Consider the following 144,179-nt stretch of genomic DNA (forward strand, 5'->3'; position numbering starts at 1 on the left):
AGATTAACTGTCCTTGTCCTAGTCCAGGTTCCATTCCTCCTTGTCTTCGACCTCACCCTTGAAATCCCCCCCGTGTGATTGCTATAGATGGATCGAAGCCTCACATTTATATTTGCATTCGATAAGCTGGGGTCCTATCCATCATTAGCTCATAGCACTGACCTGTCCACTCATCGTGACCCACTGATCTATAGAAATTATAGTATAATTGCTACGGAGTCTGGGTATACTTCTGCAATAGGTGATAGTTGTCTATAGTGTGCTTTCCTCCCACCTGACAGATCACGCATTAGAGCATGGGTGCCACGCTTGGGCCCACCTGTGCTTCTAGCCTCAATGGCATCGGTCCTCCTCCTACCAGATAATTTTCAAATATGGGGCATTGATCCTTATCGTGACCCTAGCCTTTACATTTTATGCACCACACTTGTTTACGTGCTTCCAGCTGAGGTGTCCTATTCTACTTCAAACTTTTCATTTCCAAGCATAGGTTTTGTAGCTACGCATGGATTTGTTGGACTCCTAACCCTGGATCCTATATCGGTGTCTCATGCAACCTCATCGCCATCTCCAATGCTTCTGCCTGGGTGGAGAGCTTTGGTTGTGACAGTGTTGTCCTCAAGTGTGGTGTCAAATATACCACAAACCACGCGTGGTGCTGCACATCTATCAGTGTCATATTAGCCTCGCGGATCACACTTTTCAACCTCTGATCTAGATCCCAAGGGGTTTTGCCTAGAAGCATCGTGATCTCCTTGAATCCGATGATTGACTGCATTTCTGATTTTGGCAAGATAAATTCTTTGTTCAATGCAATCTGTATCTCTACTATTTTGGCATTCAGGTGATCATTCAGGTGCTTGATATACCATGTCAGCGCGCGGTCCTGAAGTGTACTTACCAATGTGGCTTTATTAATATTATCATCCGTAACCCCATGTGCTTCGCATACTACTCTTAATACAAACCAAAATTGATCTAGATCTTCGTTCCCTACTCCTCTAAATACATGAAACTTGATCGTGCTCGCCATGCTAGACTGTTGGTTTGGTGGAGGCAGTGAGGGTGAAGTTGGAGGTGAAGAAGGTGACGGGAGTAGTGGCGTTAGCGGGGATGATAACTATGGAATGTGCTGCTTGATCAAACTAACCACACTCCTTGGAGAAACCCAAGCGTGCTCTTCGTCACTTGCTCACAGAGGTGAAATTAAAGGATTGTTTCCTAACCCTTCAATCCCTTTGTAGACCTTTTCGCTCCGCGTTGTTCCACTCATTAATGTATTCACATCACCTTTTTTTAACTTAACAACATCTTAATCCAGGTATTCAAGGACTTGATGTATTTACCTCACGGTCCCTTGAGAAAATGTCTCTCTGCCTCGTTGTAGCTGATAGTTGTGTTTATCGCAAATTTAGTGATAAACCCTCCTATGATCTGATCTAGTTAATGGTCTACAGCTTGCGCGATCTTATCTTCAGATCCCTCTAGCCAATGAACCAACTCTGAAGTCCACAATATGGGTTGTTCGAGCTTGCACCTTCCCTAGCTATGTGCTAGCCTTGCAATCCAATCATACAGCTCTGAAGAGAATGATGCAAAGAAGATCACGTGGATTTCCATATACACGTGGCGATCCAGTCACCTCTTCTCAGATATCTACGGGGTTTTGTTTTCTTGTACCACGAACTCGTGAAGCTTCTGATCCAACCAATCTTCAATTTCCTTCTTCATAGGGTTCCAACATTCCGACATCAAACATCCCTTAGGAAGATTCTAGTCCCTCCAATGGAACCATTTGTTGGCTTGATGGGGGCCTGACCCAAGTTCATAGTGTTTTAGCCAAACAAATCCTGAACTACCAGCCCTTTCAGCAATAGTCCGCAGAGCGCAAACTGAGGTCTCACTCGAGGTAGTATGGGAGGGTACTGGAACCAGGTTTCCATACCCTAGGGATGTCTTGATGAGGTCTGGAAGGTTCATGAATCGATCCCTCACGCCGCGCTATTTCCGAACAACCATTTGTTCAGAGCAACTACCTTCGCACAACTTGAAGGACAAGCGTGAATGCTCTTTACCCTTTCTGTGCTTAGTATTATTATAGATCTTGAATTAATTTAAGTATGCACAATACTTTCAGTTACCAGTTAACATAAACAGATATGTGCACAATCATAAATGGTAAACAGATTCATAAACAGAAACAGAGCAATAGACATGCGATATTCCAAAACCAACTTATCTTTATTAATTCTTTTTCCAGTTACAATCCACTTCTTACCCTGTGCACACAGTTGCAGGGGTCCGTGCACACAGCTGCAGAGCCTTTTCTACTACTACGACCCACGACTGAGACTTACAGAATTCGATCCAATATTACTTTTAGAAACCCATACACATATAATCTCTACATCCGAAGCTACCTTCTACACTTAGAGCCTCACTCTATTTATGCATTCCCATGGTCCACGGACCATGGGTGGGCCGACACATTCTAGCTTAAATTACAATATTTTAGGGCGGGCTACCCTTAGACTTGACCCTTTAGAATTCGTGCTTTGTGCACTTCGCGGAGCTTTTACAGTACCAATACCAAAAAATGTGGGCTTTAAACCACAAAACCGTTACATGAGGCATCCGCTGCCCAACACCAGCCCATCATGATTGGGTTCCTACAAACCTTGCAACACTCCAACACTTGGATAGTGAGCTGAAGAGTGCAACATATTTTTGGGTATAGACTACCATGGAGTGGTACGTAGTTGAGTTCATAGCAAAGAACTACCAGTATTTCTCGAAAGTTGATGCAGTATTCATATCAGGGTTGAGAGGAAAATTAGTGAACGAGGTGCCCTTGTGTATAAAGATGTTTATGGTGGAGGAAGGGTTGTTACCTTTAGCCAGAGTAAATATGGTAGCGTAAAACCCCATTATTGGGGGAAGGACCTAAGGGGATAATGGGATTGTTTGAGGAAACTTAGATGCTATTGAAGGAATGGATATAGAAGGATCACAGAGAGCTAGAGATATCAGAGCTCAAAAGAGAGCTCTAGTAGCGGAAAAGTGGCAAGAAAACGTTGTACAAGTGTTGAAGGAGAGACATATGGGATCCCACCAAGAAAAAGCAGTGTCAGGGAGATTGAAAGATGGAAATAAGATGGAAAAGAATGTAGAGCAAGAGCGGGATGTTGAATTGATAGATAGGATCTAGGAGAATGACAGGTACTCTTGATCGCAAGTTGCGAATAGGTTTTCCGTGAAGGAAGCAATCACAACATTTACATAGAGGAGACGAAATATGAGATTTGTGATGTGATGACAATATTATTGGTAGAGGACGATAGGTTAGATGAAGTTCAGCAGGAGAATCCTTAAATTTCAGGTAATGTTCACCCCGACCTCCCCCTGATGCTTTACAAAAACCCTAATAAAATTGTTGCTAAGTTGATTAAAGTGATACGAGTACATATTGTGCATGAAAGATATAAGATGAGCTTTAATACATCAAACAGTAGTGGTCCTAGTAGTATCAGTAACCTAGGATTACAAGGATATCAACAACTCAGAATCCAAGGATTCATTCTCCTAGCACATACTCAAACCAACATGGTAGGATCCTATTCTAGATATTCGAAGCTTGCTGGTAGAGGGAATGAAGATGTGAAGCAACATTCATACCTATGTGAATCTATATGGAGAGCCCACCAAACACTAGCTAACATGAATTCGCTTGAATTCCAAACTACATTAAGAGAGAAAGTTCTAAGGTGGTTTATGAAATGGGTATAGTTGAATCAGAATCCTTCCATGGATGACATCAAGAGAGGCTTCGTTCAAGAGTTCAAAGTACCACAAACAGATCAGCAAGGACTCTCAAAATTATGGGAGGTCAAGCAAAAAGAAGGAGAGACCACTTGGAAATTGATGCATAGGTTTAAATATTCTATCAGCAAGCTAGGCTATACCATTGATCATAATCACAAAAGGGATTGGTTCATTAAAGCATTCCTACCCTTTACTAGGACACCGTTGACATAACAGAAGATTGGAACTCTCCAAGATGCCCTAGATAAAGCATCACACATAGAAGCCATGGAAGGTTACCCACATGATTATCGGGGAGGTATGGGATCGCAAGACCCGTCAATCATGGGCCTCCAAAATCAGATCACCAATCTAACATAGAAATTAAAAGATCTACAACCAATTTGAATTGTGAGACCCAAAGTATGGTGCACTCATTGCTTGATAGAAGGCCATGTGGTGACTGAATTCCCAAGATTAAGAGGCACAAACAGTTCAGTGGGAATTGTAGGATCATGAGGGGTCCTCCCAATAGTAGGTGTTGCAGAGGTGGGATCGCAAGAGTTTTCCTGGGCTGAAATGCACAAGAGAACTATGAAGTCTATAGAAATTATGGAAATTTTCTGCGAGTATGTCCAATATTGCAGAAGTGCTCCAATGTACCCAAAAACATTTACTATGACTTATGTGCATCCAAGACTCACCACACTGATCAGTGTTGAGCAATAGCCACCTTAGCATAATGTGTAGACAAGTCCACATTCAGAATCAATGAAACTAGTTGTGGAGGATGAGGAGGAGGTATGAGAGGAGGAAGAACAAGGGTTAGAGAACTCGTAAGGTGATACATTTGCAATCAGGAGGGAGATGTCTCTAGAGACTACCCACTCCCAAGAATACCTTGGTGCTCACAATGTCGGGTCAATGCAGATGCCATAGAATATTGTCTTGAGCTGATTTTGAAAGGGGAAGAAAGAACTAGATAGAGGCAAACTAATTTGATCAACACAGAACCACGAACAACTGACACGCTTACAGTAATTAACATAAACATAGTTACCAAAGGGGGTAATAAGACAAGGGATGATTGCGGTATGGTAGACCACCCTGCAATTATTTGGGTAGCATCCCCAAAGCAGTCATACAACCCCACCTAACAAAAACAATACTATCAGGAAGCATCCAAGTTGTTTGATAGTTTAACAAAGACAAAAGGAGGCAAGAAACAAGACTCAGGCATAGTTGCTAACTCTCGACCAATTGAAGAATGGTTTAGGCTATTCTTGAAAATTATTGATAATGAACATATGCTAGAGTTGCGCAGAAGTCTGAAAGCAATGTTACCAGAAGAGGAAGAGAAAGGAGAAACACTATCAGAAAATCTACCTGAAAGATATTCAAGGAGGGTATTGAGGAACAAGAAAAGAATTGGTAGAGAATTCCAGATTGATTCTCAAGCTGTAGGATTCCATATTAAAGATACAATGTTAGATCTAGGATATGATGTAAATATTTTTCCTAGAAAAACATGGGAAGTGCTAGGATAGCCGCAACTTAAATATTCACCAATCCAACTGCGGATGGAAAACCAGTATTGCATCTTGTCCATCGGAAGGCTGGAAGACATAGAAGTGGATGTGGTAGGGGTAAAAACTCATACTGAATTTCAAGTAATATATATAATGGGTGATAAGGACCTTTTACCATCATTCCTTCTTATCGACTAGGCATATGAGAACTATGCCATCATTGATCTGAAGAAGGAGTTGATGATTTTTGAAGTAGAAGGGATGAGGGTAATACAACCGCTAGATCCATATCAGAGACAAGGTTGACCTAACTTGTAGATGATCGAGATGAGCCTAAAATGATGGATTAGTTGTACAGGCTAACTGTAGGAAAAATAGAAGACTACATAAATCCCAAAGCAAGGCGATCAGTCAGTTGGAGAAGCATACACAGTTCATAAGCTGGATCAGAAGTCAGTTGGGATGTGTGGCAACAGGGAGGATGCCAGGTTGATAGCAGACACTACCAATATATGTAGAGTAAATTGGATTGGGGCAGAGGTAAGTAATTACCCAACTTTTCATGGCATATAATCAGTAGATACTTTTCTGAACAAGGTGGATGGAACGGTAAGAGAAAGCCACAAGGTCTCGTTATTTGATGTTGCATTGCACACTGCCCAACAAGGTGGTGGGGAGCACATCACAACACCTTGTGTGAATGGGAAACTATCAAAAAGGTGACGAGGGAAATATTTGGACAAGAAGGAGACAGGTTGCAGGAGAAGGTGAAGTATAGAGGAAAATATGATCCCTAGAAACATGTAGAAAACTGCATAGAGGAGTGGAGAAAATATCGAGTCCCAAAGGAACATTGGGTGCACATGTTCATATATACCTTGGGTACAATTCCTCAAGCATGGTATATGCAGGAGGAACCTTGAAGACAAACCATAGACTGGGATGTAATGGCTAACCAATTCAGTATCAGCTTCTCATTTAAATATAGTGACAAATTTTTGACTGCGACCTTATATGCCATTAAAAGCATGTTGTTTACTCTGAGATATCTATGGGAGGGGTGCGTTGATGACAGATTCCTACAATATTTCTATGAATTAGGGCATCCAAAATTCATGTCTTGCGGCAGAGTTAACACGAATTTGGATGAGGAAGATTTGGAAGGACTTAGACACCTGACATTTCAAAAAACTGATGGGGAGTGAGATACTCAAGAGGGCCCTTTAGCAGACACCACCCATTTTCTCCGAGTAAAGTGGAAAAAGAAAAACATCGGCTTAGAAAACAAACCTAATATGCCATCCATTTGATATTATTGGGACAAGAAAAAAACTAAGGAAATTTTTTATTTGTTGCATGAATATGAAGACTTATTTCCAACATCTGTTGTTGAATTAAAAGGAAGAAAAAGTGACACCGGGGAGATGAAGATTATGCTGAATCCAAGAGCATGTCCAGTAAAGCATAGACCATTCAGGTTAAACCCGAGGGTGAAAGAGAAGTTTAGGAAAGAGATTGATAAGATGTTAGAAGCAGGACTTATATTCCCAGTAGATGAAGCAGACTGGATCAACCCAATTATAATATAGAATAAGAAGGATTCCATGGAAACCAAGGTCTATGTATATTACAGGAGCCTAAAAAATGCATGTGTAGATGATCCATTTCCAATGCATGTGTAGTTTGCATAGTGGAAGAAGACAAGAAGAAAACAACATTCACCACAGAATGGGGGTCCTATTCCTATCATGTCACGCCATTCGATTTGAAGAACACACCAATTGTTTTCTCACGGATTTTCATAGCTGCCTTTAGATATTACATTCACTGGTTCTTAGAATTATATATGGACGACTAGACAATGTATAACTTTCTAAAGAAACACACCAGTCTCCTTTGGGTGATGTTTGAGCGGTGCAAACAACTACAAATCTCCTTAAATCTGAAGAAATGCATCTTTACAATTCCATTTGGAACATTGTTAGGCCATATTCTCTGTAAATATGGCATTTGTATATATCTTGCAAAGGTTGTGACAATTTTGAATATGGGTCCACCAAATAATGTGAAGCAAGTCCAATCAACACTAGGCGACGTAGGATATTACCGTTGATTCATCTATAAATATGCCACAATTCCAGCTCCCATGGAGAAACTGCTGAAGAATATAGAAGCCTTTAGGTGGAATGAGGCCTATCAAGTAGCGCCAACCAAATTAAAGGAAAAATTGGTGATTTCTCTTCTTCTTGTATACCCAGACTCAAATAAGCAGTTCCATGTACACATTGACACATCGGGAATAACATTAGTGTTGGGTTGTGTTATATTCTTTCCACGACTAGCCCACATAGTTAACTGCGGGTTAGAGGGGGGGAGGTCACAGGGGGTTTGAGGGGTACCCATAACCCCACTTTATGAGGTCTGGGGTATCACCCTAGAAAATTTTGGTTTTGGACCCTATGTTAGGTTGGGCGGACCCACCTATGGCTTTGTGCATGATTTTTGCACATGTTTTTTGGATGCGATGGTTTTTGGTCCATGGTATTGGACGTGATGGTTTTCGGTCCATGGTAGTGGATGCTTCGGCATGTATAAACATGTCTTGTAACATTGAAAGGAATATAATGAAAAATCAAGCTGGTAGTCCCGGTTTTGGGATCCAGGGGAAAATCTCTGTGTATATGTGTTTTATGTGTTATTCTCTCGCATTGTTTATTTTCTGTGTTTTAGAATTCGTATGTAGGTAATTTTTGTATGGGGTTAAAACCTACATTTGGTATCAGAGATGTTTTGGCTTCAAGGGGACACCTTTGTTGCTGAGGGGTTTCACTCGGGCTTGTGGTAGACCCTGTTCAGTGGGAGATCTACGAGATCGATTCCGGTGGTGAAAGAAGATGGCGAGTAGCAGAAAGATAGAGATCAATAAATTTAATGGTCAGAGTTTTGAGCTCTGGAAACTCAAGATTGAGGATCTGTTGGTGGATAAAGATCGGTGGATCGTGGTAGATCTGGGTACTAAACCAACGAGAGTGTCCGATGAAGAATGGAAGAAGTGGATCGGAAGGAAAAGAGCACAATACGATTGTGTGTCTCAGATTCATTATTGCTGAATTACCAGGGGAAGCTACGGCAAAGGCTTTGTGAGACAAGTTAGGGACTTTGTACCAATATAAGTCTCTGGTGAATAAACTGTTCCTATGGAAAAAGATCTATACCCTGAGGATGAAAGATGGAGACTTGGTGACAAAGCATTTGAACGCATTTAATATTGTGGTAAGTCAGATAGCATCTGTTGATATTAAAATTTCATATGAAGATAAGTGTATCAGTTTGTTATGTTCTCTACCAGATTCGTGGGATAATCTGGTTATTACAATAGGTAGCAATGAAACTACCTTGTAGTTTGATGAAAGAGTCTCAGCCTTGCTAACGAAGAAGATGAGACAGAAAAATATGGAGAGACAAAATGGTGATGCCTTGTCCGTACAAGGACGATCCTAGAATAGAAACAAAAATATGTCATCGAGTGGGAGATCTAAATCTAGAGGGAGATCTAAATCTCGAGGAGAACCTGTAAAGATGGTGTGCTGAAAATGCGGAAAGGAAGGGCACTACAAAAGGGACTGTAAATCTAAAGCTCCTGAAAAAGAAAAGGGATGTGATGATGCTCCTTCTGCAGAGGCCAAAACCACCTCAGATGAAGGTGGGGATGTGTACCTGGCTTCTTCAAGTACACATGTAGATCATGATGCATTGTTGATTGACTCAGGTGAATGCTTTCACTTCACTCTCCATAGAAAGTGATTCTATGAGTATGAGAAATACGATGGTGGTGATGTCTTCTTGGGGGATGACAGGAAGGATAGAATCGTTGGTCGCGGAAAAGTAAAACTTAAGTTGCAAGGTGGAAGGGTTAGAACACTTCCAGGTGTTCAACATATTCTTGCATTAGCCAGAAATCTGATTTTTGTAAGGAAGTTGGATGATGCAGGTGTAAAAACAGTGTTTGAGAAGGATACCTGCAAAATGGTTCAGGGAGCACTGGTATTGATGCGGGGAGTTCGAATTGGAACTCTGTACAAGCTGCAAGGTAGCACTGTTATTGATGGGTGCAACAGTTCTGTGGTTCCTGAAAGTAGAGCAGAAAATCTAGTGGTCTCTGGAGAGAAGACCATGTTGTGGCATCAAAGGTTGGACATATTGGATAGAAAGGCCTTCGAATACTTCATGGTAAAGGTATGGTAGAAGGTATGAGTAATAGCTCTCTGGAGTTTGATTTTTGTGAAAATTGTGTATATGGGAAGTAGAATTGGGTGAGTTTCCCCTCTGATGGTAAGAGGGAAAAATAGATATTAGAGCTTGTGCATAGTGACGTGTTTGGACCTGTGAAGGTTCCATCACTGGGTAAGTCTGTGTACAATGTATCATTTATAGATGAATTCTCAAGGAATACATGGATATATTTCCTTAAGAAGAAATTTGAAGTCTTTGACAGGTTTAACGAATTTAAAGCTCTTGTGGAAAATCAGACAGAGAAGAAGATAAGGTGTTGAGGACAGATAATGGTGGAGAGTTTTGCAGCAAGGAATTTGAAGAATTCTATAAGAAGTGTGGTATAGCACGACAAAAGACTACTCCATATACACCTCAACAAAATGGAGTTGCAGAAAGAATGAATAAGACGTTGATGGAAAGGGTAAGAAGCATGCTCAGTGGTGCCGGGTTAGGACAGGAATTCTGGGCAGATGCAGTGGATACTGCATGTTACCTGGTCAACAGGTCACCTTCATCAGTGTTGGATGATAAGACTCCACAAGAGGTATCGACAGGTAAGAAACTCTCTCTTTTACATCTAAGGCTATTTGGATGTGATTCATATGTACATGTTCTAAAGGAGAAACAAACCAAGTTGGATAGTAAATCTGAAAAGTGCATCTTTATTGGGTATAAGGATGGTTTAAAGGGGTATAAGCTTTGGAACCTAGTGACACGGAAGGTTGTGTACAGGCGAGATGTGGTGTTCAAAGAGGTAAAATATGTTATTAAACATGAAGTCCAACCAAAGGAACCTGAGAAGATAGAGTTTGAGGTTAAGGAGGAGGAATCAGAATCTACAGCAGAGGAGGAATCAGAAGATGAAGAGCCACAAACTCCAGCTATGAGAAGATTAGTTCAAGAAAGAAGGCAGCCAGGAAGGTATAGTCCATCTGCTTTCTGTTCAAATTTTGTTCTGTCGGTTACTGATGATGATCCCAAAACTGTGAAGGAAGCAGTGGATTTAGAGGATGGAAAACTCTGGAAAGAGGCCATGGTTGAGGAAATGGCATCTTTGCATAAAAATGAGGCTTGGGATCTGGTGGAGTTGTAGGCTAGAAGGAAACCCATTGGCAGCAAATGGGTGTTCAAAAAGAAGACAAATGTAGAAGGAAAAGTGGAGAAATACAAAGCTCGGTTGGTAGCAAAAGGTTATTCCCAGATGCTGTGAATTGATTTTGGTGATATTTGTTCTCCTGTTGCTAAGGTAACTTCTATTAGATTACTTTTATTTGTTGTTGCTGCTTTTGATTTTGAGGTAGAACAGATGGATGTGAAGAAAGCATTTCTTCATGGGGATCTGGAAGAGGAAATCTACATGAAGCCACCTAAAGGCTTTGCGGTGAAGGGTGAGAAAAAACTGATATGCAAGTTAAATAAGTCTCTGTATGGGTTAAAAAAGTCATCAAGGATGTGGTATCATAAATTTGATACATTTATACGGGGACTTGGCTTCACTAGAAGCAAAGCAGATCACTGTGTGTATTTTAAATTAATTGGTGACCGTGTTATTTATCTGGTCTTGTATGTGGATGACATGTTGCTGGTTGGAAATGAAAAAGAAATTATCCAGGATTTGAAGACCCAATTGTCCTCCAAATTCGACATGAAAGATCTTGGTGTTGCAAACAATATTTTTGGCATGGAAATTAAAAGAGATAGGGCAAAGAGAAAGCTCTGGTTAAACTAGAGGAAGTATGTCACAACAATACTGTAGAGGTTTAATTTGCAGGATAGTAAACCAGTGAAGGTTCCTATTCCTGTAGGTGTAAGGTTATCTTTTGAACAATGTCCCAAGACACAAGAAGAGGAAGAGGACATGTCCCATGTTCCATATGCAAGTGCAGTCGGTAACTTGATGTATGCAATGGTTTGTACTAGACTAGAAATTGCACATGCAGTTGGAGTATTGAGCAGGTTTATGTCAAAACCAGTAAAGGAGCATTAGACAATAGTGAAGTGGGTCTTTAGGTATTTGCGTGGCACTAGTGATTATGGTTTGTGCTACCAAGGAAGACTAGGATTGGATAGAGTGTTAGATATTCATGGCTTTGTTGATGCAGATTGGGCTGGAGATCTGGATCAGAGAAGATCTACAAGTGGGTATGTGTTCAACCTATTTGGAGGTGCAGTCAGTTGGATGAGTAGGAAACAATCTGTAGTGGCACTATCAACTACAGAGGCAGAATACATGGCAGCCACTCATGCAAGCAAGGAAGCAATTTCATTGTAGAGATTGTGTTCAAGTTATGGGGTTAGTACAGGAAGCTATAAGGATAGACTGTGACAGCCAAAGTGCAATTTTCCTGGCAAAGAACCCCACATATCATTCAAAGACAAAGCACATTGATGTTCAGTATCACTTTGTGAGGGATATGATAGAAGACAAAAGGGTGTTGTTGGTAAAGGTGGACACTTTGAAGAATATTGCAGATGCATTGAAAAAATCTGTGAGCTCTGAGAAGTTCTCTTGGTGTAGAGAAACAATGGGCATTGCAGGGCTGGATAAATGACTAAGCTCTCTTGTGGCCCCTTGTGGAAAGAAAACAACAAGTGGGAGAATGATTGGTTGTGTTATATTCTTTGCATGACTAGCCCACATAGTTAACCGGGCATTAGAAAGGGGAGATCATAGGGGGTTTGAGGGGTACCTGTAACCCCACATTATGGAATCTGGGGTAGCGCCCCAGAAAATTTTGGTTTTTGACCCTATGCTAGGTTGGGCAGACCCACCTATGGTTTTGTGCATGATTTTCACACATTTTTTTTGGACGCAATGGTTTTCGGTCCATGGTATTGGATGCGATGGTTTTCGGTCCATGGTATTGGATGCTTTGGCATGTATAAATATGTATTATAAGATTGAAAGGAATATAATTAAAAATCAAGTTGGTAGTCCTGGTTTTGGGATCCAGGAGAAAATCTCTGTGTATATGTGTTTTATGTGTTATTCTCTCACATTGTTTATTTTCTGTGTTTTAGAATTCGTATGCAGGTAATTTCTCTACGAGGTTAAAACCTACAATTAGGAGAAGCACTAGCGCAACCTCCAGAAAAAAACCTGTACCACCCAATTTACTTTTCTAGTAGGAAACTATCAACAATAGAGAAGAACTACACAATAATAGAAAGAGAAGCATTGGCCATGGTCTTCTGCCTAAAAAAATTTAGACACTATCTACTTGGAGAACCATTCAAGTTCTTCACGGACAATTCAACTTTAAAATATCTGGTAAACAAGTCAATCTTGGAAGGAAGGATCTATCAATGGTTTTTATTAATCCAAGAATTCACATTTGAAGTGGTTATAAAACCGGGAATCTTAAATGTGGGGCTATACCACCTGTCCAGGTTGGAGTCAGGAGAGAATGAAGGACCACTAGATGATCAACTACTAGATGTTGCCTTGTTCTGAATATAAGCCATACCAGACTACCTAAAGGAGATTGATGTCTTATTAGCAACTAGACACTACCCAGAGAGATACCCATCGACAGAGAGAATACACCTAATAGTGAGAGCGACAGATTATCAACTAATTGCAAGGCATCTATTCAAATTGGGACTTGATCAAGTTCTGCGATGATCTCAACATGAAAGACAAGACGTGCTCTAGGAATGCCACATTAGGGTTGTGGGAGGCCATCTTGGGGGAAAAGCTACCATAAGGAAAATACTACAAGCCAGGTTGTGGTGGCTTACCTTGCACAAGGATGCTAAGGAATATGCAAAGAGTTGCGATGTTTGTGAGAGAGTAGGGAAGCCATCACATTGAGATGAATTGCATTTACATCCAGTACACACAATACAAATTTAAGAGAAATGGGCAGTAGACTTTATTGGCCCAGTTACATCGCCAGAGCATCATTCCAATGGCAGATACATCATAATAGCTACAGAGTACCTTACTCGGTGGGTAAAAGCAGCACCAGTCAAGGACTGTACAACCAATACTATAGCAAGATTCATCTTTGACTGCATAATATCCATATTTGGATGTCAAAAGAGCCTAATCAACGATCAAGGGGCTCTTGTGATGTAAATAAGTTTCTCGTCCAACATCACAAGAGTAGCCTATACCATCCTCAAGCCAATGGAATGGTTGAAGCCTTCAATAAGATACTCAAGAAGGGTCTAACAAAAATTGTATTAGCAAATCAAGATGACTGGGATGAGAGGGTGCCAACAACATTGCGGGCTTACAGAACGACAGTAAAATAGGCACACAAGAAAACACAATTCCAATAGTATATGATCGAGAAGAAGTAGTACGAGCAGAATTCATTGTCCCAAGCATCTTCATTTCTGAGGCCACTAAAATGACTGACGATGCATATTTAAAAGAGAGGATAGAACAAGTAATGGAGTTCGATGAATCAAGGTTTTTAGTTGAATTCCATCAATCAGTTGAAAAAAGGAGACATAAGTCTTGGCATGCAAAACACATCAACAATAAGGCTTTCATGATAGGAGATCATATTCTACTATATGACAATAATTTCAGAAATTCCTAGGAAAACTACAAATGCATTGGTTAGGGCCATTCATGGTTGCAGAGATCAAAGACATTGGTGGGGTGAAGTTAGCGCAACTAAATGGGATAAAGTTACCAGGATGGGTGAATGGTGCACACATGAAGCCTTTCGACAAGTCCAAAGTCACACGATCAAATTGAAGGGGTTTCGGAGACAAGCCTGCAAGTAGGTTTATAGTCAATAATACATAGTTATTTACATAATCAATTGCATAGTCAGTTACATAGTCAGTCACATATTCAGTCACATTCCAATTTCTTTTCATTTTTCAAGAAAATAAATAGTACGTGTCAGTTGTGTTGTGGCAACAATGCCATGTCATGACAGCTCACTTATGGTCGGGGAGGGGGGCGATATAGTCACACATTCTACAAGGTTTTTCTGTGATGCTAACGATATTTTCCAAAATAAGTAAGCAATGATACACATGTCACACAGATTTCCATAAAATATTTTCCCATTGGGGAAGAAATTAGGTAATAATTACCCACCATTATGGAAACATTGTTAACCATGCAGCCCCCTCTGCCCTTTCCCGTGCTACATCATACTAGTTAGATCTAAGTAAGCCGACAATGGCATAACACGATTGATCTTGCATAGGGAAACTTGCCATAGTAATTAGTGTTTGCTTAGTGGGCCCTAACCTAGGTTCAACATTAATTAGCCAAGAAAATCCCTACACTACTGGCCCTTTCAGCATCAATCTATGGAGCGCAGACTGAATTCTCACCAGAAACAGTATGGGCGGATGTAGGAACCAAGTTTCTACACCCTGAGATAGTAGTGATGTATTTTTATGCCCTAACTCTTCCTTCATGCAGATCGATAAGCCTTTTAAGGCTTATCGATATACTTCTCTTAGTCGTCCTATAGACCTTCACGAAGGTCTACGACTTTCCTTCATGTACCATAGGTAGGTGAATCAGACACTTACATTCCTCTGTAATTATTCTTACTTCTATTTTTACCCGAATTAGCTTAAGTATGTGATAAATTCAACATGCATTAAGATGATCTTCGCGTAAAAAGATATTCTTACTTACATTCATATAACAAAGTAACACATATGGATTTGCGCATTAATACAACATTAAAACATAAACCCAGTATTCACCATAACATAATCACATGCATTTATAATATAAGTAAAATAGATCATACATAGATAATTCTAGAATAATTCTCTTTATTGATGCTTCATATATTCTTTACAGACTCTAACTACCCTGCACAGACAGCTGTAGGTGTCCATGCACCCAGTTGTGGACTTCTACCCTAGGCCTCTACACACATAGCTGTAAATCGTCTTCCCTATTGTTGGGCGTGCGATCCTCTAAGGGCATTTTTGGGGCTTAAAGCCCATATTTTGGTCTAATTTTGTAATCTAAATGTAAAGAATTCACATTTTTGTGTGTGTAGAGCACGTAGATGTTAAAAGAGTCATAGGGTTGTTTGCCCTTATTTTGATAATGTAATGTTAGCTGTATAATATCTACCCATGGTCCACGGACCATGGGATTGTATAAATAGAGCTAGGCTCTAAGTAGTAAGAAGGATCAACTAAGCAATAGAAGTAATAAAGAACTGAGAGATAGCTTGGAAGTAGAAGTATAAGTTCTGGGTTGTAGCGTAGATAGAGGTTTTGTAGCTGAGTTCGCAAGCCCCTGCAGCTGTTTGTGGAGGGCGAGTCAAGTCTGTAATTATCTAGGAGTATCAATAAAGAAGAGTATTCTATCATTTCTGCATATTTATTTCCTATTTATGCATCTAATATATTGGGTATGAATTTCACTTATAATGCTTATATGATACACGAATGTGTATAATTGTATTGGTTAAGTAAACACAAGTAAGAACATTTGTTTACATGAAGCTAAATAAGATCTGTTAATAAGATAAGTAAGATACTTAGCCCAGTTTAGGAGATATCGTAGTTCGCTGCCCTAGCAGCACGAAAGTACTTCAGCCCCTAGTTAGGGTTGCATGGTAACTGATTATAACATTTTGTGAAGGTACTGAAGGATAGAGTAGAGGGTAAAGCAACATGCGTGAAGGTAGGTATAGTTCGAATAAACCGACATCACAACCATCTCAAGGGTGTGGAAACTTGGTTCCATCATCCACCCATACTGCTTCAAGTGAGACTTTAGTCCCCGCTCCGTGGGCTGATGCTGAAAGGGCCAGTAGTGTAGGGATTTGTTTGGCTGACTAACGATGAACCTGGGTCAGGCCCCCTCAAGCCAATAAATGGTTTCGTTGTCGAGACTGAAATTTGCATAAGAGATGTTTGATGTCATATCATTGGAATCCAACTAAGAAAGAAATCAAAGGCTGGTTGGATAGAAGGATTCACGAGTTCGCAGCATAGGAAAACAATAACCCACAACTGTCAAAAGAACACTGGTTAGACAACTACTTGTATACAGATATCCATGAAATCTTTTTCATGTCCTTCTCTACTGAGCTATATGAGTGGATCACAAAGCTAGCAGATAGACAAGGAAGGTGGAAACTTGACAGTCCTATTGTGTGGACACTAGATCTAGTGCAAATGTTGGAAGCATCAGAGGATAAGGTCACACATGCCATCGATCATTGGGTCGATCTCATTATAGGAGGATTTGTTACTGAGTTCATGGTTGACACCTCAGTCAGCTATAGCGAGGCAGAGCGATGCTTTTTTAAAGGACTACAAGGTAAGTACGTAAAATCTTTGAATACTTGGATTAAAATGTTTTTGTGCAAAAAGCTAGTTATGCAGCTACCTTGATGTTCGGGTCTACATGAAGTAGAAGAATTTATAGAAACGAAGGAAGTAAGGGTCCAGAGCATAGCCGCTTGATTTCACCTCGACGAGGGGATGAAGAAGGGAACACGAAGGTCTCTCTGTGAAGTGCTATTTAGTTGATAAGACAAGGATTTCTGCAAATACTACCTCCTCCAACACTACCACCGGCTTCACCTCCACCACCTCCAACTTCACCCGTACCACCTCCACCACCACCGTGATCTAGTATGGCAAACACAGTGAAGTTCCTTTGTTCAAAGGCTTGGGAAATGAGGATCCAAACCAATTATGGTTCTTTGTGAGGGTTGTATGGGAATCTCAAGGTGTTATAGATGATAACATAAATAAGGTAACACTAGTTAGTGCTGTGCAAGATCGCATGTTAAACTGGTATATTAAGTACTCCAGTGATAACCCGAATGCCAGAGTAGCATACATCCAAGCAGCACTGAATAGGGAATTTAGTAGGCCTAAATCTGAAGCGCAATCGATTGTTCAATTCAAAGAGATCATGATGCTACCAGGTGAGACACCTTCAGAACTAGATCAGAGGCTAAAATGTATGATCCGCGAAGCCAACATGAATTTGACAGATGGACAACATCATGAGTCGTTTGTGGCTTCGCTGCTACCACACATAAGAAGTGCGCTATCGCAACAAAAGATAACAACTGAGGCAAAAGCCTTAGAGATTTCCATGAGACTACAGGAGACTCTAATGCAGGATCCTAATCTAGGAGTCCATCAGATCCATGCACAGCTGAAGAATCTGTGCCTTGAGATGCAGAGTCTGAAACAGGACAGAACGATTCGACCAGAAGTGCGTGAGGAAGTATGGTGCTTGAAATGCAAGAGGCAGGGTCATGACAAGGACCACTGCCTGGTCTTTACAAATTACCTTGCAAGAAGAGGACCGTTGCCTCTAAGGCTGGAAGGTCAAGCAGGACTAGCATGTCATTTGCTTTATGGTACCATATCTATCAAATAGCCAGAAAGCATGCCACAGATAACTTCCACTTGTTACAAAAGTATACACAAACTTCGCAACAGTTTTTTTGCAACTTTTGTAGGTCAGTGGGACATGACGAGCGTAGTTGTAGGAGCTATGAATTGATGATGGATAGAACTCCTGCCTACATAGTTTAGGTCGAAATTCAGCCCCTTGAAAAGAATTTAGGGATGGCATGGACAGGATTTTAGGGGCGCATATGAGGCCGAGGCAGAGGAGGACCTGGAATAGGTCGCAGACAATTTATTTGCGACAATTACGGAGTGCCAAGACATTGTGCTCGTGATTTCATTAATCCAACATGTCTGTCGTGCAAGTATTTCATGTTGTTTGATAATGAAATATAAGATTGTATTATGTTGATAGCTAGGATACGTGACAAAGGAGCGCTAACAGCTCCCCCGACTTAGAACCTACAGATGATGAAGTTTGAGCCATGTGAGGAAGATCCGAACATAAACATAGTGCTCCGAAGTGGAATCGTAACAAGGGATGATGAAGTGAAACAACAAAAAGACAATAGCTAGGTTTGTAAGGCCCCTGGAAAAGAGGCTGAGTTTGATTTGGAGCGCACTCGAGAAACCTTCACGAAAGCTAAGAAGAGCTTCACTGAGGCCTCCACTTCAGGAGGAAAAGATAAGCCTGAGCCAAAGATGGACCCCTTTATGCTCACTACTTTCCTAGAAACATGTATGAAGTTACTACGTGTCAGTAAGGTTGTGAAAGGGTTATAGTAACTCATCAATAGATGTGCTGGGACCACACCAGGAGAACCGCGTGTAGTTCGCAAGATCGAAAAGCATAAAACAAGGATGGGGCATGAAATAAGACTGACCATGCAGATCAAAGACTGCGAGATGGATCAAGTCACTCTAGGTCTGGACTCAGATGTGAATGTCTTACCAAAACAAAAATGGGAGAAAAAGGAGAGACCTATGCTGCAATGGTCTCTGATTCAGATGAGGATGGTGAATCAACAAAAAATCATACCCATGTGGCGATTGCAGGGAGTAACCGTGGATATTGAGGGAGAAAGTGTGCTGGAAAATTTTGAAGTAATAAAGATTTTTGATGACAACAATCCCTACCCTGCACTACTGGGAATTGACTGGGCTACTAATATGAATAGGGTAATCAATCTAAAGAAGTGGAAGATGATCTTTGAGAAGATATCGTTGTGTGTAATAATACCCCTCGATCCTCCTAAAGGAATGTGCTACATGGAACCAGTCTGTGCCTATGAGAGTGAGGATGATCTCGACTGCATCTATAAGATAACAACACAAGACCAAGATTGGGTGAATCCCACCATGGATGGACAAATTACATGGGAGCATGAGAGTTCCTGCACTTCAGATTCTGATGAAGAAGTAGAACGATGGCAGAATCGGTTATAGGAGGCAACTATGCTGAATTTCAATATGATGACCCGGTCGTTGCACTGTGTGTCGATAGAAGAAAGAAATATTCCTACTTATGATGGTCTAAATGAGGTAGATACCTTCTTGGATGCATTTTAAAGGGAGGTGCCACAAAAACAATGCTTCCATGCCTTGGACTCGGTATGGTGCGCTACGCACAAAGGAAGCTTTGATGATTGGCGAAAATTTAGGAGAATGATGCAAGCATGATTTAGGAAGCCTAAGATGTGACTAACAAACAAGTATGATGGACCAGATGATATGCACGTGCATATGGCCAATTGGATGCAGGCCTATGGAGAAAAGCAACAACCTGAGTGGGTGCACGTATTCTGTCATGCCTTGGATGTTATCCCAATGAACTGGTATATAAAAACAGAGCTCCGCCATGGGACAGGTCAATGGGATATCCTGTGCAAAGGGTTCATGATGACCTTCAGTTTTGAGGATGGGTTTGACAGTATTGATGAAGCTCTACAAGAGGTGGAAGCAGCCATGCTTAGGATACCACAAGAGCCTTTAGACTTGATTTAGCCTGAATGGGCTACTCAGTTGAGTCATGTGCTGGAATTTTATAATGTAATTGTTGAATAGGAGGATGAGGATCTGCGGAATATTAACATTCCAAAAACGGAAGGCCACCGCGAGGTTCAAGGAAGACAAATTGAGAAACATAATATATAACCGTGTTAATGAAAACTAAACTGGTGAGCATTGGTACATAGGCATGACCCAAATTCGTGAAGATCGGAGACTACTGAGACGATGCGACGGTGGATAAGGTTGTTAAATTACTCGATGAATATCAGGGCTTATTCTCGACCAAGTTTATGGATTTGAATGGAATAATCAGAGATCTAGGAGTAAATCACGTTAAAGCCCGAAGTGAAGCTAGTTAAGCAGAGGCCTTACTACTTAAATCTGAAATACAAAGAAAAATTCCACGTAGAACTAGACAAAATGCTTGCAGTAGGCATCATTGAGCTTTTGGAAGAATCTAATTGGGTAAGTCTGATGGTGGTGCAAGAAAAGAAGCAAAAGGATGAGATAAGGATATGCGTGGATCTCAGAAAATTGAATGAAGCTTGTGTGCATGATCCCTTCCCAACTTCGTTCAAGGATGAAGTGTTGGACAATGTAGGTGGTCAAGAAGCATATTCTTTCATGGATGGGTTCTCAGGGTACCACCAGATCAAAATCACGTCCAAGGATAGGTGTAAGACAACCTTCATGACTGAGTGGGGTTTCTTTGAATATACTGTCATGTTGTTTGGATTGAAGAATGCACCTGCTATCTTTTCGAGTGTGGTTGTTGCGACATTCAAGGAATATATTCATAAGTTCCTGGAGGTCTATTTTCATGACCTGAGTGTATTTGGGCTAGTTAAGCACCATGTAGCGAGCTTGGGCTTGATGCTGGTGTTGTGGGGGAAAGTATCCAACTCGGAATGACCCTAACCCACTCTAAGGGTGACAGTTCCTTAGCAACAGCTGAAAGCAAAGCTATCTAAAGTTTCTTCTTTATGACATGCAAGAGATAGAAGGAAGAGATCCACTTACCGATGTCTTGCACAAATGGTCGATCCAATCTCCTCTATTCACCGCTTGCTCCCAGCTCCAAGTCTTTTCACGGGCCCAGCTACACGAGATCCTGCAAACAAGACAAAGAAAGGAAACTACAAGAGGCATGCATTCATAACTGATTCAAGGATTAGCATAAATCAAATACGCAAGTAAGACAATACATCATTGAAACACATGCGAATAGAAGAACCTCAAATGCTTTATTAATATATGGAAGTAAGGTTCAGGCGGTGATACAACCATGAGAGGTCCAATCCAGCATCACCTTCCCGACGGAGAGAAATCTCTTCTTCACCTCCCTCAAGCAATCACCCAATGCTCACAACTGTAAACCAACAGCAATTCTTTGCACAAAATTTCGGCCTCCCTAATCCCATGGGATGAGATCCTTATATAGATTTTTGGAGTGAAGATAAGTCAGCTTGATGTGTGACTTGTTGTCCTCTTCAACTCCAGTTGTTCTTCAGTTCTTCACTCGGAGTTTCTACCTTCCACTTGGAGTTTTAGAAGCTCTTAACTCATCATTAGGCGAATCTTATGATCAAGTGTCTTTTTGGAAGCTTCCTGGGCACTGGCACATTGAGAGAAAGATTCCTCCACATGTCAAAGTACGCCCAGCGCAGGTAGCCTTTGTTGCACTTGCGATGTAGCGCAGGTAACCTTTGTTGCACTTGCTATGCAGTGCAGGTAGCCTTTGGAGCAGCTGCTTTGATCCAAAATTGACCTGTTTTTGAGTGTTTTTCAGTGGAGAATTGATTTGCAGTGCTGTGGTTTGCTGACCTTGTTCCTCTAAGGGTAAGAACAACATGTTTAGGGACTTTGGATCCCTCAGTTTATTGACATTTCATGCTCCATGTTGTAAGGCACAAAAATGTCTATAACAGTTGCCCCCTAAAGTATGAGGTCGTTTATCGGGTGAAATGCTTTATTAGGAGGATCCGAAGTTCATTCAATCGCCAGGAGGTGACCTGTAACAAAATACAATACAATACATTATCTTTTCATACTTTCTTTTCATGATCTAGCTGATGCGGGCATTTCCCATGATCAGCTTTATAAATACATTTGCCGTACATAAACAGACGATCGTTTGATAAGAGACGGATAATTCTCTGCTTTTAATTATCATCCTTTTAGTAGGATGCTCATCTGCTGCACATGTCTATGTTTTTATCTCCTGAATATATATCGCAGCCCGGATGGATGAAACTAGATCCAGGGTCTTCAAACTTGTCCGATCTTCACTCTAGTACAAGTCGATCCATGTGAGAATTTCTTGAAGTCGAACATGGAAAGACATCGCTTGATTACCAGTCAATAATGTAAACTGTTAACAAGCGCGAGAGGAATCACCGATAATGATGATGACCCTTAAGGTACTGCAGCACAATTCACGCAGTGTGAATATAGGATCTGACGTCGAACACCACGCAAAGTCTCCTGGTCGAAGGTCATTAATGTATACCTATCGCCGGGAGTGAGAAACTTGCCATTGAGGCATGCAAGCTTCAAAGTACTGAGGGGGTGTTCCTAGATCAACTTCTTGGATAATGAGCTGATGTCGACAAGAAGTGATCCGTGAAAGGAGGGCCTTAATGAATCCCACATCAGTGACACGGAACGGAGCTAGTGATGATGGTGAAAACGATATGTGAAATATGATTCAGGGTGGTGGTCATGGAAGGATGAAAGATGATGTATGGTAGTGGATGGGACCCGGTTGACACTTTCTGAATGACATCTCTTGAACATATAACGACACTGATGTGATGGATCGGTAGCATTACCCCATGTATGGATGGTATGGCGAGACCATGGTGAAGGGACCGGTGAATGATAATAACCCAACCCGATATTTACGGAGGCAAAAGTGTCATGTTCAAGAGCGACTTGCTACCATTAAGCTTTGAGGTTCTTCCCAATTTTTCCCCAGTCATTTCTGACCAGTACCTCTTTATTTTTGTCAAGCTTGAGGAGGATAACATATGCTTGATCTATAACCCTCCCTTCGGGCAAGCCCATCGCTATGTTTTAACGAGCCTAGCGATAGGGAAACTCGTTCTTGTCTAAAGACAAGTTTGTCGCTATCTAATATTTTAAACGAGCCCAGCGACAAAGACAACTCGGTCCTTTTCATTTTTAGAGAGTCTGAAAAGGGTACATAAAGTAGACTCCAGGGGTCCTTTTTCGTCATCTAATCCCTTAAGTCCGAAAAAGTATAAAACAATACAGAAGGGATGAATGTTCGATATCTTTATCGAGCCGAACTAGACAAGCGCTCGATCTTTTTGTGCACTAATCCCTCAGGTCCAAAAAGATTAAAATCTAGAGGAGGGATAGCTCTTCCGGTCCTTTTAACGAGCTGGAAGGCCAAAACTCGGCAAACTTTTCATATTTTACGAGTCAGTGAAAAGAGCTCAAAGAAGACTCGTCTTTTGAGGAACGAGTGATAAACAGGGATAGCAGTAGATTCCAGGTACAGGTTGGAATTTTCCAATCACGGCAGTATTACAAGGATGGCTAAGTGAAATCACTCTTCGCAGCTGTTCCTCAAAATAGGTAAACAATCAAGTGGATGTGAATGATCGGCCAAATGAAAAGTGGAGGTGACGGTACACAAACACGACCAAGGCTTTTATGGCTGATGAATTTATGGTCTCAAATGGTTATTTACCGGTTCATTTTTTCTGAATGAGCTTGAACACTGGGGGGAAGCCTGCTCACATGTGTGTTTATTTTTTAACGAGCATGAACTCTTGCGAAAACTGCTCGGTTTTGCGTTTATTTTTTAACGAGCATGAACTTTGCCAAAACTGCTCGTTTTTACCAGTCATAAAGTAGGAAGGTCTCATGGAAGATCACTATTTTTTAAAGAGCTTCATCTCCTCACGCTTTGCTCCATATCCTCTCTTTATGCAAGCTGGATATCGGCCTATCCTACGGGTTAGAGGGGTTAGTCCTACCTAAAACTAAAAAGACGACCACGCTTGCATTCCAAGAGGTTTGCATGCCCCCAGGTGTAAGTCTAATTTCAAGGTCGCCCCTACTCATCCGTCAAAAACCCTTGTTTTCAACGGGTGAGGCTTACCTCTTTCAGGTTATCCGAAGATCGTTCTGCTAATTCTTTTTAAACAGAAACTTTCTTCGGCGATGTCTATCATTAGGTTATCCAAAGATGGTTACAATTTGTTGCAGCAATAGAATCTCTTTCTTTGGAGGCTGCCCCTACTTATCCTTTAAAACATTTGTTTTAATGGGTGAGGCTTGCCTTTTACCCAAAGATGGTTACTACTTGCTGCCGCAAACGGATCCCCTTCTTTGGCAGAGCCTACTTATTTAGACAAAGGTGAATGACGGCGCTTCCGCCACACACTTAACTTTAACAAAAGAATCTTTTTCTAGAACAACCCCATTCCTAACAGCCCCTTCTGAGATTCCCAGTCTCTCTTCGTCTTCTTGTCCTTCTTCTCCACGAAGATGGCTCAGAGGAAGATTCACAAAGATGAAGGAGGGGACGGGGTACGGACTAGTCATATTCTCCCGCGGAAATTCTACTTTACACCCAAGGTTTTTTCTGCCTCCAGAGCAGACCAGGATGCATGCCCCCTGGGCTCCTGCGTTCCTTTCCCGAATCACTCGCATTCATCAGGAAGAAGAACCGGGGGAAGAGACCTTTCTTGATCGAAAAGACCATTGAGGATAGGTATGTGACTATTTGCGATGCGTGATCCCGGAAGTGAAAGTTGGTCTACGAGCTTGACCATCCTTCCTTCGTATGGAAAACACATTATTCGAAAGAGTGAGGAGACTATTGCTTCCATGCAATATATGTAGTCTCGTCCAAGGAGTAGGTTATAATCCAAGGGTCCTTGGACGACCATCAAATTCATCTTGACAGCCTTCCCTTTCAGTGTAATAGGCACATTAGGTAGAACCCCTAATGGTCGACTGGTTCCTTTGTCAAAACCCGAGAGATGCCTTGTCTCGGGCAAAAGCGTCGGGCAACCCAGTGCTTTCCAAGCAATAGAGGACAGGATACTCACAGATGCCCCTTCATCAATGATAGTTCCAGCCATCACCATTTTGTATATTTGGACTATAATTCTAAATGGTATGCTGGCTGGTAACCGGGGTCTGCCTAGTTGGTTCCAATCAAAGGACACAACTAGGTTGCTTGGTGGTGGGACCGAATATACGGCCGGATATGATCCTGACGATGCTCCTTCCTGCGATAAAGGAGTGGGCACATTGCCCTGATGTTCATCAGAATCGGTGTTGACGAAAAGAATATGGACGGTGTCATCCTTATTCTCTTCGGCGGGGGTGTCAACTGAAGATGAATCCTCAGTGACTGTGGTGTTTGAAGATGAAACTTCTGAAGGGAGAACCGGGTCAACTGCCGTTTCGACCTTTGGACTTTCGTCCGGTCCGGATTCAGTAGGTTCACTTTCAGTGACTGACACTTCAGCTGGCCCTCTGAGCAAGACAGCTGTATTTTCGACCAACGAAGGACCTGGCGCGAGTTTTTGATATCCAGGAGGAAGTAGTACCGGTGCCACCGGTTGATCTTCCAAAACTCTCTTTGCCTCGTCTAAAAAGGGACAACGGCGAAGGGTGTGATCGCCTTCACACAGTTCGCAGGGGAATCTCATCCCTCTTCGTCGTCTGCGACCTTCACTTTCGTTGGTCGACGGTAAGCATTCAACCTGGTTGTCAGAGGTTGACGCTTCCGAATCGTGCAAACGAGGGGACCAGTCCCTTAGTATCCGGGGAATACTGGGACAATCACTGTGGAAGTGGTCTCCTCTACATATGACACATGGCGATTTGGGCCCGGTCCGTGCTGTGTGTGGGTTTTCGTTAGATGCCTTTTGCTTGCCCCCAGGCGCCTTTGGCTCCTTTTGCTTCTTTTCTTTCTTCTTCTTTTCCTTCTTCTTTTCTATGGGAGCTCCGCTTTTGGCGGCTTGACCTTTCGAAGAAGAAGGATCGGAGGAAGGCTCATAAGAAGTGGAAGGCTGGAGGGTAGCTCTAGACTAGTCTAACTGCTGACTCGACTGTTCAGGAACCGTGGTGGTCTGAACTACAGCGGTTGAGAATAGCCAAACTGGCAGGCCAATTGTCAGTCCTGGAAGCGACAATGTGGCCATGTGGGGCGCACCAACTTCTCCCCAAGAGGAGAAAGGGCTAGGGGTCCCATGCTGTGGAATCCCTTGATTGGTGTGTTCCATGTTCTCAACCTTAAGATCAACGTAGGAATTAGGGGTGATTATGTTCCGTTTAAGATGAATTTTATATGACGACACTTTTAGACACAACTTGCTTTTTCACTTTTTAAGAGTCGAGAAAAAGCTAAAGATGACTCTAGTCTCCTTCGATGTATTAATGAGCCCGAAGTGACAAATGCTCGGATGGACTTTTTCAGTTATAGAGTTTGAAAAAGGCCAAAAGAAACTACTCTAGAGTTCTAGGCAAGGGTGTGCCAAACCTTTCGCGAAACCACAGAATACGTTTTACGGTACGAGTGGTCGATCTTCGTGAATGCTGTGTTCACTGCATCGCGATCAGTAGGGCGGCCGACACGGCTTCCTATGGATAAAGGCTTTGTTCCTATAGGGGTCCCCCAATATACGCGACGGTACGCGGGGGCACAAGTCCGTATTAGTGCTATCATCCCTCAGGAGGAATCACCCACCTTCGTAGAGATCAACAGTCACTATGTTTAACGACGCCGGTTCACGTCTCTACCTAGACCTCTACTGTGTTTCGTTATGTTTCAAAGCGTTGTTAGATAAATTCAGTTCTTTTTAGGTTGATCTTGCTTAGCAGTTTGCCTTTACGGATCACCACGTGATGTATGATACAACTCCTAAATGCAGTCTAAGAATGATAAGCAAGCTTTTTCAATTCTTTCAACTTATGAAAACCTTAACTACTGAAGGAAAAGAAAGACATCATCTTTTCAAACAGATCATAGAGCACACACTGATGCACTTTTTCCTAAATCGACATGCAAACTGTCAAAATGCACATGCACAATGCAAGTATTTCTTTTCTTCTTCCTTAATGTTGATGTATTACAAAAAGAAAGCTGTTGTGTAATTTCGAATTCAATTTCAAGTGAAAGAAAACAAGCTTTTGTCCAACAATCAAAAGAACACCTTAAGATTCACTCGTTTCAACACAAGAAATACTGAAATTCGAACCATATAACGAAAGCAAATGCTCAAGTAGCTATGAACAGCAATAAACTAACTCTTAGAATCACAACGACACCTTCTCACAGGTCTAGATTCAAGAGGTCATAGCAAGACTAGTTCACTTTCGCTATGGGAAACTGTGAATGACAGCAAGAAATACAATAAGAACAATCACGGTTTCTTCATACAACTGAGGCAGAATGAAGGCAAAGAGAAGTGGTTTCAGCTGGGTATACAGGTTGACAACAGGCTGCAAAAACAATACTGAAAACTGGGCAACAGACAGTGGGGAATCCCAGTTGCACAAGGCAAAACTGGATCAGCGCAGGTGCTGCACTGTCAATCTGAGATGCAGCGCAGGTAGCCCCTTCGGGACCTGCGTTGCAGTGCAGGTAGCCTTTGTGGCAGCTGCACTGATGAGACAAGTCACGTCTCTCTCAGATTCCGGGTCACAGTTTTGCTAAAAAATGAGCGGTTTTTGGCCAAATCAGAGGCTGTCAGTCAAGTATACACTAGAGGATGATTAAAGGAAGATGAACACTATCACAAAGAGCTAAAAATAGTCCTTGTGGATCTGCTCTTCAAATCATAAACAGGCCCAGCACTGGGCTAGAGTAGCTGCCCTCTACTTTGCATTCGAAAGACTCGAATGCAGTTCGATTCGGTACTCTCTTTGTTCAAGAAATGAATAGCAAGAAACACAAGCTACCAACAAGACACGCTCCCAAGTGGAGTCGCCAGTCTGTTGTGGGGGAAAGTATCCAACTCGGAATGACCCTAACCCACTCTAAGGGTGACAGTTCCTTAGCAACAGCTGAAAGCAAAGCTATCTAAAGTTTCTTCTTTATGACATGCAAGAGATAGAAGGAAGAGATCCACTTACCGATGTCTTGCGCAAATGGTCGATCCAATCTCCTCTATTCGCCGCTTGCTCCCAGCTCCAAGTCTTTTCACGGGCCCAGCTACACGAGATCCTGCAAACAAGACAAAGAAAGGAAACTACAAGAGGCATGCATTCATAACTGATTCAAGGATTAGCATAAATCAAATACGCAAGTAAGACAATACATCATTGAAACACATGCGAATAGAAGAACCTCAAATGCTTTATTAATATATGGAAGTAAGGTTCAGGTGGTGATACAACCATGAGAGGTCCAATCCAGCATCACCTTCCCGACAGAGAGAAATCTCTTCTTCACCTCCCTCAAGCAATCACCCAATGCTCAAAACTGTAAACCAACAGCAATTCTTTGCACAAAATTCCGGCCTCCCTGATCCCATGGGATGAGATCCTTATATAGAGTTTTGGAGTGAAGATAAGTCAGCTTGATGTGTGACTTGTTGTCCTCTTCAACTCCAGTTGTTCTTCAGTTCTTCACTCAGAGTTTCTACCTTCCACTTGGAGTTTTAGAAGCTCTTAACTCATCATTAGGTGAACTTATGATCAAGTGTCTTTTTGGAAGCTTCCTGGGCACTGGCACATTGAGAGAAAGATTCCTCCACATGTCAAAGTACGCCCAGCGCAGGTAGCCTTTGTTGCACTTGCGATGCAGTGCAGGTAACCTTTGTTGCACTTGCTATGCAGTGCAGGTAGCCTTTGGAGCAGTTGCTTTGATCCAAAATTGACCTGTTTTTGAGTGTTTTTCAGTGGAGAACTGATTTGCAGTGCTGTGGTTTGCTGACCTTGTTCCTCTAAGGGTAAGAACAACATGTTTAGGGACTTTGGATCCCTCAGTTTATTGACATTTCATGCTCCATGTTGTAAGGCACAAAAATGTCTATAACAGCTGGATACTTGTCGAAGATATCAAATCGCACTCAACCTCAAAAAGTATTTGTTTCTCATTCCTTTTGGGAACCTATTGGGGCATGTATTTTGCAGACAAGGGATGATGGTAGACCTCGTGAAGATTGTGGCGATTCTAAACTTGGAAGTGCCGAGGAGTGTGAAATAGTTGTGCGCTACTCTTGGACACATGGGATATTACCAAAAGTTTATCAAGGGCTATGAACAGATCACCGTGACAATGGAAAAATTGTTGAAGAAGGATGTCACATTCTGTTGGAACAATGACTGTAAGAAGAACTTGCATATATTGAAAGAAAAGATGGTTACTGTGCCAATTCGCGTCTTCCTGAACTGGAAGAAAGAGTTTGATGTACATGTCGATGTGTTGTGTATAGTGCTGGGGGTAGTACTAACACAGGATGGAGGAGAAGGATTGGATCACCCTATCGCATTCGCAAGTCACATATTATCCAAAGGAGAGAAGACCTATTCCACCACTGAGTGCAAGGGGCTAGCTAAGGTCTATCTCCTCTAGAAGTATCGACACTACTTGCTAGGAGGCAAATTTAAGATGTATACAGATCACTCTGTGCTAAAGTACCTAGTCAATAAGCCTGTGTTACGGGGGTGAATTTGCAGATGGCTCCTATTGTTTCAGGAGTACAATTTGGGAAGTTGTTGTAAAGCCTAGACGATTGAACGCGGGACCATATCACCTATCGCACATCGAGACAAGGGAAGAACCTACTAGTTTAAAGGAAGGATTACTTGATGAAAAGATCTTTACTATGTGCATCACAGATGGACATTTTGAGGATATAATAGACTTTCTATCAACTAGAACTGTGCCAGAAGGATACTCTGTCTAGCAAAAGAAGGAATTAGTGGTGCGCGCAACATATTTCTCAGTCATTGTTGGGAATCTATACAAGATTGGGAATGATGAAGTACTAAAAAGGTATGTACTTGATTTTGAATGAAGCAGCATCCTTGTGGACGCTCATGGGGGTGCCGTGGGAGGAAATTATGCAAGAAGAGCAACTGCGTAGAAGATTCTACGCGTAGGGTTGTGGTATCCAACCCTTCATTAGGATTCAAAAGCATATTGCAAGGCATGTGATGTATCTCAAAGAATAGGTAGGCTGTCTCGGAGGGATGAAATGCCTCTGAGTACACAAGTAATGTTGCAACCCTTTGAAAAGTGGGCAATAGATATTGTAGGACTTATTCAGCCTCAAGGAAGCACATGCATGAGGTATATTATCACTGCGACGGAATATTTGACTCATTGGGTAGAAGTGCAGCCGATGAAGGATTTCACAGGTGAAACTACCGTGAAGTTTCTATTTGAACATGTACTGACACGATTTGGATGTCCGAAAATCTTGATGAGTGATCATGGTACGCAATTCCTGAATGAGATGATCAGCACACTAACGGAGGAATTTCAGGTGTATCATCAAAAGAGCACACCTTATCACCCATAGGCTAACGGGACAGTCGAGGTGTTCAAAAAAGTGCTTGAAAAGGCACTGACCAAGGTAGGAAATGCTCAATGAAGTGATTGGGACCTACGCATAATTGCGGCGTTATGGGCTTATCGGACAACATGAAAGAATTTGACAGGACAAACACCTTTTAGGCTTGTCTATGGAGTGGAAGCTATAATGCCTATGGAATACGTCATGCCTAGTCTATGCATAGCAGTGTTCACATGTATGACGGATCATGGAGCCTTGGAAGAGAGGCTCGCGTAGCTGGATGAGCTCGAAGAAGAACGATTTTCGGCTAGATTTCATTAGCAAGTCCAACAACAGTGTGAAAAAGCATGGCACGATGGACACAACAAGCTATGCACATTCAAGGTAAACGATATGGTTCCATTGTATGATAGTAAGTTTGATAAATTCCCTGGAAATTTCAGGATGCACTCGTTAGGGCCGTATGTTATTAAGGAGATTACCGATAGAGGCATGGTATAGCTGGTCAAGTTAAATGGAGAACCCTTCCCAGGAAAGGTGAATGGCGATCCGGTGATGTGACTATATGAAAGTGGCACAATACTAGTGCTCCAGGCAGCTGAAAGGAGGCACAAGACTATAAACTACACTACCTTGGAGCTATGCGAAGTCACTATTGCATGCAGTAACGAAGTGTCACAAGGTCTGTGACAGCGTGAAGACAGTTGCGCTACCACATAGGTCTGCCGGAAAGTGACCATAAAGTCGCTATTGATGATTTGATGGTTGGTTTGAGGCCAAATGGAGTGGGTAGCAGGAAAAGGGGCTCAAAGAAAATATTGATGCCACTCAGCACAAAGAAGCAGCCTTAAAACGCACCTACAACCATGGATAGATGAGGCTTATACAATTACAGCCTCCATTGAAGTAAATCTCATGCAACTACAAGAAAATTAGTAGACGATTCAAGGCAGTAATCAGCGGCAGTGGTCACTGAACAACACGTGGAAGAAGTCTGGCACGCGGTTGCTCAATGTGTTGCTGAAGTTGCAATGATTTAAATAGAGCTGGGAGGTCTTCGCGTTAAGATCTCCGCACCTACAGAGTGACTTGAGGGTGAGACACGATGTTTGTGTTAGGGGCCTATTGGGCACGGGATCTGCCAAGGGAAGTTTTAGGGCTTAAAGCCCATATTTTGGTCCAATTTGGTAATCTAAATGTAAAGACTCCACATTTTTGTGGGTGCACAGCGTGTAGATGTTAAAAGAATCATAGTCTACCCTTATTTTGATAGTGTAATGTCGGCTGTAGAAGATCTACCCATGGTACATGGATCATGAGATTTTATAAATAGAGCTAAGCTATAAGTAGTAAGGAGGATCAACTAAGAAATAAAAGTAATAGAGAATTGAGAGATATCTCGGAAGTAGAAGTCTAAGTTTTGGGTTGTAGCGTAGGTAGAGTCTCTATAGCTGAGTGCGCAGAGGCCTAGAAGTCCGCAACTGAGTGCGTAGGGTGAGTTCAGTTTGTAATTATCTGGAAGTATCAATAGAGAAGATTATTCTATCATTTCTATGTCTTTATTTCTTTTTTATACATCTTATATATTGGTTATGAATTTCACTTCTAATGCTTATATGATACGCGAATGTGTATAATTGTATTGGTTAAGTAAACACAAGTAAGAACATCTTTTTACGCGAAGCTAACTAAGATATGTTAATAAGATAAGTAAGGTACTTAACCCAGTTTAGGAGATATCACAGCTCATTTCCCTAGCAGTGGTAAAGGACTTCGACCCCTGGTTACGGATGCGCAGTAACCGATTGCAACATTTCGTGAAGGTATTGAAGGATAGAGCAGAGAGATAAGAAACTTGCGTAAAGGTAGGTATAGTTGGAATAAACCCACATCAGAGCCATCGCAAGGGTGCGAAACTTGGTTCCAGCATCCCGCCATACTGCTTCGGGTGAAATTTCATTCCGCGCTCTGCGAGCTGATGTCGAAAGAGCTAGTGGTGTAGGTATTTGTTTGGCTAACTAAGGCTGAACCTGGGTTAGGCCCCCTCAAGCCAACAACTATGCTAAGAATCTTTTCTCTTAGTATTGCGTCTCTATTTTGTCTTATTTTTTTTTATTTCTCTCCTTTTGTCGATTAGCTAAATGATTATTTTTGAAGAATATTTGTTACTTCTTTGTTTTAACAGGATTAAAATAGCATTAATGAGAGTTTAATTAAGGTTCGTATGTTGCGGGATTAAAAATGGTTTTATTATACTTTGGGACATGCCTACACCATTGCATTTACATTCCTGCAGTAGTTACAACGGGCTTCCTACAATCTAAAGGATTCTTGGACTACACTCACGTTCCTACACTAGAGTCAAGGGATGTGTACAGTTCCTGTTTCAATGTTACACCAATTTCCAATTGGCTTTCAATGGAGTGATAGAGAACGTTAATTTTCTTTACAACTGAAATGGTTATGTTACATTGCTCCAATATGTTCAACTGAGTTGATGGAACTAGAACAAATTAAAGGCATGTTTGCCTCCAAATGGAAGGGACTTAATTGTTGTAGCATTCAAGACTTTTTGACATCGACGAGCTATGCAAGTGGAAGAAGTTAACAGGCATCCAAATGCTGGATGGAAGGCTGTTTACTTCTATTCAAACCATCCTAGATCAGGAGAGATTCTATTGTTGCTAGGAATTTTGTGCAGTGGAAGCACTTTTTGATTGCTTTTGCATTCACTATAAAATGAACATTACTCTCTCCGAAAATGACCCGATGGCATGTTGTGGATTCCGGTGTTGGGAACGCTGTGATGGTATCCATTATCCACATCGCAATACTTCATCAATTCTGGTGCTATAACTGTCGAGTGTGACCCTCATTATGATGAAGCCAAATTGCCAACATCTAGGTTGCGAACCCTTATATCCAACTCTCCATAGTGTGAAGCAATGCAATGATGAAAACCAAGACTTGGGCAATTCCAAACGATTCAGCACAAATGCTCACGTTATTAACTCCAAACCATATTATGTCATGGCGTAGGTCTCTACAAATGACATGATGGAATACATTGGAGAACAGCTCTAGGGCTTTTGATTTACAGTCAGTGGTCAGGTACGGTCTTATGGATCCTATTATGTGAAGCCAACAGCTGAACTAGCAATTGCGTAGGTAGAAGAATGGTTTCAAACTTTGTTAATTCAAAAATTGCGTTAAATAATTTTTCTTCTACAGCTACGCTAATTTGTGATGATGTAGCATTGTTCCCAGTTTGATGTGGAGTCGACATTATTACTTCTAAAATAGAAATTCTTGAGGCGATCCCAAATTGTTGAGGAAATTAGTATTATTTGAACAGGAAATTCGAGGAAGAATTTGGTCCACCCACATCGTCATTCTAGGACAAGAGGAATGACTTGCCAGAAACAAGTCCTATTTTAACATTTAGTTACAAACTCCATTTTATTCCTGGAAAATTGTTAAGATTCATGATATTCCCCTCTTGTATTTTGATCGGCTATTAAAAAGCCCCATTTTTTAAATCAATGCCTATATAAGTTTAAGAGAGTGCTAGGAGCAAGAACAGTTAGTCATTTAGTCAATTAATTAGACAGGCAGGAATTAGGAAATCAATCGAGCCAAGGTCATTGCGCACGAGAGGAAGGCGTAGAAGGGAAGAGGATTTGTCCCAATGTAGCCTCATGGGGTTCATAATTGGTGGATCGCTCCTCTTGTCTTGTTGGATTGGGCATTGTCTACTTGATGTAAAGATTGTTTTTCAGGGATTAATTGAAGCAATTTTCATTCATGCTCTGTCTATTCATTTATTGCATCTAATGTTTTTGATTATTGTGTGAACCAAGTTAATAGAGGGTGTGAGCTGGTTGGGTTGGCTGCCAGACTAGCTCCACACCGCTCTACAGTTCTTAAATTAATGAACATTTAGATTATTGTTTACTATGTGAGTTTATTTAAACACTTCACTCTCTTTTCCTTCTTCAAGTTAATGTGATTTAATTTGCTACAATACTTTATCTTCAGTTTTAAAGTTAATTTGATTTGCTGCAAATTTTTACTATTTCATTTGATGCATCAAGGGTTGTTCTTGGAGATTTCATCTTATCAAATTGCGTCCAAATCATATTTTCCTTTATGAGCTCTAACATTCAACTCAAATTGATCCAGACCCATTCAATTAATATTCCAGGACCTAAGATCGACTTGAGTATTAATCGTTTTGAAAGCCGGCATTTATAAAAAGGAAATTGCACTACGTTCGACATGGATAATGTTTAATTTCTATTGTAGTTTCCCCATAAACTTCTGGACAGTTCTACGCGATTCATTTTTAGGGACAAGGAAGGTGAAAGATTCATATTAATTTAATTTATTTCATAAGTTATTTACGTAGTAGATTGACTTGCCGATGCTTTCAAGTTAATTTCACACATAATTAGTACAAGAAGAATTAGTACAGGCATAATGATTTTGAATTTCCTTTGAATTCCTTCCAGCATTTATGGTCTCTCGATATTATGTTGACACTATTTGGTTTTGAGTTATGATTCCCTTTCTATTTTATTGTTCTTATAATTTCCTTTCGCATTGGTTTTCATTTTGTTTCCTGCATGATTTAATTGTTTGGATTGGTGTTTCTCGAATTCTTTTTTATTGTAGGATTTCATTTATTGATGAGATTAATACTCAACATAGACTATCATTTGTTTTGTACGTGCAAGGGGCTTTCTCTGGAAATTCTAGTGATGCATCTCAAATTTCACGAACTATCCAGATTGAAAAATTAAATGTTGGTACATTTATAGACCCTATACTGCACCCAACATTTTGGCGTCATTGCAGGGGACTTTCTCTGACATTTCCAGTGCTGCGTCTCTAAGTTCACAAATTATCTAGATTGAAAAATTAAATGTTGGTACATTTATAGACCCTATACTACACCCAACATTTTGGTGTCGTTTCCAGGGAGGCGCATAGGGGACTGACCATGGTGATCTGCCACATTTGTTTTTTTCCTTCACCTAGTTTCTCTTGCAATTTTATGTTCTTTGAATTTATTTCTTTCCTGCACTATTGTTTTAAGGTTTCTCATTTTGTCTGATGTTGTAAGAACTCCCCACCCTACATATATATATATATATATATATATATATATATATATATATATATATATATATATATATATATATATATATATATATATATATATATATATATATATATATATATACATCATTCATGTGCTAACGAATGTACCAGTTGGCTTGTTAAAAATAGGAAAACGGTATTTTGAGGAATCATCTAATGAGGAATTTTTATGCTGCTACAGAGACATACAATTTATCCAATGAAGAATTAACAATTGAAAAAATTAATATTTTGATTGGACATAAAAATGATATTATTAAATCTTTTATTTCGAAATTGGATGATTTGCAGGAAGAGTGGAAGCAGGATGAAAACCTGCCGCCTATCTTTTGTGCCAACTGTAGAAAGAATCACCTCCTTGGAAAGTGTCCACTTAGTAGCCCAAAAATTTACAAAATTTGTTAAGAGGATCATGTAACAGAACATTTCCCATCACTACCAAGATTACTGTAGGTACTTAGGAAATCAATTAAGGAATAAAATGGACTACCAAGTATAACTCAAACCCATTATCATTTGATACATGGAATAATGCTTATTTTCCTGAGGAGGGTCATCAACATGTTTATAATCTTGTAGTTTCATGGCAAAAGTTTAATCCTCCTCCAATCAAATATCCTACTCCATGGTCACAGTGGCCCTCTACTTGGCCCTCATCCTCGAGCTAGATATCACCATGGCCTCAAGAATTGTTTGGATCCTTATCTATAGGGAAATATCCCATGAAAGTTCAATCATATGAGCACCAAAAATAGCCACAATTTCTTTCTAATGCACCATTAAGTTATCCTCCTCCATGGTCCCAACTGCATGTGAAACCTTATTGTAGCCTTAATCCATACCCTACCCCTTATCCTAATCCTTACCCTACTCCTTGTCCTTACCCATACCCTAGCTCTCATTCAGACCCTAATCCATACCCTAGTCATAATCCATACTCTATACCTAATCCTAATCCACACCCTAGACATAACCCCAGTTCTAATTTGAAACCTAGACTTAACGCTAGCCCAAAACCTAATCCAAACCTTTCTCCAAGCATTCACCAAAACCCTAGCGCAAACCATATCATAAACCCTAATCCAAACCATCAGGTTGCACAGAAGTTTCAAACACCTATTCTTCCCACTGAACAAAGTGCTACATCTTCCATGTTTGGAAAGGGAATGAATTTGGAAACATCCTCCATTACTACAAAGAATTCACCCCTAGAAGATATAATTCAAACACCACCAGAGGAGAAATCTTTCATTGGAACTTGTTCTGAAAATGTTGTTGAAACTTGAAACCCTAGAATCTCTCTCAACCATTCTTGTCAATCTGAAAATCGAATATTTGATCTTGAATTTGAGGTACTTATATTTTGTCTTTCACCAGTTTCTTTGTGCCTCTAGGAGAGTGACTATCAAACTATGGAAGACTTGCATCAGTTGGAGAATCATACATATGTGGATTCCATTGAATCTTAGTTTCGAGCAGTCATCAAGCAACCTTATTTCCTCATTATTTGGAAACTCTTGATAGCATGTCAATTGAAGCAATTGGTTTCTCACACTTTGGCATGTCTTGAAGTCTGTTCTTTAAAACTAAGTGTGAGTATAATCAACATTTTTTTACGCACATGGCTTCATTGGAAGTACGCCTACACTTAAAGGTGATATTTATTAAAAATAGGGTAGGATAATAGGAGAATAATGAATAAAGATGTATAACAACACTCTTGAACTTGTGATTTCGTAAAAGGACATCTTTTGAAATTTTTATCATGCACTCTCGTGGTAAGAATTGTCAGAAGAATTTTACACTTAATACCTCATATTTTAAAGTGACTTTGATTACGGATTAACATGCTAGTCAAGGATATTGTTATAATATGTAATACTTTTCTCCTATCCTTAGAAACTATTATTCAGAAAATATTTTCAAGTTCCTTTTTGAAGGGATCAGTGAAAAACCTCCTATGGTGGACCACGCCTACAAAAATCTTATAATCTTTCATAAAGAACCCTGACATGATGAACTCAAGGAATACTTTTAGTAATTATGTTTTTTAAATAAGTCTTTAGGGTAGCACAACCAACTAGTAAATAATAGTAATTAAAAACTTTTCACGCCATCCTGCACTCTTAAGGAGTAGATTTGTGTTGAGGACTAGAGAAGGTATGTAATTACCACTTATTTTGTCATCTTTTCCTTAAATTCATAACTTCTTTACATTATGAAATAAGTATATGGTAAAAGATTATGATAAAGTTTAGAAGGTTTGTGTGCAACGCAAAATGACTAATAATTACCCTTTTTCCTATGCAGAAAAAGAAGACAACGAAAGATCGCCATTTCAAAGGAAAAGACAAGACAATGTTAACTATTGTCCCTTTGACAGGGAACCGCATCCAAACGAGGCAATCCAGATTGGAGCATATAAGCGAAGAAAAGGAATAGGAGATACCAAATCAGTGCAAGAGAATAAGAAGATAACTGAGAGCCAACAATATGGTGAATGCCTCAAGATCCTTTGATCCTGAGGGATCGCTACCTTAACGATTTTCTTTATCGTTGATATCTCTACTCGACTGCTATAAGAAGGGGTAGCATTGCTAGCCCAAGGGGGATGAACTATTTTTGTTTTTACGAAATTCACTATTGTAACTGAAACTTTGATCATCGACTCTTTAAAAGAGCGATTGTTGTAACTCTATTTTGATGCTTAATATATAATCTTTGTTGTTGTTCCGTCTTCAATTTTGGAGTAATCTTAAGCAGTGCATCCTTGGAGGCTAAGGGCCCGGCCCTGGTGGATCACTTTCTCTTGTAACATTCTTTTCCAATTCATGTGTGGTTTGATTTCTCTTATTCGATCTGTTTAGTAATTTTTTGTTCCTTATTATTTCACATATCAGTTCTATTATATTTCATTCCTATTTGAATAATAATGTTATTCTCTGTAACAGGAATGTTATGCTACTCATTCTAAACTTATATCTTATTGTCGTTCCTTTAACAAACTGATATTATCGTATAACATTGTTGTTCCTTATAGATTACCATCACTCTTCGATAACAGAGTAACAATGCTATGTATTTATAAGTTGGTATTACTGTGTATTTACCTACGGTTTACTTCTAAACATGATTGTTGTTCATTTGGGACCGCTATTCCTCCGTGATCGTAATCGTTGTTTCTTTATAACTGCGATTAATAATTGTTACGCTGAAACTCAGATTATTGTTTCTTTCAATATAGAAGTGTTGTGTGTAATATTAAATTTGGTTTGCTGTGCATTTACATTCGATTTAGGTTGTTGTTCAATATTTCATTTCCTTCACTTTGCTGTCCCATTTCTGTTTACTGTTTAAATCATTTCTAAAGTGAAGATTGTTGCTTAATTCCTGTAGATTATGATTATTGCTCATTCATTTATGTAGATTAAAGATTTGCTATTCAATCTTGTTAAATAGATTAGTTTCTGTTCCTATTTCTGTTATTTGAATTATCATTGCTTTGGTGTGAACAGAACGATTTGAAACTGTAGTGAGCATTGACATATGTTGTCTAGTTCCCAGGTTGATGATCTTTTCTTTGATTGCTTTTCAATTATCAGTTTACAAAGGGATCTTGAGTTATTATTACTAAACCCTTGACTGATGAAGTACTGTAGTTTTTTCATTGAATGATTTAGTTACAAGCATTTCCAGTTCTTGCCATTACATTTAGAAGCTTGTTTTCAACGTTTAGTTACTTTTGCAGAAGCACTATACTACTAGCATTACTCTGACAAATGACTGCCTCAAACTGAGTACACTCTTTGAGATAACAAATCATACCTAGATTGATAATTAATGTAGGGTAAATAGAGGTGAAAAAGAGCCTTTTCACTGTTGGACATTTTAGCGCCGTTGCCGGGGAAGAGTGTCACCATTTGTTTCTTTTCAGAGTAGTGTAAGTACCTGCTAGGAGAGAATTGGTTTTTGAAAACGGAAGGTAAGAACCTGCGTACGGAGCATGTAACAGCCATGCTCCCCTGCCCACTTTCCCGTAGATTTATTGTTGTTTTTGGGTAGAAATCAACATTTGATTTGAGTGCATGACTAAGCAAAAAAATCCTTAAAAGAATCCTAAACCACTACCCAACCCTGATAAAGCTACGGGGCCGGTGACCCTTGGCCGATCGACCTTTATAGACGAAATCCTCAAGAAAGCAGAATCTCAGCCTTCAGTAGGACCTAGAAAGGTTGCTTCTAGACAACCTACTAGTTCCCTTCAGGCCACAGGATCACCATCCGTAGTGTTTTCTGAGGTGCATAGCCAACTAAGGAGCAAGATTTTCAAGAAATTGAGAATTCTAGCCCAAAATCATTGCAAGAAGGGAACCTTAGCAACCTATACAAAGGAAGAGGAGAAACAAGGGAAATTGAAGAACCAAGATCTCCTCTTGGAATAATTCAGCCATTAAATAGCCTAGATAAGGGAAGTGCTGCAAAAGTCATTCATAACAAAGTTGAAGAACCTCAAGAGTAAAAATCCCCCCAGATATTAGGAACTCTCATCATCCCAGACAACGGACGTGCTGTTAAGGCCACCCTTGCTCTGTCTAGCCAAGCTAAGAATACCCTCCTAGAAATCCCGGAAGGTTATTGGCACATATTTGACCAAATGGCCCAGAACCCGCCAAACACCCAAACCTCCACACTGCAATATCCCATTGTGGATACTGCAGCCAATGCACCTATGAAAGCAATTCCTCTCCAGCATATCCCTATATTTCATGGCCTAACATCAGAATATCCAAATGCATTTTTTTTTAATTTGATGTACTGTGCAGAGGATATGACTATACCACCGACCGTCAAAAGCTAAAATTATTTCCTTCTACATTGAAAGGAGCTACTTTACGATGGTTTATGGGGTTGGGTGGTGGTGTTATAAATGATTGGGATCAGATGAAAGGTGCTTTCCTGAAGAAATATCAAGATTATTGTAGATCTAGAGAGTTAAAAGATGAAATATTTTAGATGTTAGATAGACCTAATGAAACCCTAGAAGAATATGTTGAACGTTTTTAGTATAATATTCAAAGATCTCCTTATGCATCATTACCCTTACCTAACAATGTACTAAAAACAACATTAATTAAAGGTATGAAGGAACAATGGATTGAAACACTGAATATCATGGGAAAAGGAGACATCTATCAAGACAATTTTTCTAACATCATTGATTTATGTATCAAGAGCTCACGAGGGAGTACAAGGCTAAGACTAGTGGAACATGATAGGTTTACAAGGGACAACAAGATCTCTGGAGAAGGAGTAACTTGCGCAGAAATTGGAAATTTATTAGAAAATTTCAAAACAGACATATTGGCGACTCTGACAATGTAGCTCGATATTATGCAAGCCAAGTAGAAACAAGTAGAGGTAGACCAAAACCTGACAATCTTCTATCCCAGATGCAAAAAGAAACACAACCACAAAGAGTGCCCATTAGATGCGGTTCAAGTTTGCACCATTTGTACAAAAGACCACTCTACATAAAGTTGTCCCTCACTTCCTAGTTTGATAGCATTATACAAAGAAGCAGAAGAAGAACCATAACTAGTGTACCTACTTAATCAACGCCGTCAATGGAAGCCGCAACAATTAGGTATGTTCCCGGATCCAGCTTCTTCTTTTTAGCCTCCATAATATCATGCTCAGCAATATAATAAAATGTGGCAAAATCAACCACCCTTCTCGAATTGGTCACAACAACCATTTCCTTCATCATCACCATGGCCGAATCAAGCAAGCCAATCTAATTGGCCAAATTTTTCCTATGCCCCACCATATTGGAAAAACAATGTGTATCTAGCACAATGGTCCCCTCCTACCTCGCAGATTCAAGCCTCGCAGATAAACTGGCAAAGACTGATGAATCAGCCAGTAGGAACCATTCCACTCCCTCAACCTACACTGCCAGCATTGCAACAAAATCCCCAGTCCATCTTAAGACCGCAACTCCCAACCCAACCCAACCCCAATCCAAATAACAGACCGGTTCAATCTATTCAAATAATTGAAACAGAATACTTAGAAACCGATCTAAGGGAGTGCAATGACCTTCAATTAAGGTCTGGGCGCATTATGGAGACTGAGGGAGATAAAAATGTTCAAGTTGAAAATTAGTTACCTATAGAACAACCATTACAAGAGGAAGATGTGGCTAGAAAGCAGACTCATTACCAAGCAACCACATCTCCTCCCCCATTCCCAGAACTATTAATTATACCATGACCTATAGAACATCCTAATTTTGATATTCTGGGAGAACTTGAGAACCTGTACATAAAAATCCCACTCCTCCAAGCCATTAAAGATATCCCAATATATGAAAAACCCATTAAAGAGCTATGTCTAAAAAAAACAAGGAGGAGAATAACAAATAACCCAACAGTCCAAGTAGTTGGCACCTTATCTGACCTGTTATCGGGAAAAGGAGCACCTGTCAAATATGAAGGCCCAGGAAATCCAATAGTAATAGTACAAATCAATGGACAAACCTTTTCAAATGCCTTAGTTGATCTAGGCACTGCAATTAATATCTTAACCACTACCACTTGTCAAAAACTAGGCATTTCATCAGTAGAACTGACTTCCACTTTATTAGAACTCGCTGATCAATCATTGGTTAGGCTGGAAGGCACACTACATGATGTCATGGTATCCATTGATTCCTGGGAATATTCTACCGAATTTCTGATAATAAACCCCAAAAGCCGACTTGATGGACACCCATTAATTTTAGGCAGACCTTAGCTTGCAACCGCTGATGCTTACATTGGCTACCGACAAGGAAGTATGACCATAACTAGAGGGACCAATATCAAGAATATACCCATATACCCTCTAGCCCAGCCAAGTGTCACAATAATAAAAACTAACAAACATCCTGTATCATACCTTACCGAAAATATTAGATCCCCATTAACTATAGAAGATTCCCTCGATTTCAAAGATCAAATAGAGGATGATGTTATTAACAACTTTATTAACCAAGCTGAAGCTAGATCCCACATACAATGTTACATGATAGAGGTAGCATTTGATAATGAATTGGAAGAAAATCCTCTCAAAGAAACTCATGATCAAACAATACCTACTACCTCTGTTTCAAATAGCAAAACTGTAGAGATTGAGCCAGGAAAAACTTTAAACGTTAATAGTAACCTAACTCCTGAACAAGAAGAAAAGCTGATCCAACTACTGACAAAATACAAGGAAGCATTTGCATGGGATTATCCAGACATGAAGGGAATCGATCCCCAGTTATGTACACACCACATTTATACAGAAAAGGATGCAAGACTTGTTCGCCAACCCCAAAGAAGACTTACCCCTCATCTAAAAGACATTGTGAAAGCTGAACTACAAAAACTTTTAGATGTAAACTTTATTTATCCTATCTCTGATAGCAAATGGTCCTCTCCACTTGTAGTGGTGCCAAAGAAGAATGGAAAGTGGAGGATTTGTGTAGATTACAAAGAATTAAATAAAGCGACACAGAAAGACCACTTTCCCCTGCCATTCATTGACCAGGTATTAGATACATTAGCAGGAAAGAAATTATTTTCTTTCTTGGATGGCTTCAGTGGATACAATCAGATTTAGATTGCCCTTGAAGACCAAGACAAAACTACTTTTACCTGTCCTTGGGGAACATTTGCCTATAGAGTTTTACCCTTTGGCCTATGCAATGCCCCCACCACATTTCAAAGGGCTATCCTCAGCATCCTTTTAGATTTAATAAATGAAGGGCCTGAAGTATACATGGATGATTTCACACCATATGGAGATGATTTTGATCCAGCACTAGACACATTCGAAAAGGTGCTGCAACAATGTATCGCTACCAGGCTCTACCTAAGCCATGAAAAATGCTATATGATGATGACTGAAGGACTCATCCTAGGTCATTATATCTCAGCAGCTGGAATATAGATAGATCTAGCCAAAATTCAAATAATTTTGTTAATACCTACTCCTACCACATAGACAAAGGTACACAGTTTTCTTGGATTTTCTTGTTATTATAGAAGATTTATAGAACATTTTTCTCACATTGTTGCACCTCTATATGCACTGATATGGAATGTTGACTTTGTTTGGATAGATAAATGTGATTGTGCTTTTTAAGATCTCAAAAAGCTTGTGTCAGTAGCTCCAATTCCCAGAGGTCCAAATTGGGACTTGCCATTTCAAAAATCATCAGATGCTTCAAACACGGCTATTGGAGCAGTCCCTGGGAAAGAAGAAGGCAAAAAGCCACATGTAATCTATTATATTAGCAAGAATTTATCTCCTGCTAAGTTGAACTATATGGTTACTAAAAACGATTTTTTAGCTGTAATACATGTTGTAAATAAATTTAGGCATTACATCACTAGATATCCTATTGTTTTATATACAACTCACTCTGCTATAAAATATTTAGCAAATAAACCAATCACAAATGGTAGAGTAACAAGATGGCTGATTTTATTTCAGGAATTCGACATCACCATAAAAGATCGACCTAGAAAAGAAAATCATGTAGCTGACTTTCTTTAACGAATGCCAAAACTAGTGGACACAACAACAGTCGAAGGTCAATTTCCAGATGAACATTTGTTCGCTGTTACTATCAAAACACACTAGTATGTTGATGTTGCGAATTAGTTAGCAGTAGGAAAATTACCAAAACATCTGACTCCCAATGAACGAAAGTAGATTGTCTAGCGTAGTACCCGATTTTTTTGGATTGGGGGCTATCTATTTCATACAGGAGCAGACATGCACATTAGAATATGCGTTTGTGAAGATGAAATTTTTGACATTTTGAAAGCTTGTCACAATGGAACGTGTGGTGGACATTTCGTAGATTGACGAACTGGTCACAATGATTTGCAAACAGGGTATTACTGGCCCACAATCTTCAAAGATGCAAAGAAATTTGTTCAAGCTTGTGACAGTTGTCAAAGAGCAGGATGCCCTGGACAATCCGACGAAATGCCTTTGAACCCACATCTAGTCATTGAACCATTCAAATGATGGGCGCTTGATTTTATTGGTCCGATCAATCCATCATCAAACCAGAAAACATATCTTCTGGTAGCAACAAAATATGTCACCAAATGGGTTGAAGCAGAGGCATTACCAAGAGCTATAGAGGATTCCATCATTCAGTTCCTATTCCACATATTTGTGCGATATGGCCTCCCAAGAGACATAATCATAGATGGAGGACCTTAGTTTGTTGGTAATAAAATTGCTGCAACACTAAAAAACTATCATATTCAGCATAAAATTACCTCTACTTACCACCAACAGGTAAATGGCCAAGTAGAGAGCACAAATAAATTAATAGAAGCAATACTGACAAAACCATTGCATCACACAGACGCGATTGACCTACAAGATTTCCGGAGGCCTTGTGGGCATACAAAACAACATGGAGAAGCAATACTGGTTATTCACCATATCAGCTGGTATTTGGAAAGGAACCCATCTTTCCAATAGAATTTTAAATACAGACCTTGAGAACAACACAAGAAGTCGGTCTAGATTAAAACAAGGCCCAGATTAATAGACTACAGCAGATCAATGAGCTGGGTGAAATCAGGCTCTCCGCTCTTCAACACACCGCATTAATCGAACAACAGAGAGCCAAATGGAATGACACCCTCATCAAAAAGAAAGTCTTCCACGAAGGATATTGGGCACTCCTGTACGATTCCAGGTTTCAGGATTTTCCGGGGAAACTTTAGACTTGCTGGCTAGGACCATACAAAATCCAAAAGGTACATAATAATGGAACCATTACTCTAACCACCATTGATGGATCAGGACATACCTTTAAAGCAAACGGCCACCAAGTTCGATTATACTGCAAACCACTTACTCGAGAATCCTTCTACCAGCAACTTCGGGAAGACTCTGACATGCAGATTATGGTTGAGGAAGAGAATTATTCCTCACCTTTGGTTCATTAAGTGATTTGATTGCTTTCACATTTTTTACATAATTCTTTTCTTTTGTTTGTGTAAATTACTTTCTGTACATATTTTTGCATTTCTACAACTTTTGCATTTTGTTGTTCCTTTTGGATGGAACAACGTTTTCACCATTGTGATGTTCCTTTTCGAAGGAACAACACTTCTGCATTTTGTTGTTCCTTTTGGAAGGAACAACATTTTCACCATTTTGCTGTTCCTTTTTGAAGGAACAATGCTTTTGCATTTTGTTGTTCCTTTCTGAAGGAACAATAGTTCCACCATTTTGTTGTTCCTTTTCAAAGGAACAACACTTTTGCATTTTTTTGTTCCTTTCTGAAGGAACATCATTTCCACCATTTTGCTATTCCTTTCCGAAGGAACATCATTTTTGCATTTTTGTTGTTCCTTTCCGAAGGAACAACACTTCCGCCTTTCTGCTGTTCCTTTCTAAAGGAACAACACTTTTACGTTTTGTTATTCCTTTCCAAAGGAACAACACTTTTGCATTTTTGTTGTTCCTTTCCGAAGGAACAACACTTTCATTTTTTGTTGTTCCTTTCCGAAGGAACAACACTTTCATTTTCTGTTGTTCCTTTTCGAAGGAACAACACCTTCATTTTTCTGTTGTTCCTTTTTGAAGGAACAACATTTTCACATTTTTTGTTTGCGTTTGTTTTCTTTGCTATTCCAATTAAGGGACAACAATTGTTCCTCTCAATGAACAACAATTTCGAGCATGTTTTTCCTTTTGCTTGTGGTTTTGTGTACAATAGTCATTGTATCGTGAGAACACCATTTTTAAAGTGCATTTTCTTCTTTGTGTGTTTTACCATTTAGACCATTTTTGAGAGTCATGGTCATTTAAAGCACAGCTATACATTTATGCAACGAATACAAAAATTATAGGATATTGAAATCAACAAATTACATAAAAATAATTATCTTTACAAGAAATTGCTTTGAATTGATAAGAGAAAAGAGGAAAGGACACAACTGTTGATCACCTTGCTGTCATTATTTTACTAATACCGATATGATTGATTATTTTTATCATGATGGTTCTTTCTAAATCCCCATAATTCTCTTTGATCATTAGTATTGAATAAGAATAAGGGCATATTTTTCTCTATTGAGATGTTAAGACTTCTTCCACCATCCCTACTCTTAAGGAGTGTTGAACCACCCTCTGTATATATATAGGAAAAGTGCTATATAAAAGAAAAAAAGAAGAAAAAGAAAAATGTTTATATGATTTCTAACATGATTTTTCAGATGAAGGATAGGGGGTCTCATCACGAGCCAGCCTACCATGATCATAAGGAAGAAAGTGAAATGGCATTCCCACTATGGCCACCACACCAGGGATATGATCCAAGAGGCACATCAAAAAAAAAAGAGTCCTTGGAACAGGAGGTCTCATCACGAGCCAGCCTGCCCACCTTTCACTCCTTCCTGGTGAATGGCATTATGATTCATCTGGTTACCAAGCCAGCATAATGGCCTCCATTCTGACATTTCACAGCACTTTCCTAGCATACACAAAGGATTATGGTTCCAAGGGTGAAATAAACAACTCTGTCAAGGTTATGGACACCTGTGGGCAACAGAGCTCTATTGATGGTATTGAAGTCATATTTCTTATACGCCAATAGCAATTATAAAACCCTTCTTCTTATATCTTTATAAATGGTTCAAATGAGATTATGTATATAACCCTTTCAAACCTTTGATACATGAAAATTAATTACAAATCAATTATGACAGTAAAAGTTGATGATGATTGCATGGGACCTTTTATGCATGTCAGCTGTCCTATCCTCCAATTCTCGCATCATATCATGGCATTTCTTTATTTATTAAGTGATTCTATTATATGCCTCGATTTTGGCAATCCACTGATCATTGTAAACATGGCATTTCTACATGCACTGTTCCTTTATGACTCTGTACTATGGCAGTTCAGCATGCTGCTCCTTCATTTAACGGCCGAGGATGGCCTATCACATTGCAGTGGGGGTGCAAGTCATCCCCATAATTCGCTGGCATACGTGTCAGCTTATCATTCAGAGAATTAATGACTCGGAAATAGCAAAGCTTAATGGTATTTTGTTTCCCAATATGCATGTCTTGTTGTTCCAAAGCTATTTCCATGTTTTGATCTACAAAAATTAGCAGTAAGTTTGAAATTCGAACAGCTTGTTGTTCCATCATTTTCTCTATGTTTGCTAATAGTGAGCTAAAAATTTGAATAGTCTACTATTCCATTGTTGTCTCTATTTTTTTTATAGTGTGTTAAGCATGGGAGGAAGATCAATTCGCAGTAAGCCATAGGTGTTGATGGTCTCCGATGTTTGCACGAGAGATCCTAGCGAGGGCAGGATGGATAGTTTATCTTAACCATCTACAACAATCCAATGAGACGGTGGCAATTGAGTTTTTAGCAAGAACATCATTCCATGGTGAGAGGGAGACAGATAGCAGTCACTGACGATATAATTGTAGAGGTTTTGTGACTGCCATCCACTGGACCTGTGTGGACTCTAAAAATGGTGACACTATGGGACGCCATGAAAATCTTCCAGGATGAAGGGCAGTACCTGATGGTAAAAGGGAAGGGAGTTTTACCAACAAGCTTGGGAGAGCCATGGGAAGAATTGGCAAGAATTATCTAGAGCTACAGGAAAGACGTGGTATACCACGACATCTTAAACTTTTAGATGTGTTAAAGCAAAAGTGCATTGTGAATTTGCCTGTGTTTTTAAATTCTCTATTACATGATGTTTCCTGAAGTATGAAGAAATCTCACCATTTAGAGTTAGTAGTAAGCCACCATGGGTTAATATGATTGATAGTCAGCCACAACCTTACCCAACAACAGAGCAGTTGGGAAGAACTAATTTTTGCAATAGATGGGGGACTGGCTTTGCCAGCCCCAAAACGATAACATGTTGCCTGTACATTGAGCATACCACTTAAACGAAGGAAATTTGTTAGAGTGAAAAGGATCAAGGGAATGCTGAGAAATCACCAGGAAGATAGTAGTCAGGATATGGAGATACACGATTTAGGAGATGAAGAACCCCCACAACTGGAAGGTGGGGAGAATGAAAAGCAATTGGAGGGAAATGATGAAGGAGAACCGAAGGAAGAGACTGCGCAATCCGTTTAGGAGGAAGAAGAAGCAGAGCGACATAGTGAAAGTCCACTGAAAAACCCACTGCAGGAAGATGAGTTAGCCCACATTCTGGCTAATATGGGTAAATATGTCCAAGCTCATAGCCCACTTAACCCCCACACCGAAGAATGATTGCAGGAGCACTCTGTTCATGACAAAAGTGCATCTGAGGAACTTTGTGATGAGGAAGAAGGAACACAGGAGCACTCTACCCATGACAAAAGTGCATCCGTGGAACTGTGTGATGAGGAGGAAGGAGAAGAGGATCACTCTGCTCATGATGAGAGCGTATCTGCGATGAAGAGTGACGAGAATGAAGAAGAGGAACAATATGTTCCTAGTCAGAATACACCAGAAGAATTTCTCAATGAAGAAGGGGTAGAAGAAGAGGTTACATAGGAAGCAACAGAGCAAGCTAGGGTTTCTACCCCTGAACAACCTGGTTAGCATAGCACTGAAGAATCACCCCAAGAAGAAAATAAGGAAATTGGCCAAGACGAAGTTTCAACACTTGAGGTACAAAGCCCAGGCCCTAGTAAACGAATGATTGTTCCTTCCAAGAAAACAGAGTAAATTAAAAGATTGCGAAAGGAATAATAGAGACTGCTTAACGTGATTAAGCAACTTCGACAACAGATAAGGGTTTTGAAAATGGCTAAGAAGTCAAAAGGAACCTCTGTGGTAAAGCATGCAACTGCTCAGACAAAACCCCTTAAGAAAAAGATCAAGACGATGCAAGTCCAACCTGCTATTCAAAATCAAAAGGAACAACATCTGGCTATTGCCCATGTCAAAGTACAAACAGATAATGTATCGGCTTGTGACAAGGAAATTCAGATAGAGGCACCGTTCTCTAAGGAAAATCAGACCATAAAGATGAGATGTTGTGATAAGCAGATCTAAGTAAATCTCCTACCTACAACTATTATGTTGGATAATGAATTGAGGACAATAACTCTACGAAAGGATTTGGCACAAGCCCAGCAAGAGATAGAGAAAATTACCGAGCAGACTGTCCCTCGAGAAAAATATGAGAAATTACAACAGCAGCTGAGGAACGTTAACATATCTAAAAGCTAGGCCATTGAAGGATGGCGAAAGGGAGAAGAAAGAGTCAAAAAGGTAACTCATAGACTAGACATAGCCATCAAACAAATGGGTACCTTATCCTCTCTGTATACTGATGTTTTAGCGTGTAGGGCACCTGCTAGGAACTATGCTTTGTTTTTAATGGAAATATATTTACAATTGAAAATTAAAGCTGTCAAAGCAGGAGTACATATAGAGATAAAAACCATTGATGACTTCATAAATTATTGTAAGAATTAAAGGGTGAAAGTTCAGTGACTGTTATGTGAATTCTATTTGCACAATCTTGTATTAGACGGAGAAACAACAGAGCCCTAGCCCTTTTGTGGGTGATGTCCAACTGTAGGCATTTATTTCTTTTGGTGTTAATCAAATAAAGTGGCTTAAAGCCTACAATGTCTTTCAAAGACAGGAGAATGGATTAGACTTATGGGTGAGAGGTGATCCTAGAGACCCACAACAATTATGGAATAAATATAGGAGCCTAATGAGAACTTAGAGTGTGATCGAAGCATTGGGACCTATTCATACAGCAGTCATCTAACAAGGAGTAGAATACTTCTTTACTATGAAAGACCTCGCCATAACAGCAACCAAATTTTGATACCAGACTTCTAATCCGAACATAGAAAACCGAGAACCATTCAATTATGATAACTTTAGGCTAGCTGCTGATCGCTTGGGCATCTACGATGACCTCGTTTTGAGAGAAGGCCCATCTTGGTTAGGTTGTAGGTTCAGAAGTCCAATTATTTGGCACCTTGCACCAGGATATCAAGCCTTATATGAAATGTCTGAAGGTCAGACATGACATTTTTTTGAATTCCTAGCTAGCCATCATGGTTGTATACCACCTCATGAGATCCCTTCTCCAACCTATTCCCTGATTGCCTTGCATGTCAATTACAATGTTTTCATAAGGGCATGAAAAAGGGTAAGCAGAGGGTTGTGTTGAGCACTAGAGAAGGTATGTAATTACCACTTATTTTGTCATCTTTTCCTTAAATTCATAACGTCTTTACATTATGAAATAAGTATATGGTGAAAGATTATGATAAAGTTTAGAAGATTTGTGGGAAACACAAAATGACTAATAATTACCCTTTTTCCTATGCAGAAAAAGAAGAAAATGGAAGATCGCCATTTCAAAGGAAAAGACAAGACAAAGTTAACTGATGTCCCTTTAACAGGGAACCACATCCAAACAAGGCAATCTAGATTGGAGTGTATAAGCCAGGAAAAGAAAGAGGAGATACCAAATTGGCGCAAGACAACAAGAAGATAACTAAGAGCTAACAATATGGTGAATCCCTCAGGATCCCTTGATCCTGAGGGATTGCTACCTTAACGATTCTCTGTATCGTTGATATCTCCGCTCGACTGCTATAGGAAGGGGAAGCATTGCTATCCCAAGGGGGATTAACTATTGTTGTTTTTATGAAACTCACTATTGTAACTGAAACTTTGATCATCGACTCTCTTTAAAAGAGTGATTGCTGTAACTCTGTTTTGATGCTTAATATATAAACTTTGTTGTTGTTCTATCTTTGATTCTGGAGTAATCTTAAGTAGTGCGTCCCTGGAGGTTAAGGGCCCAGCCCTGGTGGATCACTTGCTCTTGTACCATTATTTTCCGATTCATGTGTGGTTTGATTTCTCTTACTCGCTCTATTCAGTAATCTGTTGTTCCTTATTATTTCACATATCGGTTATATTATATTTCGTTCCTATTTGAATAGTAATGTTATTCTCTATAACAAGAATGTTATGCTACTCATTCTAAACTTATATCGCATTGTTGTTCCTTTAATGAACTGATATTATCGTATAAAATTGTTGTTCCTTACAGATTACCATTACTGTTCAATTATAGAGTAACAGTTCTGTGTATTTATAAGTCAGTATTACTGTGTGTTTACCTACGGTTTACTTCTAAACATCATTGTTGTTCATTTGGGACAGTTGTTCCTCTGTGATTGCAATTGTCGTTTCTTCATAACTGTTATTAATAATTGTTATGCCAAAACTCATATTACTGTTTCTTTCAATATAGAAGTGCTATGTGTAATAGTCGATTTGGTTTGTTGTTCATTTACATTCGATTTAGGTTGTTGTTCAATATTTCATTTCCTTTTAGTTTGTTGTCCCATTTCCATTTACTGTTTAAATCATTTTTGAAGTGAAGATTGTTGCTTAATTCCTATATATTACGATTACTACCTCATTCATTTATGTAGATTAAAGATTTGTTGTTCAATCTTGTTAAATAGATTAGTTGTTGTTCCTGTTTTTGTTATTTGAATTATCATTGCTTTGGTGTGAACAGAACGATCTGAAACTGTAGTGAACATTGACATATGTTGTCCAGTTCCCAAGTTGATGATCTTTTCTTTGATTGCTTTTCAATTATCAGTTTACAAAGGGAAGAGTTATTATTACTGAACCCTTGACTGATGAAGTACTGTAGTTTCTTCATTGAATGATTTAGTTACAACATTTCCAGTTCTTTCCATTACATTTAGAAGCTTGTTTTCAACATTTAGTTACTTTTGCAGAAGCACTATACTACTAGCATTACTCTGACAAATGACCACCTCAAACTGAGTACACTCTTTGAGATAACAAATCATACCTGGATTGATAATTAATGTAGGGTAAATAGAGTTGAAAAAGACCCTTTTTACTCCTCGAAAATTTACTTCCCCACCTATTAAGTAACCTATTTGAGGTTAATCATAATCAGAGTTTTTTTTTAAAACACAAATGAATTAATTGAGTGATAGGAGGTCTCATTGCGAGCCGACCTACTATGATCATGGGTCCTAAGGAGAATGACATTACCGCACTGGTCACCAAGCTAGGGTAATGGCTTTCATTTGAAAAATTGGAAGCCGAGAGGTCTCATCGTGAGTTGGCTTATTCATTCTTGTTAGTTCTTGTGAATGGCACTATTGATAGCTAGTTACCAAGCTAAGATAGTTGCCTTCAATTAACTTCTACAAAGAGAAAAATAAAAATGTTCTTAAATGACTCTGAATCTATATCCAATAGGTGGGACAAAATCATTTCATAAGGCAAAAAGGTATCCCTATCGAGGCTACAGATGCCTGTTGAAAACAAGGCCATGCCTGTGGTATTTGCTCTACACTATAATTTACTTAGTTGTTTTTGCTTTCCCTGAACTCATTATCAATCTCTTTGAGAATGGATTTAAAATCCTTCTATTGTTATACCTTGGATTTCTATATTTTTGGAATGATTTTTATGCACGTGGGGACCCTTAGTGAAGGTAATTAATTGTGCCAAGGAAGGAAGAGCTTCAACTATACATGGATAATGGTAAAATGATCATTGTGGGAAGCTATTGATATGTCCACTTTTAACCTTATGGTTTTTTTTTAAAACAGGTCACTCGTATTTACAACGAGGATATTAAAAGTGAAACTTCTGATAAGGAATGACTCTAAGATATTCTTTTGGAAATTTTAAAAGTTAGCTATTTTATTCATGTAATAACACCATCCGTGCAATTTAGTTTTTTATGGTAGCTTTCATTTTATGTTTTCATGACATAAATTTAAGCAAATAAAGAGTCCAATAGACACTTTGTTTTATAGCAAGCTTTATCTAGCGCAGGAAATGTGATCACAAAAAATTGTAGGAACATCATTTTGAATGCCTACAAATGTTTCTAATATTGTTTTTTTGTGAGGAAGTAACATTCCTTGCATGAGGACATGCAATATGGTCAACATCGGGGGATCTTGGGTCTCCATTTTGTCTTATTTTTATTTATTTCTCTCCTGCTGACGATTAGCTAAATGATTATTTTCGAAGAGTACTTTCTTCTTTTTTGTTTTAACAGGATTAAAATAGCATTAATGAGAGTTTAATTCAGGTTTGTATGTTGCAGGTGTTGGTGTCCAGGTATGAACAATCTATTCACCCTTTTCCTACATTAATTTATCAATCTGGGTGCATATCCTTTCAAGGAAATGTGCAAGGTATATGCAGGGGAAAGCATACCATCTGTTACCGACCAAGGGTTTGTGATTAAGATTCAAAACATTGTTGTAAAACTTAGCTAGCTATAGAACTCAAGAAAAGTAATTGCAGAAATTAACAAGCTATAACAACAACTATAAAATAACAAACAACACACACAAAAATACGCAGCACTTGATCAGGAGAGTGGGCCTAGCTCCCTGATCAGGGCTGCGTTAATCACAGCGAAGAATGGAGAAATAAAAGAGATGATACTTTTATTAATCTGTAAAGGGCTATTACAATATCGATGGGAGTCCCCTAATTACAGGAATAACCTATCTTTTATACACAACGAGGCAGAACAACATCTTTCCCCAAAACCTCATAACCGTATACCTAGAAATGTACATTAGTTTGGAATGGCACCAACACCAGATAGACAAGATTAGCGAGTGGTCCAAGAATGGCTTGGGGATCTACGACTCAAGCTACATGGCTTCCTGGTCGTTACTGTGAATTGTGGATCTGCTGCAAGACGCTGTGAGATTAGTATCTGTTCTTAAGAAGCTGCGGCCAAACATATGTTTTAGTACTGTGAATAGGCAAAACCCTGTGAATTTACTTCATTAATAAGATATTCCAATAGACAGAAAAGGCGTTATTACCTCGCAGATTTAGCATAGTAAACATAGGTGAATAAATGAAAAAATTTCAAAAAGAGTGATGGAAATGCAACGGAAAGATAGCCTGATTTGATGCCTAACATCTCCCCCCAACTAGCCTTCTACATGCCCTCATGCAGTTCACTGCCTCCTTAGGTCTGGGTTTTGCAGCCTGTTGGCCTCTTGGAGCTGGGCGATTTCATACTCTTCGGCCATCTCTGTCCCTAGAACTTTAAAACCATCTGAGAGGAGGACTTCCTTCCACAATTCTCCCAGAACATTATATGCTGGGGTGTAATTTTCTACTAGTAACTAGATAGTGGAGAACTGAAACAGGATCCCCATCCACCGAACCCCACATGTTGGGACACATGCCACATACCTGGGCACTTTGGGGAGCGCTCGTGCAAAATTTGGTGCCCCAAAAGGTTCCCTATTCCAGATAGTTGTAGGTGACATCATCCACCTTTTCTGACAACAATCAAGGGCCTCATCTTGAAATGTGACTAATTGCTTGACACAAAGATCAAGGCACCATTTTTGTGTCCTCAACATTCTTTCTTTGTTCCTCTCAATTCCCAAAAAGGTGTTGTGTTTAGTGAACATGGTGATTGACCTTTCATGTTCTCCTCTTACTATAAATGGCTTTGTAACTTGATTGGACTCAAATGTGTTAAAGGCCTTCTGCCAGCTGATCTGATTAAAAGTATAAGAGGTGAGGGCCCTATTAGATCTGCTATAAACTTCAGTGTTTACAGGTCAAATCCGGGTCTGGTGATGGGTTTATGTAGAAAAGGAGCTCGCAGAAGTCATTCTCGTCCTTCTCCTTCAGTTTCTTCATACCCCATAGCCCCGCCTTCCCTGTTTCTTTTTCTTCTGAAACCTCTTTGTTCCCCGTTCAAACACTTCATTTCATCTCTATATCGCTGCGTAAGCATATGTTCTTTAGGCCGTGAGCACTAACCATATGACTTGGCACTCTCATTTAACCCTCCGCCTTGATCCCAGCTGTCAATAGCATCATGATCCGATGGTTTCCGCTATTTTTACCATTCATTAAACCCTGTTCACCTCCCCACCATTGAGCGCATCCCTCGCTAGATCTAACGGTAGTTGGAAGCCCCGATCGCACGACCTTTGTGTGCGTCAACCTGCGAGGGCGTCGGTTTTCATCTGCCATGCGTCGTGATTTTACGGGATCGCGCCATTGCATACAAAAACCACCCAATGTTGAAAGCGGTGTCGGAATATCACCCGCCCGTGAAACCGCCTTTCCTCGCCCGATATTGTCCGTGCGTCTTTCTTGTACGATGACCATCGGATCCACCATGCCCTAATCTGACGGCTATCGACCACCCATTCCCACTGTCACCGGATAGCCGTTAGATCTGCCCGACTGCGATCCGACAACCCTCGTTTCTCCATCATGTTTCCTCCCAATGGCTCCCTCCGATACGATCACTGTCGTCGAACCATACAATCCAACGACTGAGATTTATCCCTTTCCTACTCATGCTTCCACCATGATTCTTAACTCCTTTGACTGTGTGGAGCTCCCGATGGACAATAACGATCAGCTACTTGTACCCGGCGCATTCAATCTTCAACCACTGCATTCAAGGAGCAGCATGGCCGAGAAGGAAAGGACCACTCTTGAGCAATTAAAATCATTCAATGGTTATGGGTTTCATTCATATTTCATGCCACCTGCTCAGAGGAGGATTGCAAAGCATAAGAGAACATCTAAATCATCCATTAAAGCAGGCAGAGTGCAACAGAGCCCCATATTTGAGAATTGATGTGTGAGCTGGTCCATTATGACCCCTTCTCGTGTAACATAACAGAGTGTTTTTGTAATCAACCTCTATATATATCCATAAGATAGAAGTTTGATGGTTGATGAATGTCATTCTGATGTAAAGTTCAACTTCTGGAGACTGCAACTACTGTGATACCTGCTGCTTCTGGTCTTCATTTTTAGCTAATGCAAGCTTCTTTTGTTGTTAATTACTCACTTTCAACTTCTTCTTCTTTGTTCCAGGCTGTACCTTATGCATTTTTAGTATGCTCTTGATGTTTAGCATTAGAGGGGCTGTCATCCCACCTCTTTGTTAGAATCTAGTTGGTATTATTGAATGTGTATGCAGGTTTCTATTGTTTTAATGCCAGAGAGCTGTCATCCTATCTGTGCATTAGGAAATAGATTTACAGACCTTTTAACTGGTTGCAGCTGGCCATCACAGGGTCCTGTGCATTTGCTGGTGTGATTAGTATTCTCCATCATCACATTTTCCTTAAACTGTGAGTAATTGGTGGTTTAAAGCCTTGTAGTCTGGGGGTGTTCACCCATGTCTGGGGTTAAGCATAGTAGAAGTGGTTATCTGGCTTGAATATGCAGCATTTCTTTCATTCATCCACCATTTTCCAACATTTTTTTTGAGTTAGTAATGTTCCCGAGCATCTTTGATATACAACCTAGGAGAGTTTCTTGGGGTGATAACATTAATTGGCGTCGTTGTCGGGGAGAGGAGATTGAAGCTCAGATTCACTGGGAGAACGAAACAATTACAAATTTTGATGATAGACAAGGTCTGGACACATATTTTGGTTGTAATCATCTATCTGGTGACTCCACTGGAGGAAGACCAACTTTTGGTGACTCCACATTGCAGTTCTGGCTCAGTTTGTGAGGCATGCTCAGAGTTATCTTCAGAAATCACCAGCTAAACCAGTGCCTGATCCTGAGAAGGTCGTTAAGTAGAAGAAAATTTCGTAGAAAGGAGCATCAGGACCAGGTAAGCCTTAGATTTTCCATGTACCTTTGTTAGTGAAACTCACCTTTAGAGATTCATTTAGCTCCTTAGTCATTCATTTCCCTTTCGGACCTCAGTAGAAAGAAGCATCCATGTTGTCCATCATATTCCTTTGTTTTTTTCATTCTTTTCATTGATTCATATCACTCACTCTACCAATATCCTTTCATATACCCTAGTCATGGCAGGCCAGCAAGCTCTTACAAAGATATAAAGAATAGTTGCTGCTAGGTATGGACTCCTCGTCTTGTCTGTCCCTTTGAATGCCATGCCTGTAGGAGATTATCAAGAATTTATGCCAAAGTTTACTGGTGCAAAAGGAGTAACAGTTGAAGAGCATTTAGAGGCCTTTTATAGCTATGCTGATAACCTGGATGTCAATGAAGAGGATGTGTGGATGAGGATTTTTCTCCAAAGCCTAGATGGGGAGGGTAGAAAATGGTTTAGAGAATTACCCCCTAGGTCTATTGCAGATATTGAGGCCTTATATGATGTGTTCCTAAAGCACTGGGGGAATAATAAAGATCTGCTCTATTATCATACTGAATTTGGGAACTTGCAGAGAGAAGATGGTGAACTGTTGTCTGATTTCAACATCAGATTCAATCTTATGTACAACAGAATGCCAGCTGAAGTGAAGCCCACCCCTACTTCTGCCATGCTTACTTATGCTAATGCCTTCGATTCTCAGTTCTGCTTGCTGTTAAGAGAAAGAAAATGTGCTTCTTTGGCTGATATGCAAAATGCAGCCTTTGAGGTAGAAGAAAACATCATTGTTGCAGACAGACTTGAAGGAGATGATGAAAGGAGAAGATAGGGAGGTGAATCCTCATCATCCCATGATCCTGAAATAGATGAATTGGTCAGCATGATAGAGTTATTGGCCTCCGAAGTTTCCAAATTAAAGGCTGAGTAGTATTCTGAGGAAGCAGGAGCTCCTTATTCCTTTACTCTTTCAAATCCAAATCCATATAGAGGAACACAGGAGTAGTTGCAGATTTTGCAGAGGAAGAGAGATGCAAACGAAGATCAAAGGGTGAAGACCCTTTGGCATAATTTAGTCATGGAAGATGAGCAATATGAAGAAGAAGAGGAGACCCAAGGTTGGGAAGATAAGGACAGTGCTCCCTTCTTAACCCGAGCTACATATGAAGAAGCATTATCCATAGGCACTGCTCACGAGTTTGTTGTAGCTGCAGAACAACAAGCTCATCAGCAGAAACAAGTAGCAACAGATCCCTTCGTCCTCGAAGAATCTGAGCCTGAAGCCAACCCATCTTCCCATGATTATGCAGATCTCCAAATTAGCCAGCCTACTATCATCCCCAACATAGTGATCAATAAGGGAGAAGAAAGCTCCCCATCATCTTATGTTTCTTTGTCTTCTCAAATGACAATCCTTCAAAGTTGCCCCGTGAACATTGAGGCAGAACAAAATTCAATGATCAAGGCTAAAACTAATCATCTCAGCCTTGATATCCTGAAATCTGCTCAGGTGGCCTCCACACAGATTGAAATGGCAGCTTATCAGATGACAGAGGAAGAAGATGCACAGTCTTGGAACTCCTCCTTGGACGAGGATTCTTCGAAAAAAGATTCAGGAGTAGATAATGTTTTTGTGTCCCCTACACATGAACATATTGGTACACCATTCATATTTATTGTGCAGGCCACAAGTGACAAAGATAAGTACACAGCAACAGTGGTTATTCAGTAGGTATATAGAGGCTCCCATGAAGAATGTCCAAGGAGGACAATACATAGAAGGGAGATGAAATTTGATCCATATTTACCCATTAAGCTCAAATGTTCTAAAATATTCGATGTAGAGGATCAAATAAATCATGTTTGGCAGCTCTATGATGAAGGGGCCGAGAGCAGCAGGAACAATTTTGGTAGCCTAGCAAATGCGTAGATTTTAAAGTTTTAAGTTTTCAAGACTTAGTATTGTAATTGTGTTCAGTTTAGTATAGACTTAATTTGACTCCATGCCCAATGGATACCAGGCAATGTTTTTAAAGCTTGGTTTCGTATGAAGGCATTGTTATGCAGTTCTTGAGACCTCACAGGGAGGATCTAATCCCCGAAATGAGCCAGTGTTAGCTATGCTACAAACTTCAGTGTTTACAGGTCAAATCTGGGTCTGGTGATGGGTTTATGCAGAAAAGGAGCTCGCAGCAGTCGTTCTCCTCCTTGTCCTTTAGTTTCTTCATACCCCATAGCCCCTCCTTCCCTGTTTATTTTTCTTCTAAAACCTCTTTGTTCATCATTCAAACACTTCATTTCATCTCTATATCGTTGCATAATCCTATGTTATTTAGGCCCTGAGCACTAACCATATGACTCAGCGCTCTCATTTAACCCTCTTCCTTGATCCCCGCCGTCGATAGCATCACAATCTGATGGTTTCCATTGTTTTTACCATTCATTAAACCCTGTTCACCTCCCCACCTTTGATTGCATCCCTTGCCAGATCTAGTTGTAGTCACAATCCCCGATCGCGCGACCTGCACACACGTTAACCACGGGGGCAGCGATTTTCATCCGCCACGCATCATGATTTTACAGGATTGCGCCATTGCATATGGAAACCGCCCGCCCGCGAAGCCACCTTTCCTCGCCCGATATCGTCCGTGTGTCTTTCTCGTGCGATGATCATCGGATCCACCACACCCCGATCTAATGGCTCTCAACCACCCATTCCCGCTACCACCCAATAACCATCGGATCTTCCTGACCACGATCCGATGGCCCTTGTTTCTCCATCCTGTTTCCTCCCAATGGCTCCCTCTGATACGATCACTGTCATCAAACCACACGATCCAACGACTGAGCTTTATCCCCTACCTTATCATGCTTTCGCCATGATTCTTAACTCCTTTGACTATCTGGAGCTCCCGATGGACAACAACAATCAGCTACTTGTACCCAGCGCATTCAATCTTCAACCACCGCATTCAAGGAGCAGCATGGTCAAGAAGGAAAGGACCACTCTCAAGCAGTTAAAAGAATTCAATGGTTATGGGTTTCATTCATATTTCATGCCACCTGCTCAGAGGAGGACTGCAGAGCATCAAAGAACATCTAAATCATCCATTAAAGTAGGCAGAGTGCAGCAGATCCCCATATCTGAGAATTAATGTGTTAGGTGATCCATTATGATCCCTTCTCGTGTAACACAATAGAGTGTTTTTGTAATCAACCTCTATATATATCCAGAAGATAGAAGGTTGATGGTTGATGAATGTTATTTTGATGTAAAGTTCAACTTCTGGAGACTGCAGTTACTGTGACACCTGCAGCTTCTGGTCTTCATTTTTAGCTAATGAAAGCTTGTTTTGTTGTTAATTTCTCACTTTCAACTTCTTCTTCTTTGTTCCAAGCTAGACCTGTTATGAATTTTTAGTATGCTCTTGATATTTAGCATTAAAGGGGCTATCATCCCACCTCTGTGTTAGAATCTAGTTGGTAATATTGAATGTGTATGCAAGTTTCTATTGTTTTAATGCCAGAGAGCTATCATCCTGTCTGTGCATTAGGAAATAGATTTACAGACCTTTTAACTAGTTGCAGCTGGCCATCATAGGGTCCTGTGCATCTGCTGGTGTGATCAGTATTCTCCATCATCACATTTTCCTTAAACTGTGAGTAATTGGTGGTCTAAAGCCTTCTAGTCTAGGGGTGTTCACCCATGTCTGGGGTTAAGCATAGTAGAAGTGGTTATCTGGCTTGAATATGCAGCATTTATTTCATTCATCCACCATTTTCCAACATTTTTGTTGAGTTAGTAATGTTCTCGAGCATCTCTGATATACAACCTAGGAGAGTTTCTTAGGGTGATAACAGGCCCTTAAATGAATTTCCCCCCCATATGGGACCGGGTTAAATTCTGTGTCCATGCGCAGTGGATACCCATGCAGGTAAAACTCATACATCAAATGCTGAGTTGGCACGTCATGGCTCCTCATTATGCGGAGGAATTGTACAGTGTCCTCTATTTCATGACTAATTTCATTCTTAATGCTCACCATGTAGAATAAAAGAAAACGTTCATGCAAGAATAGAGAATAACAAGAAGCAGGGGGACGACATGCCATCACCTCTTGTGCCAAGTTAAACATCTACTCCTTATCAGTTTTAAGCTCTGTCACTTGCTTTTCCAGCTACTCCATCTTGAGCTGCTACTTCACATGCCTTAATTTCATGACATATATGCACTCCACATGTTTAAAAATGGTTGTGGAGGCTCTTCCCTGAGTTCTTCTGACCTCATTTTGATACCGAGCTGTAGTATATTTCCAAGTCTGCACTTCAGCTGTTAAGGCATACTCTCAGTCTTCAAACAATTGCTCGACCGGGTATGTTTGAGTGGCTGCAAAAGTTGTGGCTATCTGGTCCACCTAAGTCTCTGCTTCTACTACTATGGCATTGGACTTTTTGGCCTGTCGCTTGTATTTCTTCATATGCTTCTGCAATTTGTGTACCTGGTTCCTTAGTTTCCTGACCTCCATCTTAAGCTACATTGTCTCTTTAAATTGCAGCTGGTATTTTTTCTTGATAGGGAGTCTTCACTATTCACACAACTCTACCAATTCTTGCTTAACCAAAACTTCCTCAGTTTCGGTAGCTAGAGGTAAATCCCCCGGGACAGCTTCTGCCATGCCGACTATTGGGTTTTCCTTCACTATCTGTTCTTCTTCAATTATTTCTTGCTTCACAACCTTCTCACCTGGTTTTACCACTGGTTCATTTGTCGAGACCACTTCACTTGGTCCCTCCTCTTCGCCAATAGGTGCTTCCCTTAGTTGTGTGCTCACCATGACTGATGGTATCCTTTTGAGGTGCTCTCATGTTAATATTTCTGTTGGAACCCCTCCCAGTTCCCCTGCCTCAGGGACCTCTGCCTCTTCTATCCTTTTAGGTTTCGAAGTGCTCATTACCTGGGCAACATCTGTTCCACCCAGTTGTGGCCTTTGTGATAAATTCAAAGCAAGAGGAATGACGAGATCTTCTTTTGTGTGCTGAGGGGCACAAGATACCCTTGCTCCTCTTGGAATAGAAGAGAAAAAGGAAACTGGCAAGAATCTTCAGTGTTTGGCCCCAAGGTTGACGTTGGTTCTTGTGGAGCAGTGCCAACCTCATGCCTTAGTTCTCCCAGAGCTTCCTCCACAGGTTCCATGGTTTTCCCAACCCTGAGCTCTTCTTGTCCTAGTTCCCCCTCTTCCACTGGTTCTATGGTTGAGGTGGTCACAACTTCTTCTTCGTTCGAGTTGTCCTCCTCCATCAGCTCCACAGTGGCAGGGAGTCCTTGCGAGGTCCCTTCAGCTGCAATATCAACTGATTCTCCTATCCTTGGTTGTTGTGGTACTACTCTGTAGTTGTCATGCTATCAATTTTCTCTGCTAGCTCCACAGTCAAGGCTGGTTCTTGTGGAACAGCCTTGGCCGCAGTACTAGTGGGCCTTCCTGTGTCAACTCCTGCGTCTTCCATTGGTTCCATAATTTAAGCTTGATCCTGGGGAGCAACCTTTTCTTCGAATTCTTCAACTTCCATCTCCATCTCTTCTGGCTCCTCCTGGTCAACATAATAATCTTCTCCTGCATTTTCTTCCTCCATGGCTTATGGTTCATCTTCCCTGGCGGCCACAGTGGTTGCTATCTCTTCCTCTGTGGAATCTCGAAACAGTTCCCACAGGATTGGGATTCGTCTGATGGCATTCATTACCAATAGCTGGATCAGCCCATGGTCAGTAATTACCACCAACACCTATTGCGACCTTTGAGCCGAATGTGCCATCAGCTGAAGACTTCTCAGTAAGAAATAAGGCAAATTTAGTGAAAAGGACTCTGCTTGGGGGAATCGGAGGTGAGCTAATATTCGGAGATCGTATTTGAATATAGTGGAGTATCTCCCCTCACCGGTTACATATTTTATCACAAACTTTGTTACCCCTCCCTGTGGATGCGGTAGCAAGTGTCGGTTGTATCCTCAACCCTTCTGCACAATGCTTTCTCTTGCCTAAAAAAAGGCTTCGGGAAACTCCAGGAGGGAAGTCCTTCTTGAAAACCATCGCTGTACATTTTGAGGGAGCCCGCTAACTTCTACAATGGCTTCCTCTGTAATAGGGACTTCTATCCCATGGACCCACGAGCTTTCTTCTCCCAGGTTGAGTGCAAATTCTGCCACAATTTCTTCATTCGACCCTCTCAACCTGTCAAAGTAGACGTTCCAACCAACGTTCTCAAAGACCTGCTATACCTCCTAACTGTTCCAAACTCTCATTGTATTTTCTGGCTCATGCCACACAGACCGTAAACCCATTGCTGTAGAGGCGGGATCAGCACGACGAATGCAGTTCGCCGGTAGGGGAAAATGACAGGGATCCAAACTGTTGGCAACTGTAATAACGTCATGGTCACTTTGGGGAAAATAGATGAAACAGTACTGGTATGTTTGAGAATGATGGTAGGTTATGGTGGTACGATTGGATATTTCAGTGGTTTAATGCAGCGTGTTGGTGAGGTGATTGTTTATGACTCTTCGTGTATGAATATGCATTCTAAGGCATAGAGGTCGTGATTACAAAGTATTGTAGTCATTAGACTTAGTTTGGTATGAATCATGTGTCATGAATTCATTTTCATGGTACGCTGTTGTTTCTTATGACGGTTCCCCCCCAACTTAATTATGTTCATACGCAGCACGTGTTAATTTCTTATTGGAATAATTGAATTAAATTTTTAAAAGTCATTATAGACGTACCTAGGGACCTACCTTGCGGTGGAGTAACAGAAAAGTGTCTGACGGAGTAACAATAATAGGGAGTAACAGCAACAGGGAGTAACGACAATGGTGGAGTAACGACAGTGGCGGAGTAACGACAGTTACGGAGTAACAACACCATTAGAGTAATGGTAGTTATGGAGTAATAGCACCGGCAGAGTAACAATAGTTACGGAGTAACAACATTGGTGGAGTAATAGCATTTACGGAGTAATGGCACCGACGGAGTAACAATAGTTACGGAGTAACAACACCAGCAGAGTAATAGCAGTTATGGAGTAATGGCATTAGTGGATTAATAGCACTGGCAGAGTAACAATAGTTACAGAGTAACAACACCAATTGAGTAAAAACAGTTACAGAGTAACAGCACTAGTGGAGTAGCAGCAGTTGCAGAGTAACAGCACTAGTGGAGTAACAACACTGGCGGAGTAACAACGATTTTAGAGTAACAACACCACTGGAATAATAACAACAGCTTAATAGCAGCACCGGTGGAGTAACAGCGCCGAGTGTTACATTTCTCTTGGTCGTATTCCTTTGTTATTCCTGTAAAATACAAACAAGTAATAACAATGTATATATATATATATATATATTTAGAGCAAAGTGAGAGTTTCCTTTATTGCAACAACCATTAAATCAGATGAATGAGAAAGGTGTTTGAAAAATTCATCTCTAGAGGCTGGATAGTGGTATAGTTTTAGACAGTGTCCATTTACTAAGAATGAGGTATGATTCCCATCTATTGTAATTAGTCTAGCCATTCCATTGTCGATCACTGCATCCACTTCATACGGTCCCATCCAGTGAGTGCGAAGCTTGCCTTTGAAATCCTTAAATCGGGAGTCATAAAGTAATGCCCAATCCCCCACATGAAACACCTTACATTTGATAAATTTATCATACGATTCCATTCTCTGTTGTTGAACAGCAGTAGTCTTCTGGACAGCTACTGATCAAATCTTGTCCAACTCATTCAGCTATTACAGTCGGTGTTTTTGTGCTTCCGATAGGTCTAAACCTACTTCTAGAGTTTTTTTGAGCATACTGATCTCAAATTCCATAGGAAACAAGGGGGATTTCCCATAGACTAACTCAAACGGAGAAAACCCAATTGTGTTCCACCATGTTGTTCTATATGCCCATAAAGCTTCTGGAAGTTTCTATGCCAAGTTCCGGCGATTACTTGCTACTGTTTTTGTCAAGATATTTTCCAATATCTTGTTTGTGTTTTCTACTTGTTTTTTCACCTGGGGTTGATAGGGGGTTGTCACTCTATGTCTGACCCCATATTTCTGCATCAGCTTCCATATCATGTGAGATGTGAACTTCGATCCTCCATCTTACACAATTTCCCTTGGAGTACAGTATCAAGCAAAGATTTCTTCAAAAATAAAGTCTGCCACTACTTGCTCTGTTGCTTTTGTGACCGCTCTGGCTTCCACCCATTTAGTCACATAATTGATGCAACCCAATATGTAAGCTTTCTGATGAGAAGGTGGGTTGAAGGGTCCAACAAAATCGATGGCCCATTTCTCAAATGGTTCAAGGACTATCTGGGACTGTAGAGGCATTTCATTTACTTTCCTAGGTTGTCCCATCCGTTGGCAACTATCACACCTTCGGACATAATCCCAAGCACCACGAAAGATGGAAGGCCAGTAATATCCCATCTGCAGCACTTTGTGCCCTATTCTTTTATCTGCAAAATGTCATCCACAGGGTCCATCATATGTAGCCTTTAATATCTCATAGATATCATCTTCTGCCACACAACGCTGAATCCGTTGGTCAACCCCTGTATGAAAGAGATATCCTACCATCCATGAATATCAGGTACTGTAATGAATAATATTCCTTTGCACCTTCCCTGTGGCAAGATAATTAGCAATATTTGCATACCACAGAAAGAATGTTCATCTAGGAAATTATATTCAATTGGTGTATTATTACCATCATTTTCTATCCTAGACAGGAAATCTACAACCACATTGTCCTTCCCTGGTTTATCTACTATAGTAATATCAAATTCTTGTAGTAGCAAAAGCCATCTTGTAATGCGACCAGGGGTAGCAGGTTTATTCATTAAATACCTGATAGCTTCATGATCAGTATGTACAAAGGTAGGATACCAAGTAATGTAGTGCTGGAATTTGTTGATTACGTAGATGACAACAAGGAGCTCTTTTTCAATCATTGTGTAATTTAATTCAGCAGGAGCCAAATTCTTACTAACATAGTAAACTGCATATGGTACCCTATCCTCTTGTTGTCCTAATACTACACCAATCAATATTTGGGAAGCATTTGTGTGAATATGAAAAGGTAATGCCCAGTCCAACCCTCTAAGGATTGGAGTGCTACAGACCAATTCCTTGATTTTCGTAAAGGTTGCATCATAGTCACCTCTCCACACAAAATCTAAATCTTTTGTTAGAAATTGAAAAAGTGGATGTGCTACTTTCACAAAACTTTCTATAAAATGCCTGTAATAACCAGCACAACCAATAAAGATGCATACCTGCATGGGCCTTTTGGGTGTCGGGAAATGCAAAATTACCTTTATCTTGGTTGGGTCCATCCAGATTCCTTCAGCCGAGAGAAAATTTCCCAGAACAATTCCCTCCTCCATCATCATATGGCATTCTACCGTACTCAAAGAGACATGCGCCTGTATACACCTTTTGAGAACTTTCTCTAAAAATTTTAGCCCTTCTACAAATGAATCCCCATATGGAGTAAAGTCATCCATGTAATTTTCAACACTATCATCCACCAAATTAAAGAAGATCCCCAAAATTTCCTCCTAGAACATTGCAGGTGCATTACAAAGGCCAAAAGGAAGGACTCAGTATGCGAATGTTCCCTAGGGGCATGTGAAAGTGGTTTTGTCTTGATCTTCAGGAGCTATCTGGATCTAGTTATACCCACTAAATCTGTCTAAGAAGGAGAAGAACTTCTTTCCATCCAATGTGTCTGAAACTTGGTCAATAAACGATAAAGGAAAATGATCTTTCTATGTTGCCTTATTTAATTCTCTATAATCCATGCATATCTGATATTTACCATTTTTCTTGGGGACCATTACTAATGGCGAAACCCATTGGCTATCTGGAATGGGGTAAATAAAACCTACATCCAGTAATTTCTGAAATTCTTCTTTCACAACATTTTTCAATGCGAGGTTCATTCTTCTCTGAGGTTGTCTTACAGGACGACAATCTTCCTTAATATATATATGATGGGTACATAAATTAGCAGGAATCCCCTTCATGTTTGACTAATCCGAAGGGAAGGCTTCTTTATGTTTCTGAAGGACATCTACAAGTTGCTTCTTCTAGGATTCTGACAGGTCTGGATTAATATTCATGGTTTTTCCTGGTTCTAATTCCACTGAGATGCTTCCATGGGGTGCATCAATAGGTAGCTCCTCTGAACCTTCTCTTGTTTGAATAGTTTCTTGTGTCTCACAACTTAGGATAGATTCTAGGATTTGTTGATTTGGCCCTGAAACGGAGCAAGGATCATCCATAAAGGAGGTTATTACATCATCTTCCAATTCCATTTTCAACTGAAGGGCCTGTCCAATAGTGAGGACTGGTCTCAATTCCTCATTTTCCGTTTCAGGCTCTTTCCTAGATAAAATTTTCTTGTCACCTGTTGGTTTTATGGATGGGTTTGGTTCTGCAGGTGGGTATAACACTAAGTTCTTAGTGTTGTGCCCATTTGAAATAACCATGTGCTCTGAACGGCACCCAATGTAAGCATCCGCAGTAGCCAGCCATGGTCTACCCAAAATCAAAGGATGGCTGCCCGCCGAATATTGCGTATGTAAAACGAGGAAATCTATGTGATAGTGCCATGAATCCACTGAAATTGTTACATCTTCTAACTTCCCTATAGGTTTTACTGTAGATCGGTCTGCCAGTTCCAACACTGTAGGTGTATGTTTCAAGTTACGAAGACCTAATGTATGCATAGTTTCAGTGGTGATAACGTTAATGGCAGCACCCAGGTCTACTAGTACATTTGGAATCTCTACCCCATTAATTTGTACTGTTAGAATTGGGTTCCGCGGATCTCCATACTTTACAGGCATTGACTTTCGCATCATAAAATCTGATCATTTTTCCATGATATGAATAGTAAGGGTGTGTTTGGATTTCCTTACAGGTTTCTTTGAACAATCTTCCCTAAGAGTCTTTGCATATATTGGTACATCCTTCATAGCTTGTAACAGGGGAACAAATAAGTTCTGTAATTCACCTAATAAATCGAATTCATCTTGAGGGTTCAATTTACTCAAAGTTAATCCCTCCGAATAAGGTGGTTCAGATAGATGTTGTTTTGTAAGAGGCACCTGATATCTATCAGTTTGTTTTGGCTCTTTATTAATTAATTCTGATTCCTTACCTTCACTATCAAGTTTTTCAATGATAACTGGAGGAGGTTGAACATTGACTATCCACCCTGATTGTAGATTCATTTCATACAACTCTACAGTGGAAATTATATACGAAGGTAGGTTAAGAATGTCAGTTTCATGAGCTCCCTTATTATGAGGATTCGGGTTAGTTTGGATTGGAAGCTGAGGACGGGCAGGTTGACTACTAGGAGGCACATTAGAGGGCACTCAGAGTTGCTACTATGGCATCGGCTAAGGAAACTACCCTAGAGAGGATCCTCGCCAAGTTGGAGCCCATGGGGAGCTGGAACTGGCTTGAGGGTTCCACTGCTGCCAAGGTGGAAACTGGTACTGTGGCCACATGGGAGGATAGAGCATGGACTGAGGATTCATATTGAAATTACTGAAATATTGAGATAGGTATGAGTACATACATTGATTTCCCATTGGTGGTCGAGGCTGCCATGGCTTTCTAGACCCCATGAGGTACAGTTTCTCCATGTCTTCCCTATTCCTTGAAATACCGCTTTCAGGCCTAGCAAGGAGGGACATGAGCTCATTGTATGATTTAATTCACATATTGCACATTCCTCTATGGAGTTTAATGGACATTCCCTCTTTGGATGCTTCTTTCTACACTTTCGGCAGAATATAGCCATGGTCTTTTCCAATTCCAACTGCTTCTATTTTACTTGTAGCGTATCCATCTGTGCTAATAGAGTACTCAGGATATCCGTTCTCAAATTGTCTAGCAGGTTTCTCATTTCTGCCTTCATAACAGCTCTGCCAGACACCTTTGTTGAGAAAATCCCTTGTTTGTTTCTTGTGAGCCCTCTTGAGCACTAAATTCATAGTTCACAGATAACTTCGAAGCTTTCCTTGGATATGTCTCCCTTTCCTACGATGTTCAATAGTTCCAAAGATCCTCACGAAAATCCCGGAGGAGGATAATTTTTAAAATCTCCCTATCCAGGTCTGTTATAGACATTTTTGTGCCTTACAGCATGAAGCATGAAATGTCAATAATCTAAGGGATCCAAAGTCCCTAAACATGTTGTTCCTACCCCTAGAGGAACAAGGTCAGCAAACCACAGCACTAAATATCAGTTCTCCACCTGAAAACACTAAAAAACAAGCTAATTCTGGATCATGTCAACTGCTCCACTGAGCATTTGCGTTGAATGTCAACTGCTCCACTGTGTACCTGCGCTGAATGTCAACTGCAAAGAAGGCTACCTGCGTTGGGTGAGTTTGGCCAAGTGGCACAGTCATTCCTCAAGGTGTCAATGCCCAGGAAGCTTCAAAAATGACACTTGGATCAGAGAATTCGACTGGTGATGAGTAAGAGGGTCTAGATCTCCAAGTGGAAGTAAGGACCTCCAAGTGGACTCAAGAACTAAAGAATAACTGAAGTGGGAGAGGACACTAGTCAGCTTCATGTCAAGCTCAAGCTGACTCATCCTTTCTCCAAAACTCCTATATATAGAGCTCTCTCATGAGGTCTAGGGGGGTTGGAATATTGTGAATGTAAGGAAGTGCTGTTGGTTTGAGTATAGAACTATTGGGTGATTTTCTTGAAGGAGGTGAAGAGGAGATTTCTTTCTGTTGGGAGGTGATGCTAGATTGGGCCTTTTATGGTTGTATCACTTCCTGAACTTTACTTCTTCCATTAATAAAGCATTTGAGGTTCTTCTATATACATGTGTTTCAATGATGTATTGCTATACTTGTGTATTTGATTTATTCTAATCCTTGAATCAATTATGAATGTATGCTTCTTGTAGTTTCCCTCTCTTGCCATTTTGCAGGATCTTGGTGTAGCTGGGCCAGTGAAAGAGCAAGGAGCTGGGAGCAAGCAGCAAAGAGAGAAGATTGGATCAATCATTAGCGGAACACAACAGTTAGTGGATCTCTTTCTCCCCTCTCTTACATCTCATAAAGAAGTAATCTCGAATAGCTTTGCTTTGATTGTTGCTGAGATACTATCACCCTTAGAGTGGGATAGGGTCATTCCGTATTGGATACTTTTCCCAACAACAAATTGGCGACTCCGCTGGGGATCGTATCTTGTTGGTTGTTTGTTTTTTTGCTATTCATTTCATAAACACAGGGAGTACCGAATCGAACTGCATTTGGAGCTTTCAAATGCAAAGTAGAGGGCAGCTACACTAGCTCAGTTTCTGGGCATGTTTATGATTTGAAGAGCTGATCCACAAGGACTCTGAACAGCTCTTAGTGATATATTTTCATCCTCCTTTTCATCCCTTAGTGTATACTTGATTGATAGCTTCTGATTTGGCCAAAAACTGTGAATTTTTGAGCAATCCGTGACCCGGAAACTGAGAAAAACGAAAGTTTATCTCTTCAGTGCAGGCACTGTGAAGGCAGTCTGCATTTCAGCGCAGTTCCCGAAGGAGCTACCTGCGCTGAAGGTCAAACTGCCAGTGTACTACCTGCGCTGAACAAGTTTTGCTTAGTGCTACTGGGGTTCCCTCCTGTTTATTGCCCTGTTTTCACTCTTGTTTTTGCAGCCTGTTATCAGTCAATGTACCTATCTGAAACCAACTTTCCTTGCCACTATTCCACCTCGGTTGTATAAAGAAACTGTGTTTGTTCTTTGTGTATTTCTTATATCATTTGCAGTTTCCCATAACGAAAGTGAACTAGTCTTGCTGTGGCCTCTTAGATCTAGACCTGTGATAAGTGTCGTTTTGATCTTGAGAGTTAGTTTGTTTGCTGTTCATAGCTGATTGAGCTTTTGCTTTCGTCATATGGTTTGAATTTATACATTTCTAGTGTCGAAACAAGTAAATCTTAAGGTGTCTTTTGATTTTGGACAAGCTTGTTTGCTTTCACTTGAAATTGAATTCGAAATTATACAACAGCTTTCTTTTTGTATTACATCAACATTGAGAAAGAAGAAAAGAAATACCTGCATTGTGCATGTGCATTTTGACAGCTTGCATGTTGATTTAGGGAAAAGTGCATTGGTGTGTGCTCTATGATTTGTGTGAAAAGATGATGTCTTTCTTTTCCCTCAGTAGTTAAGATTTTCAAAGTTGAAAGATTGAAAAGCTTGCTTATCATCTTAGACTGCATTTAGGAGTGTTATCATACATCTCGTGGTGATCCATAAAGGCAAACTGCTAAACAAGATCAACCTTAAAATAAATTGAATTTACATAACAATGCATTGAAACATAACGCAAACACATAGAGGTCTAAGCTAGAGATGTGTTCTGGCGTTGTTAAACGTGATATCTTAGCGTTGAGTGGTTGGGTGATTCCTCCACGGTGAAGCGATAAGTATCAATACGGACTTGTGCTCCCACGTACCGTCGCGTATATATTGGGAGACCCCTATAGGAACAAAGCCTTTATCCATAGGAAGCCGTGTCGGCCGCCCTACTGATCGCAATGCAATGAACACAGCATTCACGAAGATCGACCACTCGTACCGTAAAACGTATTCTGTGGTTTTGCGAAAAGTTTGGCACACCCTCTGCCTAGAACTCCAGAGTAGTTTCTTTTGGCCTTTTTCAAACTCTATAACTGAAAAAGTCCATCTGAGCATTTGTCACTTCGGGCTCGTTAAAACATCGAAGGAGACTAGAGTCATCTTTAGCTTTTTCTCGACTCTTAAAAAGTGAAAAAGCAAGTTGTGTCTAAAGCGTCGTTATAAAATTTATTTTAAACGGAACATAATCACCTCCTATTCCTGCGTTGATCTGTAGGTTGAGAACATGGAACGCCCCATCCAAGGAATTCCACATGATGGAAATCCTAGTCCTTTCTCCTCTTGGGGAGAAGTTGGTGCGCCCCACATGGCCACATTGTCGCTTCCAGGACTGACAATTGGCCTGCCAATTTGGCTATTCTCAACTAATGTAGTTCAGAACACCATTGTTCCTGAACAGTCGAGTCAACAGTCAGATCAGTCTAGAGTTGCCCACCAGCCTTCTACTTCCTATAACTCTTCCTCCAATCCTTCATCTTCGCAAGGTAGATCTGGCAAAAGCCAAGCTCCCATGGAGAAGAAGGAGAAGAAGAAGAAAGAGAAGAAGAAGAAGGAGCCTAAGGCGACTGGGGGCAAGCAAAAGACATCTGACAAAAATCCACACACAGCACAGACCGGGCCTAAATCGCCATGTGTCATATGTAGAGGAGACCACTTCCATAGAGATTGTCCGTGTATTCCCCGGATACTAAGGGACTGGTCCCCTCGTTTGCACAATTCGGGAGCATCAACCTCTGATAGCCATGTTGAATGCTTACCGTCAACCAGCGAAAGTGAAGGTTCAAGACAGAGAGGGGGGACGAGATCCCCCTGCAGGTTGTGTGAAGGCGATCACGCCATCCACCATTGTCCCTTCTTAGATGAAGCGAAGAGAGTTTTGGAAGATCACCCAGTTTCACCGTTGAGACTTCCTCCTGGATACAAAAAACTCGTGCCAAGTCCTTCGTTGGTTGAAAATACAGCTGGCCCGCTCAAGTGGTCAGCTGAAGCGTCAGTCATTGAAAATGAACCTACTGAATCCAGACCAGACGAAAGTCTAAAGGTCAAAACGGAAGTTGACCCGGTTCCGCCTTCAGAGGTTTCATCTTCAAATGACACCGTCACGGAAGATTCATCTTCAAATGACACCCTCACTGAAGAGAATAAGGATGACACCATCCAGATTCTTTTCATCAACACCGACTCTGATGAGCATCAGGGCAATGCGCCCATTCCTTTATCGCAGGAAGGAACATCATCAGGGTCATATCCGGCCGTATATTCGGTCCCACCACCAAGCAACCTGGTTGTGTCCTTTGATTGGAACCAACTAGGCAGACCCCGGTTTCCAGCCAGTATACCATTCAGAATCATAGTCCAAATTTATAGAATGGTAATGGCTGGAACTATCATTGATGAAGGGGCATCTGTGAGTATCCTTTCCTCTATTGCTTGGAAAGCACTGGGTTCCCCGGCGCTTTTGCCTGAGATAAGAAATCTCTCAGGTTTTGACAAAGGAACCAGTCGACCATTAGGGATCCTCCCCAATGTGCCTGTTACATTGAAAGGGAAGACCGTTCAGATGAATGTGATGGTCGTTCAAGGACCCTTGGATTATAACCTACTCCTTGGACGAGACTATATATATTGCATGGGAGCTATAGTCTCCTCACTCTTTAGAGTAATGTGTTTTCCACACGAGGGAAGAATGGTCAAGCTCGTAGACCAACTTTCATTTCCGGGATCATGCATCGCAAATAGTCACATACCAACCCTCAATGGCCTCTTCAATCAAGAAATGTCTCCACCCCCAGTCCTCCTTCCCGATGAGTGCGAGTGATTCGGAAAGATGGGACTGGAACCCAGGGGGCATGCATCCTGGTCTGCTTTGGGCAGAAAGAACCCTGGGTATAAGGTAGAATTTCCGCGAGAGAATATGACCAGTCCGTACCCCGTCCATGGATGGAAGAGGGGTTGTTCTAGGATAGGATTCTTTTGTCAAGGTTACTTGTTTGACAAAGGTCATTCACCATTGTCTATTTCGGTAGAGAGTGCCGAAGAAATGTTTTAGTTTGATGGTGTTAACAAAACAATCTTTGGGTAACCAGAAAGAGGCAAGCCTCACCCTTTAAAACAAATGTTTTATCGGATAAGTAGGGGCAGCCTTGAAATTGTACTTTATACCTGGGGGCATGCAAACCTTTTGGAGTGCAAGCTAAGAGCGGTTATTTATCTGCTTTTAGGATTAGCCGTTTCCGAACTTGCATAAAGAAAGGATGAGAGGGAGCATAGCTTATGTGAGGCGCGAGCTCTATAAAAAATGGAGTCTTACAGGAGACATTTCTTATCTTATGACTGGGATTTCGAGCAGTTTTACCGCGGAATTTATGCTCGTTAAAAAATAGAAAAGCAAGATCCGAGCAGTTTTAGTTCATAGTTCATGCTCGTTAAAAAATAAACATAAGGTTGAGCATTCAAGCTCATTAAAAAATGAACATACCCCGGTAAATAACCATTGTGATCGTAAATTTATTAGCCATAAAAATCCTTGGTCGTGTTTGCACCTGCCACCTCCATTTCATTTGGCCAATCGTTCACTTCCATATGATTGTTTACCCATTTTGAGGAACAGCTGCGAAGAGTGATTTCACCTAGCCATCCTTGTGACACTGCCGTGATTGGAAAATTCCAACCTGTACCTGGAATCAGTTGCTATCCCTGTTTATCACTCGTTCCTCAAAAGACGAGTCTTCTTTGAGCTCTTTTCATCTGACTCGTAAAATATGAAAAGTTTGCCGAGTTTTGGCCTTCCAGCTCGTTAAAATGACCAGAAGAGCTATCCCTCCTCTAGATTTTAATCTTTTTGGACCTGAGGGATTATTGCACAAAAAGGTCGAGCGCTTGTTTTATTCGGCTCGTTAAAGTTATCGAAAACTCATCCCTTCTGTATTGTTTTATACTTTTTCGGACTTAAGGGATTAGATGACGAAAAAGGAATTTTGGAGTTAACTTTCTGTACCTTTTCAGACTCTCTAAAAATGAAAAGGACCGAGTTTTCCTTGTCGTTAGACTCGTTAAAATGATTAAATAGCGACAAACTTGTCTTTAGACGAGAACGAGTTTGCCTATCGCTAGGCTCGTTAAAACATAGCGATAGGCTTGCCCGAAGGGCAGGTTATAGAACAAGCATATGTTATCCTCCTCAAGCTTGACAAAAATAAAGAGGTACTGGTCAGAAATGACTGGGGAAAAATTGGGAGAACCTCAAAGCTTTAATGGTAGCAAGTCGCTCTTGAACATGACACTTTTCCTCCGTATCACATCGAGTTGGGTTGTTTCATTCACCGGTCTCATCACCATGGTCTTCGCCAAACCATCCACATTTGGGGTAATGCTACCGATCCATCGCATCAGTGTCGTTATATGTTCAAGAGATGTTGTTCAGAAAGAGTCAACCGTGTCCCATCCACTGCCATACATTATCCTTCATCCACCCATGATCGCCACCCTGAATCATATGTCACAGATTGTTTTCACCTCCACTAAAATCATTAGCTCCGTTCCATGTCACTGATGTGGGATTCATTAAGGCCCTCCTTTGACGGGTCGCTTCTTGTCGACTTCAGCTCATTATCCGAGAAGTTGATCTAGGAACACCCCCCTCAGTACTTTGAAGCTTGCATGCCTCAATGGCAAGTTTCTCACTTCCGGCGACAGGTATACATCAATGACCTTCAACCAGAAGATTTTGCGTGGTGTTCGACGCCAAGTCCTATATTCACACCACGTGAATTGTACTGCAGTACCTTGAGGGTCATTATCATTATCGGTGATTCCTCTCGCGCTTGTTAACGGTTTACATTATTGACCGGTAATCAAGCGATGTCTTTCCATGTTCGACTTCAGCGCAATTCTCACATGGATCGACTTGTACTTAGAGTGAAGATCGAACGAGTTTGAAGACCCCGGATCTAGTTTCATCCATCCGGGCTGCGATATATATTCAGGAAATATAAAAACATTTGACATGTACATCATTACAGCAGATGATCATCCTACTCAAAAGATGATAATTTCAGCAGAGAATTATCAGTCTATCATCAGACGATCGTCTGTTCTATGTACCAAAATGAATTTATAAAGCTGAGCATGGGAATGCCTGCCTCATCTAGATCATGAAAGCAGAATGAAAAATAATGTATTGTATTGTATTGTATTACAGGTCACCTCTCAGCGATTGAATGAACTTCGGATCCTCCTGATAAAGCATTTCACCCGATAAACGACCTCATACTTTAGGGGGCAACTGTTATAGACATTTTTGTGCCTTACAGCATGAAGCATGAAATGTCAATAATCTAAGGGATCCAAAGTCCCTAAACATGTTGTTCCTACCCCTAGAGGAACAAGGTCCGCAAACCACAGCACTAAATATCAGTTCTCCACCTGAAAACACTCAAAAACAAGCTAATTCTGGATCATGTCAACTGCTCCACTGAGCATCTGCGCTGAATGTCAACTGCTCCACTGTGTACCTGCGCTGAATGTCAACTGCAAAGAAGGCTACCTGCGCTGGGCGAGTTTGGCCAAGTGGCATAGTCATTCCTCAAGGTGTCAATGCCCAGGAAGCTTCCAAAATGACACTTGGATTAGAGAATTCGACTGGTGATGAGTAAGAGGGTCTAGATCTCCAAGTGGAAGCAAGAACCTCCAAGTGGACTCAAGAACTGAAGAATAACTGAAGTGGGAGAGGACACTAGTCAGCTTCATGTCAAGCTCAAGCTCACTCATCCTTTCTCCAAAACTCCTATATATAGAGCTCTCTTATGAGGTCTAGGGGGGCTGGAATATTGTGAATGTAAGGAAGTGCTGTTGGTTTGAGTATAGAACTATTGGGTGATTTGCTTGAAGGAGGTGAAGAGGAGATTTTTTTCTATTGGGAGGTGATGCTGGATTGGGCCTTTTATGGTTGTATCACTTCCTGAACTTTACTTCTTCCATTAATAAAGCATTTGAGGTTCTTCTATATACATGTGTTTCAATGATGTATTGCTATACTTGTGTATTTGATTTATTCTAATCCTTGAATCAATTATGAATGTATGCTTCTTGTAGTTTCCCTCTCTTGCCATTTTGCAGGATCTTGGTGTAGCTGGGCCAGTGAAAGAGCAAGGAGCTGGGAGCAAGCAGCAAAGAGAGAAGATTGGATCAATCATTAGCTGAAGACAACGGTTAGTGGATCTCTTTCTCCCCTCTCTTACATCTCATAAAGAAGTAATCTCGAATAGCTTTGCTTTGATTATTGCTGAGGTACTATCACCCTTAGAGTGGGATAGGGTCATTTCGTATTGGATACTTTTCCCAACAACAAGGTCGGAGTGACCTGACCTCTGTAATGTATACTTAAATCATTCCACATAGTATTCCAAGCTCTCGTCTTCTTTCTATGTGAACTTAAAAAGTTCCTACTTGATGTTCCAGGATTTGCAGTTATCCTGGTATTTTTCCAGAAAATTTGTTCGCATATAATCCCATGTGGAAATGGAGCTTCCTCCAAGGCCCATGAACCATCGTAGAGCTGTCCCTTTTAATGTAGTAGGGAAATTTTTTAACTTCTGGGCATTTGTCATGTAGTCATACCCTCGAAACACTATGTCAAATTCGAATAAAAACATGTCAGGGTCTTCTGAAACAAGCCCATGAAAGCTTGGTAGGGCTATTAATGGAATATGCTTTGTGGGCACACTAGCTCCTAGATTCCCAATCAAAAATTCGATGGGGGAGGTTGTAGGAGCCATAAATACCCTCTAATAACTGCTGGGTATTTCAACAGGCTCCATGGAAGATGGCTGAGGTTTCCTTACCACTCGGGTTTGGGTTGCTTTAACAGCACTTCCTCGGTCCCTTGGTGATGCAAGTGCCCCTTCGTTCCCTTCTCCTACATCCTAATGACTTGATCCCTCGGCTACGACATCCTTTCCCTTGTTGGAGTGGCCTAACCCTATCAATGTTTGGCTTGCAACCTCTTCCCCTTATATTGCCAGTGTGAGGTTCCCTTGGTCAGGTATACTGTTAGATGTCTCCTCATCTACTGGAGGGGCTTGCTGTGTCGAATCACCACAGAATGCTATAGACAGCACTGGTTGATCTACTGATTTTCCCTTGGACTTTAATCTCTATGCACCTGGTCTCATGTCTGCATGAGATGATGCTTTTCATTCCGCTTTCGCTATAATTTGTTGGATATAAGTCTTTCTTCCCAAGTCTGGTCCTCCCCTTTTTTGTGCTCTTCCTCTACCCCTCTTATTTGGTTCTTTGTTCATACAAATGTTGATATGATAGAAGGTCTACATATCAACCTACAACGCTTTAGTCTTGAAGTAAGGTGCCAAAGGACTATTCCTTCCGCACGACAAAAGAGCTTGCAAAAAGAGAAACAACTAAAAACATAGGAATCTAGGGTTTAGGGCCCAGAGCAGAGCGTCGAAGGACTCCTCCCTCCCCAGGACAAGAGCCAAGAACAAACACACGCCTTTGAGAAGACCTAATACTTCCAGATATGAAGCGGGACGTCAAAAGACTCCTCCCTCCCCAGGGTAAAATCTAGGACACAAGGGTTTGAAATAAATAAATCTAACTGAGGGCCTAGAGCAGGGCGTCAAAAGACTCCTCCCTCCCCAGGACAAGAGAGTGGCCCAATCAAAATAGGAAAGCAAATAAAAAACAAGGAAAAGGAACACCTATGCTCATGACCTGGAGCAGAGTGAGAAAACGTTTTCTCTCCCCAGGATGAGAGATTGACCCTCTAGTTGGTTCGGATCATGTCTTGCACCTTGTTAGCCTCCCCGGCAATGGTACCAAAATGTTGGTGTCCAGGTATGAACAATCTATTCACCCTTTTCCTACATTAATTTATCAATCCGAGTGTGTATCCTTTCAAGGCAACATGCAAGGTATATGCAGGGGCAAGCGTACCATCTGTTACCGACCAAGGGTTCGTGAATAAGATTCAAAACATTGCTGTAAAAATTAACTAGCTACAAAACTCAAGAAAAGTAATTGCAGAAATTAACAAGCTATAACAACAACTATAAAGTAACAAACAACACACACATAAATATGCAACACCTAATCAGGAGAGCAGGCCCAGCTCCTTGATCAGGGCTGCATTAATCACAATGAAGAATGGAGTAGCAAAAGAGATGATATTTTATTAATCTATAAAGGGCTATTACAATATCGATGGGGAGTCCCCCAATTATAGGAATAACCTATTTTTATACACAGTGAGGGAGAACAACAACATTCCCCAAAACCCAATAACTGTATACCCAGAAATGTACATTAGTTTGGAATGGCACCAACACCAGATAGAAAAGATCAACGAGTGGTCCAAGAATGGTTTGGGGATCTACGACTCCAGCTACATGGCTTCATGGTCGTTACTATGAATTGTGGATCTGATGTGGGACACTGCGAGATTGGTATCTATTCTCTAGAAACTATGGTTAAACATATGTTTTAGTGTTGTGAATAGGCGAAACGCTATTACTTTACTTCATTAATAAAATATTCCAATAGATAGAAAAGGGGTGATTAACTCATGGATTTAGCATAGTAAGCATAGGTGAATAAATGCAAAATGGTCAAAAAGAGTGATGGAAATGCAATGGAAATATAGCCCAATTTGGTGCCTAATAGCAGGATTAAAACTAGTTTGATTATACTTTGCGACGTGCCTACACCATTGCATTTACATTCCTGCAACAATTGGGATTCCAGCACTAGTTACAGTGGGCTTCCTGCACTCTGAAGGATTCCTAGACTACACTCACATTCCTGCACTAGAGTCAAGGGATGTGTATAGTTCCTATTTCAATGTTACACCAATTTTCAGTTGGGTTTCATTTGAGTGATAGACAATATTAATTTTCTTTACAACTGAAATAGTTATGTTATGCTGCTCCAATATGTTCAAATGAGTTGACAGAACTAGAACAATTTGAAAGCATGTTTGCCTCCAAATGGAAGGGAGTTAATTGCTACAGTGTTGAAGACTTAAGGCCATCCACAAGCTACGCAAGCGCAAGAAGTTAACAGACATCCAAATGCTAGATGGAAGGCTTTGTACTTCTATTATAACCATCCTAAATCAGGGGCATTATGGTTGTTTTTGGGCATTTGGTGCAGTGGAAGCACTTTTTGATTGCTTTTTCATTCACTATAAAATGAACATTACTCTCTTCGAAAATGACCCGGTGGCGTGTAGTGGATTCCGGTGTTGGGAAGGTTGTGATGGTATCCATTATCCGCGTCGCAATACTTCATCAATGTTGGTTCTATAACTATCGAGTGTGACCCTAATTATGATGAAGCCAGTTGGCAACATACAAGCTGCGAGCCTTTATATTGAACTCTCCAGAGTTTAAAGCAATGCAGCGATGAAAACCAACACTTGGGCAATTCCAAATGCTTCAGCGCAACTGCTTATGGAATTAACTCCAAACCATATGATTTCATGGTAGAGGTCTCTACAAATGACACGGTGGAATACTTTGGAGAACATCTCTAGGGCTTTGCATTTATAGTCAATGGTTGGGTACAGTATTATGGATCCCGTTATGTGACGCCACTAGCTGAACTGGCAATTGCGTAGGCAGAAGAAAGGTTTAAAACTTTGTTTATTCAAAAATTGCACTAAATAATTGTTCTTCTATGGCTATGCTAATTTATGACAATGAAGCTTTGTGCCCAATCCGATGTGGAGTCAACATTGTTATTTCTAAAATAGAAATTCTCCAAGCGATCCCAAATTGCTAAGGAAATTAATATTATTTGAACAGGCAATTCGAGGAAGAAGTTGGTCCACCCACATTGTCATTCTAGGAAAAGAGGAATGACTTGCCAGAAACAAGTCCTATTTTGACATTTAGTTACAAACTCCATTTTATTCCTAGAAAATTGTTAAGATTCATGATCTGCCCCTCTTGTATTTTGATTGGCTCTTAAAAAGCCCCAATTTGTAAATCGATGCCTATATAAGTTTAAGAGATTGCCAGGAGCAAGAACAGTTAGCCAATTAGTCAATTAATTAGACAGACAAGAATTAGGAAATCGATCAAGCTAGGGACAGTGCATATGAGAGGAAGGCGCAGAAGGGAAGAGGAGTTGTCCCAATGTAGCCTCACAGAGTTCATAACTAGTGGATCACTCCTCTTGTCTTGTTGGAGTTGAGCATTGTCTACTTGATGTAAATATCGTTTTTTAGGGATTAATTGGAGCAATTTTAATCCATGCTTTGTCTATTCATTTATTGCATCTAATGGTTTTGATTACTGTGTGAACCAGGTTAATCAAGGGTGTGAGCTGGCTAGGTTGGCTGCCAAACCAGCTCGGCACCGCTCTACAGTTCTTAAATTAATTAGAATTTAGATGATTATTTACTGTGTGAGTTTATTTAAGCACTTTCAGTATCTTTTGCTTCTTCAAGATAATGTCATTTAATTTGCTGCAATATTTTATATTCAGTTTTAAAGTTAATTTGATTTGCTACAAATTGTCCCTATTCCATTTGCTGCATCAATGGTTGTGCTTGGAGATTTCTTATTACAATTGCGTCCAGATAGGGTTTTCCTTTATGAGCTCCAATGTTCAGCTCGAATTGATCCATACCCATTCAATTAATATTCCGAAGATCGACTTGAGTATTTATGGTTTTGAAAGCTAGCATTTATAAAGAGGAAATTGCATTATAATGTTTAATTTCTATTGTAGTTTCCCCATAAACTTCTGGAAAGTTCTAAATGATTCATTTTTAGGGAAAATGAAGGCGAGAGATTCATATTAATTTAATTCCTTTCATAAGTTATTTACGCAGTAGATTTACTTGCCTATGCTTTCAAGTTAATTTCACACAGAATTAGTACAACTAGAATTAGTACAGGCAGAATGATTTTGAATTGCCCTTGAATTCCTTCTAGCATTTACAGTCTCTTGATATTATGTTAACACTATTTGGTTTCCAATTATGATTCCCTTTTTGTTTGCTCGTACTAAGAATTTCCTTTCACATTGGTTTTCCTTTTATTTCCTGCACGATTTAATTGTTTGGATTGGCATTTCCTGAATTCTCTTTTGGTGCAGGATTTCATTTATTGAAGAGATTAATACGCAAGATAGACTACCATTTGTTTTGCAGGTTGCCAGGGGCTTTCTTTGGAATTTCCAATGATGCGTCTAGAATTTCACGAACTATCAGGATTGACAGATTAAATTTTGGTACATTTATAGATCCAATACTACACCCAACACTTAGCTCTCACAAACCCATTACATTCATCAATGAGTCAAAACATAATTAGAACTAAACTGCCTTAGACTGTTCTAAGAATTCCTTTTTATACAATCCCATCGTCCACGTACCATGAGTAGATCTCCTAAAGCCAACACAAGTTACATAAAAGAAGGGTGAAAACCCATTTTGAGACTTAACATCTTTGTGCTCCGTGGCCAAAAATGCGAAGACTTTACATTCTTTATACAAAAACTTGGTCTTCTAACCCCAAAATTGACTCCACGAGACCCGTTCCTAATAGGTCCCCAACACAAATATGGTGACTCGCCTCCGAGTCAGTCTGATAGCGTGGAGATCTTGTCGCGAAGACCTCCCAGCTCCACCTGTACCACTGCAACTTCAACAGTGCACTGCGTCACTGCCTGCTTAGCCTATTCTACTAGCTGCTCCATTGTTGGTCCTACACTATCTGCCTTAATTTTCTGTGGTGTTTCTTGTAGGTCCATCATCTTTCCTTCAATGTTGGTTGTGATCACATAGGATTCATCTAGCCAAGGCCCCAATCTAGCCTTCAGTACTGCCTCCCTACGTTGTGCTGCATCCACCTGTTCCTTTAGTGCCTTTTCTTCCTACAGCTTAGCCAATCTCTATGTGATAGTGACAGTGCTCACGACCTCTATGACCTCATCGTATCACTGCTACAATTACTTTGCCTTGATCTCTAACCTCTGCAAGTTGGGATCTTCCTAGAGGCTAGTACGTACCTAAAGTGACTTCTCGAAGAGCATAATGCAGTCCGTCATCGCGTTATCCACTGCAACAAATACATCCTTAACACCTGCCTCGCGTTGTTCGTTGACTTTTGGTGGAGTCGAAGGTTGGGTCTTCAAATCGAGCTCTATAATTTTAAGGTTCAGCTCAAACTAAACCTTGGCCAGCTCGATCTTGGCATCGCGCACACCTACAGCCAATTTCTTAAATTTGGCCTCCATCGACTCTTCTTTAGGGATATGCAGTTCCATAATGGTTATGCATGCTTCATCGATGACTGCCACGGTGTGCTCATTTTTCTGCTTCACCTTCTTCCATGTCAATAGTTCCGAAGTTTTTTTGATGAACATATGCACATTGTTTACCTTTTTTACGTTGATCACATTCAACGCATGTTGCTATCGGGCCTAAAGTTCAACGATCACACCTACTTGCAGGGTGTGAAGGGCTTCACTTGGAAGCACAACCAAGTTGAACCCAACCTTCTTGAGAGCATTAACACTAGCCCTGTCAGCCTACACTTCGGTAGCTAAAGTTCCATCTGGTAGCGTGACGGCTAGGGGATCCAAGGATCAAGTCATCTTTGTTGCTTTAGAGGTTCCTGGCGCTAAACTAGTCAATGCCAAGCTACCCAGACCCACACTGGTTTGTAGTTGAGTAGCCTGGATCTATAGCTCACGTAGACCTGTCTAAATGGCGACGAAGGCTTGTTTCTGTAGCTGGTCAAACTGTTACAGTAGTTCCACGGTCACGTCCCTTTCTGTGTCCCTGATGTCATTAAAATCACCTTCTATCAAGGTGATTTGGTCAAGTGATGATTTAATCACCTTGGAAATCTTCTGCAGCCCTCCCTTTTCCTGCTCCCAAGTGCACTTTACCTGAAATGGAGAACTCTCCTGGTCTCCACCACCCTGTCCCAATTGCTGCTCTTCTTCCACTGTCTATGGTGAAGGAGACTGTTGGAGAGGTAAATCCCCTCTACGGATAGAGGCGATCCCTACTAGCCCAGAATGGGTCTAGCAACAATCAATCAATGCTATTGTGCAAGTTCCTAATTGCAATTAAAAGAGAGGCAAAGAACACCTACTTGGATTCCAACGCTATTGTTTGATGAAGAGATGCCGCTCTCACTCCTTCGCTCTGGCCGGTCACGATCCTCCGCGATCTCCGCGAATAGATACCTGCACAGACGAAGAGAAAGACAAACACAAGCGTGAAATCTAATAAAGGCAATTATACATCAGTCAGAAAGGACGTAATTCACATTAACCATTACAGAGACAAATGAGAATGGAACCATAACAGTAGTCATCTATTATTAAATCAATGATAGAGAAAGGTACAACCAAAGTTCTGACGCTGAGTCCTTCTCTTGAGGGTCCAGCCAGCAAGTCTCTTAAGCATTCACCCTTGGAGGTAGATTCTCCCAAAACAAAGCTCTCTCTCACACAAGCAATACTCACAACCTTCCTTAAGCTTCCTCTAGCAAAACCACACTTGTCACACCAACTACCTACTAGCAGCAGCAATCCAAGCACTATGAATTCCACACTATCCAAACTAGTTGTTCATAGCAATGGTGGAGGTTTAAATAGGAGAAGGAGTCTCCTTGAATGGTGGGAGGACAAGCTTATCTTCAAGGAAGGTGGTTCCAAATGACGAACAGACATGCCATAGAAGGGAGGGCGATACTCACAAGGCCAACAACCAAGTTTGGAACCATTTGGAAGGCTGGCTGTTAGAACAAATTCGCCCAAATTGGATCAGCGCAGGTGTAACCTGAACTGGCGCGCTGACAGCGCATCACAGTAACAGAGCAGGCTGTGTCAGCGCGGCTTACTATTTTCATAGGATGCGCTGGCGCATAAAATTCGACCAGCGCGGGAAACCCGTGTGCTTCCGCGCTGGCAGCGCATCAGTTACACTATCAGCCGCCTGTCAACGCGGTTATTTTAATAACAGACGCGCTGATGCAATAAACTTAGGAAAAGTGGGTCATTTGGCCATTTTAGAGAGCATGAGCATGGTGCATTTGATTTCATGAGACAGTAGGGAGACTGACAGGGAGACAGTGACAAATTACTGCGTAACAGAGACCTCTGAATTCTATCAAAGTCATGCTCTTCCTCCACTTCCTTCTCTTCTTCCTACTCCTTAGCAGCGTGCTCTACTCTGGCTTTTACCTCAGCCTCCTTTTTCCTTCGTTCAGCCAAGTGCTGAATCTTCAATCGAGCCTCTTGCTTTTTCTACTTTCCAATAGATTTACTGGACCCAGCTGACAAATCTGATGCCATACGCCACTCTGTTGGCCAACGCTCAAGGACCATTATGATTCCATCATTTGTTGCAAGGTATGGGAGATCATACCACTTCTTCTTAGGGTCCTTGCATGCCCAGATGGAGACACAGTGGAAGTCTACTTTGATCTCCACATATCCCGACAACTGATCAAAGACGGTTAATGAGAGCCTTAGCTTGCGTTTTATCATGGTGCGGATGGTTTCCTCCATTATCACCCAAAAGATCTTATTGTCCTTGACCCTTTTGGCTTCCTTGGTGGTCCAGAGCGAAGCGAACGTTGTTGCTTTTGGCAGATATGACGCGACTGAAGGAAATTGGCCATCCTCTAGTAATTGCCATGCGACCAAGACAATGGATAGTGAAAGCCATGCGTGATGGAAATTTTTACTCTGGTCTTGTGCTTCTCTGCAGTTCACGAGGAACTTGCTGCAGAAGTAGCATGCCCAATTGAATTGTGCGCCCTCCGCACATTGGGCCACTAATGACACAACTGGTGTTAGCACTTCATCTGTGTGACATTTACTCATGATTTTCCCAGCCAAGATCTAGGTGGCTACTTTAACTGCGGGATCGGTTATGTTGGAAATTGAGTAGCCGCGTGGTTTCTTGATAAGCTTAAATTTGTCCTCATACTCTCGGTGAGGTTGCATTCGCCCACCTTTCTACCAAATGCCTTGACTGTATTTAACCCTGAGTGTGGCAGCAATGTGATCCTATGGATTAGCATATCCATGATTGGTATCATTTCTCCCAACCACAGGCATCCGTCGTGCACCAAGCATAATGATTGTTTGATCATCATCAAATTTATGGGTGCGCGACTGTAATGCAGAACCCATAGGAGGTTTAACAATACTGCCTTATCCACCCCTCTAATCCACTTCCTTGGCTCTAGCGCGGTGACACCATAATGTCTATAGAAGATGCAGGTCATAAATGTATCAGTCACCAAGTGGGGGAATCACTTCATGTCCACCAAGTCCCCATCCTCCAACTTGAGATCGGGGACACTGCCAAGTGCAGGCCTTCAAATGTGATCTAGTCTGGCAGCAACATGGTATTCATCATAAATTTTCCTGCATCGGGGTCCTTTGGGACCTTCACCTTACCTTGGCATGGAGGGATGTATTCGGGTAACTTAGAAATAGGGTCCACCCACTCAATGTCAATGTCCTCTACACCCATACCAATTTCTTCTACGTCCTCGCCCAGTTCTAGATTTTCCACCTTGCCCTTCTCCTGCACGGTGGGCTTCTCTTTCTTCTAGTGCTGCGTTGGTGACTCGCGCACTGGTTGCTACTTTCTACTTATCCTTCTTTGTCTTTGGACCCTCTCGGGTTGGCGTAGGCCTCGGCTTGTGAAAATTTGGCGATTTTAGCACTTATGCAGGCACCTCTACACTCGCGACCTTAGGGGTAGCTCCCTCAGAGGCCATCGATCCTCCAGCACTTGCGGTTTCCATGGACATGGACATGAAGCTAGTAAGAAGCTCTTGGATTTCCGTAGGAAACATTTCAAATACTAAACTAGCTACCAAAGCCTCGAAACTCTCAGGGTTCATGCGCACCTGATAGCTCAACAACCCAATTCTCAAAATTCAAAGTGTTTTTCGTTGGGTGTCCATCTGTAATTTATAGGAAATTTTGAATTCAAATATCACCATTCCCTGCAAAATCCGCTCATAAATGCTAGATTGGCAGCATATTTCCAAAGATCACACTCTTAAATTTTGACTTAAATGTCCCCTCCCCCACTCCTCTTACTCATTTTCTTACTGTCAAATCATGAATAGTGACAGTAACGGTCACTTTCTGGATGCCCTGCATGGTCTCTCCTCCTATAGCGCAACTCCCTTCATGCTTTTGCTGAAGTTGTGACATTCCTTCATTCCACGTAGTTCTCTAATCGTGCATCTCTACAACCTAGGCAGTGTAGTTTATAGTCTTGTGCCTCCTTTCAGCTACCTAGAGTGCTAATAATGTGCTTCCACCATATATCATCTCGCTGGATCCCTGCATATGGCTTCAATCGACTACCATTTACCTTTCCTAGAAAGGGATCTCCATTCAACTTCACCAGGTAAACTACTCCACCATCGGTAATCTCCTTGATGACATATGGCCCCAGCCAATGCATTTGAAATTTTCCTAGAAATCTGTCAATATTGTTGTCATATAATAAAAGCAAGTCGTTGACCTTCAAGGTGCATAGTTTGATGTGCCGATCATGCCATGAATTTTCGCACTCCGTTTGAACTTGTTGATGGAATCCAACCAAAAATATACCTTCTTCTAGTTTTGTCATCTATGCAAGCCACTCCTCCAGAGATCCGCGATCCTCCATCCCTGTGAATTCTGCTATGCACACACTAGGCACAATGTACTCCATTGGCATCACAACTTCTATGGCATAAACCAACATTAAGGGTGTTTGTCAAGTCAAATTTTTGCAAGTCGTTATGTAAGCCCATAGCACTGCAGGTACGTGCACATCCTAGTCATTCATTTGTGCATTGTAAACCTTCATCAGCACATTCTCCAATATATTATTAAATGCTTCCACTGTCCCATTATCCTGCAGGTGATATGGCAAACTCTTCTGATGATAAACCTGGAAATCCTCTGTCAGCGCGTTGATTGTTTCATTAAGGAAATACATGTCACAATCACTCATCAGAATCTTCAGGCAACCGAACCTAGTCATAGCATACTCAACAATAAACTTTGTTGTTTTTGCTCCCGTACAGTCTTTCACAGGTTGTGCCTCCACCGATCTGGTCAAATACTCAGTCACGGAGATGATGTACCATGCACCCATCTTCTTCCCTGGAGGCTGAATTAGTCCTACAAATTCAATCGCCCATTTCTCAAATAGCTACAATGACATCTGTAGATTCAGAGGCAACTCATCCCTCCACAATGGCCTACCAATTCTCTAACATGCATCACATGCCCTACAATAAGCTTTCGAATCCTTATGTAGTGTTGTCCACCACAACCCAAGGCATGATATCTTATGCACTCTTGCTTTTCCTACATAATGTCCTCCTACAGCTCCTCCATGAACTTCAATGAGGGTGTTGTTTCATTCAAACTTAGGAACATAATGTAGCAAGATTTCACTCGATCTCATTTTATACAACTGTCCTACAATGACAGAAAAATCTACCGCGTGCACCACCAATTCCATCTTTTGTTGGCAAGTATACCCCTCTCGGGCTATTCCCATCGTTAGGAAGTGTATAATGTCTTTAAAATGATTTTCTGCGACACGCACCGCAAAGAGTTGCGTGTCAGATAGCCCTTTCTCCACATTAGTATGTTCCACTCTTGTTTCAATGCGTGATAGATGATTTGGCCCTGCATTTAATTGTCCTGGCTTCACTATGACTTCAAAATCATATTCTTGAAGGAAGAACAACCATCTGCATATCTTCCCCCCCAACACAGACTTGTTAACCATGTACTTCAATGCAGAATGGTCTATATACATCTTGAAGTGTCCACCTAACAAGTAATGTCTGAACTTCTAGAGTGCGTACACCATATCCAACCCTTCGTGCTCTGTCATTGAATAGTTCTTCTCATCTTTAGACAATTTTCTTCTTGCAAATGCTATAGGGCGATCCAAATCTCCTTCAACGCCCTGTGTCAGTACTGCCCCTAGCATAATACATGATGCATCCACATGCACATGAAATTCCTTCTCCCAATCTAGGAAGACTAGGGTCAGCGCATGACCATTTTCTCCTTTAACACATCTAAGCTTCGCTGACATTCTTCATTCCAATAGAATGTACCATCCTTCTTTAACAATTTTTCCATCGGTGTGGTAATCTAGGCATAGCTCTTGATGAACTTCCTATAGTATCCTGTATGACCCAATGTTGCGTGTAGCTATTTCACACTTCTTGATGCCTCCAAATTAATTATAATGGTGATCTTAACAGGGTCTACCATCAAGACTTGTCTGCATACCACGTGACCCAGCGAGATCCCAAAATGGACATAAAACAAACATTTTTTCAAATTGAGCACAATTTGGTACCTCCGGCATGTATCCAACATCAAGCGTAGAATAGCTACGTGGCACTTTACCAACCCAAACACCATCCAGTCATCGAAGTATACCTCCAAAAACGTTTTAATGAAGTCCTTGAATGCTACAATAAGTACGCACGAAAGATTGTTGGTGCATTCTTCAGCCCAAACGGCATCACAGTATACTGAAAGAAACCCCACTTAGTTGCGAAGTTTGTCTTACTTTTATCCTCTGGCGCGATCTTGATTTTATGGTACCCAAAGAACCTATCACTGAATGAATACACTTCCTGATAGCCAACATTATCCATCACTTCGTTAGTGAATGGAGTCAGAAAGGGATCATGTACGCAGACAACATTCAACTTCTTAAGATCTACGCATATCCTTATTTCATCATTTTGCTTCTTTTCCTGAACTACTATTGATGAGCACCAATATTGCAGCAAGAATGTTGCAACTCCTGGGCTACCAACTTTACTTTATCAACTCGAGGTTTGTACAGAGTTGGAGGTGTCAGTGCTATATACACCAGCTCTCTAGGGTACCCAAATTTGTAAAATACATTCTCCCTTAAGAACTCAGCCATCTTCTCCTCTGTTGTTGCCTTAATTGCCTTGGTTTTAGCCCACTTAGTTAGATAGTCAGTGCACACAATGATTTACTATTTTTCCTTGGGAGTTGGGTCAATAGGTCTAATGAATTCCATGCCCCACTTGTCAAATTGCTTGAAAGTCACTTGAGGCTGCAGAGGCATTTCATCCCTTGGAGTAGGCTTTCCCATCCTTTAGCACCAATTACCATGACTAATATATCTTTTCACATCCTCATGAAGAGTGGGCCAATAATAGCCTGCTTGTAACACTTTGAATGATATCCTCTTTTCTACAAAGTGACCTCCACAAGGCCCATCATGACAGGTCAGAAGGATGTCAAAGACTTCCTCCTCCCTAACCCACCTTCGTAGGATTTGATCTAGGCCAAGTTTGAAGATATTTCCCCCAATCCATGTGAAGGGGGCACCCTTCCTCACAATATTTCTTTTCTCTTTGGAGGATAGGTTCGGTGGGAACTGTGAAGATACCAAATAGTTTGCTATGTCAGCAAACCATGGAGACAAAACTGAAATGGTGAACAAGTGCTCATCCAGTAGCTGGTCGTTAACCATTCCCTCTGCACCTACAAGAAAATTTAATCGGGACAAAAAGTCTGCAATAACATTTTCCTTTCTAGGCTTATCAACAATATTTAGATCAAACTACTATAATAAAAGTAACCATCTTATAATATGAGCATTTATAATAGTTTTATTCATTAACTATTTGACTGTGACATGGTCAGTATGTATGAATGTTTGATAGCCTATAATATAATGCCTAAATTTTTTTAATGAATGTACAATAGCTAGGCTCTCCTTTTCGGTCATTGTGTAGTTCAGTTCAGCCTTTGACAGATTCTTATTGATAAAGTAAATGGTATAAGGAAAATTTTCATCTATCTGACCTAGGGTTACTCCTATGTCTTTGTGTGATGCAACAGCATGAATATGAAAAGGAAGGGCCCAATTTCGGCCTCGAAGAATGGTGCATTGGTTAACTTGTTCTTTAGCATGTCCAAGGCCTCTTGACAGCTTCTTGACCATATAAACTCAAATTCTTTGGCCAACAACCAAAAAAAAGGATAGGCCAATTTGTTGAAGTCCTTTATGAACCTTTGGTAGTATCTAGCTAACCCTCGGAAACTTCTGACATCTCTCTTCTTTTGAGGAGGTGGGACCCTTTGGATGATATCTATTTTGTTTGGGTCCATCTGCAATCCTTCCTGAGATATTGAATGACCTAGCATGGTCCCTGTAGTCATAAAGAATTCACATTTTTCGAGACTGAGAGACAGGTTCATTTTAATGAATTTTTGTAGTACTTTACCTAGGTTGGACAGATCCTCCTGGAAATCACATCCATATAAATTTCTACCGCATCATGGACTAACTCTGAAAAGGTACTTAGGACTGCTCTCTGGAAAGTGCAAGGAGCATTGCATAGGGAAAAACAAAGGACCTGGTAGGAAAATGTGCCCCAAGGACAAGTGAAGGTGGTTTTATCCTGGTCTTCCGTGTTGATCTAGATTTGATTGTACCTGCTAAATCCATCTAGGAAAGAAAAAAACTTTTTCCCTGCCAGACCATCTAGCACTTGGTTGATGAATGGTAGAGGGAAATGGTCCTTGTTTGTGGATTTTTTCAACTCCTTGTAATCAGCACAAATCCTCCACTTACCATTTTTCTTGGGAACTAACACCAAATGAGAGACCCACTCACTATCGGAGGTATGATAAATGAATCTTGCATCTAGCAGTTTTTGCAGTTCTTCTTTAACTATATCTTTAAGAGTTGGGTTAATTCTCGTTTGGGGTTGCAGGACTAGCTTGAAACCTTCTTTGATGTAAATGTGTTGAGTACACACTGAGGGTTGTACTCCCTTCATTTCTTTGTAACTCCAAGTGAAGGCATCCAGATGTTCCTTTAGCATGTTGCACAACTTCTCCTCTTGGAGAACATAAAGAGATGGATTGATTTTCAAAGTTATCTCAAGGACAAATTCTATGGTTTTAGCATGGATAGGGTTGGAATCGGCCAAGCATAGATCAATTGGATGGTTGTTCTAGGTTTCCCTTACAACTTCTTCTAAGGACAATGTGCTGGGAGTTGGATTTTGGAGTAGGTGTTCAATAAAATCATAGTCATCCTATTGTCCTCCTCCGATGGTTGTTTCTAAGGTATATAGTTGGGCAGAATAAACTTCATGTTCTTCCTCCTCTTCCAGCCATAAAGGTAAATCACGTTCTAGAGATGGCTGAGCAGGAGGGTATAGGACTAACTACTTAAATATATGCCCATTCTTGATGCTCATATTCCCAGCTCTACATTTGATGTAAGCATTGGCAGTGGCCAACCAGGGCCTCCCAAGGATGAGTGGGTAACTAGTAAGCTTAGCCTTAGGCTAGAGAACTAGGAAATCTATAGTGTACTCCCAAGAGTCAATGGAGACCATCACATCCTCCACAATCCCCTCATGGCTCACTGTGGAGCGGTCTGTAAGTCGCAAAACTATTGTGGTCTCTCTCAATGAACCTTAGAGGTTGAGCTTGAGCATGGTGTCCTTAGTCATCACATTAATGGCAGCTCCAATATTGATCAAAGGGTATGGGACAATGGTGCAATTGATGTGCACATCTAGTACAGGGATTCCAGGGTCTAAATACTTTGGATAGATTACCTGCCCCAGAATTAAGTTGGACAACTGTCCAATGACATTAATGGTAGGGGAATCTCTTATTCGTCTCCCTGGATGCTTGAAGCACTTCTCCTTAATCAACTTGTTGTAAATAGGTACATCTTTAATGGCTTGGAGAAGTGGAATATTGAGACATAGGTTTTTCAATTCTCCCACAAGTTCAGTATCCTCTGGGGTAGGCTGGAGTGGTTGGGTTAATCTCTCAGAAAAGGGTGGATTTACTCTAAGAATTCTTCCTTCTTCAACTTCCCTAGGTGGAGGTGGAGGTTAGTAATTTGGGAGAACTCTCCGCGATCTCAGGTTAATTTCCTATATATCTACAACATAAGTTGGATATGATGTCTCTCAATTGTATACTTGTTGTGCTTGTCTGTTTTTCGGGTTAGGATTTGGTTAGGCAAGCACCTGGGTTTTTTAGGTGGAATAGAGTGTAACAGATATGGTTGGGGAGGTGGTGAAGGCAATAAAGCTGGAGCATTGTTGTATTAGGGCCTCCACCACTAAGGCGATGCATTTCACTGAGGTTGTGGAGGAGCATATGGTTGAAATGAATGGATGGCTGGCTGGGAATGATGTTGAGGTGCGAAGGACCAAGGAGGAGGGGGAGACCAGGAAGGATGAGCAGGGGGTACCCAAGAAGGTATGGATGTGGTTTGGTTGGGGTTGCAATATGCATGGGATGACCATTGCATACCCTGTTGGTATGGCCTAGGCCCATAAGGTCTCCTTTGGTTTATATAGCAGAGCTGCTCGGTGACCCCTTCAGCTCCTTCATATACATCCATGCGTCTAGGAAAAGAATGGAACTTTTTTGTTGAGTGGTTTTCTTCATAGACTGAGAAAATTTCAATAGAATTCAATGGACATTCATTCCTAGGGTGCCTCCTAGTGCATCTAGGGCAGAAAATGGCCAAGGCTCTCTCTGCTTCCTCCTGATTTCTCTTAATGTGCATGGTGTCTATTTGTAAGGCAAGTGTTTGTAGCATCTCACTCTTGAAATCCTCCATCATGTTTCCAATTTCACCCTTGATGGATGAATTGGAAGAGGATGTACTGACCATAGGTTGACTACCCCTACCCTTTTTCCTAGCTTCCCTATAATGGTTTCTAAATACACTCTTCATATCCTCATAGGATAACTGGTATATATCTCCTCCTGCTAACAAGTGTAGGGTATCCAAAAGGTCTTCCCTTACTCCTCTAAGTAGGACCAACTTTAGTGACTCAAGGTCAAGTGTGCACCTGGCCCTTTTCTAACTAAGCTTGAATCATTCTTCATAATCCTCTAGGGAATCATAATTGCCAAAGGTCATCCTAAACATTTCCTCTTTAGTATATTTAGACCTACAGTAGTCTCGATACTTGTTGTTGAAGGCTTGCTGCATCTAAGCCCAAGTTGTGATGCTATCCCTAGGCAAAACCATGAACCAACACAAATCTGCATCCTTGAGGGTAGATGGAAATAGTTTCAACTTCTGCTCATCATTTTGTAGTCATATGTTCAGCATGTGAAAACAAACTCAGATAAGAAAAAGTCAGGATCTTCTGTGGTCAGGCCATGGAAATGAGGAAGGGAAGAGCGGCTTATATTTTTCATTTCAGTGACCCCATTGGTTTCACTGATAGGGAAGGCACCCTCAGCTCTCTCTCTATTCCCTCTATCATTTCTGTTTTCAGCCATTGGTTCAGTAGGAATGGGTTCTTATTCCTCTTCTTCCCCTGTAGGTTGTTAAAATATGTCTGGTTGCTCACCTAAGGGTTCCTTTAGTTCACAACCACCGAAGAAGAGGGAAGGGTGGTTGTTGGATGCAGTGGGGGTATTTGGCAAAAATTTCCCTAATTTATCCCTATTCCTACGAGGCATGAAAAGGAATGTTTTTGGTTTGGCTTTGTGTTTTTCAAACATGGAAAGTACCTTGCAGAACTGAAATTGCAGATTGAATGAAAACTATTGACTGAATGAAAAACTAATTGCTAAATTGAAATCTTACTTGAAAAATGGAAAGGAAAGCAGAAAATGTAGAATGGAAAAGGAAGCAAACTAAATTACTTTTGTAGGAATGAAACTAATGGAAGAATATTAGAAACAAGAAATATAAGAAATAAAGTAGTAATCACATATTACTCAGACACCTCCCTCGAAATGGTGCCAAAAAGTGATCAGCACCAGTATTGAAGCAAGAATGTTGCAACTCATTGTCTACCATCTTTACGTTATCAACTTGGGGTTCGTACAAATTTGGAGGTTTTAGTGCTATATACACAAGTAAAAGTGATGGTTCTATCCTTTGTCACTATTCAGCTGGTGAGAGACCACTATGATTTTCAGACCAATCTTCTGGGGATTCAGAAGAAGCTTGGTTCCTTGATGAAAGAGAGAGGAATCTAATCTAAGAGAGAGTTGATCTACTGCAATAATGAAAAGGACTGAAATTCAATGCTAAGACACACCATTTCCTAATTCACTACTAAGAAACTATGCTTTGAAATAATGCTAAATTAACATGAACAAAACGCTATTGTCCTAAGCATGGAAGTTAAAAACATCAAACATCACTATGGTGCATGTAAAGGACTGTAATAAATCTATTTTTGTCTTTTTAGGCTTTTCATGAAAATCAAGTGTGCAAGAGAATCTCTTTTGGTGATGTGGCAGGTGGCTTAGGGATGCTGGTGGATGAATGGAAGGTTTAGGAGATGGTTGGAAGGTTTGGGAGAACCTTGGGTGACCTTGGGTGGCTTCCTAGAGGTTTTCCCTCAATTTGGCCTCAAAACAGGACATGATAAGAAAACCTATAGGATTCCCTGTAATTCTACAAGATGCTTCCAAGAGAAAAATGATGGGTGTTGTAGGTGAAGGAAGGCTTAGGGAAGGTGGTTGATTGGTGGAATGGAGTGATAAAAGGACTAGGATCACTCAGAACCCAAAACCAAGTTTAGGAGATGGTTGGATTTTCTCAACATGCTTGGGAGAATTTCTATGTAAAATGATGGAATTGGTGAAGGTCTTAATGAAAGTAAGGGATGAGTATGGTTGGATGAAGTTGGAAGGTGGTTTCTTGCTATCAGATATATTTCTACTTTTGAAGCACCTGCTCTGCATCAAACATGTGTAATTTCCCAAAAAGTCATGTAAACAAGAAGAATTCCAATGAGCTAGAAAAGCATAATTTAATGAACTAGTTATCTACTTCATGCAAGAGAAAACCTGCTGAGTAAAATGGAATCATGAATGAGATCTACTATAAGACTGAAGATAGAATACATGGCGATTAAATCCTACACTTGAAAAACTGATCAAATGCTGGTTCAAGTACAATAAACTCTAAATGTTATGAAAGAAATGGAAATTTGTGTTTTTGGGGTTACAAAAGGGTCTTCTCCTCAAATCATGATCCCAGAAGGAAGTAGTGAGGCAAAGACACCTACTGACAGATTTGTGTTTCTCCTTTTATCCATTCTAATTTGATACTAAAGTGAGGCACAAATGGAATAAATCTAATAAACAACTAATCACATCTACATTACTTGGAATGAAATACTTCTAAAAACATTTTAATCATGAATCAATGAAACTAAGATAAGCATAAAGATACAAGAAAAGGATCCTTTGCTAGTAGAGGTGGGCCCTAACCCAAGATATTCAGCCCTTTGAGTTAACTTAGTGTTGGATCAAGAAAAAGCTCATTTTTATTACCAAAACAGAAAATTACATCAAAATCTTTCACAAGTCCGGAGCTCGAAAATAACTAGAGTTTTTACAACCAAAATTTGAATCCTAATGAGGCTCTAGGAATCTGTACTTATAAAACTAAATTCACCAATGACTTCCCTAAATTTAGGGAGGCTCAGCTCCCAAACTTGAGATGAACTAACTCTTTGTCTATCGCTTTCTCGATTGCCTTCTCATCTTCATGACTTGGTTGCTTGCACTCTGAGCTGGTGAGATTAATGGAGGAATATTCTAATGTGGGAGGAGTAAATGAGGAGGATTTACCTCCTACAATCTCTCTCCCTTGTCCCATTTGATTTTCAAACATTAGTCTTGCCAAAATCCCTTGATTTTCTCTTCCAAACCTGCATTCAATTCATATTATTTCACTAGGCATAATATCTCACTTTAACTCATCCCATTAAACAAAATATAATCAAAACATGTAATAAGTTGTGAGAAGAGTTGGTTTGACTAACCTAGGAGGCCCATATAATTACCCAATCATGAGGCTCGTCAAATATTGGGATCACCCAATTAGATTCTTCGATTGGTTCAATAATACCCGTGGCAAGCATTTTATCCAACTATAAGCGGACCTTTTCTTTATACTTGGGGTTGAGGCGATAAGGCATTTGTTTGATCGGCTTCACGTCTGCTTTCAATGTGATTTTCATAGCTCCTAGGTCCCCTATTATACCTTTCAAATCTTAAAACTTTCTAGGGAACAAGTATTGATATTTGTGGAGAAATTCAGTGACATTATCTATTCTTGCATCATCCAAGTAGTCCTCAATGTTTGCAAATTTCGGCTCCGCTTCTATCCCAATGTTCACTTGTCTCATTTTAAGGGGCACGGTGATATCTATATTCTCAATTTTCGGTCCCTCCAATTCACATTGACCTTCAGTCTCTTGGATATTAATGTTCCTTGGATCCTTGTCCACTTCCTCAACAGTCACATTGTAGCACTCCAGCGCGTGGCACATTTGGGTGGTCCAATTTGGTTGAATTAAGTCCAACGGATCTTGCGGTATTATGAAGCATTCTACCTTGACCTCCTGTAATGCCTCATCAACACATTCAAATCATCTTCAAAGCTAAACGTCATTAAGAATCCATGTTGTAAAACGTCCCATTCTTCAGTGCCATGGCAGAGCTCTATTTCCAAGTACCAATTCATCGGTATTATATCCAAAGTATGACAAAATAGATGCACCCATTAAGGTTGAGGATCTACTCCATAAACCTTAATACGTTTTCCCAAGTGGTCGTGCGGATCATCCCTTCCATCATATTTCTTTGTTAGCTGAACTTTCAGGCGACCAAACTGCAATCTCATCATCTTTTTGTATACACGACAATCATCAAAATTGTATTTGTGCATACCCCACAAACTTGGAGGCATAGCACGTGTTACACTAAAATTTGTCACCATGACTATTTGCAGTCAGTATGGCTCCATCAATAACCATACTGTCCTCCTTGGCAAGTCTTATACCTCTGCTCCTCATGTCAAACTCCAAAAACGAGAGAAAGCCTTTAAAAAATCAATATAACTCTGGTTCCGCACTTTCTCTTACTCTTACCTGCGTGCACGCACCTCAAGTACATAATACCTGCGTACTTGTATGCTCTGTCTATAAAGGGGTGGGTGCGTACCCCTGTAAAAGTCAAAAGGCGCAAGTTTTACTTCAAAAAACTTACTTGCGGTCGATTCTAGAGCATTCTAGAAGATGGTTTGACGTGGATTGAGTGCCTCCAGATGGTCCATGCATCCCAATGAAAGAGGAACGTATCCCATGAAGAGGGGAACTATCCCTTTGAAAGAGGGGTTTATCCCATTGATGGTGGACCTGTTTAACTTCCTCCAAAGCATTATAAATACAGGCATTGGGCCAGAGGCAAAGGAGGTTGAAAGGTGAACATTCCTAAGGGTAGATGCTGCTGAAATTAGGACTCCCTTATAGAGCTTGAGAGGAGAGATCACATTCCTTTCTTAGCCTCATTTGGAAGTGGGTGAGCTAATCAAAGTAGAGGAGAACTCTTGCTGGACCCTGGGAGGGACCTGCACAACACCAAGGCGCTGGTTGTAAGGTTTCTTTTGTTTCCAATTAATACAATTAAGTTCATTTTTCTCAACAAGTTGTTATATATAATTTGTTTCATAAACTCCTTGGTATTTATGATGAATATGTTTTATTATATGAGTTATTCAGGTTCTATGCAATCGTTTGCTTGTTTGTGTATGCAGGCTTCAAGGAGAGGAGCTCAGCTGGATCAAAGAGGCTTGACTGCTACAAACAACGTTGGACTAAAGGTAAGCCTTAAACACCAGGTTGCTTTTATTTTAAATGCATATTTAGGGAAAGATAGTGCTTGATTGTTTTGTTTGTCACTAGAAATGCCTTAGCTTCTAGGGAGGTCGGTTTTGTCCACAAAATTGACTCTTTCCGCATGACAAAATGGCGACCATACTGGGGAATCCATGGATTTGATTGATTTCTCTTTTGATTGATACTTTGATCTGAGAAACGTTGATTTCTTTCTAGTTTTTGACTGATTGACTGTGAATTTGGGTATAATAGTTTAGGATTGAGTTAGTTTTTATTTTTCTTGTTCTTGAGAGAAGTACGCACCCTCTGAGTTAAGCACAGTGCGTACCTGTACGCACTTCTGCTTTGCACACAGAGCGTGGCCGCACCTGTGCAAACGGGTTGCCTGCGTACCCTGTCAAAAGTTTAGAAAATTTCAACTTTTTCCTTTTTTACCTATTAGATCTTGTTTATAGCTTATTTGTTGCTGCCCAGATCCACTGGTTACCTGTCAGAAGTTTTCACCTAGGCTTGTTTCATTAGCATCAAGGGTTTTAGTGAAGTTCATAGAAATTCTAGCCCTAGGTTTATTTTTGTATTGGTCTTGTAGTGACTCTGGATTTAGAAGTTGTAGAAACCTTGGATATCCCTGGTCTTTTCAGTCTTCTTAGGAGTCGAACCATTCGTAAAATCAACCTTTGTTTGAGAAACCTACCGTTGTGTTGTCTCTTTGCGGAATTTCGAGAAGGCTTGTTTGTTAAGCTGTGAATTTCATTCTTAAGAAAAAGAACAAGAGCTTTTTATTTTTGTTTTTGACTGATTTATGATTCTGCATGAATTAGTCCTTGGTTGAATTGTAACTGAGTAAAATAACTTGGAATTATATTTTGTATGCTTTTACCTCATTGGATTTGCTTTTAGATAAATTTCTCTTAGATTTTCATAGATCTTAAAATTGATTTTTGTGAAGTAGTTTTACATGCTTTCTTAAAATAGGAAAAATACAAAATCTCTTTTGAAGAAAGTTTGTTTTAGTAGCGTTTGAAGTCATTGAAAAGAGAAAGGAAGTTTTTGTGAAATAATTAGTGGTCTTGTGTTGTGTGCTTTGGAAAAGATAAAGAGATTTTTTCTTTGATTTTCATTGCTAAGAAAATTGTCTTTATAAATTTTGCATTCTCCAACTCTCTTAGCTAGGGAATTCATTGAAAATGAAAGATTGTTTTGTTTTTCATCCTAGGTGCATCTTTTTAGTGGATTTGAGTCGAGTCTACACATCATAAGTTTCATCTCCGCTACCTTTTGTCCTAAAGAAAAGCCATAAAAATAACGTTTAAAGTAAAATTAACTTAGTAACTTTTTATTTACTAGGGCTCTGATACACCAACATAGATCAGGCTAGTGTCTTCGAGTAGGAGAGTAATTAACTCTCCAAGACAGTAAAAACAAACAAGTAGCTTATCTTGTGGTAGGATAAATCCAATTGTTACATTTATGCTCTGGGAAAGCTCCTCTTAAAGGAGAAGCACGAGATCGTGTCCGAACCAGTGAGGGGATCAATCCTCCTTCATTGGGAACGACGCCAGATATGCACGTACTACAAATGGTAAACCTTGGATTAACCATTGTCGAGGAGCCTAGGGTCACTTGTCGGTAAACCTTGGATTATTTTCAAGGAGCCGGCAAGGGGATTGAGCTTGTTACTCTGCCCTTGCATGCATATCGGATCGTAGACTGTTCCCCCATGTATATTTGTTGCTGTTGGTGACCTTAGTGACTATTATCTTTAGGATTCTTCCTAAGGTGACGGTGGAGGGAAGATCCCACTGTACCTGGAGCAGACGTCGGCTAGACTCACTTGGATTTTCTGGGGGGTTCACTTCACTCGAGACGGTTAAAGTGGAGGAACTTGGTCCAGTCTATTCATTAAGCAAGTTGCCAGGGTAACTGTTCCACCCGCCATTTCTGTACTGAATTCTGCGATGTTGGATTTCATCACCAACTAGTGTTTTCGGTCCAGAAAGTTACTGTTTGTGTGTGGTTTGACGCCCTAGATTATTTAGGCGTGTGATTCGAATTTGTTTGGTTCTTTAGAGACTTTAGGCGGTTTGCTTTGAGATCTTACTTTGTTTGCATGTGCAGTAGTTAAATTTTTTTAGCTGTGGCTGAATTACCAAGACAGTCCCGTAGACTTCGGGGCCAGTCTCCTGAGGTTGTAACCGAGGCTGATTTGTTGAGGAAGTCTCGTAGACTTCGGGGCCAACCTCCTGAAGAAGTCCCAGGCCATTACGAAGGTTTGAAAGTCCTCGTAACTCCTAGTGGCAGTAAAGTTAGGTCACCTGAAGAAGGAGAGTCTTCGTTGGTTGTTCATCCTGATTACCAAACTCTAGAAACAGGTTATAATCCTGAAGCTATTTCGGTTTCCGAACTTGCTGGTAGCTTTTCATCTACTAGTGATATAGGCGAAGAACCTGAGATATCTGAACCTGTTACTCCAACATCGGGGTTTGTCTCTCCAACTTCTAGTGCTCCTAATTCACCTAGGGTAGAAAGAGTAATCACCGAAAATCTTCCTTCTGGGCTTATTGCTATTGAAGAACTTGCTTCTCCAGAAGAAGAGGAAGGTTTATCTATCCCTGAAAATCAACCTATTATCGAACTAAGGGAGCGTGAATCAATTTTTTATAGTCCACCAAGGAGTACTACTTGGTATCTTTCTTTAACAAATTTCTTAGAAAACCCAGGGTTAAGTTTTTCACCACCTCGAGCTCCTTTTCACCCGACACCTAGAGATTTTTATACTCCCGTAAATATGTCTGGTCAGTCGTCCATGTTTACTTAATTGCCTGAATCCTTTTTGTACGGCGGTCCTTCTGTTCCCTCTGGGTATCAGTCACTTTCTGGTACTTTTGCGGGAGCATCTCCTCAACCCATTGAACATGGGTTATTCACTGGAAGCAATAGTGCAAAGATGTTGAGCATAGAAGACATTCTTATGATGTCAGGTTCTATTCCCAATTCTCAACCTCAAGGTGGCCAGTTACCGCCTGGGGGGCAGCCTCAATTAACGCTTGGGGGGCAACCTCAAGGTACACAATTTGCATCTGGGGGGCAACCTCAAGGACAGTGCATGCCTACGGTGCATTACATTCCTCAAGGTCAACCCTAGACTCAATATGTACCCCAAGGTCAACCCTAGTATCAATTTCTACCTCAAGGTGAACCCCAGTATCAGTACATGCCTCAAGGGTATCTACCCCAAGGTCAGTACTCGAACCAAGGTTTCCAACCACCCCAAGGTCAATCTTATGTTCAAGGAACAGGAAATGTACCTTTCAATTATCAATCCTACCCTCAGCCTGGTTATGGTCCCCCATATCCTCAACCTGTTATGGGTCAGTACCCCGGAATGAACATAGTGTGGGATCCATCGCAAATTCAACAGGTGTTGCAACCAAATGTACAGTTGTCATCTCAAACTGGACAACCCTTAGTTTCTAGTTCACCCCAGCAACCAGTCCAGTCTAATATTCAAACTTCTGTACCTTCGGTAGTTTCTCAGTCTGGGCCTATTGCGCCTAGTACTCCATCTCAAACGACTGCTGCAACTGCCACAACATCTGTTCAATCTACCCCACCTACTTCTAGAGTATCGACAGCTCCGGTTTCTACTGTTCCTGTATCTACTCCTCAGACATATTTACCATCGTTTGGATCCACGATTCAAACTATGGTTCAGATGCCTGCAGGACAACCTAGTTTAAGTACGGTTGTCACAAGTCAACAACAATTCACTTATCAACCGTACCAGGGACAATACCAATTCGGTCCTGCTGTCCAGTAGCCAGTTTATCAGTATCAACCGTATCTTGGGTACACTTATCAACAACCACAACAACCCCAGTACGGTCCGGTTAATCCTGGTTTTCCAGGAGGATACAATATCCCGAACGCGATTCCTATTCCTAGTTATCCTGGATATCCTCCTCCTGGGGCTGGTCTCATGACCGAGAGTTTTAGGGATCCTAATCGGCAGCTACCGTTTATCGCAACTTTGGACTTACCAGACTTGTCGCACCTAACGAACGATCCAATTAATTATCTTCCGTTTTGGCCACCAATGCCGAACAAGTTGCCCAGTGACATTCCCAAGTTCGAAGGTAAATCTAGAGAGGACCCGTCGAACCATGTGATGACTTACCACCTCTGGTGTGCCTCTAATTCCATCTCGGATGATTCGATCTGCTTACGTCTTTTCCAGCGCACTCTCATTGGTCTTGCGGCCAAGTGGTATATTGAGTTACCACGGGTCTCTTTTTATAATTTTAGCCAGTTAGCTACCTCGTTTTTAACTCATTTTTAGTTGCCGGTCAGATATGATAATGGCACAGAGTTACTAACTTCATTAAAGCAATCGACGTCCCCTTATATTTCCGATCATATTCATGAATGGAGACGTCGAAGGTGGTTAGTGAAAGTTTTTATCCCGGACCAGATCTTAGCTGAATGGTTTGTTAAATCATTGTTACCGAAGATTACTGAAGACGTAGCTAAAGCCGGAGTAGTTACTGAGGAGGAAGTGATTGCTCAAGCACAATACCTTGACTTAGTTTATACTCAGTCAGGTATGTTACACGAAAAGATCCCCGATCTTCCCAAGTCAAATCAAATTGCTGCAGCTCCTTCAGGATCTCATGTCGCTGATGGTATGATTGGTACGGTTAACACTAAAAGTAAGAAGAAGTCTTCCAAGAATTCTTTTCCTATCATAACCTTGCCTGATTCCCCGACAAGAGATTCTTCTGCAGAGGTTTCCACCGATGTTCACGTTGTAGAATCATCTATGGCTAAATCAAAATCTGGTGGAAAGAAGAAAGGGAAGAAGAAGAATAAAGCAGACAAAACTTCAAAGGAGAAAACTGAAAAATCGGAAACCAATGACGAAAAACGCAAACCTCGATATCCTTGTCTTATTTGTGAAGAGGAACACTTTACAAGAGACTTCCCTCATCGAGCAGAGGTTGCGAAGATCGTCAAAGGTTCCCAAACTCCTACTGTTTTGAGGGATCCATTTCAAAATCAAGATAGCAAGATGATAGGTTCTTCCTCGAATGCCAATGAAGAACCCATATTGATGATGTCCCATGTAAGGATTGCGACTCGATCGTAAGATTATGGTAGTAAAAGTCCTGTTGATGGCAATGAAGCAGAATCTTCTCATTCTAATCCATCAACCTCAGCTCCCGGTTCCGATCCACTACAGATCAAGAAGCCTAATCTAGACTTAGTAATCAAACCGCCCGCCAAGGGTATACTTCGAAAGTCTGCTTTCAATCCACATGCGAGAGCGGCCCAGAATTATAACATTGTTGAGGACTTAGCTGTTTCACCCTCAGCAATGTCGGCTTTGGAAGTGCTGCAATCATGCCCATCACAGCGTAAATTACTTTTGTCGGCTATAGGAGCTGTTGATGTTTAGGACCCGAACCTAATAATATTTGATCTAGAAAATAGTACAGCGCGTTTGCCTCATCAAATGGCTTTCCAGATCCCAGTGATAGTAAAAAACAGGCCTATTCATCGGACTGTAATTGATGAGGGAGCTTCAACGTGTATTATGTCGATACAGTGTTGGAGATCGCTTGGTTCTCCTTCACTAAATCAATCCCCGACAATTCTTAAGGCCTTTGATGGCCGTGGGTTTCATCCTTTTGGCATTCTACAGGATTTTCCTATAGGGGTTGAAGGAAAAACCGTTAGTCTAGATGTGGAAGTGGTTGATGCCCCTCTAGACTACAACCTTCTCTTGGGTCGAAGTTGGTCTTACGCTATGACAGCGGTCGTTTCATCGGTCTTCCGAGTAATAAAGTTCCCACATGATGGAAAGATCGTAACAATAGACCAGCTGGCTTACTTTTCATCCGACCCAGCCTCTTCAGAGAGTATTCAGCATGTCGGTAAAACGACTATCCCATATAAGGATGTTGGAGTAGGATTAATTAATGATGCCGGTTTACTGGGAACTTTTCCTTTTCCTCCAATCAACGCATCATCTTCATTTGCAACCATTCATATGATTACATTAGACACTATTTTTTATGACGATCCTTGGATCGTTCCTTTTGAATCTGAGATAGACTCATTTGGTGATGCTGTGCCTTTGAGTCCATGTGAAATTGCCTATGAAGCCGTGCAGTCTTTTACCAACCCGCGTTCAGCCGAAAAAGACTTAATGAATGTGGTCTGTGAGGAATCACTTTTCACATCAACCTTGGATTTAACCACGTTTCCTGAATTTGTTCTTTCTGACGAGCAAATTCGGGAAATCCTATGTGTAGATGATTTACCATGGGACGATCTCCATCATAGATCTTCGTTTTTACACGAGGATGATCATTTTGAAAATGATTTCTCATCAATTTTTACAGCTGAATATGTCAAGGAAGCTCAGAATCCCATGAAACATCCTGATTCAGAGCTAAATTTGGGAAATATCTCTCAAACTATTCCCATTGACATTTCGGTTAAGCCGAGAATTGTTGAGAACATTCATATAGGTGCCTCGTGTAAAGATGATGAAATTCAGACATACAAGGCCCTATTTCAAGAATTCTGCGACGTGTTTGCCTGGTCCTATGAGGAACTGCCAGGAATTGATCCCGCGATTGTTGTCCATGAGATCAAGACTTACCCGGACGCTTAACCCGTCCGGCAACGTTTGCGTCAGATTCACCCACGAAAACCGGCTGCAATTAAAGTAGAAGTTGAAAAACTGTTGAAAGCAGGTTTCATTTATCCGATCCTGTTAACGGATTGGGTATCGAATATTGTTCTGGTTAACAAAAAATAGGGAACAATAAGAATATGTATCGATTATAGGGACATTAATCGAGCCTGTCCAAAGGACAATTATCCAACACCCTATATCGATCAAATCATTGATGATTGTGCCGGCAGTGAAATATTTTCCTTTATGGACGGTTTTTCCGGTTACAATCAAATCAATATTCTACCTGCCGATCAACCAAAAACGGCTTTCATTTGTCCATGGGGGACATTTGCTTATTACAAATTACCTTTTGGGCTTAAGAATGCCGGAGCAACTTTTCAAAGGGCGATGTCTTATGCGTTTCATGACATCAAACACATTGTGCAACCATATCTCGATGATTTTCCCGCTCATTCATTACACCGAGCTGATCACCTCGTCCATTTACGAGCAATCTTTATGAGGTGTAGGCATTATCGAATTCGGTTGAACCCATACAAATGTGTCTTTTGTATAGAAACGGGTCGATTGCTGGGGTTTGTAGTTTCAAAAGCCGGCATTCGCGTTGATCCCTTGAAGGTTGAAGCTATCATCAAATTGCCTCCTCCTTCGAGTCTTCGCCAACTCCAAAGTTTGCAGGGGAAAGCAAACTTTTTATGACGATTCATTCCTAACTATGCCGAGGTTACAAAGGGTTTTACACGGTTGTTGAAACAAAATACTCAATTTTCTTGGGATGAGATAGCTCAGAAATCTTTTGATGCACTCAAGCACGCGTTGACCCATGCACCGTTGCTGCATCCTCCCAACTACAACCAGGATTACTTTTTGTATCTCGTCGCCTCCCATTCCACCATTGGAATGGTCTTAGTTCAGGAAGATGAATTCGGAACGAAACATGTGATATATTACCTTAGTCGAACGTTAAATCCAACTGAGCTAAAATACTCACATGTGGAGAAATTGGCATTGGCAGCCGTTCAAGCTGTCCAACGTTTTCGTCACTACATTTTACTACGTAAAACTACAGTCATTTCGGATTGCAACCCTATGATCGACATTTTGACCAAACAATTGCTAGGGGGCAAGTACTCTAAATGGATTGTTATCCTGCAAGAGTTCGACTCAGAGTTTGAGAAATCTAAGTCTAAGAAATCTTTAGTTTTTGCAGAGTTAATGTGTGACTTCCCGCGTGCTGACACGGAAATTGTGGCAGAGGAGCCCATTGCGGACGAATCTTTGTTTCTAATCAGCACTTTAGATCCGTGGTATGGGGATATCATTGTCTATCTCCAGACCCAATCCTTTCGGCCCGAAGTTTCAAAATCGAAACGTCGGAAAATTCGATTCCAGTCCCAATAATACAAAATTATTGGAGATACTCTTTATCGTCGTGGGGCGGACTTGGTTTTTCGACGTTGCTTAACACATGAGGAAGTTGAAAGGGTTTTGAATGACTGTCACTTTGGAGCGTGTGGCGGTCATATGTCTAGGTATGCCACAGCCCAAAAGATATTGCGCGTTGGCTACTTCTGGCCGTCCTTGTTTAAAGATTGTATTACTGTTGTCCGAAAATGCCACAACTGTCAACTGTTTGATCGAAAGATGCGTGCTCCACCTGCTCCTCTCCACCCTATAATTGCCGTTGGTCCTTTTGCCAAATGGGGTATCGATTTTATTACATGTAACCCTCACTCGGCCCAGGGGCATGCGTATATCATCCTTGCGGTAGATTATTTTACTAAATGGGCCGAGGCGATGCCTACATTCGAGGCAGACGGCAAGACAGCTACAATTTTCGTGTTCAATCATATAATTGCTAGGTTTGGTTTCCCACAAGCGATAATCACTGACCATGGGCGCCAATTTCGAAACGTTATGATGACAGAACTTACAGGCCAGCTTGGTTTGCGTCACGATAGTTAAACTCCTTATTATCCACAAGCGAATGGTCTGGTTGAGTCCATCGACAAAGTTTTAGTTATCATGATCCGACGAATCATTGGTATTCATCGGTCGAATTGGCACAACATGTTATTCTCAGTGCTTTGGGCGTACCGAACCTCAGTGAAAACATCAACAGGGTTCACTCCTTTCCAACTAGTTTATGGTTTGGAAGCTGTGCTACCCATTGAATGCGAAATCTTGTCACTGCAAATGGCCATCGAGTTACTTCCAGCTACTTTCGAAGAGGAAAAGCGTTTATTATACTTAGCTCAATTAGATGAGAATCGACGTGACGCTGCATTGGCGATCGAGACTCACGCAAAATGTATGAAAGCTCAGTATGATCCAAATGTGACCCCTCGAAATTTTTCAGAAGGAGACCTAGTGTTATTGTATGATCAAGCTAATGATAAATTAGGCGCTGGAAAATTCGTTCCTATGTGGCATGGGCCCTATATTGTCAAGCGAAAGCTAGCAAAAGGGGCCTATGAGTTGGTAGACTTTGATAGGGACTCTTTAGGTAAACCCAGAAATGGTCTTTAATTGAAGAGGTATTATGCCTAAAAGATGGGTATGGAGATTTTTAGTTAGGTTAGTTTTTCTTTCTAGCTGGTGTGTTTGTTAGTTTAGACAGTGTGCTTAGCTTAGAGAGTGTGTTTTCATCGTTATTTCTGCTTATCTTGGTTTTACTCTTGATGTTGCAGATGTCGATGCCTCTCCAAACATACATTGGTTTCACTGATGGTGCTTGTCGTAGTACACGGAATATCTCTTCCGCAGCTTGGGTTATCTATTCACCCTCTGACGAGTTAGTATCTATGCATGGGGTGAGCCTCGGTCAAACAATGAACAACATTGCCGAATACAGTGCAGTGATTGAGTTATTATCTGAATCTATTTCATTTGGGATTCGGAGTTTGATAGTGAGGTTAGATTCTGAACTCATTGTATTACAGCTTAATAGAGTGTATGCCATTAGAAATCCAGTGTTATTAAGGTTATTTTTGAGAGTGCGTCTCTTGGAACGTGAGTTTGATTATTTTGAATATCAGCATATTCCAAGGTCTTTAAATACATTAGCAGATGCAATTGCTTCTCGAATGTTAAATAGACATTTGCAATAATCATACATGTAAATTTAAAACCATTCCATAACATGATTTACAAGATAAGCGGGTAATAATGATATATATATATATATATAGGAGTGTGTGAAAAAATACATCGTCTTCCATCATAGGTTGAAAAACACCTTATGATCGGCAAAAATGATAAGTACAAAAAACCAAAATGACACATGTGTCTACAAAACGACCATCCAGTCACTGGTGATGATCTCTATATGACACCACTGCACGGGCCACCCTACACAAGAACCTCCTAAAAGGTCCTGGGACCCCGACTACATAGCGCTGAAGCCTGATTGGAATGTCATCTATGGTAGTCTCCGGTATATCTGTTGTAAGACGCTCCAGGTCACTTTCCAACTCAGCCAAAGTCTCTGTGGCCTCGTCCTATGGGGACGGTGCCGCTGCAACTGGTAGTCTCCTCTTGTAAGGCCGGAGATTGGCTGGACGTCGTGGGCCTACATTTGCATTTTGAAAATTATTACTATCAGTTTTGAGATGATATAAAACAAACAAAAATAATAGATAGTTTAAAAACTTGTGAAAAATGAAGTTACCTGTATCATCCCATTGTTCTCCCGATGGAAGAACCATGTCTAGATCTCCACGAAAATCAACTTCGGCATAAGGAAAATCCTGTATAGAAAAGACCTGGTCTTCTAACCAGTGAAAGTACTCCGAAGTAAATCGGACAACCTCCGTCCCCTCATCAGGATGACGGGTCATAACCGCAACCCATCGCATCAATTTGGGCTCTCGAGGAAGCCTAACCTCAATAGTGAGCTGCTGTGGGATCAGCATCGGAAGCCTCTCTAAGCCAAAACTCACAACTAAAGCCCCATAACCAAAGGTCTTTAGCTGTCCGTTTTTGGCTCTAGTCAGTTGGCCTTTTACATTGGCCAACACAGCATCACACCAGTTGAAAATGGTACCTCGATAGCAATCAATTTCCATCCGCATCTGGGATCCAGTGGCAATGTGTAAAGCGGTAGCCCCGCAAAGTCTGGTAACTGTAAAGGCAATCACCATAAGTTCAGGACGGGATATAGTTTTGATCTCTATCCCCTTCTCCTGAGACTGAGTGTTACACCACTCTAGTCGAAGACTAGTGATAGACTGGCCACCTACCCTAGTCCCGAACAGAGTCAAGTGTTCGCCTCTCTTGGGCAAACCAGTGAGAAAGTAGATATCTGCTGGCTCCATCTCAAGCTGGTGCCCTCCAATATAAAAACACTAGTCCTGAACATTCCATCTTTCTACCAGCCACTCTAGAAATCTCACTTGGGTCCTCATGCCAGGTATGGCCCAGTATTTATAAAGGTCGCATGCCTTCAAAGCATCAATTGACGGTTGATGATTATTGGCGGCCAAATCAACATATTCGTGCTCTCTCTCGCACCAATCAAGCATGGTGAACAATCTACATACCATAAAACATCCATTAGATTCCATAAAATCAAAAAAATTTGGTCCATTTTGGAGAATTTAGGTTTCAAAATCTCGTTGCGCGGGGTACGCACCCCGCCTTTAGGAACAGAGCGTAGGTACGCAGGGTCCCTGAAGGCAAGGTGTGTACCCCTGACATTTTTCCAACTGATAAAATGTCGGGGTACGCGGGTTCCTAGTGTGGTGCCTGCGTACGCCGAGAGGCGGTTTTTGAAACCCCAAAACCTCCCAAAAATGAAATCTAGGGCCTAAAAAAGAATTCTAAATGGATGAAATTGAAGAGGAGGATGTTGTAGATTACCTGGAAGAGACGGCGTTCGATTTCGACGATCGGATTCTCCGCAATGTCCACGGGAAGTTTCTTGCCAAAAGCCCTTTTTCTCTCCTCAAATAGTAAAATGGTAAAAATGAATTGGTAAAAGCCCTGTTTATAGGTTTTTTGGGTAAATAAATGGTAAATTCTTTTATTTTTCACCATGAAAAGGTATTTTTCAAAGTATTTTTACCTATCTTCAACAGGTATGAGTAATGTGTTGGGTTTTGTGCAGGATAAAGGATTTTCAGGGAAAATTATCATTTTTTACAAACAAAAACATCAGAGTCATCTTTAAGCTCTTTTCTGACTCCTAAAATATGAAAAGATTGCCGAGTGTTTCTTTTAAACTCGTTAAAACGGAATTAAAAGACGGTCCACTTACAGCTCTTTTCCGACCGTAAAAACATGAAAAGATTGCTGGATTTTTGTCGTTTCGAATTCGATATTGGTTATAAAACGATGTGCCATTGATCGTTTTTTTACTTTTTCGGGTCAAGAGCACTATTAACGAAAAGTACTCCTTGGTCGTAAAAGATCAAGCGGTTCTCTCAAGTATTATTTTATACTTTTTCGAGCTTTGGAGACACAAATTTACGAAAAAGGTCAACCTTGGAGTCTTCTTAAGTTTTCCAGACTCTCTAAAATTGAAAAACGCCGAGTTTCTCCTATACTGGACTCGTTAAAATTTCACAGTAAAGGACCTGTTCGATTACAAACAGGAACGGACCACTCCTTCTTAGGGTTCGAATCTAAACTAAGTTGGACTCATCCAAAGGAAGAGCTTATAATCAAGCAAATTTTATCCTCCTCAAGCTTGTAAAAAATAAAGAGGTACTTGCCAGAAATGGTGGGGGAAAAGTGAGGAAAATGAGCCTATTTGTTATACTCTTTCTCGGAAAAACCTTATCACCACTCTTGAACACGACACTTTTCGTTCACCTGGGTTGGGAAATCCTTTGCCTAATAGTTGATCAAACCACATTAAAAGTCTTCAGCCGGTTTCCAGGTATTAACTTTGGGACAATTGTCACCAAACCATCTGTAGTGTCGTTATGTGTTCAAGAGGAGTCTTGCAAATAAACCATTCATCTGCAAAATATCTGTCATCCATCTTGACCATCCCTGAGTCAGTCCTTACAACTACATTTCTTCAACTTGATCTATGATTTCGTGTTGTGGGCTTGCCTACGACGGATCGCTTTCTATCGACATCAGCACATTATCTAGAAAGATGATCTAGGAATCATCAGTACCTTGAAATCTGCATGCCTCAATGGCAGGTTTCTCGCCTTTGATGACAGGTTACATCATTGACTTTCGATCGAAGGATTCCATGACATGTTCGACATCAACACATGCATTCACATCTCATGGATTGTACTGGGTTCTTTGAGAGCCATTGACATCACTGGTGGTTTCTCTCACACTTGTTAACAGTTTACATCATTGACTGGTAATCAAGTGGTTTCTACCATGTTCGACATCAACTCATTTATTTGCATGGATAGAATTGTACTATTTCGGGAAGCAGAAATGAAGACCCCGGATCTAGTTTCCACCATCCAGGCTGCGAGGAGTTTTGTATTCATTATACAGTAGACTAATTATAAACAGATGGCTGCGTCCATACTGTGTCTATGATTATGATGTATTGCGAAATCATTCCTATATCAGAGCAGTAGTTAGTTTGTTAGTTAAGTTTTTGATATGAGTATGGGAATGCCTACCTCAGCGATGATATGATCTCATATATGTATTTTGTGTTGAATATTTGCAGGTTCCGACTGGGCTCTCCACAAGATAATCCTCGAAATGATAAAGTGCTTCAGCCTTCCTAGATGATATGAAACCCTAATGTACTACAGACCTCGCACTTTAGGGGGCAATCTGTTACACTAAAATTTGTCACCATGACCATTTGCAGTCAGTATGGCTCCATCAATAACCATACTGTCCTCCTTGGCAAGTCTTATACCTCGGCTCCTCATGTCAAACTCCAAAAAAGAGAGAAAGCCTTTAAAAAATCAATATAACTCTGGTTCCGCACTTTCTCTTACTCTTACCTGCGTGAACACACCTCAAGTACATAATACCTGTGTACTTGTACGCTCTGTCTGTAAAGGGGTGGGTGCATACCCCTGTAAAAGTCAAAAGGCGCAAGTTTTACTTCAAAAAACTAGGTGCAAGTTTTACTTCAAAAAACTTACTTGCGGTCGATTCATGAGAATTCTAGAAGATGGTTTGACGTGGATTGAGCGCCTCCAGATGGTTCATGCATCCCAATGAAAGAGGAACTTATCCCATGAAGAGGGGAACTATCCCTTTGAAAGAGGGGCTTATCCCATTGATGGTGGACCTATTTAACTTCCTCCAAAGCATTATAAATATAGGCATTGGGCCAGAGGCAAAGGAGGTTGAAAGCTGAACATTCCTAAGGGTAGATGCTGCTGAAATTAGGACTCCCTTATAGAGCTTGAGAGGAGAGATCACATTCCTTTCTTAGCCTCATTTGGAAGTGGGTGAGCTGATCAAAGTAGAGGAGAACTCTTGCTGGACCCTGGGAGGGACCTGCACAACACCAAGGTGCTGGTTGTAAGGTTTTTTTTGTTTCCAATTAATACAATTAAGTTCATTTTTCTCAACAAGTTGTTATATATAATTTGTTTCATAAACTCCTTGGTCTTTATGATGAATATGTTTTATTATATGAGTTATTCAAGTGCTATGTAATCGTTTGCTTGTTTGTGTATGCAGGCTTCAAGGAGAGGAGCTCAGCTGGATCGAAGAGGCTTGACTGCTACAAACAGCGTTGGACTAAAGGTAAGCCTTAAACACCTGGTTGCTTTTATTTTAAATGCATATTTAGGGAAAGATAGTGCTTGATTGTTTTTTTTGTCACTAGAAATGCATTAGTTTCTAGGGAGGTCGGTTTTGTCTGCAAAATTGACTCTTTCCGCATGACCGCGCGCAGTGCCCAATCCAAGGCTTGGAAGCAATTCTTCTATGTCACTTCCCTCTCAAATGCATCAAAATATTTATCAAGGTCATTCAAACCATCATAATAGGGGAGAATTCTTACCTTCGATGATACACAACACAACGATTTAGTCATCATATTACAGTGCACCATAGATACTTCATGCAACCAATTCTGGGAGTGCTCCAATTCCTCATTTGAATCTGAAGTGTAGGAACTTTTGCGGTGCCATGAAATACTTCCATCCACTGTCAGATTCACCCAATCCTGATCTCGTGATGTTATCTTATAAATTTGGTCCAAACCAGCCTCACTTTCATAATCACGGATGGGTTCAATATAACGCGGTCCTTTTGCAGGGTCCAGGGGTACTACTACATGAAGAGATTTATTCTCAAATATCATCTTCTGCTTCTTCAAATTGATTACCCCATTCATGTTAGTGGCCTAATCGATCCCAAGGAGTGTAGGGTAGGGATTTTTGTCATCCACAATCTCTATCACTTCAAAATCATCCAACGCGTTCGTGCCCTCAATATCAACTATTACTCCCTGCAATATTCCCATGGGGATGATATTATGTTGATTTTCCATTCTTAACTGAATTGGAGGCCACTGCAGCACAGATCTCCCCATTCTCTCCCACGTCTGTTTAGGAAAAACATTTGCATTTGACCACAAATCTAGAATTGCTTGATCCATATCATATTCTCCTATCTATGCAATGAGCCTCATCTCATGCCCTGTTCTTGCCTTATGCTTACCAATATTCTTGACTACGTGCAGTCCATTAGGAGAATTTTCTTTCCTATCACACTTATTATCAGTTCCTATAATCCCTTCATATCCTTTCTATCACACAACAACTTCATACAGGTCTCCAAGAAAGTAGTGAGCATAGAAGGGTCTATTTCTTCGGCTAGCTTATCTTAACTTCTTGAGGTAGAGGCCTCAGCGAAGGTTTTATTGGATTCCATAAATGATTCCCATGCATGCTCCAGATCAAAATCAACCTCCTTTTCTAGAACTTTGTGGACCCATGCACTTTCTTCAGGCTGCATTCCCTTATCTCTGCCCGTCATCATTCCACTTTGCAGCACTATATTCACATTAGAATCCTCTTCATGAGGCTCAACCCTCATCATCTACAGGTTCTGAGTCTATTGCTGAGGTTTCACCCCTTTTTCACCTATCTTTGCTAATAATACAGGGCAATCTTCAATCATGTGGTCAAACTGAGTACAATATTGACATGACAGATGTGTCGGGTTTGTGCATTCTCATGCGTAATGTCCTGGGCCCCCACAGTTGTAACAAATCACCTGTCCTCGACCTCTACCAGGTTCTCCGCCACCTCGTCCTCATTCACACACCTCATATCCTCCTCATGCTCCCCCAACACCCTAATCAGGATGGCGAGTTTCTGCCTAACTCTATATGCGAGCATTCTATCCATCATTAATTCATAGCTACGACAATTGTGCTCATCATGACCCACTGATTGACAAAAGTTGCAGAAGAGATATTGTGGTATTTGTACAAATTTTTACAGAAAATGGCAATTGTTAGTCATAAGCTTTCCAGCTACCTGACAGATAGCACAGCATAGTGCAGGTTCCTATACTTGGCCATGCTTGAGCTTCTGGCCTTAAAGGCATCGGTCCTCCTGCTATAACATAATTCATGAAGACCATACAATGATCTTTGTCATGCCCCTTAATTTTTCATTTAGGCACAAAACCTCTCTGCGCACCTCTATCCATACTGCTCTATCATTCTTTAGACACTAAAACTCCAGGCACAGGTTCTGCAACCGTGCATGAATCTCGTGAACTCCCAAATTAGCATCTTGCTTCGGTGTCTCGTGCAGTCTCATCTCAATCCCCAGGGCTTCCGCCTGGGTCCCAATATTTTTCTGCAACAAGGCAACCCTTAGATGAGGCAAGAGCAAAGCTACAAACCATTTGTAGTGCTGCCCATCTGTCAAATTCATGTTAGGTTCGCGAGTTGTACATTTCAATCTCTAGTCCAGGTCCCAGTGTGTCTCACCAGGTTTCATCATGATCTCCTTGAATCCCACAATTGACTGCACTTCAGACTTGGGCCTACCGAATTCCTTATTCAACGTGGTTTGAATGTCTACTTATGAATCCATCATGCTATCAGTGTAGTAATTAATGTACCATGTTAGTACACATTCCTGTAAAGTAGTAACCAATGTTGTTTTCTTCTCTGATCATCTATAATACCCTGAGCTTCCCATACAGCCTTTGCGATGAACCAAAATTGGTTCGAATCCTCATTTCCCAATTGTTTGAAGACAGGAAATTTTAATGAGTTCGTCATACTGAACGGTGTCAAAGGTGGTGGTGGTGTGGGCGAATTTGTATGCGGTGGAGGTAAAGATGGAGGTAGTGTGGGTGGATGGGGTATTCACGGGAACCCTTGTCTTATCAACTGAACAATGCTTTGTGGAGAAGTCTGTGCTACTTCCTCGTCATCACTCAGAGGAGGTCCAATCAGAAAGGTATATTTAGGTCCTATTTTCCCTCTGTCCCTGAAGATCTTCCCACTTCACATAGCTCCAAAAATCAAGGTAACTTCATAACCTTCTTTTCACACAAGAGCATCTTAATCCAAGTATTTAAGGACCTTAAATACTTACCTCGTTGTCCCATGAAGAAGCGTCGCTCTGCTTCGCTGTAACTGACCAAAGTATTGACCGTGAAATCTGTCCCAAATCCTCCTATGATACGATCAAGCCAATGCTTGATAGCGTGTGCGATATTATCTTGAGAGGCTTCCAATATCTGCACTAAGTCCAGGGTCAAGACTATTGGAACGTTAAGCCTCCACCTTCTTTGGTTGTCTACCAATTTCGCGATCCACTCATATAATTCAAACGGGAAGGAAAAGAAGAATATTTCATCTATCTCTATGTAAAAATATCTTTCCAAGCATTATTCTTTCATTAATCGTAGATTCCTATTCTCTTGCACCACGAATTCTTGGATCTTTCTATCCAGCCAGTCTTCAATTTATTTTTTAGTCGGATTCCAATTATGCGACATCACACATCTCTTTATGCAGATCCCAATCCTAGAAACGGGACCATTTGTTGGACTAGTGAGCCCTGACCCAATTTCAACATTAATTATCCAAGCCAATCCCTACGCTGCTAGCACTTTTGGCATGAGTCCATGCAACATGGACTGAAGTCTCACTCGAAGCAGTATGGGGGGATGCGGGAACCAAGTTTCAACACACTGAGATTGTAGTGATCTCGATTTATGCTATAACCCTTCCTTCGTACAGATCGATAAGCCTTTTAAGGCTTATTGATATACTTCTCTTTTTTTTCCTCTAGACCTTCACGAATGTCTATGACTGTCTTTCACGTACCCTAGATAGGCAAATCATACACTTACTCTCCTCTATAATTATTCTTACTTCTATTTTTACTTGAATTAGCTTAAGTATCTGATAACTTCAACATGAATTAAGATGATCTTCACGTAAACAGATATTCTTACTTACATTCATATAACAAAGTAACACATATGGATTTGTGCATTAAGACAATAATAAAAACTAAACCCAGTATTCACCATAACATAATCGCATGCATTTATAACAGAAGTAAAATAGATCATACATAGATAATTCTAGAATAATTCTATTTATTGATGTTTCACTTCTCTACAGACTCTAACTACCCTGCGCACATAACTTCAGGGGTCTGCTCACTCAGTTGCGGACTTCTACCCTACGCCTCTACGCACGCAACTGCAGATCCTCTTCCCCGTGCTAAGAATCTTCACTCTTAGGTCTCACAGACCCATTACATTCATCAAAGACTCAAAACATACTTAGAATTGAACTGCCTTAGGCTCTTCTAAGGCTTCATTTTTGTACAAACCCATGGTTTTTAGACCATGAGTAGATCTCCTAAAGTTGACACAAGTTACATAAAATAAGGGCGAAAACCTTTTTTCACACTTTAATATTCGCACTTCGTGACCACAAAATGCAGAGAGTTTACATTCTTTATACAAAAACTTGGGCTTTTAACCCCAAAATTGACTCGAGGGGACCTGTTCCCAACAATTAGTTACCAAGTCCAGTCAAGTACATCATGTCAAATTTGATCTACTTAATCTGCATGGCTACGCAAGAAGTTACAGTGTTTCAAACGTAGGTGATGGAGGAACTTCGAATTAAGTCTGAGAACTAGTAGCAACAGAGATGCAAAAACTATAAGTCTCCGGAAAAAGACTTCTATCATAGGAGCGAGAAGATGACAAAGGAAATTATCTCATTCCCGGAGGACTGATTGGAAGAACGAATTACAATTTTAGAAACATTGTATGGAAAATATGACAAGGCAACGTTAGTGGACAATGATCTCTTAGATTGTTTCCAATTTCCATCTTTGAAGTGAGAAGTATATACAAAGGAGGTTCCAAAGGGAGATGGCACCATGACCACAAAGTTTAAAGAGGACTTCAAAGGGCTCCAGTGATCAACACTGATTAGTCTCAGAAGTATACCAGTCTTTGGCATGCAACTGGTTGGGATGCAATGCACTAAGCTCCTCACCACCATGATGCATGGTGGATAATTATGGCTCGAGAAAGAATACCCAATTCATGTCGACGATATCCAATGACTCATAAGACTCTTAGTAGGAGGGCATGCAGTATCTACTACGTTTTAGGGACGAGAAAAGCGAGCAAAGAAGGAAGGTGACAAATATTACTATGAAAAATACAAGACCAAGCACATTGGCAAAGGCATAAAGATTCATCTCATCGATAAGGAAGAAATAAAATTCATCTGCGATATCATAGTTGGGAAGACAATGAGACATTTTTCCTGAAATGAGTGTACCGTAGATGCAATATCAGTTCCAGAACACTGCTGCAAAGGGGAGGTTCTTAACTAGTTGGCCTTCGTATTGAACAAACTCTTCGAAGCTTGTGTAGACATATATAAGAGAAGCACCAATTTCATATTTAGTTATATGCTCATGATGCTAGCAATGTGGAAATGGAAACCGTCGAAAGGAAGGGACCTAGTTCAAATTAGAGAAGATCAACCTATAGCACTCAAGTACGAGCCATGGAAAACCTCAGGGAACCATAGTAGAAAATACGTAAATGAAGTAGCCTTCAACGACTGGTATGAAATGATGCTAATTACAATTAGGAAGGAAGCGAAAATATCCAGAGAGCTCATGGATGAGTTTTCAGAGGATATCTGGTTTTGGGTTACCCATGGGCACACATACATCATGTCAAGATGTGCTCATCCAGAAACGTTCAAAATGAGGCCGCAAATTTTTCCTTAACAAAAGCAACATTCCACACTAAAGTTGGTTCATGGCCAAGGGTTGTGTGCAAGATCATGGAGGGAAAATATAGGTAACTATTCGAAAGGATGAAGCTGAAACCATCAAGAGGGGAAGAAATATGAAGCAACAGGAAGAGACGGGTAGAGGATGATTTGGAGTATATGTTTATACAAATGGAGCAACGAATGTATTCCCTCAAACAGATGATTAAAAATTTCACAGAAACCTCAGGTGAGACAATTAAATCCATATCTTTTTAAGGATCTACGTTGTTTAATCCAATCATCACCACCCATTTACCTGTAGAAATTCCTCATGTTGGCCCTCATGCAAAATCAAAGCCAATAATTCCTAAGCCAAAATATAAAAGGGTAATTAAAAATCCAGTCACTAAGAAACCCAAGACACCCCTATAGTTTTGGTTGTCAATCTCACTAGCATGGCTAGCCAATTAGTATCCCCGTCACCCATAGTCGAAGAGAATCGTCCATCCACATCCATAGTGTCATGAGGGTCATGGGGTCCATCGCCGCATACAACCTCCACCTTTGACACCTAGTCTGAATCTATTCTCCCTTGTACGCGTGTGGCAACAGAAGAGCTGGAAGTAGACTCCACATAGTAGTACAATGAGTCTCTCAAAGGAAATGACTCTCATACATCCTCATTTATATCACTAATTCCGGGGTCTGGCCCACTACCAGAGTAAGATATGATTTTCTCCACACCATAGTCTACGAGAACTAAACATTACCATATTACCTTCACCATAAATTTCCTGCTAATCCCAAACCCAGCTATCAAGCCACCTACTCCTCAGTTCACCCCACCTTCATAGCCAACAACCTCTCCCACATTGTTATAGACATTTTTGTGCCTTACAGCATTGAGCATGAAATGTCCATAATCTAAGGGATCCAAAGTCCCTAAACATGTTGTTCCTACCCCTAGAGGAACAAGGCTAACAAACCACAGCAATTCACAGAAGTTCTCCACCAGAAACTGCTCAAAAACAAGTCAATTCAGGATCATTTCAGTGGCTACACTAGCTGTTTGCACTGAATGTCAAAGCCAACACTGGCTACCTACGTTGAATGTCAAAGGGAACACTGGCTACTTGCGCTGAACGAGAATGGACAAGTGGCAGGCACATTTCTCAAGGTGTCAAAACCCAGGAAGCTTCCAAAATGACACTTGCCTCAGGGAATTCGACTGGTGATGAGTAAGAGGTTCCAAATCTCCAAGTGGAAGCAAGAACCTCCAAGTGGACTCAAGAACTGACAGAGGGAGAGGACACTAGTCAGATCTCAAGCTGACTCATCCTCTCTCCAAACATCTATATATGGATCTCTCCTCCATGAGATCTAGAGGCTGGAATTTTGTTATTGCAAATAATTGTTGTTGGTTTGAGATTGGAATCATTGGGTGCTTAATGCTTTGAAGGGGGTGAAGATAGGAATTCCATTTGCTGGGAAGGAGATGCTGAATTGGAGCCCTTTGGGTTGTATCTCTTCCTGAACCTTGTTATTCATCAATAAAGCTATCTTGGTTTCTCCTATATGCTGATGTATTTTTGATGTATGAATGTATTAGTATGTTTAGTTTATTTCTAATCCTAAACTAGTTATGAAAGTGAATATCTGTCTTTGTGTAGTGTTCTTCTCTTGTCGCAAGTAGTTGTTCTCTTGTGATCTCGCAGGAACCCGTTGAAGCTAGACAAGCAAGAAGGCAAGTAGCTGTTCTCTTGTGATGTTGCATGAACCTGTTGAAGCACAGACCCTGTGAAGAGGTTCTGCATTTCAACGTAGGTCCCGTGAAGGCTACCTGCGCTGAATGTCAAAACCCCTGTGTTGAGGGTGCGCTGATCCAGTTAGGCCTTGTGCAACTGGGGTTCTTTGCTCTGTTTTGCCTTGTTTTGATCTCTAATTTTTGCAGCCTGTAACCAGCATAGGTACCTGTCTGATAACTCCTTTTCTCTGCTTAAATTCCGCCTCCTTTTGCACAAAAAGACTGTGAGTGTTTTTTATGTGTTTGTGGCGTCATTTATAGTTTTCCTTTGCAAGAGTGAAATAGTCATCCTATAGCCCTTGATTCAGATCTGTTGATTGTGATCTTAGGAGAGAGTTCATTAGCTATTTGCAGTTGGTTATACATTCATTTTTGCTTTTGGTTTGAGTTTGTCTCTTTTAAGTGTCGAAACAAGTATTCATTTCGAAAATCGTTAAGTGTTGTAATCTCTTCTACCCTTTCTGATTTCGAAAAAGTAAACTTGTTTGTATTTGTCATTTAAAAGCAAATTCAAAGTTGTACAAAAAGCTTTCTTTTTAGGCATCAATACTAAGAAAGAGGAAAACAAACACCTGCATTGTGCATTTGCATCTTGATAGTTTGCATGTTTGATTTAGGAAAAGTGCATTAGAGTGTGCTGATTGCTCTTTGAGAAAAGATGGTGTCTTTCTTTTCCCTTTGTAGCTAGGATTTTCATGGTTGAAAAGATATAAAAAGCTTGCTTATCATCTTTAGATTGCATTTAGGAATTGTATCATACATCTCGTGGTGATCCAAAAAGGCAAACTTCTAAAAATATCAACCTAAAATAAATTGAATGAACTTAACAATGCTTTGCAACATAACGCACAACATAAAGGTCTAGGCTAGAGACGTGTTCCGGCGTCGTAAAGCCTGGTGACTGTCGATCTCGTTGATGGTGGGTGATTCCTCCTGAGGGACAATAGCGCCAGTACGGATTGTGCTCCCACGTACCATCGCGTATATATTGGGATACCCCTATAGGCATAAAACCTTTATCCTTAGGAAGTCGTGTCGGCCGCCCTACTGATCGCAATGCACTGAACACAGCATTCAGGAAGATCGACCGCCCGTACCTTAAAAAGTATTCTGCGGTTTTGCGAAAATTTTGGCACACCCTCTACCTAGAACTCCAGAGCAGTTCCTTTTGGTCTTTTTCAGACTCTATAACAGAAAAAGTCCATCTGAGCATTTGTCACTTTGGGCTCGTTAAAACATCGAAGGAGACTAGAGTCATCTTTTGCTTTTTCTCGACTCTTTAAAATTGAAAAAGCAGGTTGTGTCTAAGCGTCGTTAAAATTTATTTTAAACGGAATAATCATCACCATTCCCTCGTTGATCTTCGAAGTTAGTCTCTTTTCATCGTAAGTTCTTGTAGAATCGCTAGAAAATCTTTTGGATAGACTAGATATGTCTGAACAACCGTCGACATCCAGGACTGTGTCATCCGACACAGCAGCGGCAGAGCCTCCTGCTGCTACCCCAACGATGTTCGATGGTATAGCATCTGTCCCAGCAAGTTATCAACAACAAGCCGGAGTCCCATCAGGGACTGCTTCGTTGACATGGTTAGTTCCTATTTCTTCATCCGGATTATCATATGGTATTTCTTATGTTGAAACTCAACAAATTGATCCAATGTGTCTTCAAAGGCCAATCTGACCTTTAAGTACTGGATTGCCACCATATGGAGGGCAGTATGCTTTTTCATTGTTCCCTCCCGGAGAACAACCATATGGGAGTTTACAACAAAGTTCAGGTCAAACTGGAATTACATCCAGCGGTTGGATACCAATACTGCCTCAGCAACCAAGGGTTGTATATTCAATGCAACCAGTCCACCCTGTGTCGAATATTCCCACTATACCTGCTATGGTTACTGCGTCGCAAGTACAAGCGCTACCTGTTGCAATACAACAACCTCTTGTCTCAACGACCTAATCACAACCTCAGATTAGTGCCTCCTTATCTGGAGCGACTCAGGATCAAACAAGTACTGTGACTCCTCATCTTGGTCAATCACCTAGTATTGGTCAACAACAAATGGTTCAACAACCAGAGCTGGTTCAAACTCAACAACCCCCATTCCAGCAATCATATCAAGGACCCTAGCAACAAGTCTTTGTAAGTAATGGGCAATCGCATTTCCAAAGCGGTAATCAACAACCATATTATAATGGTTATGCCCATCAACCTTGTCAAAGTTGCCAGCATCAAATACATTATGCTGGTATGCAAAGACCCACTGCTCAGGGGATTCCATCTTATCATGGGTATGCTTCGCCTAACCTGAATCAATAGTTTCCCTTTGTAGCAACTCTAGAATTACCAGATCTAAACCGGCTGACGAATGATCCAATTGCTTATGCCCCTTGGTGTCCAGCGATTCCGCATAAACTTCCGTCAGATATTCCTAAATTTAATGGAAATCCGGGTGAAGATCCGTCGAATCATGTGATGACATTTCATCTGTGGTGTTCATCAAACACCCTGAATGATGATTCGATAAGACTTCACCTTTTTCAGAGGACGTTAACGGGTCCAGCGGCAAAATGGTATATTGAATTTCCTAGAGCTTCGTTCGACAATTTCAGTACCTTAGCCACGACTTTCTTAACCCATTTTCAATTACCGATAAGGTATGAAATGGGAACGGAACTCCTAACCAACTTCAAATAGACAATGACCACTCACATATCTGATCATATACATGAGTGGCGACGTCGTCGTAGGATGCTAAAAACGTATGTTCTTGATCAGCTATTAGCTAAATGGTTTATCAAGTCATTACTTCCTACCATCACGGAAGATGTGGCAAAGGGGGGAGTCGTAATGGAAGAGCAAGTCATCGCTCGTGCGCAATATCTGGACTTGGTTTACACTCAGTCCGGCACGCTCTACGACAAAATACCTGATGCCCGTAGACCGGAATTCTCAATTCCTCCTCCTCCTAAATCAAACAATGAATCTCATGCCGGCGATGGCGTGATTGGCGCAACAGACATGAAATCGAAAAAGGCTATATCTAAAAAGGCCCGTAAGATTTCCGGTCAAAATGCAAATGAGGAACTTCTTGCCTCGAAAGTAAGTGCCGTGTCGGACGACAAGGGCAAACAACTAAAGCAACAAGGGGGCAAGAAGAAAAAGAAAGGGAGAAAAAGGAAACCCCCTGCGGGGTGTCATATATGCGATGAGGATCATTGGACGGCAGATTGTCCATACAAAGCTGAGCTTAAAAGATTCTTTAAGAGTTCGAAAACCTCAACTGTGGTGACTGATCCATTTCCAAGCCCGGGAACCGAACTGGTTGCTAATCAAAATGCTTCCCGATCCCAAGTGCTTATGTTGTCTGTATCAAAGTAGAAAAATGATGCTTTGACGAGGAATAAAGATTACAGGAATCCAAAGCTTTCGAACAACAAGGCTAATGATCAACCTAGTAGTTCAACAACAACTTTGACCGAAGTTGTGCCACCCATCGTTCCTGAGCCAATGATAAAGTCGCAAAAGGGAGCAGTACACAAATCGACATTTAATCCTTGTGCGAAAATAGCACAGATAGAGGACCTGGCCCAATCGTCGTCCGCTATGTCGACACTTGAGGTATCGCAAAATTGCTTCTCCCAAGAGCAAGCTTTATTATCAGCAATAGGTGGGATTGACCCAATGCATTCCAATCTTGTGGCCTTTGATCATAAAGGATAGGACCCTCAGTTACCAGCTCAACTAGCTTTCCTTATTCAAGTGAAAGCCCTCAACAAAATTGTTCATCGAACAATTATTGATGAGGGGGCATCTACATGCATTATGTCGATGAGTTGCTGGAAAACTTTAGGATCTCCAACCTTGTCGCGATCTTCGAAGACATTAAAAGCATTCGACGGAAGGACATATACCCCATATGGTATCCTAAGTAACTTGAAAGTTGAACTAGGAGGGAAAACAGTAGAAATAGATGTTGAAGTCATCGATGGAAATCTTGATTACAACATCCTACTAGGAAGACCGTGGATCTATGCCATGGCCGCAGTTGTGTCGACCTACTTCAGGAAGATCGCATTTCCCTTCCGATGAGGAATTACAATCGTCGACCAACAAAGTTTTCTCCCCAACAGTTCACAAGTTACGGGAAGCATTCCAATGATCCATGGAAGCAATCATTCGCTCCAAAATATCAGAGTAGGTCTCCTAAAAGACCCTGCTTTAATGGGTACTTTTGCCCTACCGCCTCCAAGTAATCTGGCAGAAGTGGCCACAGTGGAATATGAAACCTTCTACATCTAATGGATTTGGACTCCGAGGACGGTTCTTATCTCGTGTCAACCTTGTTAAAAATGAAACAAGGAGTCATGAGGATAGTTCTTTTACTGTGTCAACCTCATTAAAAAATGAAACAAATCCCCTTTTAAAATCTCAAAAGTAAACCTTCATTCCAACCACCGAGTTGAATGCAATGAAGCTTGGGGGGCATGCACCTCATTTTGCGTTATTATGCTGGGGGCATGCAAACTTATCATCAAGCAGTTTTAGCACACAGTTCATGCTCGTTAAAAAATAAACGCAAGATTCGAGCAGTTTTAGCACACAGTTCATGCTCGTTAAAAAATAAACGCAAGATCCGAGCAGTTTTAGCACATAGTTCATGCTCGTTAAAAAATAAACATAAGACCGAGCAAATGTTTCCACCTGCGTTTAAGCTCGTTAAAAAATGAACTATCCCGGTAAATAACCACTGTGAATGTAATATCATCAGCCATTAAAGCCTTGGTCGTGTTTGCACCGTCACCTCCACTTTTCATTTAGCCCATCGTTCACCTCCATATGATTGTTTACCCATTTTGAGGAACAGCTGCGAAGAGTGATTTCACCTAGCCATCCTTGTGACACTGCCGTGATTGGAAAATTCCAACTTGTACCTGGAATCAGCTGCTAACCCTGTTTATCACTCGTTCCTCAAAAGACGAGTCTTCTTTAAGCTCTTTTCAACTGACTCGTAAAATATGAAAAGATTGCCGAGTCCTTGGCCTTCCAGCTCGTTAAAGGGACAGGAAGAGCTATCCCTCCTCTAGATTTTAATCTTTTTGGACCTGAGGGATTATTGCACAAAAATATCGAGTGCTTGTTTTATTCGGCTTGTTAAAACTATCGAAAACTCATCCCTTCTGTATTGTTTTATACTTTTTCGGACTTAAGGGATTAGATCACGAAAAAGGACTTTTGGAGTTAACTTTATGTACCTTTTCAGACTCTCTAAAAATGAAAAGGGCCGAGTTATCTTTGTCGTTAGACTCGTTAAAATCATTAAATAGCGACAAACTTGTCTTTAGACGAGAACGAGTTTCACTATCGCTAGGCTCGTTAAAACATAGCGATAGGCTTGCCCGAAGGGCAGGTTATAGAACAAGCATATGTTATCCTCCTCAAGCTTGACAAAAATAAAGAGGTATTGGTCAGCAATGACTGGGGAAAAATTGGGAGAAACTCAAGAAAACTTTGATGGTAGCAAGTCGCTCTTGAACATGACACTTTTCCTCCGTACCACAATCGGGTTGGGTTGTTTCATTCACCGGTCACATCCATGGTCTCGCCATACCACCCATATTTGGGGTAATGCTACCGATCCATCGTATCAGTGTCGCCATATGTTTAAGAGAAGTCGTTCAGAAAAGTCAACCGTGTCCCACCCACTGCCATACATTATCCTTCATCCTTTCATGATCGCCACCCTGAATCATATGTCACAGATCGTTTTCACCTCCATTAAAATCATTAGCTCTGTTCCGTGTCACTGATGTGGGATTCATTAAGGCCCTCCTTTGACGGATCGCTTCTTGTCGACATCAGCTCATTATCCAAGAAGTTGATCTAGGAACAACCCCTTCAGTACTTTGAAGCTTGCATGCCTCAATGGCAAGTTTCTCACTTCCAGCGACAGGTATACATCAATGACCTTCGACCGAAAGATTTTGCGTGGTGTTCGACGCCAAGTCCTGTATTCACACCACGTGAATTGTACTGCAGTACCTTGAGGGTCATTATCATTATCGGTGATTCCTCTCGCGCTTGTTAACGGTTTACATCATTGACCGGTAATCAAGCGATGTCTTTCCATGTTCGACTTCAGAACATTTCTCACATGGATCGACTTATACTTAGAGTGAAGATCGAACGAGTTTGAAGACCCCGGATCTAGTTTCATCCATCCGGGCTGCGATATGTATTCAGGAAAGATAAAGACATTGACATGTACATCATTGCAGCAGATAATCATCCTACTCAAAGGATGATAATTTCATCAAAATTATCAGTATACCATCAGACGATTGTCTGTTCTATGTACAAAAAAATGAATTTATAAAGCTGAGCATGGGAATGCCCGCCTCAGCTAGATCATGAAAGCAGTATGAAAAATAATGTATTGTATTGTATCTTATTACAGGTCTCCTCTCGGCATTGGATGAACTGCGGATCCCCCTGATAAAGCATTTCACCCGATAAACAGCCTCATACTTTAGGGGGCAACTGTTATAGACATTTTTGTGCCTTACAGCATTGAGCATGAAATGTCCATAATCTAAGGGATCCAAAGTCCCTAAAGATGTTGTTCCTACCCCTAGAGGAACAAGGCTAACAAACCACAACAATTCACAGAAGTTCTCCACCAGAAACTGCTCAAAAACAAGTCAATTCAGGATCATTTCAGTGGCTACACTAGCTTTTTGCACTGAATGTCAAAGCCAACACTGGCTACCTGCGTTGAATGTCAAAGGGAACACTGGCTACCTGCGCTGAACGAGAATGGACAAGTGGCAGGCTCATTTCTCAAGGTGTCAAAACCCAGGAAGCTTCCAAAATGACACTTGCCTCAGGGAATTCGACTGGTGATGAGTAAGAGGTTCCAAATCTCCAAGTGGAAGCAAGAAACTCCAAGTGGACTCAAGAACTGACAGAGGGAGAGGACACTAGTCAGATCTCAAGCTGACTCATCCTCTCTCCAAACATCTATATATGGATCTCTCCTCCATGAGATCTAGAGGCTGGAATTTTTTTATTGCAAAGAATTGTTGTTGGTTTGAGATTGGAATCATTGGGTGCTTAATGCTTTGAAGGGGGTGAAGATAGGAATTCCATTTGCTGGGAAGGAGATGCTGGATTGGAGCCCTTTGGGTTGTATCTCTTCCTAAACCTTGTTATTCATCAATAAAGCTATCTTGGTTTCTCCTATATGCTGATGTATTTTTGATGTATGAATGCATTAGTATGTTTAGTTTATTTCTAATCCTAAACTAGTTATGAAAGTGAACATTTGTCTTTGTGTAGTGTTCTTCTCTTGTCGCAAGTAGCTGTTCTCTTGTCGCAAGTAGCTGTTCTCTTGTGATCTCGGAGGAACCCGTTGAAGCTGGACAAGAAAGAAGGCAAGTAGCTGTTCTCTTGTGATCTTGCATGAACCTGTTGAAGCTGGGCGAGTGAGAAGGCAAGTAGCTGTGAACTCCCAAAGAGAAGAGAGACCGGATCGAGGGACAAACGGAAGACACCGATAAGTCTATTGATCTCTCTTCTTTCACATTTCATAAAGGAATAAACCAGAATAGCTGTCTCTATTTGTTGCTAAGGCACTGTCACACCTTAGGTGGATAGGATCGTCCTGCATAGGCATTTTTCCCCACAACACACATCCCACTCGGAAAATTCCATTTCCAGTGGCCTACCCATTTAAATCAATTTCCCAGATCTGAACACAATGCAGGTAGAGACTCTGCAACACTAGTCATCAACAGAGTTGTTTGGATTCATCCAACAAGAAAGACAAAGAGAAGAGAGAATATATGATGACCTCCTCCATGAATATGAGCAGAAGAAAAGATAATTACAGGAGGTCACGAAAGAAAGGGATCAACTCAGGTAATAAAACAATGATCTGCAAGCACAAGTGGATCAGGTTACAGATATGTTTTGGGCACTTTGGCTGACAATATGAGACCTTATCATTGAATCTCCCAAAGCTTTTACATCCTGTACGTTGGTCAAACTTCTGTGACCACATCTAGGAAGCATGTTCGAGTTTGATAGCCACAAATGCATATATAAAAAATAATTTGGATACAGTAAGATCGACACTTCTTGAGCCGACTGAGATTTATGGCCGATCAATCGATGAAAAAATCATCACCGTCACCACTGCAAAATAGTCACTTTTTGAAGCACTTGCAGATGGCTATGCCCTAATGGAGCAAGTGCATGACTTGTTGGGAAGCCTGGTCCAAAACAAGTTGCCTGTCTATCCTCTATGAGAACAACTACAAAATTTAATTGTCGACAAAAATACATACACAGACTCAGTTTCGTTGCAGAAGATTAATGAACAAATCACCTCCATTCAAGAACAAGTCGAATAGATAGAAAAATATTCTGCAAAAACTAAAAAGAAAATCCATGACCTCAGACCACCAAACCATCTACATGTTCTTTCTCTCAAAGAGGTCTCCAACAACAGTGAAGAATATTGGAACATACGACAAAGCAGCAGGCTGAGTTAGCTAACATCCAACATGATAGAAGACTTCATCAAGTAGGTTGACTCAATAGCGATTGCATGGAAAAAAAAACTCAATGAGTACAACAACTTCTTCCAATAAATGAACGCAATTGTTCCTAAATTGAGGTCTTCATTTGGAAAAGGAGGTCAACAGGTGGCAGAAGCAGCTGAATCACTAGCCCCTCAGAATGAAGGACCGTAGTAGCAATAGGCAGAAATACCTTTAGAACCAGTAATAGGACCCACAATGCTTGAGATAGATTGTCTCGGGGATGAGTCAAAGAACTATGGTCGACCCCTTTTGGGGTCTTCATTTTGAATTTTTAAAGTTTTGAAGCGATGAAGGTGGAAAACAGGTGGCGAGAGCAACGGTCAAGTTGCAGAGAGGACAATTGGGAAGGGAAGCAAGACCATGCAGTAGATTGGAAGTTGCAACAAGGTGTCGAGAGCAAGCAAAAACAACTAAGTGAGCAAGGAGGAGAACGAGAAGCAACTGAGGGAAAATACAGCTAAACGGAACTAGCAGTGGGAGCAGATGAGGAGAAGATAAAAGGAGAAGATAGCATGAATAAGGGGTTGGTATCTATTAGGAGCCAAAAGCATAGAGGAACATTATTTGAAGACCTGAGCAGTTGCAGAGTGGCTAGAACTAGGCTTGGCCTAAAGTCTAACGCATCCCGTGGCCATGGTATTTTATGTATTTGATCAAGGCTTTATGCTTGATGTATATTGTAATGAATCTTCCTTTGCGTTAATATGATTTTGTGAATGAATCATTTTGCCTGGGATTGTGACTAAGTGCATTGTTCGGATTTATAGACCTCCTCAAAACTTTATATTAATGGCCTTTTCTTGGATGAATATGATAACTGTAACAATATGATGTTGTGATGAATGTATTCTTTAAGATATGTATGAGTTAATCTCTAGTTCATCCTTGATATCCCTATAATCCTTCTTAGTTTTGGTCACGACATGCCTCAGATTAGAATCCTTACCCTTTGGGTAAGGTGAAAATGTCGGAATTGTCCTAGACTACAACGGACCCTTGTTGGCCCCTTCTTCCTAAACGAAGGGTCTTTCCTTGATCATATTTTTGTGCCAACAATTCTAAATCAAAATTTGAACTCTTCATTTCTCCAACTCTACCTTCATCTTCATCTTCTTTACCAAAGTAGGTGTTGTGCTTTTGTATCACATTTTCCATTATTTCACAGTGGTGATGGAAGTTTTCACATTCCTAAGAGTCTTAAAAAATTCATTGCTCTATTCTTGCAAGCTATGCAAGTAGAAAATAGCCTTATGTATGGTCATGAGTTGCTCAAAGAGATCCTGCATGGTCTCTCCAAGTGTTGATACTTCACCAAGTATCACTTCTCTCATTTCCCCCAAGTAGTCCTGTGTGGGTATTGCATTATGTGCTACTACACAGAGTTTCTCTACCTCTTTCTAGGTAGCCTGTAAGTTTTGTTCCAGTGGCTTATTCTTGCTCATTAAATACTGAGTGTTTGATCTTGCTGCACCTACAAAGGTCAAGTTGGCTTTGGCAATGGAATTTGGATTCTTGTTGTTGTTCACCACTATCACCCTTTCCCTAATGAATGCAGGGGATGTGTGATCATCTAGAAAATTCTTTCTACATGTTCGTGTAATTATCACCCGAAGATCATTATATGACAAATTAAACACATCCATTATCGGATCATCACCAAGAGGAACTATGTCCCCTTCCTCACTCGGGGCTAAATTTGCGGCTGGAGGTGGTGGAGACCGAACAATGAATTGTGGTGCACTGGGAATCAGGTCAACATATTCATCCTATGTTTTCAATTCCAACTCCATGTCTAAAACTTCAATCAAGTCTTTAATTCTCTAAGAAATCTCTTGATCTTGCATCTATTCGCTCTCCCCCTCTACTGCTGGTTGGTTTTGTTCTTGAATCAACATTATTTCTTCTGCCATTACACCTTGCCTTTCTTCTTATTCCTAACTTTTCTTCTCTTCCTATTCTTTCCTCCTATTCTCATGTTCTTCCTTCAGTTCTTGTTCTTCTTGTTTCGATCTGAGTTCTACTTCCTGCAAGCTCTTATTTTCTCTCCACTCTTCTCTCTGTCTACTTTGTTTCCTCTTTGCTTTTGTTTCCAAGGATGCTTGCATACCGATTGAATACACTTTCACTCTACAACTTTTTTCTCCCTCTATTATGTCAGCAACCTTTCTCTTTCCTTAAACTTTTGCTAGATTACTCCCTTCTACTAATGTTGTTGGATTTGATGCCATGTTAGTGTTGACTCCTTTTCTATAAATAGTTTAGTTTCCATAAATGTTATCAAGTTAACTGGGGATTTCTAAACTTCTTCCCCAGTACTACTTCCAATGGTCTCTCTTGAAGAAACTCTCTCTGTTGCCATCATAACAACCAATGCTCAAGAGAAGTGCTTCAAAAGTGTGGTACCTATGGGACAAATGGGACACTCATGTCATACAAACATTAGCTTCAGGAAATCGAATTTAAGGCATGGTCAGGCAGGAAACTATGCATCTGACGGGAAGAATTGCACAATTTTCATTGGCAGGAGGATTGGATGCCTATGGGAACTATGCACTACGTAGTCCTAGCATCGAGGGATGAAGCTTGTGGCTTGAACAGTCCCAGACTGGCAGAGACTGGGAGACACTATGCATTGCACAGTCTCAATGGCCAAGGTCATAGTCTGGCCCTTGGAATTCCATAGTGCACAATTGAAGCAGACATGTATTGTGAACTATGCAGTTCCAGAGGGAAATCTTGTGCCCTGAGCCTTATAATTTCCTAGTGCCCAGCTCGGCAAGGAAAAATCTGGGCAAGGTAAGTACATGTATGCCTAGTGGAAGTCTGAAAAATGAGAAGATCTAAGTGATTGTGTGAGCTCAAGTGTAGTTCTGACTAAGTGTGAAAGAATCATGATAGATCAAGTGTATAAACTAATCAAACAAAAGGAAAATCTAGTATGTGAGGAGAGTCATCGCAATGATGACCATCAGTGCAAAAACAGGAAAACCGATTCGACACTTACGAAAGGCAAGTGATAACTTGAAGAAACAATTCTACAAGCTAAAACAAGTTGAAACACTAACAACCATGAAGAGAAACAAGCAAACTAACACTCACACAAGTGAAACGATAAAAAGTGATAGAAAAGGCGGAAAAAGATGATAAAAGTAAAAATCGTCTGGAAAAGCGATGATGACTCCACTAAAGATTCCCTAACTTCTTCATGAATTCTAGAGCTCCAAGATTGAATGCTCAAATGAGATCTAGAATCATCAATTAACTAAATTTGATAAAGTGAGGTTTTATGACCGTATGCGTGAGATCAAGGACAAAAGTGACACGTGGTGGAAACTTCTAAAATAGAAATTTACCACCTTCAGTAAAGTAATAATAGATCCATACTTCCTAGGGATGTTTTTTTACCTTTATGTTTCTTTCTTTTCCAGGGGCAACTTTCCATGCACACTACTGGAATAGAATGTGCAATTCTTGGAAACTGGGCAACCTTTTGACTTAGTGTGCACTGTGCAATTTCTAAGCTTAGTGAGAGTTTGTACAGTTTCTGGGCTTCATGTTAGCCTTCCTTCGATGACTGCACAGTTTATGAGCTCAAGCTTGACTTCTCGTCAGGATTGCATAATTCCTATCATCTAGGCTACTTTCCCTCAAGGATTGCATAGTTTTTGGAGGCAAGCCCACAACTGTTGTGAGACCAAGTTGTGAGATCAACTTGGGACTTAGAAATATAAGCTAAGTACAAAATCAAGCAAGAACAAGAAGAAATGAAAAATATAAGTCTCAGTCGAAGCATGAATACCTGGATTAGTGCAAGATGAGCTCATGTGGATAATAAGGAAGGCTACCAAATCAAAGCATAGAAAACATTTTGGAGGGTGGTTGTAGCCGCTACAACATTGGTGACACACTAGTAGAACTTCAACTCTATGTATGTATCTTTTCTCATGTAAAATAGGGCTAGCTCTTCTAGAGGTATTGTTCAGTTCATTGATTATAACAACTTCTTCACTTGGCTTGAGTTAAAGAAATATTCCCTACCATTCTCTTTATCGTCAGCGCACATACCAAGCCAAGGAAAACTGAGTTTTTTCTATTTGGGATGAGGAGTATATAGATGCACAAGTAAAAGAAACTATTAGAGTCTTAATTTTCATCTCTAGTATTGCTCCATTGATAGCATGCCTGTACAGTACCCCGGTGGAGTCACTTCAAGAACACAAGAATTTATTTGTTACTAGTGACCATGCACAATACCCTAGTGGAGTTTCTTTCTTCGCCTCTCTACACAAGAAACTTTTCTCCTTTTTCATGCTTTGTTTCATTTTTGCTTTTATTTGTTCAAAGAAATGTGCATAGGAACTTATTTATTTCGTGCGGAAGAAGAGGGATCCCGACTAATTGAGAGTAGAAGATGTTGTCCATTTAGAGAACGATATTTATGTATACCTCTGACAGACTTGTTAAGGGTTTCCTCCCCTCCTTACTCAACTCGAATTAGTTGGAAAGGGTTAACCGAATATAAAAAAATGATTATAGTATGTGGTACTAGTTAAAGGTGTAAGCATCGTGTTTAAACCATGACTCTCTCTAAAAGGAACACATTTTCCTTCAGAGTATCATCGACTAAAAGAAATGAAAGATTCACATAAAGAGAGGGAATAGAGAGATAACCAAGGGTTGATAGTAGTACAAATTCCTCTTGTATTTTGTCGAGATTGTCTCAGAAGCCAAAAACGTTCTCGTGCGGAAGGTAACCCTTGAATGAAAAGAAAAAAAACAAAAGGAAGGCAATGGATCGGAGAGAAAATCAAAGTAAAAAAAAATAAAAATAAAAACAACAAAGAAAGAAAAAATACTCCTACTACTAACCTAAACAGAGCATAAGCCAGACTCATGTGAAGTGATACTTCCAATGAAGTCACTGGCTCAGTTTTTGACCTATCTGGGAGAGGGAATGCATGTCAAGAAAGATATACAAGCAAGACAGTAAAAAAGAAGGATATGACAATGCAAACCAGTAAACAAGAAGTATAGGACATTGCAAACCGAAACATTCGAAGTTTGAATATACACGCAAAAAAGTAACAATGAAAATTCCATGAAAGAAATTATATGATTATATCATGGTGTATCGATGCACTGTGAGTTACAGACATACAGGCACAAACTTTGGATTTACGAAGGTGAGAGAAAATGGAGAAATAATAAAATTTTCGTTTCGCAACAGTGCTCACCATGTACAATGCCTCCAATGGCTAAGTGATAGGATCGTGTAATACATATGGAGGATCTGAAACTTGTAAGACAAATTGATTTATGTGTGATAAAGTGATGAGGAACCTTGTAAGATTCAATAGTATTATGATGAGAACCAGAACTGACCTCAAGACTATGACAACATGACATAACCATTAGCTTGGACCAAAGTGCCTGAACAACTTCGAGAAGTTCCAACTTATCACAAGGAAGATTGTTAGAGGTTGGTGGTTGGGAAATATTAGCAGTAGAAAAATCATAATCGTGACTAAATGAATCAATGAATAGGTTGCAACAACAATGATCAAAAACTTCAATATCACAGATGGAGGTATCCTTATGATCTAATGAGTCGCAAAGTAGGGAAGATGAAAAACAATAAATTTCACCCTCTAATTTTTCACAAATATGAAATGAGAGATTAGGAAGATCAAGAGTAGATGGCTCATCCTCTCCACATCCAGATGCAAAGATGACATCCCACATGTTCCCTGAATGATTGGAAGTAATAACATCATCATGAACTAAATTTTCACAATATTCAACAGAAATGAGAGAATCGTGGGAAATGTGAGAATGATGAAGGAGAGGTGTGGAAGGAAGAGAATGATCCTACGTTTCATATTCTTCTTCACCTATGGGCTCCCCTTGTTGGTCAATAAAAGGTGCCCTTTAAAACTCCTAATTATCCTCACATTAGTTATTAATCCAGGCAAGCCTTCTTATTTCAAGAGTGTACACAGTATGTGGTTTCTATTTAACTCAGAGAATAATGTTTCCTAAATTGTAGTATAGATTTTTAAATACAAGAGTAAACTGATGTATCTAGTAAACTCCAATTGCAATTAAATAAAACTAAATCCTTTAACGAAATCAAACCTTTCATTCTTCAAAGTAACAACAACATCAATTGAGAGTACAGTAGTGATAATGCATCCCTCTTTAACTGATTTAATCTAAATCAAACCCAGTCTTCAATAAATAATCTAAACAGAAAATGACATCAATCTAAGGGTTTCAACAACGATAGTTAATACCCTTTACAGTTTATTATATCAAGAGGAATATTTATCTAAGTAACTTGACATGAAATGAAAGTAAACTAAATCAACGACAATACTACAAATTATATAAAGTAAAGAGATTCTGTCAACACTAGAAAATAATAAACAACGAAGTGATAAAATCACAGAAATCAAGAATACTATCAAACCATCACACTTGCAAGAATTGGAAATGTATGACACATGAAAAGCAATTGAACCCACCAGAGGTTGGGCCCTTAGCTGCAAGCGAACACTGCTAAGTTACTTCAGATAACGTGAGGGAACAACAACTTTACTTATATATTAATCATCAAACTGAATGAGCATTACAATACATTCATGTTCTTCTCAACAACGAGAGTCTGTAATTACAATTACACTTTCAATAATATAGAGATTCCTCCCTTTCCTTCTTACGTAACATCTCCTTTTATAATAGGAAAGGGTAAAAAGATAAATGATAAACATGATCCCTCAGGCTCTCTCGATCCTAAGGGATTCCCAACAGTTTTCCAACTTTAGACATCCTTTCCTTTCTCGTGCTGATTCTTCTGATTTGCTTTGGACTTATCTGCAACCACCGCATTCCTTCCTTAGCTTGTCGATTTTTGCTATTCCTTGATAGGGAATAACATTTCTCCATTTTGTTGTTTTCCTGCATAAAGAAAGGTAATAATTAGCTAAGTCATAGCCGCAGATAATTCCTTAATTTCTTACCATAATTCCTAAATAGATGAGTGCATTAAGATATAGGAAAGATAAGAATAAAGGAAAAGGATGATGAGTTTAATAGTAAATGCATACCTTTTCCATGACTCAACATACTTCCCTGCTTACCCTTTTTCATGTCCTCATGAAAATCATGCAGTTTGTATGCAAAGTAGTCAAAGAATAAGCTGGAGAAGGAATGTTATAAAGTGGTCTGAAACCATGATTCTTGGCCAAGAGCTCAAAGATGTGCATTGTCTATCCTTCAAGCAGTTCATATATAGCCCAATAACCTTTAACATGATACCAAACAATAGGGTTGTGGAACCGACAGCCTAGCCAATAAGGACCTTCTCTTAAGATGAGATTGCTATAAGTGACAAAGCGTTTTGCAGCCAATTTAAAAATTTTATAATTAAATGGCTCTCTATTCTATACATTACTATTGGAGACTGTCCACCTGAGCTTGGCTACAGCCAAGGAGCTTTCCTAAATGGAGAGGAAGTATTCTACTCCCTTATGTACAATCTCTTTTTGAATAGGTCCCAAAATTTTGATTACTCCTTCCCTTTTCATCAGAATTTTGTGATTGGCCAACATTTGCAATGGGTGTTTGGGTTCACCTTTGACCCAGAGGTCTAGTCCATGTTCTTGCCTCTGGAATGCGTATGAGCCTTGAACCATTTCAGTTGATTAACAGCGAATGAAATAAAAGCTTGGAATTGCACATCCCCCACAAAAGGATTGGGGTTATTTTCTACTTCTTCCTCTAATACAAAATTATGTAGGTAAAATTCAAAGAGTAATATTTGAACTTTTGCCCCATGCTGTTTGCAGCAGTTTATGAAATCCTCAATTGTTTTTAATTCTATCTATTTTCTAGCCCTGACGGCTTTGATTTTCAACTGCAAGTATCCTTCTAGCAAAAATAACGCATAATTATTAGCAGGAGATCTGCATGCCAAGATATTAGTGTATAATGAGTAGATAGTATCCGTTTGACTCATGACTTTTTCTAATCTGGGCTTCATTTTCTCAATTTTCTCTTCTACCCTTCAATATTTTTCGAAAGTCTCACTTTCTGATGTATTCATGTCTCGAAGCTACCTATGTAATTCTTTGTATTTTTGTTGGGAAATAGTTTCTAGCTCAATCCATTCTACGGCAAGCTGAGCCTATGCTAAATCCTCTTAAAGAGTCAACATACTGGGGTCATTGCTCGTCATGATATCTTTGGCTTGAATGGTTGTCTGCATACTCCTACTATGAGAAGGAATGCCTGTTGTCTATGTTTCTTTATTATGGGAGGTCCATGCCTCCATCTGGGTAGCCGTGATATAGGAGGGTACCACCTCTGTCTGAATAGCTAAGTCATAAGAAGGTATAGTCTTTGTCTGGGTAGCTTCTTCTACAAGAGTTGCATGTTGTTTCTTAACAAGTTGAGTGAGTGTGGGATCAGTTTGAGTCCCTGTAGCTTTTGCTTCATATAATTTAGTTTGAACTGTTGCGTTTATTGTTTATGGGGTTTTGTTGGAACCTTCCCCGCTGATAATTTTATTATCTTTCATCTGAGTCGTTTTACTGTTTTCCACAGCCTCTGTTGTTCCCTCCTAAGCTTTTTAATTTTGTCTCTATGCTTTTTAGGGGGAGCAACTATTCTGTTAATCATCTCTGCTCCTAACGAGCCCAGTTTCTCATCTTGGCTTTGTTGGCTTTGTTCTAAAAGAACCGTATCCTCAAATTGGTAGTCATCTTCCTCGTTTATTTCTATTTCTTCTATTTGGCCTATATATTTCGTGTTTAGGCCTACCTGGTTGGGTTCTCTTGGAGGCATATGACTAGGTTGGTTCACCTCTTCTTGAGTGGCTTCTGCCCTTTTTTGTGCTTCACGGCTTACATTTTCTAATATAATTCTATTGTGACCAGAGTTTTCTACAGATGGGGTTGCTCCAATGTTAAAATTGAGTGGGCTTTCGGGCTATATGAAATCACCCATATTGGCCAGAATCTGGGCCAATTCAATATCATGCAGTAAATCAACTGGGGGACTTGTATTTGATGTTGAGGAGAGTTCTAATTCATTTCTTTCTTCTTCTCCAGAATGCCCTAATTCTTCCTCATGGTCTGATTCGGGGTTATCCTGGCCTTCTATCTGCAAGTGTTGTTCACTTCCTAGGCTAGACAATTCTATGGGCTGGCTGATACTGCCTTGGGGGTTTTCAGCCGCTCCTAAGTTTTTCCTCAGCCTAGCAGAATGTCTGTGCTTTTGGGGAAATTTTGTTGTAAGGGTAGTCCTATTCCTTTTCAAAACAGGGTTAGGCGTAAGTAGAGCTAAGCCTCCTTCAATGGCAAACATTAATTCCTCCCAACTTGATTGCTGCTGGGCGAGGTTGTAACTCACTATCAACCTAATCAAATAGTGGTGGCTCACGATGGTTTCTATATGTTGGGAATTTTTTATGCTTTGAGTGGTATCATGCAATAGGAAATTCAAATATGCAGGAAAATTCACAGAACACTTTTGTCTCAGGACTGCTAAGAGTTTAAGTTGATGCGGCCTTACCACGTCTTTTCTCCCATCACATGTGATGTAATTATGAATGACTCTGGCTAGTTCTCCCCACGGTTCTCCAAGGGATGATGGTTGAATTCCTTTGCCTTTGATGATCAGTTCTTGTCCTTCATCCTTAAAGACTGCAATAGCATCCTGCAACTTCAATCTTTTGTTAGTCCATACTAGTCCTTCAACTAGCAACCCAGATACTTCTACAATCACGGTATTTGTCACTGTGATTTGTCTACCACTTATCATGGATTGTCCATTTTGTAAATTTTGTAGGAATTCAATGGCAATTGATTCATTCGGTTACTGAAAACGTGTGAAGTATGTTATCCACGCAGCTTTGGCTAGAATTCCTCTGGCTGCATCAGAAACAACCAGTATTAGGGGCTTGATGTGCACTGTCTTTCCTCCCATACTGCTTAAATTTTACAAACAGTTAGTGTAGCAAAGATATCCTAGAAATAGACAGAGTCGAATGATGGAACAACAAGTTGTTATAATGCTTATATCGGATGATACTTTACAGGAATAAATATAGTTATGTAGGACTTGCTATTATACCACATACTCCGTAATCATGGAATGTCGTATTGCCCTGCACAATCGAATAAAGGAATGACATGCATACATAAGTACAATGGAGGTTGCTCCTTGCCCCCCTTTGAAAAGATAGGTTGCCTTCGACCGAATGAGTGAAGGAATAATGTGTTGGCGGTGAAGTAAAAGGGTGATAAAAGTGGCAAGGTATGCATATTAATGGAAGGATCCCAAAAGATGTCGGAGTGCTGAAATCAATGGATATAATGAGAATTATCAACAAGTGAGGAGATGCTGTAAGGTGATTCAAAAAGGAAAAAGGACAACTGACGTAGGAAAGATACTTTAACGTCATCATTCCACTTAAAGCTACTATGATTGATTTTTTAAAAGATATCACATGCATAAAGGTTCAAAAATAGATTAGGAACATAATCTCTTTGTGGTAAAGGTAAAAATAAGTAAAGGGAGTTATAATAACTATTGATGTTGAAAATATGACTTCCATACCATCAGCAGAGCTTCTATTGCCCGCAGGCGTTTATAGCCTCGACAAAGTTGCTTTTTCACCCTCCAGAACCATGATCCTCTATGTATAATTGGGGAAGTGCCTTATGATGTCAGAGTAGAGACCAATGTGCTGGCTTGGTAACTAGATGAACACATTGACATTCATTGGGAAGGAGCGAAAGGTGGGTAGGCCAGCTCGTAATGAGACCTCCTGTTCCAAGGACTTTTCCTTGATGCATCCATTGGATCATATCATTGGTGTGGTGGCCATAGTGGGAATGTCACTTCGCTGCTTCCTTATGATCATGGTAGGCTGGCTCGTGATGAGACCCCCTATCGTCCATCTGAAAAATCATAGAATTGTTAGTAACCATATGTATATGTATATGTATATATATATATATATATATATATATATATACATATATATTGAACAACACTTCCTATTTATATATAGAGGGTGGCTCAACACTCCTTAGGAGTAGGGATGGTAGAAGAAGTCTGAACATATCAATAGAAAAAAAGTATCTCCTTAACCTTATTTGATGATAATGAACAGAGAGAATTATAGGGGTTAGGGGAGAACCAGCATGGTACAAATAATCAATCAATTTTATTTATAGTGAAAATAAGGACAATGAAGTTATATAGATGGTTGTGTCCTTTCTTTTTCGATCAATACAAAGCAATCTTATTAAAGATGATAATATTTGATTTGCTTGTTTCAGTAAACTTCATATTTGTATCCTTACATATATTTGTATACTTGCGCTATAGAGGATCATAAAGAGTGAGCAAAGGAAAGAAATGTTATGCACCAAGTGTTGTTTCCTAAAGGAAACATAAAAAAAAACCTTACACAAAACGTGATGTTCCTTATAGGGAACAGCAAGGAAAAACACACAAAAAGGGTGTTGTTCCTTAGAGGGAACAAAATTTGTTCCTTGTAGGGAGCAGCAAAGAAAAACATACAAAAAGGGTGATGTTCCTCAATTGTTCCCTGTAGGGAGAAGCAAAGAAAATACATACAAAAATTGTTGTTTCTTAGAGGGAATAGAAATTGTTCCTGTAGGTAACAGCAAGGAAAATACATGCCAAAAGTTTGTTGTTCCTTGTGGGGAACAACGAAGAAAATAAACACAAAAGTTGTTGTTTCTTACAGGGAACATTAGCTATTCCTTAGAGGGGACAGCAGCTATTCCTTAAAGGGAACAACAAATGTTCCTTGTAAGGAACGACAAGAAAAAACAAACTGGACGCGAAATTGTTGTTCCTTAGAGGGAACAATAGTTGTTCTTTGGATGGAACAACGGAAAAAAAAATACACACAAAATTACTATTCCTTAGAGGGAACAATAGTTGTTCCTTAGAGGTAACAACAATTGTTCCTTAGAGGGAACAATAGATGTTTCTTAGAGGGAACAACAGGTGTTCCTTAGATGGAACAGTAAGAAAACAAATACACATGGGATTGTTGTTCCTTAGAGGGAACAATAGTTGTTCCTTAAAGGGAACAACAGCTGTTGCTTAGAGGGAACAACAACTATTCCTTAGATGGAACAACAGGAAAATAAATACACACGGGATTCTTGTTCCTTAGAGGGAATAACAGTTGTTCCTTAGAGGGAACAACAGGAAAACAAATAGACATGAAATTGTTATTCCATAGAGGGAACAATAGCTATTCCTTAAAGGGAACAACACGAAAAGGAAAAATGAATATTTGTTCACAAAATTGTTGTTCCTTAGAGGGAACGGAAAATGTTCCTTAGATGGAACAACAACTGTTCCTTAGATGGAACAGTAGCTGTTCTTTAGATGGAACGACAACTGTTCCTTAGAGGGAACAGCAAAAGAAAAAATTGCAAATGAAACTGTTGTTCCTTTAGAGGGAACAACGACTGTTCCTTTAGAGGGAATAACGACTATTCCTTAGAGGGAACAACATCTATTCCTTAGAGGGAATATAAATAAAATATGCACACAAAATTTCTGCTCCTCAGAGGGAATAGCGGCTGTTCCTTAGAGGTAACAACAGTTGTTCCTTAGAAGGAACAACAAGGAAAAAATAAAAAAAAGAACTTATATACAATTTATACAAGCAAATTCAATCAAATCGAAAGGGAAATTTATGTACAAATTTCAAAAAAAAAAAAATTCTTCACTAGGCTGATGTTGTGGACAAGTTTCCCTCCTCAGCAAGAATTTGTATAGTGGAATCTTCCCATAACTGTTGGCAAATGGACTCCCTGGTAAGCAGTTTGTGATAGAGTCGTACTCAATGTCCATTCGCTTTAAAAGAATAACCAGACCCATCAATGGTGGCTAATGTGAGGGTGCCATTATCATGCACCTCTTGTATGTAATAGGGTCCTAACTATTTGGTCTGGAGTTCTCCTGAGAAATCTTGGAACTAAGAATCATACAGAAGTGCCCAATCACCTTCGTGGAAGATCTTCTTCTTGATAAGTGCATCATGCCATTTCGCTCTTTGTTGTTGAATCAATGCAGTATGCTGAAGAGTTGATAGCTGGATTTCATCCAATTCATTGATTTGACATAATCTATTAATATGTGCTTCATTTAAGTCCAAGCCTACCTCCTGAGCTTTCCTCAATGTCTAAATTTCAAATTCGATTGGGAAGATAGGTTCTTTGCCAAACACTAGCTAGTATGGGGAATATCCCGTGGTTTTTCTCCATGTCATGTAGTATGCCCATAGGGCTTCTAGAAATTGGGTAGTCCAGTCCCGTCTATGTCATGCAACAGTCTTTGTGAGTATTGCCTCGATTACTTTATTGGTACTTTCTACTTGGCCATTTCCCTGCAGGTGGTATGGAGTTGTGATTCTATGCATGATATGATGATTTTTTAATGTTGCAGCAATCTTATGGCCTATAAATTGTGGCCCTCCATCCATGACTATTTCCCTAGGCAAGCCATATCACACGAATGGTTGGAAAATAAAGTGGATTACCAAGTCCTCTGTTTCCCTTGGTAATGCTTCTGCCTCCACCCATTTAGTCACATATTCTGTTACGACTAGTATGTATGTTTTTTGATTAGATGATGGGTTTATTGGACCAATGAAATCTAGCGCCCATCATTCAAATGGTTTAATGACTAATTGCAGATGTGGGGGCATGTCATCAGACTACCCAGGGCATCCCATTCTTTGGCAACTGTCACATGCCTGCACAAACTTCTTGGCATCTTTAAAAATGGTGGGCCAATAATAGCCCGTCTATAAGACTTTGTGACCAGTCTTGCAGTCTGCAAAATGACCACCGCAAGGTCCATCGTGGAAAGCTTTTAGGATGTCGAAGACTTTATCTTCCCTGACACGTCTTCAAATGTGCATGTCGGCCCCTGTATGAAATAAATATCCTCCGATCCAGGAGAACCAAGTGCTACGCTATACTATTTGTTTTCTTTCATTGGGTGTCAGGTGTTTGGGTAATTTTCCCACTACTAGGTAGTTTGCGAGATCCATGTACCATGGCATTTTCACTGTTACAGCAAATAAATGTTCATCGGGGAACTATTCTTCTACTGCTACCGAGTCGTTTGTCTTTATCATACGTGAAAGGAATTCTGCTACTAGCTTTTATTTTCCTAGTCGATCTTTGATTGTTATGTCGAATTCTTGCAAAATGATCAACCATCTTTTCACTCTTCCATTTATAACAAGTTTAATAGCTAGATATTTAATAATAGAGTGATCAGTATACAAAACCATAGGGTATCATGTTATATAATGTTTGAATTTATTGATAGCATAGGTTATAGCCAAAAATTCTTTTTCAGTCACAGTATAATTTAATTCAGTAGGAGATAGATTTTTGTTGATGTAGTATATTGCATATGGCTTCTTATCTTCCTCCTGGATGAGAATTGCTCCAATGGCCGTATCTGAAGTGTCAGATGAAATGTGGAATGGAAAATCCCAGTTTGAGCCTCGTAATACTGGGGCTATTGATACAAGCCATTTTAAATCTTCAAAAGCAATGTGACATTTCTCGGTCCAAATGAAATCAATATTTCCTGTTAATGCATATAATGGTGCAGCAATTTGAGAGAAATTCTTTATGAATCTCCTATAATATCTAGAAAATCCCAAGAAACTACGTACCTCCGTTTGTGTGGAGGGGGTAGGTATTAAAGGAATTATCTGAATTTTTGCTGGATCTACCTGAATTCCAGCTGCTGAGATATAGTGACCCAGGATGAGGCCCTCGGTCATCATCATGTGGCATTTTTCATGGCTTAAATATAGCTTGGTAGGAATGCATCTTTGCAAAAGTTTCTGTAATTTTTGTAATGTCGGCTCGAAGTAATCTGCATCAGATGTAAAGTCATCCATGTACACCTTGAGTCCTTTGGTTATCAGATCTAAAAAAATGCTGAGTATAGCCCTCTAAAATGTGGCATGTGCATTGGATAGCCCAAAAGGTAAGACCCTGT

This window comes from Pinus tabuliformis, chromosome 2_2 (assembly GCF_031772625.1).
Source record: "Pinus tabuliformis cultivar Carrire ecotype Pingquan chromosome 2_2, CPIR1, whole genome shotgun sequence".
Classification (NCBI taxonomy): Eukaryota; Viridiplantae; Streptophyta; class Pinopsida; order Pinales; family Pinaceae; genus Pinus; species Pinus tabuliformis.